Source organism: Apostichopus japonicus, chromosome 12 (assembly GCF_037975245.1).
Source record: "Apostichopus japonicus isolate 1M-3 chromosome 12, ASM3797524v1, whole genome shotgun sequence".
NCBI classification, from domain to species: domain Eukaryota; kingdom Metazoa; phylum Echinodermata; class Holothuroidea; order Aspidochirotida; family Stichopodidae; genus Apostichopus; species Apostichopus japonicus.
Genome location: NC_092572.1, coordinates 13,614,068 through 13,758,246, shown reverse-complemented (window position 1 = coordinate 13,758,246; position 144,179 = coordinate 13,614,068). Strand labels below are relative to the sequence as shown.

Sequence of the window (144,179 nt, the reverse complement as noted above, 5' to 3'; positions counted from 1 at the left end):
TTGATATAGCCACCAAGGTTTTCGAGGAAGTAGGAATCAAGCCGTGCAAAATTGAACGGGCACATCGAGAAGGTAAAACCGTACCAGGGAGGGACAGACATCTACTGGTTAAAGTATTATTCTACCAGGACAAAATCGGAATCCTCAGATCTGCCAAACAGGCTTTTGCTAATCGAAATCACCACATTATAGACGACCTCACCCAAGCGGACCCACGGGAAAGAGAAAATGGGGGCCAAAAGTTCAACACCTCTATCGTAATGGAGTGAAACTAAGATTCTCTGGGGGCCTCTGGAGAGGAAGCGATGGAAAACCGTATAAATTTGATTGATGTATCTCCTGGCAGCCCCTGAAATACTTCACCCCCTACCCTGTGATGTCTCCAATCTGTTCTACAATTAATTTACCATTCCTGCTGTCCAGTAACTTTTTTTTGTCAACATTGGAATGCATCCCCACAAGAAGCCACCGACGGGAGTTTTGTTTACCCAAGTGGATCCCAGACTCGTTGCTTCTTTTTTAACAGTTATCTTGGATTTTCTTTGTGTTTTTTTGTGTTTGTGTATTTGTGGACTTTATTTCCATCTCAGTTCTGTTTTTCGTCGTAAGTACAACTACATGCAGAGAATGTATTTCGCATTTCGACTCGTATTGATATTTCATGGCCATAGCTGATCTTAAGATTTGCTCCTGTAATGTCAGGGGCTTAAGGCAGAGTAAAAAACGTAGGCAACAATTTGCATATTTTCATCGCCATCATTTTAATATAATTCTTGTCCAGGAAACGCACAGTACCCCTGAGGTGGAGCGCTTCTGGACTAATGAGTGGGGAGGTAAAATTATTTTTTCTCATGGTACTGCTTTAAGTAAGGGGGTCGCTATTCTTTTTAACTCCATTTTTCTGTTGACATTGTTAAAGTGCATTGTGACCAGCATGGTAGACTCATTATTGTTGACTTTAACTACAATCATCGGCTCTTTACCATTGTCTGTACCTATGGCCCTAACCAAGATAACCCTGCTTTCTACAATGAAGATTCTCGTAACTTAAATTCGTTCAATACTAATACTATCATTTGGGGTAGGGATTTCAACTTTGTATTTAATCTTGCCATTGATAAACTCGGTGGTGACCCTAGAACAAACTTTAAAGCCCGTGATGAATGCCTAGCTTCATGGATATTCATAGCCTGGTCGATATCTGGAGAGAGAGAAACCCTCTCTTAAAAGATTTCAGCTGGCATTCTAACATTGCCGATATTCATTGCAGATTAGATTTTTTCCTTATATCTCGTAGTCTTGTTGGTAAAATCGTCAATATTGAATTTCAGCCTCCTCTTCAATCTGACCACTCTATGGTGGTTTTATCGATTCAAATTCATGAAGATAATAGAGGTCCAGGGTTTTGGAAGTTTAACAATTCTCTTTTAGCTGATTCTGCGTATAACGACCTAATCCAAAATCTAGTTGCTACTGTTACTCGCAACACACGTTCTCTATACCCTTCCGCAAAATGGGAGAATCTCAAATATGTCATTCGCTCCAAAACTATTCAATTTTCTAAACAAAAAGCTAAAAGTACACGTAAAAGCGAAATCGAAATTTTACGCAGTATCTCCAACCTGGAAAGAGAGTTGTATGAAAACCACTCTGATGCCATTCGTCAAAGTTTAGATAATGCCCGTAATAAATTAAAAGGTTTTTATCATGACAAGCTTCATGGCATTATTGTTCGGTCGAGAGCTCGTCGGGTTGAGGCTGGTGAAAAAAGCACTAAATATTTTTTGAATTTAGAAAAGCACAAGGCAAATAACAGCATTTTTAGCTTAAATATGAACAGGGGCAATGTCGCCACCAACAGTAGTGAAATTCTTCGGGAAATTCGTTGTTTTATAGTACTTTATACTCTCATTCACATTGTTATCCTTTATATTTTATTAGAGATTTGCCTGACTTTCACTCTGAGGAATCGGACCCCAGTTCTTGCGACGGGCCCATTACTTTAGATGAATGACATAGAGCCTTATGCTCAATGCATAACGGTAAATCTCCTGGTAGCGATGGTCTCTCTACTGAGTTTTATAGACATTTTTGGTCTCTTCTTGGTCAGCTTGCTGTCAATTCCTTGAATTATGGTTTTGATCATCATTCATTATCCTGTGAGCAAAATAGAGGGGTCATTACTCTAATTCCTAAACCGGATAAGGACCATAATGTTATAGCTAACTTTAGGCCTATTAGTCTCCTTAACACTGACTATAAGATAGGAGCAAAAGCATTAGCTAACCGGTTAAAACGGGTCGTCGACAAAACTGTTGGGGATAACCAGACTGGTTATATCAAAAATAAGTTTATTGGGGAAAACATTCGTTTTGTGCTTGACCTAATCGATCACACTACCACAAATAACATTCCGGGTCTTTTGTTCTTTATTGATTTGAAAAAGCTTTTGATTGTATCGATTGGGATTTTATTGACCACACTCTTATTTATTTCAACTTCGGGAACAGTTTTCGTCGTTGGATCAAAACTCTCTACACTGGTAGTTCTTCCTGTATTCTAAATAATGGTCATTCGACAGGTTTCTTCCCTATTCAGAGAGGAGTAAGGCAAGGTTGTCCCCTTAGCCCATACCTCTTTATTCTTTGTGCAGATATTTTAGCTAGAAAAATTATTTGTGACAACACGGTCAAGGGGATTAACATATTTGGGCGGGAGATTAAAGTACTGCAGTATGCCGACGACACCACTTTATTTTTAGACGGTACCCGCAACAGCACTGTTAAGGTGCTGAACACTTTAGAGAATTTTCGACTAGCATCAGGTCTCAAAATTAATCTCAGCAAATCCCAGTTTCTTCCCCTGGGTCCTTTCATTTCAAATAATCCAGCTCATGTCAATGAATTCAATATTTTGATTACTAACTCTCCTATTAGGTATCTCGGTATCAACTTCACTCACAAATGGTAACGATCTCTTTCGCTTAAACTATGAGCAGAAGTTATCTAGGCTGAAACACCAGCTTAGAGTTTGGAATGGGCGTGATCTCACACCTATTGGCAGAAACACAATAGTGAAGTCTTTTGCAATCAGCCAACTCGTCCTCCTTTTTCAGGTTCTGCCTAGACCCCCAAAAGACTTTATTAATAAAATCCAAAGCATTATTTTTGACTTTATTTGGAACGGGAATCCGGACAAAGTTAAGAGACTTACTATCTATAACGCAATTGAAAAGGGAGGTTTAAATATAATACATATTCACAGCTTTGTGGAAGCTCTTAAAACCTCATGGGTCAAGCGTTACTGTAATAATGCCAACACTGGATATTGGAAGCTCTTTTTCATTTCTCTCTGGCGCCGTTTGGTAAAGAGTTGCTTTTCAAATGTAATTTTCATGTCGAGGATATTTCCTGTATCAAAAATATCTTCATTAAGTAAATTTGCATGGCTTGGAGTGAAGTTACCTTTAAGAATCCTTCGGATCACTTTGGTGATCAAATCCTTTGGAATTATCATTTTATTAGAATTGATAATATCATTGTTTATGACAAAAAACTTCACGTTGTCGGTTTACTGTTTGTCAAGAATATATTTTTGCCAGATGGGAAGCCATTGTCCTTCAATGCTTTTCTAACCAAATTTAAGATATTAAGGTATCCTTTTACTTGTTTCATGGGATCATTTCTGCAATTCCTAGAAGCTGGAAAGATTCCGTCAGTTTAGAAAACGGTGTCGAGGAACAGCAAGATCACCTTGTCAATCTCATGTCTAGCATTTCTAAATGGTCACAAGTAGTCTATCCTTGCCTTATAGACTGTATTTCACTCCCGTCAAAAGCCTGCTCTAAATGGAGCGTTACCTTTGACTTCTCTCAAGACGCATCTTAGGAACCAATCGGCTTTTAAATTTAATGAAAATAGCGGCTTCTCCAACTCTGTACTTTTTGCAATATTGAAGAGGAAACTATTGAACATTTATTCTGGTCCTGTCATGTGACGTCTAATTTCCTTTTAGATTGCGAACAGAAATTTTTGGGTAGACAGTTTATCTGCTCAAAAAAAGATCTTTTCTTCGGTAAACTGGTAACAGGTTACGACCCATTGAATTTTTTTATCCTTCACATCAAATACTTTATCTTCAATTGTAAACAAAACAATGTTAAGCCTGACTGCTACAATTTCTTCTATAAAATGAAATTCATTCTTAACGTTGAGAAGCACATTGCCTCGAAGCGAAACTCTACTAGCTCTGCTCGTAGAAAATACATGGCATTAAAGACTTGCTTTTCTCATTCAATCAATGAACTTTGCAACTCTTGACTTAACCTCTGCTTATCATCTATGTTTTTCTGGATATGTTTACATATATTTCGGTATAAGTGGAGAAGAAGAAATACTCAATTCAGAATCAATTTTCACATTATGTTAATAATTCCTTTGTATCAGTCAGATGACATACCTATGATGTTATCAGAACTTTAAATATAATCGATGTACCACATACATGTTAAAAAATCGTGAATAAATGAGACGGAAAAAAACAAAACAAAAAACAATAATAACAACAATAATAATAATTATAATATTTATGATAATTAAAATGATAACAATAATAACAATAATAACAATAATATTATCAATAATAATAACGATGATGATGATACTCATAATAATAATAGTGATAATGATAGTGATGTGATAGTGATAGTGATGTAATAGTGATAAAGATGTAAAAGTGATAGTGATAATGATAATGATATATTATTATGAATTCCGAAACTGATTGAAATAACATTATAACCTCATTTCGCCCATTTTGAATTTAAGCTATAGTGTAAGCATAGGCTCGTCTCTGTTCATATGAATATACTATTGCATGAACATTGCCATTTCCCTGGATAGCCAAACGATTAAAGCCGACTTCTAATATTGTTTGAAAAATAGACCATTCAGAAGAATCTTTATCAATAAACTTCCAAACAGCACGTTCATTAAGGGATAGTTGCAATATATCGACCTCTGGTGGTAGCCACACAGTGAGGTAAGTTGTAGTATTTGTGTCCTGAGTCATATCAAAAACTGGGAACAAGATCTCATTGCTAATACGATGTTGTTCTTTACTCGGTACTTGCAGCATTACAGGACTTGTGTGGTCATTCATCATGGTAAATTGAACAACCAAAACTTTATTTGATGCGACTATCTCCAGTGGATGAGTCACATTTCCGTCCACCAATACTTCCAAGAACTCCCCGGCTGCGAGAGTTGTTTCATTGTGATTACCACCGAGTTTCCACGTAATAATGTTGTTCGTAGAACTCGACAGAATCCTAACAATATAACCACCTGCGAATTCGGGGTCAACCAGCTGAGTTAACGAAAAAACTCTACCCCAGTCTTCTACGGGCTTTAGACATTCTGCAATAGGGTCCGTGTTCACTGTTGTTGATATACGAGCTTTCGTGTGTCCACTGAAAACAGAAATCGGCTTGTTGGATGTCAACTGGACACCAGTCGGGTCAAACTCCAAAGCCAGAGTGTACGTTTGAAACTTATTCAGAAGAATAGTTATATTGTTAGGATACAGTTCCGGGGCGATTGATGTATTCAAGTGGATTTGAATAGATGTGTTGTCGTAGATAGAAACAATTGCAAGCATCTTATGTTTCCGATAGATGTGGTAAGATATTACCCAGTAGTTAGTACCAATATCGTCCACATCTAATAGGCGGAACGCAGACGCTTGACTACTACACTCAGTGAAAGCGTACGCATGAACCTTACCGATGGCAGATATAACGATCGTCGTATTAGTAATTTCGCCGTATGGATCGCGATTCCGTGGATCGATTTCAGGGTATGCCTCCGGAATGAGAATTGATTGGCCTGACCCGGGTGATAGTGTAATGTTGATATCACCTATGTTATTAGGAAGCGGAAAAGACAGTTTAACAGATGCACAAGAAGATGATGATTTTGTCAGTATAGAAACTCGATGAAACGATCTTCCTCCACCACAGAAAATAGGTAAAAATGTGAATGCATACTGTACTTCGTAGTGACCTATGATAAAGTAAATCAAATAAACAGGAAAATGTCAAATATCAACAGGTCGAAGTCCCTACAATCAAAGATTATGCAGTTATGCGATATAAAAGAAAAATGCATTGCTTAAGGCTATAAGAGGCACTGGGCGAGGGCCCGTCCAATCTGGGAGTGGGCATGTTGTGGATGCTGTGGAGATTAATTGCAATGACTTTGAAGGGCAGTGGGACCTGGGACTAGGATTAAAGAGAATAAACCACAAATTAGTTCTAAACGTCCCGAGAAAAGTTATACTCTGTGCGTTCCATACCAAAAAGTCCAGTATTCCAGTTCAGAATTTGTTTCAACAAAACAGCTGTGACAAATTCCAGAATTTCTTAGTTTTCTTTTCATAGAACTTTTTGCTCTTCCAAATTAATTGTAATTTTTTGAACAAAATTATCAATTTGACTTATTATTTTTAAACTGTGCATTCATAGCGGAACAATTATTGAAAGCATGTGAATCAACACTACCTTATCAAGTTTTTTTAAACCGCCACTATTAAGTGGTTAAAAATTCAATATGATCATGACATATATGTTAGTCTTAGCACTTGTAATTGTGTGACAAATATTGCACGTTGACAGTTTTAAGGTTAAGCTAATGTTGAATTCGTAAGTCGACAGATGTTAATATTGATTTTTACGCACATACGATCTTATAGGAAGGGTAATCCCAGGTAGATGATACTATAATCGCGGTATCATAGTTGTCACAAACAAACTCATCAATGAACAAATTACAGAATGCCAAGAATACTTCTAGCAGGAAATAAGTTCCAACCGTATTTGAAAATATGGAAATGGACTCTGTGCACAAAAAGAGAGAGAGGAAGGAAAAATATTTCGAAAAATCATGCTTCAAATGAACGCTACGAAAACAAGAATAGCAATTTCTTGAGGTAGTAATGAAATATAGTGTGATAGTGTGATATATATGATCCACTGGAGTAACCAAACAGTCGCATGCACGCCACATACAATTACAAACCATAGTCAAGCTGTGTTTCAAGACATGAAGCCATATTATCTTCTTCAAAGACCGGGACGTTCGTACTGTGTGTCTGAGCTAGTAATGAGAAAAAGGAGCTCAAATCATAAAATCAAGAAATGAATCACAAATAAATCAGTTTTGCGTCAGTTTAATTCCTTATGGTCCGGGTTAGAATCCAGTTGGATACTGGAATGTTTCACTAAGTTTAATATTTCCAATATCAATATGTTCAATTTGCCTGGTTGGTGAGTTCCTAAAGAACAAAACCGGTCGTGAAGTGGTATCTTTCTGGTGTGTTGATCTTTTTAATTTAATATAAATATAAATATATATATACATATATATATATATACAAATACATACATATATACAAATACATAAATATATATATATATATTTAATATATAAAATAGCGAGTACTTTTAAATCATTTGTCGACGCCTGAAAACCTTGAAAACATAATTTCTCATGGTAGGAATCATGGATACTCTTCATACAAGTTATATGGGTTTGCCATATTGAGTACAAGAATCATATTGCTTGTGGGGTCAAATCTCCTGTAGGTCACTAGAGGCCAAACTTTGAAAACCCTTTTACATGATATCTAACGATGGAAATCGTTGGTACCTCTAAAACTTGGTGTGTGGATTCATAATATTGGAGTGCAATACCCCTGTTGTTTTTGGTGGAGGTGTGTATAGCCACGTACAGTAGACTGACCTGTGTTTATCACGCCATAGTGTAATTGTAACAGCTATAGCTCTGGTTATACTAACAAGCAGAAGTCTAGTGCATTGAAGTCATCGAAACATCAATGCATTTTGCATTCTGGTTAGAGGTAGGTATGGAATATAGTGTATGTGATCCACTGGAGTAACCAAACAGTCGCATACACGACACATACAATTACAAACCATAGTCATGCTGTGTTTCAAGACATGCAGCCATACTATCTTCTTCAAAGACCGCGACGTTCGTACTGTGCGTCTGCATTTGGTTGTATAGAGCTAGTAATGAGAAAAAGGAGCTCAAATCATAAAATCAAGAAATGAATCGCAAATAAATCGGTTTTGAGACAGTTTAATTCCTTATGGTCCGGGCTCGAATCCAGTTAGATACTGAAATGTTTCACTAAGTGTAATATTTCCGATATCAATATCTTTACTTCGCTGGTGAGTTTTTTTTTTTAAATTAAAGATGATATAGCGTCTCATCGATTACTTCAGTTGTAAGAAGACTACGTTAAACTTACATTCTGTTGTGACAATTTGTCTTCTGAAAGACATGTATTAACTTTCAAGCAATTAAGTATACGTCCAGCATAAAGAGCCAATCGATTACCTGATAACGAGAATTGGATGTTATCATCAAATTTGTAGACTGAAAAAAGCGTATGTGATTCGATCTCAGCACATGGGACTTGTTTAGCAGTCTTGGTCTTTTCATCTACGTTATCAATGACGTAACACACTGACGTATCCACACCACCATCTGGAGCTGCGCAAAATAAAACGTTTTGATAGAAACTTCTTTACTAAATTAAGTAATGTTCTTTGCTTAATTAACGTTCTCTGCCTTAATTAACGTTATTTAGAGGCTCTGGACTTGGAGCCACTGATTCCCTCAAAAAATTAGTGAAAGAAGAAATTGCGCTCTCATCTACTTATTGACATTTGTGACATTTTGGTGTAATTTTCTGACAAAATGCTCTAACGGCGGTCTTTCATTTCTTTTTAATTATTTACTGAGATTGTTTATTTTAACCGTGCTACAAAAAGATATGGAATGCCATTTAGAAATATCATTTAAAGACTAAAATAAATTATAAAAATAAAATGTTACAATTAAAAAAGGCTTTATAAGATATCAACAAAGAAACAGTTCTTCATCAAAGGGGCACATTGTATTTGCCAGTAAGGCACAATTTCTATTTTGGAGAAAAATGGGGGCACGTGCCCCCAGTGCCCCCCGGCTCCTACCCCCTGCGTGAGTAAGTCTCATTGATGGCGTTAGCGCATGTAAAAAAAAATATGGATAAGTTGTCATATCGATAGCAGAGATCGGAGTCTACTTGACATAAAGTCCTGATTCCTTCCTTAATGTCCATCCTGTGTTATAGAAATTAATGAAGTAAAAAAGTAGATTATATGTTAGACACTTACCCAAAGTTGCTTTTGATGGCTTCCATCGCTCCAGTACCACAATAATCGCTAAAAGTCGTAGTAAGGTAATAGTGTGTTCCATCTTCGACGATAGCTTCAACTAAATTACAGACAACTTTTAAAGAATGTTTGAAAACTTTCAGTTGAATATCTTCTTAGGGACGAGCTTGAGATGCTATATGTTCAAGTCAGTTCGCTGAACCTAGAGATGAAGTCAAAAGTTACATCATCATACTTACGAGGCAGCATTGCTACCGATATAACTAACTGAAGAGAAAACACTGCAACTAAATTTGCAAAACTCGTGTTCAATTGGCTATAGTGGCAAGCACATTCCACCGGAGAAGGATGCAAGAAATACAAACGTTCCGTCTGCAAGACCACCGATAAAATGGCAGCAGAAATGATGTACAAATTAATCCTTGGAATACTTCAGCTGCATTGCTAATGGGTATTAACAAGAGCGCATGCTATACACCTCTTTGTATAAAGTTGTCATTAACCAGCTTTATTGAAACAATGCGAAAGTTACATTAAAAAGAGAAAAATATTGCACACTGCTGTAGTTGAAAACCTTACTTCGATATATTGCCACTAATCAAGGGCGGCGGAACCGGGGCACAGGGGGCACGTGCCCCCCATTTTTCCTAAGGTTAAAAATGTGCCCTTTTTCTACATAAAAATTGTACTCTTGATCACCTTATTAGGTCAGCGATATTTAACTATCAATGAATTTCTGTGGGTCAAACTCAAAGCTATTTCGAATGGAAAAAAAAAATGTTAGTATCTCTCCTGTCTGACCACAATCACATTCGCCCGGCATTTTCGAATGTTCTCTGCCTAATACACATATACCTACTGGCACCAATGAGCGCAGATTCCGTAGAGAGATCCTTCTCCGTACAACGCCGGATAAAGACATACTTACGGAGCACAATTGGTGAAAAACGGTATAATAATATGCTAATGCTTCATATCCATAAAGCAAGAACGGACGAATTAGTTATACGGGACATCGCTAAAGAGTTTACAAAGCGAAACCCACGTCGAATGAAATATTTCGGGAAGTTTTAAATGTTTTCTAACACAAGGTTTGTAACCAGTGGCGGAGCGTCCATACATCAGGGTGGGGGCGGGGGGGGGTGCCCCATGACGGACTCAAATGTACTGATTATGCCCTTTGAGCTTTTAACCACTTTTTACTTATTCGCGATTACTGACTTTTAATTGCGCTCCCATCTGCCTAATTTTGCATTTGTCACGTTTTGTTGGTGTCATTTTCTGACAAAATGGCGATGACAACTATTTATACTTCGTTTACCTGCAAATTATCAAGGCCCGGCGATCTAGGGTGTATCTTTACTCAAAAAATTTTGTACGCTCCGCGGCAACCTGTGGTGGCGCTCCGCTTAGATAGTGTCGAAAGCGCCCCTACGGACACTCTCGACCCCCTGATCAATACCCCCTAGCTCCGCAACTGCTTCTAACATTCTGGTGCGTGCCATTATGCATATTCAATTTCAAAAAAAAAAAAATTCTAATGCATTTCCAAAAATGCATTGCTATATAACATTGTGACCTTTTAATAAGCAGAAGCCATTTATAGCCTACTATGAATAATGAGTATAGTTTAATATCCCATAACCTACCCCATCCTTTCGTATCTTACATATTTTATTTGCTTTCATGCATGTACCGATCGCATATGCAGGGACATTATAATGATTTCACCTCATTTTGTCTCGAAAGAAAACTTGTTTCTTGTTTCCCAATTTGCACATTGGATATTGCAGTGCTAGTATGCACTTTTCCCTTGAGGGTGGGGGGCGTTGATGGAGTGATGCGTTTACGCAAATAAGATAATACAATAAGAGTTATAAAGGGTACTAAATATCAGGCTGCAACAGTCCAATAAAATCTATGCAAAGTGCCCTTCGACGTCGGTGCCCCCCCCCCGATTAAAATTGCTTCCACCGCCCTTGCCCCCAATTATTGATGTTGGTGATTTGAATATGACCTAAGTTCGACAGGCTAAATCTTCAACTATATACTCAGTCCAGGAAGTTGGATCACTCACAATGATGTCATCCGGTAAATACTGTCCAAACCTTTACTTTGGCTATTATAAAACTTTTTGTTGAGTTATCCTTGAAACCTGGTACATTTGGAATGTATGTTTATAGCTGTCAAAAGTCTATGGCCTTAGAATTTAAAAAAAAATGTGTCTCAATTTGCAGAAATATTATGTCCATCTGTGGAGAAATGATTGATTAACTATAGAGAAATAAAAGAAGGTATTGACCGTGTAATGATTAACTATCTAAATGTATTAACCATCGCCATAGATTAAACAACTTTAAAGATTTCAAACAAATTTAGGGGGTCTATAATGTTGAGTTGTTCTATAATGTTTAGTATAGCAACATCAAACCCACGATATATATCCCTTGGCATACGTAGGAGAACTTTTAGTGCATCGATTTAAAAGATTTACCACTCACCCGTTCAAACGGACAGACTTCCACGATGTGCAGTGTATAAACTAACAATTTTGTCCCTCAAGAAGCAGAAGAGTCATATTTCCATTAAACATTTAGCATAAATCACATCCTTTACAAAGCAAATTGAACACATGGAAACGCAAATGTGATGAATAATTTGAAAATTTTGAAAAATTCTGTGCATACACATGGCAGCTACACACGGCCATTACCCAGTTCCTGCACAATTCTATTATCACAGAAAGCACATCTACAATAAAAACTACAATTAATGTGCTAAATTGAAGCTCGGGTTTGCCTCAGGTCACGTGTTAAGTGAATGTTTAGAGGTTAATAACTACACACCGATTAACACCAGCACTCCAATAACTCCAACCACGAGGAAAGAGAACTTCGTTGATCAACATCCATGATTCTCCATCTTTCTGTGTTATACTTTAATCTCAGACTTTATTAATACTTCTTATTCTTGAACACGTTGTACGTTTTCATTGTCAGTTATTTCTTTCATCGCTTTATGCAGGCACGTATTCCACATGATGAATGAAAATTTAAGGTTGATGATTTTTTTAAATATCTTCTTGCAATGCCCGTATGTCAAAAGCCTACAGCTAAATATTAAATGAGTATCAACTTTTCGGCTGCTAGCCTTTTTGTATATATGTCTTTCACACACAGTTATACAAAGAAACAATCGATGAATATGATGAAGAGATGAGCAACTAAGAACAAGTTACGAGTTCTAAGCAAGGAGAATGAGAATATCAACTTCCCTGTTCCCCAATTTACAGAACAAATTCTATATTTCTTGCATGGTTAGAAAATGGTCGTCAAGTGTCCCTTGTTCCCTTCATTTATAATATTTTGAAACTTATCAAGACTTGCAACGGTAAGAGATATTGAACGGCGATCGAAACGTCTAATCCCGGTTTTTTTTTAAATCAAATCTGGTGCTAAATTTGCCTCCGACATCAAATCTCTTGAGATATTGAAATATAACTTGGTAGGTTGGTCTGACTTAATAAGGGGTACCACAGCGTTGCACTCAGCACAGATTTAGTAAATGGTACAAACCAAAATCTAAAAGCTACTTTGCTGTTAAAAGAACAATGTGTGAATTAATGACAGTTTTTCTTCCAATAATAGTTTCAATGAACATCCACACGACAAGCCATTTTTACGTACTTTTTTGTTTTATAATTTTCCTAATGCAATGGTCTTAATTTTACAACCTATCAGGTGTGTGGGTGTTGTCAATCGGTCAGATTGCGGAGTATGTGAGCTGGGACACTTTCCGGGTCGAGCCGCATGTCAGTAGTTTGTTGGTAAGTTGTATCTATTTTGCTGTCAACCTCAACGGAAAGTGGCTTGATCACTCGTGAAACATAGTTGAACATTTTGTTTGTGAATATTAGTACATCTTCATTTTTTTTTTCATTCTATACCAAGATAGATGATTTGCCATATATTCTTTAGAACTAAAGAAAATAATACTAAAAACGACAAGGAAAATAAAGATCACACTTTTAAAGACATTGCTTTGCTCCTTAATTTTGTTACAAAACAAGGAGAAATTATGTTATATTTTGCCAACATGGCTGAGGTGAAGTAATATTTAAATAACTAAGAAACTGTTACGTACTGCCTGTAGATGTGCGATATGTTCTGACCAACTCTTGCTAAATATACAAATGTCATCAATATACGCCCTGGAGAAACTCTCACAACCCTTTAGTACACAGTCCATAGGTCGCTGGAAAACACTGCAGCTGTTTTGAAGACCAAATGGCAATACTGTGTACCTATATTGGCCAAATGGCGTCACAAAGGAAGTTTTATCCCACGAATCTGTGTCTATTGGGACCTGGTAAAAACCCTTTGTCAGATCAAAAGTACTTATATAGTGGGCAACAGCTATTTCATCTAGGATTTCATCAATCCTGGGCATAGAATATGGGTCAAAGACTGAATTTTTATTCAGCTTTCTAAAGTCTGTGCACAAACGCAGTGTCTCGTCTGATTTGGATACAGTGACTATTGGTGAGGCATATGAGCTAATGGTAGGTTCTATTATCCCTAGCTTTAACATGCTGTCCAGTTCCTGTTTTACACGATCTCTAAGAGCATGTGTACCCTGTAGGCCAGTTGTCTAATAGGTGATTTTCTGTGAAGTTGGATGTGATGTTTGACTAAGTGTGTCCTACCCGGGAGGTCAGAGAATACATAACTATAAGCATGTATTACTTCCATGACTTCCCCTCTCTGCTTGTGTGACAACTCTTTATTGATTTCTACATCTCGCCATGTTTGAGTTTGCACCAATGACGGACCCAAGTTATCATCTAACCACCCAAATGCTTCACCTTCATCTGTTTTTGCACTGTCCACCATGCCTGAAGTTTCACTACTGATTTCATGTACCTACCAGTTACATATACACATTTAGAGATTTGAGTCTCTTGCTCTATGTTATACCAAATTTTGCACAAGTTAACATGTACAAACCTCTTAGACTTACATTTATCAGGCAACTATTTCATAATTCACCCGATTTATCCGTCTTTTCACAACATACGGTCCCCGCCACTTGTTGTCAAACTTTGAAGGCCCCTCTGGAAGAAATACCAATACCCTTTCACCTGCCTTAAATTCCCTGGGGGTGGCATTCTTGTCATAATTCTTTTTCATTTTCTTTTGGCTTTTCCTTGTGTTCTCATTAGCATCTTGCAAATAGTTTCGGGATGCGTTTGCGCATACTCAGCAAGTGTGTTACCACATCATTGGGATCACTATCAGATGATACCCACATATCTTTAAGAATGCTCAGTGGACCTCTAATTTTTCTACCATACAGCAATTCAAAGGGAGCATATCCTGTGGTAGCACATGGGACTTTCCTGTAAGCGAATAAAAATGAAGGTATGTACTCATCTCAATGTTTCATTTGATCCTCCGTCAAGGACCTCATCATGTTTTTGAGAGTACCATGAAAACGTTCTGTCATACCATTTGTTTGTTGTTGCCTCGCTGAGGTTGCGATTTGGGTAATATGGAGTCTACTGCAAATCGATTTCATAACCTTCGACATGAAGTTTGTCCCTTGGTCATGAACAATTTCCCTGGGTAAACCTATCCTAGCGAAAACCTGTATCAGGGCATCCACAACTGTTTCTGCTCTGATGTTGGACAAGGGGATAGCCTCAGGATACCTGGTGGCATAGTCCACAATGGTGAGCAGGTACATATTCCTTTTCCTAGTCCTGATCATTGGGCCAACTATGTGTATACCTATACGTTGGAATTGGCATGGGTAGTAATGGATACTTGCGAATTTGTTTGCCTTTATCCAATTTCTGACATACTTAACATGTTCTACAGTAATGTGATACGTCTTGAAAGATTACCGGCCAATAGAAATGCATGAACACTCTATCCTTCGTTTTAGTAACCCCCATGTGTCCTGCGTTATCATGCGCCATTTCAAGAATATCTGTTCTACATTCCTTTGGTACTACAATCTGTTCTGTCACTTGTACCTTATCTAAGTCACCCTCAGGGCCTTTATTCTGGGCTCTTTGCCACTTCCTCAGTAATAACCTATCTTTGGTAAAGAAGCAAACTCTATGCGTGCCTACTTCTTCTGACTGAACTATCCTATCTCTTATCCCTTGTAGAGAGGCATCTGAGTTTTGCATAGCTATTAGCCTTTCCTTATTAATTGAAACTATTTTGGTTATCCCAGCACTGCACTCTCCTTATTCCATCTCATTTGTTTCTTCTATTCTATCTATTACCTTGTCAACATGTTCTTTTGACCGTTGCTCAACATACTCTCTTAGTTCTCTTTCACCCTGTTTAAACTCTTCTACTTTATTCCGAGCTTGAGCTCTGGTTAATACACAAATGTCTCTTCTAATGGCTTCCCCACAATGAGAATCTAAATCATGACCAAGAAGAAAATCTTTCTGCAAACCTTCAATAACAGCTACTCTTACTTTGCCAGTTATCAGCTCACAGTTTAGTTCCACTTCGGCCAATGGAACTTCAACTGTCCCTCCCACACCTGATACTGTTATCCATTCACCATCTAGATAGCATCTACTCGGCAGATTGCGTGCATGCTGAGTCTCTTAGAATCTTTATGTTTTGGCCTTCTACCCTACCATCCATGCAATTTTCTAGCCTAATGGCAGCTACATCTTCTACCTGATCTGGTGCACAATTATACACTCTTCTTGAATCTGCATCTCTGTGCCTAGTTTCCTGGCTTGGGGCCCTTTGAGGACAAGCATTAAAAAGATGGCCTGTCTGGCCACAAGTAAAGCATCTCCTAGAGACTTCTGTTAATGCTGCCTCTTGCCTACAAAAGTTGCTAATGTGACCTGCCTAACCACATTTGAAACATACTGTACTGGGTTTGAATGCAGTGGCATTGGCATTTAACTTTGGTCCCTCTCTTTGAAGTCCCCTTCCGTATCTTTGCCTCTCCCATTTTGCTACTTGACTCCAATATTCATCCCCACTTCTGTATATTATATATCTGTCTGCCTCATGGGCCAGATCTTTACTAGTCTTACTTTGCCTATCCCTCAGGTGGATGCCTAAATCAGTAGGCAGGAAAGTAGTTCTTTAACAGCCTCTACATCCTTTTCTTCTACATCTGAGCATTTTATCCAACCATTTAAATGGTGATTCAAGTCATTAACCCACTCTGACACAGTTTGATCACTTTTTTGTGGTGTTTCTAAATTTGACTCTGTAAGTTTCTGCATTTACATGGTATTTGGCTAGTATGGCAGCTTTTATCGTATCATAATTCTGAGACTCTGTTATAGGGAGGTTCACATAGGCTTCCTTAGCCTTACCAGATAAATTTTGAATCAAAAATATTGCCCACTGTGATCTATCCCACTTGATTGTTTCTGCTAACATTTCAAAACCTCTAAGATATACATCAACATCTTCATTTTCATGCAGACGAGGCACCTTCATCACATTTACACTTTCACCACTTGCCACTGAAGTTGGGTTCACTTGAACTTTGGCAGTTTCGTTCTCTATCTGAAGTTACTTTAGTTTTACATCTTTATCTGCCTCTACTTTAGCCTTGTTCAGTTCATGATCTTGTTTGGACTTTTGTTTTTCTATTTCATGATTTTGTTTACACTTTTCTATTTCAATTTGTGCTTCTACCTTACGCATCTCTAGTAAGTACTTAATCCACATTTCTTTTGGAAGACCTTCAGGTATCCCTGGTGGACAAGTTTGGTCCTCCTTTTTATCTGTTGTGTTTCATTTTCACTTCATTTTTCTCTGATCTTAAATTATACATGATGCACCCTTTAATGGAAAATATGAAAATAGCAATTATAAATATATAAATATATAACAATTTACAACCTTAATGTATGTGTGACCTCTTTCAACTTCTCCACCGCAGCCAGAAAGTGTTTAAGAAGAACATCTCAAACATTAATCCATACAAGTGACTCAGCTCTCACAGTTGGTTGCTGTCTGTTTTCTATATTTTTGTTTCTCCTTCTTCTTCTCTGCCACCAAACAATGACTTCTTCCACCTTGATTAACGCAAATGCATTTTTATGTAACAGCGTGTTTTTACATGGAAAACTCCGCTTCCATAATTTGGCGTTGAATAATCTCCGTCGTACAATAAGCTCCTCCACTATGCGGTTGTATGATGTTGTTACATACCCTCGGGATCTTGCTTCTTCAGATGTTCCTGAAACGATTACCATCCATCCATTTCACCCAAGACTCCTGTGTTACATAATTTCTTTTAAATTAACAAATCGTCTGCATGACTAACACATTAGTAAAAGTTATATATCCTTTTGAGTCTCATTGACTTTTTGCTGGTAGCAAATTTATCACAATGGTAGTGGGCAAACACCGAGGTATTTCTTCTTTTAAACCGTTGCCATCATGTTACGTAGTGTGGGGTAATAAGTTCAAGACAGTGTCATTCGTTGCTTTTCTTCCTTTATTTTTCAGACTCCACATAACGCCACTGCTTCCTTTCACAATTAACTAACATCAATCCTCAATTTAACAACCTCTGCTACCTTGCAACACTACCCCTGTATCCTCACACACTCCCTCCGCTTCTCTCCTTTTCTCGTCTCTTCCTAATACCTTTGCTCCTCAACTCACAAAAGCCACAGTCCAACTGTCCGTAACCCTTCTCCTCATCTCTAGCTCTAACCTTTAATCCTATTAGCAAGTCTTTACATACATAGTAATCCCAGCTTTGTAATCCCCTTAACCTATCCCTAGGTCATAAGCAGCTTTCCTCTCATTACTTGCAGACTTCACAACATAAACATTTGTTTAAGAGATATCCTAGTTTCAAAGTCCTGTGTGGGATTCGTCATTTTGTAAATTTATGATGGTATTTTTATACTAAGATCTGACACATTTTAATTTTTCTTTTGCTTTATTAAGTTATAATCCTTCTCGCTTTATTAAGTTATAAGTTACCACGTGTTGACATTAAACCAGTGCGATCATTATGTCATGCTAAGAGCTTCATTGGTTTAGATTTAGCTTTAGTTTGCCAATGAAGCACATCCTTCTCGCTGATATTTCATTTACATAAGCTTCTCAACCCCGTGTGTTAAGGAACGTTAAATTTCAGCTGTGTGGAAAACGTGTTCATTTACATTTATCTCTATTAATTATATTAATGATGGTTAGAAATGTCTCCTTTAAAAGACAGAACACATTCAAAGTGCTTACTTACTTCTACTTATTACCACTACTAACTAGGCGTACTTATTACCAATATCGTTGTATTTTGATTTTGAGTTTATTCCCACACAATATAAATAGTACAATGCAGGAGGTGGAGGATGACTCAGCAAAACTTTTACACGCATTCATCCTTTACGATTTATTAGAAAGAGGTAACAAAGAAACAAAGAAATAAAGAACCCAAGAAAAGTAGAGAGCATGTAAGTTTGTATTTAAAGGAGGGTAATTTGTTCGAATTCTTTTTGTCTTTATCTTATTTGTTCCAGATACTTGTTCCACTGTTTATTAAATGGCGTCGAGGTATTTCGCAGGTGGTCGGATTCGAACTGCATACCTCCTTTCTTTTGTATTACTTCGTTTCCCAAATATTTTGTTTCTATGCCACAAGCACGTTTCACTGTAGTCGTCTGTTATTACAAGATGTAAAATGAGAAAGTTGTTCACTTCCCTGATAGGATATAGTTCAGTAAAGTGACATGTATTTTGCCTAGTAAATCGTTTACACTATACGATGTATGCATGTTACAGTACGTATGCTAGTTTCGGGTACGGGTATGTGTGTTTCTTGGTGGAATAGTTCAGCTGTGGGGACACCGTTTGCAAGAACATAGGCATATTCATCGTAGTATAGTGTCTGTAAACAGTCGTGTGTTTGTATGTGACATGATATATCAAGGTATTGTAATGCATTTGGCATATAGTGTTAATCATCGTTGTTGCAGTGTAACCTTAGTAAAGTGTAATGTTTGTCTTCTAAAAACTGTGCAAACTTAATGACGTCAACTATTGTCTTCGCAAGTTACGATATACCCCATTTGTCGTGTATTCTGAAATTTTCATTGAAATATGTCAGTATGTGCATGTGTACTCTATAAAATTAATTACATCTGTATCAATTGAAAAATATCATATCAAAGTATTGATGATTTCTCTATCGTCCATTTCTATATTGATCAACCCTGTACGGATGATCGCTCCATATAATCCTTCCTTTGATTATCCGTTAATTAATATAATCTGCTTGGTTAATAACTATATTTATTGACCCTGTATTTATCATTTAAGCTTAATTTCAACGTCAACTTACCAAAGAACATTCTCAAATATGGCAGCATCAGGCAGAAAAACAAACTTAAATATAACATTAAAATTCAAGAAAAGTGATTAAATCTATCAGTGTATTGTTCTTTATAGGTCATACTTTGCAATATTTCTCTGCTAACCATGCAATATCTCTTTTCCGATACGCTGCTCTGATTGCGTACTGCCCTGGGTCCTTTAATATGACATATCGTATAGTATCTGGGGCAAACCACAGACTTACTTCAAAAGTCGAAATTTTAATCTTCTCTGTATTTCTTACCACAAGTTCATCTAACCATAAGAGTATTTTTATCACACTTTACTACAAAGAAAACCGAGATCAGTAATTGTCATTTAGAAAGAATAACATCATTACATTAGTATAATAACAATAGAAATGAGGAATTTTCATTAATAAAAAAGGTACATTTTCATTTATATAAGGGATATGAAAGACGGTGCATCGGGTCCGTCTCCTCGTTGTCTTTTGGTGAAGAGGTGAGCTTCTATGTCTCAGGCAAACTTGTGTAGCAAATCCGTCGTGGTAGCTCTTTTTAATGTTGTAATTTTCCGTGCGCATCGTTTGAGCTAAGCTCTAATATCACATAAACTTCTTGATATTTTTGGACGAGGAAACTTTTAAAAGATCCAACAGTACTTCTTAATTCTTAATTGCGGTTTGAATTAGTTGGTGTGCCTGTATAAAGTACTATAAACCTGACTCATTTCATTTTTATGGAATACCTGAAAGTTTGAACTAGTCTTCTGCAAGTAAAATGTACATGCGACCCAATCAGAGGCAGTCTAAGTGTACTTTTCATTAAACCAGGATGTGGTTAAAATGTCAGCTCCAAGCTTATAGCAACTACGAAACGTCTCCTCATTAAATATGTTGAGGGATAATTACGTAGTGGTGTGCTTAGTAGAAGACCCAGTATAATTTCTTCATGGAGGTACAATTAGGTAGTAAAACGTATCTTCGTCCTATACCGTGTATGCTGTAGTTCTATATACACCTACATGTTATCATTGCGATAGTAGCATTTTAGTCCTAGGCTTAGTTGCGATCCTTGCTTTTAGCAGTTGAACACTTTTAAGACATGTTGAGTGTAGTACGTTAATGGTTAGTACAAGTGTGTGCAGTGGATGTTTAATGTTGTTTCTCAATTGGCTCATTTGTATACGATATCAAATGACTACTTGTTTCTTTTCGCTGCATTAACTCAGTTTCATGCTAGGTAATATTGCAGCATGTAAAGGTCAGATATTTTCATCACGTGGAAAAGTGCATTAAACTCCGGAAGCTAAGAAAGTATTGGAAGTTGATATGCGTGAAAAAGTACCTTACACTTTGGAAGCTAAGAAAACCTTTGAAATGCTATCCAATAAAGAAACAGACAATATTTTTTTATTTCGTTTTATTACTTTTTTAAATATTATGCTTTTCTTTGGTTATGAATCTTGAGTTTTATTTGTAATGGAAGAAATCAATATAAAGAGCATAGTATTCAGATCAGGTATTCACTGAGTTTATAAAGTTTGCACTTTCTACTTCTAGGCCTTTTCATTAAAAAATAATAGTTTGCATCATCATGTAGTAAGCTATTCAGAGGAGTAGTACTTATCACTGACATTAATAACCTCTGTTATACTCTACCAACAAAAACACAATCAAACCTTACTCGTCAAATTGTAAAATATGAAATTTTAATAATACCGGACCAGGTATATCGATTTCCTAACAAGTCTTAACAAATAATAGTGTAAAGAATGCTGTGTATAAATATTAAACAACTTTTTGTTCAGATTTATCAAACCGAATATCGAGTAGCACTCAAAATAATATCGCAACTGATAAATCTAACGCACTCTCCTATGACTTTTCACAATTCTTATCAGAAATATAGTATTTCTCTAAAAGAAAAAGTACATTTACTGCAAGTTTAAATACCCCCTTTTCAGGACATTGTGACTTAGTTTAGTACGCAGCAGCATAACGGAACATAGCGCTCACGGCACTCCGAGGGGGTCCTTAACTGTGTAGCGCAAGAGCCATTTTGTGTGTGTTTTGACCTGTATCTTCGTGTGTATTTAGTCAATCATTTTGGACCATCCACATTTTAAAAGCTTAAACTGTTAGCTTTCTGTTGGTGTATGCCTTAATCCATATATATTTTGGTAACCTTACGCCAATTTTTAATTAAAAAAGTGATTTTAGGATATTTTCAATGAGAGTACACTTGAAAACCCTAGTTTTTCCGCACTGTGTGGGCTATTTTTGCACCGTAACTTTTGTATGCGAAGTCCTATAATCCCAGTTCAAACGGTGAATTAAACTATGAATATTCATCACGTTTTCTACCGATTCTTAACTAAATTGACCAATGAGAACCTTAAGCCAAATTGCAAACTAAAATGAAATCAGGGATATTTCTTCTGTTTCCCTTTGTTCTCAATTGACATGACGTCACAATACTGTACTCATCACACGTTGGGGAATGTGCATTCAAGAAGTGTTGTTGTTGTCTTCGTTTGATTGTGATATCTAGAGTTATTGTTAGATTTAACTCAAAATGCTTCTCAGTAACTTTCAGAAGACTTTATTCATTCAATTAACTGTAATTTTGGTTGAAAATAATACCTCCAAAGTGACATTTTCTGTATCCTTTTGAACCTGTTTCTGACCACGCGATGAAACGACTAAGTTGGAACGTACCAAACCACAGTTTGTGGGGTATGTAGTTGTTCTCAAGACTATAGTTCTGTACTGTTTAGCACACAATATAGCCTTACAGTGTAAGGTCTATACTAGCTGCGTATAAGGAAGTATTACTGATACTGTAGCCTATAGACTAATTCAAGTACAAGTCGTAGTGGGGGTTCGGTCTAGTATTACATTGGTATTAACCCCCTAATGTATAATAGAATAGTCCCTGACGCTCTCCGCCGTCGCGTAATTGTCCACAGAGCAGCGAGAGAAAGTAGGTCAGCAGAAGAACCGCAAAGCTGTGCTTGCTGCACAGCCAATTCTTAGTTTTCGCTGTGAGCGTTTTGGTCTAAAACTTTCCGTTATGAAAGTTATTTTCTTGCATTCAATGTACATCAATTCAGATTATTACAAGAACTTTTATAATTATGGAAAGGGTAACAATTGTTGATTGCGTTTCACTAATATTGGGCTTATTATGTATGCACATATCCAAATTAGGTCCCCAAATACCTTATTTGGAAATACATACTATCAATAGAAATAAACGTTTGTTTTGGTGTATTTTATATAATGATAAAATAGTATTATCTATATCAAATATTTCCTATCATTTGAGGCTAAAATTGTGGTTGTGGTTGCAAAATTACCGAGATATAAGGATTGTCATAAGAACTTCGGACCAGCCCTCTCCAGAAGGAGCAGAATAAGCACATACACAATACACTGTGAATATACGCGCACACTTGCACCGTACCTAGATTGTGCAAATAGTTCTCACATACTGTAAAGAACATGATATTTATTAGTTTTTTTAAAAGGGTGTAGGTTGCGCGAGATATGACTTTTTGGTTTTTTGGACGATTTTGGCAACATTCCGATGTATTCTTTTTGATATTTTCAGGGTATTTTTATGTGTTGGGCTTGTTCTAGAACATTCATGAAGCTGCTGCCCTATTTCTAATTAGGGATCAATTTTGATTGATCGCATAAATATGGCTCTGTGTGCAATATGCACGATACTACACCAATTACGGGGAGAATCGAGTCTTAAGTTAGGGACGTGATATTTAGATGGGTGGAAATATTTTCTTTTCCATATGTGAGTTTCCCTGAATTCCACCGGAATCATCCATTTAAGAACGGCCAATCATTCTTCAAGTAATATATTTATCATCAAAATTCTTATTTGTTTACTTAATTATCTCTCCTTTGCACATAGTGTATGCCTTCGTTTGACATATTCTGCATTTGTAATTCACATCAGAAAAAGAAGAAGTATCAATATAATTATATCATAAGCTATTTTGACGGAGGTTTCTAGACGAACATTTCCAAAACTCAAAATAGAGAGAAAAAGAGATATTTCACATGTAGTTTTCACATTTATTCAAAACATGGAACTGTAAGTGCAATACACATTTAAAGATAGTTTGCATCACTCTGTGGATCTAATTAGTAGTTCATCAAATTTATAATTTATTAGTGACAGTTACTTATCACTATATTTAATTGTAACGAGCTGTTTGCAGTTTATTAATAAACTTGAACCCCACGAAAGATAGAGTCACTCCAGCAAACAATTGTTCATTAGCTGGCTATAATTCGTCTTGTGCAGCTACCTGTGTACAGGATAACAATCAGGATAAACTCACGTTGACGTCACCGAAACTTTGTCAGAAGTTCATGTGAGAAAATGATCAATTGGTGAAAGGTTTAAGGCTTAAATGATTGCTACAAATTTCTCGGCTCATTTTGACAGTTTAATAAGCTATAATGGGGTTGAAATATTTACCGAGACTCAAATGTCATTAGTTGACTTAACCGTACCTAGAAAAGGAGCATTTCCATATCCGTGTTATATCCCAAACCATCTTTCACCATCTTCTCACTAACGTAAAGTAACATATACAAGCAAAGTAACAATTATATTGCAAAGTTTTTTTTTCATTGTTGATAAAAAATGTACATTTAAATAACCAGCGAAAGATATCTGGGAATTTCACTAACGAAATGCTTTCGAATGTTGCAATCCTCGTCCATCCACGTAACTTTCAAATTTGAATACATAAGAACACAATCTTGAGGTCCAATGTCAGTTTGGGTATGAACCATAGTGAATGTTCATATTTAAAGTAAATTCTACACTCTAAAGTTACATTCCAAGTATGTAAACGTTAGCAAAACATGAACATTACACGTTGACAGTCGAAAATATTGCACATATCGTGCTACTTTCTACATTCGCACACGTAATAGAAATTTAAAGAGCAAAGCTCGTCAAACCATGTCCCGACTATTGGAAAGCGAATAATAACACATGGATCCCATCGTTTTGCTTCGGCAAACCAGTTGTGATAAGTAGCATTCTCACCAGTAGTCAAAATGTCGAAAGCTGAGAGAAACATAATACAAAGAACGTTAGAACATCTTTCTGGCACATGCTATTCATTAAAAGCTGTCTTTGTTTCAAGAATAGTGATTGAAATAAAACGTAATGTTTTGGTTTGTTTATTTATTTATTTGTTTGTCTGTTAATTTATTAACCTCTCTTTTTTTTCATCAAAGCTTATTCACGTAGTGCTGAATAATGGACATTTATAATGCGCCGGTATCTGTCAATAAAGACGCTCATGGCGCAGTGACACAATCAGTGCGACAGCTAAACAAAAACAGGACGCATAATACAAGACAAAAATGCAAGCAAAAAATGGGCAACATTGAACAATTAATTAAACAGTTTTCATCAGATGAATCTTGAGAAAGCGTTTAAAAGAAGCAAGAGATGGTTTGTGTTTTACATGTTCTGGAAGGATGTTCATCAGAAAAGGGGCAGCAGCAGCAAAAGCTCCTGTGCCCCATGATCGATTTGAGCAATTTTCACACAGAAGTAATTTATTGTGTGATCTCATTAAACTGCGATTTGCGTGATATGGTTGCAGAAAATCTGACAAGAAGAATGGCGAAGTTCTAACAAACCGGCGATATGTGAAAAATCAATATTTTAAAAAAATAATTCGGTATTCGTACGATTGTCCTTTCATGTCAGACTGTCAGGCTCTATACATACTGCGTTGTATCCCATAATCCTCTATCAACGCAGCAATACGTCGATTACATAGCGACACAGTTTATAACATACAGTAACTTCTGCATGTGATTATGTTAAAAAATCATTTACAATAAAGGATTTTAAACTGGTGCACCTTTCAAGTCAATTAACCATAGTGCATACATATAAATTTGGACGGACTACATCCATAACCTGGCACGCGCACGCTCAACAAAAAGAGAATATACTCATTTTCTCACACTCATATACTAATTGAATGTGTCTTCTACACAACTTATGTCATGATATCATAGCTACCAAATCACTTGGTAAACTACTCGCCAAGTGGTACACTTTTCATCGTTTTCCGATGTTGTAAGGATTAAGTACTGCATATTTAAGTCTAAACCCGAGAATGATCAGTTTTCCAGACATTTATTGCCTACATACCTCAGTGATATTTCAGTGGCTTTGTTTTTTTGCGAGGCATTTCGGAGAAATTTGAATAATGCAAAAGATATGTAAGAGTTTAATAAAATACACCTTTAAAACCGTATTTAATTTTGTACCCTCTTGAATCTTACATTCTGGTCTATGAAGAATTTCGATCCAAGTAGCCGCATTATTATCTTCTTCTGTTGCTTGTGATAAGCATAAGTTTGTGACAAAGGTGTTTTCATCGGATGTCTCAATGGATACGATGTAAGCATGTTCAGAATAACCACGACACTTCTCCGTAGCGTCCTCGTATGTGGTACTATCTTCGATATAGCAGTATAAACTACCATTGTACGGGGTCCACATAGGGCAGTCTGGGAATTATGCATAGATAACGCATGATGACTTTAGCCATGCAGTACCGATGATATTTCCACAACTATTGAAACATGTTATCAGTACAGGCTACAATCTTTAAACACAATCTTTGTCTTCTTTCTCTTTCAAAATAGCATATTTTCAACATACAAATATGTTGATACTAATTAGGTTGATTTTCAGTCCTGAGCACCCTGTTTTATATTAAATCTCCATAAGTTTACTAAGAACATTAATGTTGCTATAAAGAATGAAATTATTATGATAAAATAAATTGATTACGAGAGTGAGCTGATAACATCCTAGCATGTCTGCACTCAATTTATAGGTAACGTGCGCAACTTCTAATAAATCCAACAGGAGATAATTCAATAGAAACATTTTGTGATCAACATGCAAATTCGGCCATTGACCTTCTCACCCAAACGAAAATTATGTAATCTGGTTTATTTAACAAATGACGGTTGTCGTAACCTGTAAATACATAAGAAGAGATACATTGATGAAACAAGAATCTTTAATGAACTTTTTCACCTAAGAGACATATTAACATATAGTCTCTTGATCATCCCTTTGCGTTGTGGTGCAAATCATGCGGAAATAATATAATATATTTATCCACGATGACGAATTTATCAAATTACACAATCGAATAATGTTTTTGCAATACAAGGAAGCGAAGTACGTCTTTTATAGTAATCAACATGTTCAACAAAAAGGAACACAAAATTGTTTTTTTAAAGTTGGAGTAAAAAGGTTGGTGTTATAAAGCACGGTATACTTACTAGCATTCGTCAATGGATCTTCTATCTTAATAGTACTTCCATCCATAGTAGAGTGACTATCGGTCGTAGCCAAAGTAACCAAGGTGGTGGTGGGTGTTTCAAGGGAGGTCCTCAAATTTTGTCTAGCTGGAATTCAGTAGACAACCTTAATTACTCATTTTGTTAATAGCAATAACTGTAGCACTGTGTATAAGCCTCAGAAGAGTTGCCTTCTCCTTTAACCTTAGAGTACCTACTTTAAATACAATATATAGCAATATCTTGCAACCAGAACAGATTCAATATCATAATATTTCTCACGCCAAAAGTAAATCAGAATAAACAACTTCGTACAAGGACATCAAATGAAACCAAGTTCTTCCGAGTACTTGAGAATTAGAGTAACAAGTACCATAATCCGAGTACTGTTTTTATGAACCGAATGCCAGTGTCCAAGAACAGTATTTCAAAATCCAAATACGAGAATTCTTTCATCCACGCAACTTCCTCAATCTGTTGATTTGTATGATACATTTAACATCAAAACAGGTTTCTTTTAACTTTAAGACGGTCATTGAGTCAATTGATATATTAAAAGGCCCACATGTCCTTTATTCTGCTCGTTTCATTAAATTCATTGTAGTAGCTTAATCTTATAATTATTAAAGTAATATTTAGAAGTAATTCATTATTCGCAATAGTCGAGATATTTTAACACACAACAGGTATCGAAAAGTTGTGAATTTATAAACAGTTGCAATAGGACATTACTTTTTGTAAGTTACGTTGCCAAAAGTGCTGTCATATACTTTCATAGGATGAAGCGTTTTGTATCCAATATAAAAAAGAACTCTTCCCGAAGGTCTTTGGCATTGAACTCAACAAATTAACAATTTCAAGTTAGTTGACGTCGTAATAGTACTGGAGAATCTTTAAAAAGTCCTTACGATCCCTCTCCATAAAAATAAAGATTTTGTTCTGAAATTGTAATAAAAGCAATGGATTGATAGACCTACTGTGCCTGCATTATCTTGTCTTGTCTTGTGTTTCCATCAAATACTTTACAACAGCAGTTTCTCTCTTACCATCTATCAATACAAGTTGCTCTTTACTAAAGCTTAACTAAAGCCTGATGTTCCATTGCACATTTGTTTTTTATCATCGGGTTCCAAGATTTAATTCATTATCATTATTAAATATTCAACAAGATCCATCATAATCTTTCCATCTAATTCTGAACTAGGTCTCAGAACTCCCATCGTTCTTTGATGATAAAAGTGTCCGCCCTTACACGCATTTGTATAACCTACTCTCTAACAGCTTATGTACGAGCTGCGTAAAAGGGATGTGACATCTCAACGCATGCGTTCAGATAGATTATTACATTTCTGATACATTACTCGTAACTTTCAGCAGCGTTTAGACCGTATCTGATCCATCCGCATGTAACAGCATTGTGTAAAGCTATTTATTTCATTCTGTGCATATACTTCTTCTTTTTTCTAAGTGGTGTTGCTTTCTCTTTTTTACGAAACTTTGCAACTTTGTTAAATAAGTATAACACTTACGTTTGCCAAAAAATCCACTTAGAACCTCCGAAGACCTCACAGACCATGTTTTCCTCGATGAGTTCGATGTAGTCCTGTGTCCACCAGGAACAATGACAGTGCACATCTCTGGGTTGACGTCCGATGTCCATCTGGTAGTGCCATTGGGATAAATCTCACTAACAGCTCGACAAATGACATCGTTCGAATCTGAAGACCAAACAAGACGTGATTTACAAGATTGACATGAACATGTTTGAGAGGTTCACATTAGATTCAATGCACTGTAAACATTCTTGATATGCATCACCGTGTGGACATTACAAACTAGAAATAAGTCCAATTTTAAACAATGGAAGCGTAACATTGCACGGCTGCTGTAACATAGATTTGACCAGGTAACACAGAGTCACACAGGCATTACGCAGTGGTGATATGATGACATAAGTGGCCCAGCATATGACCCATAATGCACAGTTTTGAACGGAGAGGTCGATACCACTGACCACCCATACGTTCAATTAATTTTCCCATCTCGACGAAGACAATATCAAAGAACAAGTCTTGAATTGTTTATTAATTTCGTTCTATCGCAGTGAATGGGCCAACATTTTAGAAGAAAAAAAACTACACCGTAACGAGTGTGTGATAATGATTGTAGAGATAGGGATCTGTTAATTCGTGTTTATGTCATAGAAGACAGAATGGGGTTTCTATGGTATAATAATGACTAATCGGGGTCTTCGGAGTAAGGAGCATGGAGAATCAGTACCCTCCCAGTTTTGTTCAACACTTCAAAAGTAACCCCTTTCTTAAGTAAGAAGTGCCCCTTTTTGGTAATCAAAAATACAACTTTTCCATATTTTGGGAATGATATTTGTCCCTCCGTTATTTCATAAATGTCGTTATGTTGCCAAATTAAGAAAGAGGGAATTAAAAATGAACCTTATTCTTCACAAAATTAAACTTAAATTTTAATTCTTTTGAATGCGTATGTTTAAGAAAAAAAGTACATTTTTGTTCAAACGTTTTGTGGTAGCTTTATTATCCACCCTCTCAAATCCAAGCCACATTTCCTAACATCCAGATTAGGACCGATTCCTACGCAATGATACGTCTGTAAGGTTCCCGTTTATAATGTAATAAAATGATTAACTTACCGTTCCCTGAGGACACTAGTGCTATACACTGTACTAGCAACACGTAGACAGTAAGAATAAACATTCTTTTCCGATCTCTTTCTGTTTTCTTGATCACGATGGAAGTATTAGAATTGCTGGAAACGTGCTTAGCAGATAACGACAATAACGTCTTCACAAGAACGTGTAATGAGGTAATATATATATATATATATATATATATATATATATATATATATATGTATATATATATATATAATGTAAATGGTTTTGCTTGAAAGCTCTGCAAGAACCAAACATTGACTGTTTTATTTCCACGCAGCTTACCTCATTTAATTATTGTATTTCACTCAAGATACATATATATATATATAAATATATAAATATATATATATATATATATATATATATATATATATATATATATATATAAATATATATATATATATATATATATATATATATATATATAAATATATATATATATATATGTGTATATATATATATATATATTAAAAAATGATATACAATTGAATTCTATTCATTGTCAATATCCTTTGATGTCCAATCGCAGTTCTTTCTTGTTGTGGCCATTGGAGAAGTGGATCAGTTATCCCTTTCTTCATTTTGTTTGAAGTTGATTGATTAAACGAAGTGATCAATAATGTTAGTTTTTTCTTACAGAATATAAAGATTGATTGATTGTGTAAAGCACTGAAGAACAAAGTAAGTAGAATAGACAGCAACTTTAGATAAATCAGCAACAGCAATGCAAAGGTTGCGATAAGTTTGACGAATCAATCTACTGATTGTTTCTAACATGCTTTATCTTTGGCAACGAGCAATACAATATTAAATTTCTACAATTTTCTTCTAATATTATATTATTCTTTCAGTTCTCGTTTTATTAATGCTCTCGCCGAAAGGTTTTGTTGGAGTTTTGAATTAACTCTGTTTCATTGTGTTTTAGAGTTTCTATTCAAACCTGTTTGCGCAAGATATTGGAAATTAATAAAGACACTCGTCTTCTCTTATTTTCATATTTGATTAAACTTGCTGGTAGTATTGCAGTTTTCTTTCAAGCATGCATAGAAAGACGGACAGACGGACGGAGGGATGGACGGACGGATGGATGGATGGATGAATGGATAGATGGAAGATAAATGGAAGGGTAGATAGTATCTTGTTAAATATTGACAAAGATTTAAACCAAATATGGGTAAAGATTTGCCCCTAACAAGTAATATTACGTCATTCAGCTAATGCCACAATTGAATACATTGGTCAACATTGCCTGCAATTTACATTTTATTGGGCACAGCTTCATGGAAAGTTAGTCGGATACATAAGGACCCAGGTTTGGCTAAAATATTTGTCAAACCACCTAGAATATGATTTTGTCAGCTTTCTTTCTCGTTGTAAATTGAAAAGTAATAACAGTAAATGACAGTAAAATTCAATGCTGTTGACTGTAATACACTTGTATGTTAGAAACATGATTTTATTGTGAAATAAAAATAAGGAAAAATTGTGTAGTTAGAACGTACCATGTACTGATAGTAGGTTTGAATGGTTGTTGACATATATTGAAATAAAAGTCTACATATGCGTTATCTTTGTATTATAGCTGAACGTATTGTATCATGCATGAGGAAGTACTGTAGTGACTGCATTGGTTGAATTAGTGTTTTATTTGTGCCTATATAACCAAATTTTGGGATGAGATCTGCAACTCCTTGTGGTGCCCACTTATTACTATTATGTCTAGCGGACCTATATGAACATCAATAATAATAATCATAATAATAAAGATAATCATAATAATAAAAGTTATTTTAACGACGCTGGAGCGACCAAAAATGTAGGGAAACCCGTAAGGGCTAATGGATTACAACTTACACGTCGGGTGGCTTCCAATTCAACATTTTTAACTCAAATTTGGAATCTTTTCAATTTAGAAATTCATTTCAGATGAGAAAACCGTATATTGCTCTTGGATGAAAAACCCACCTTATTTTGACTCGGCCGGGCATCGAACCCGGAACCTGCTTCAGATGCCACTGCCTTAACCCACTCAGCCACAGCACCGGTAATATATGCATCACATATGGCAATTCGTACTTTATTAATATTGTACAGAATAAGGGGACTGTTATTTTATTAATATCGCACAGACCTAAGAATAGTTCATCGGAAGATTATCTTCGCCAATATAGCGAAATGTTATATACAGCATCCAGTATTGAGAATGACAACAATGGAGAATATTGTTATGATATAATATATGAATGATGTCGAATGATTAATAAACCTTAAATTTAGGCTTTGAGAGAGAAAGATAATCACGGATGTTGTTTAACGACGTTGGATCTGTATGATAGTTGTTTCAGTGGTTGACGTAGTTTTGTTGACTACGTTTCGTTGTCGTTGTTTGCTGATAAAGCATAAATTTACTAACCTGAAACGAAATTGATCACATAATAATGAAGATATATTCACTTTGTATCACTCGTATAAGAAATGACAGACCAATAATCGAGCTTCTCCAAATCCCTTCAAATTTATGACAAGACAAACTTTTTTAATTTCTATAACTTATTTTGAAAGTTTTAACTGGCCAATCATGTTGGATGTTTCGTTTATACTACTTTTGCTTAAGTAACCGAAGTTCATAACTTAGAATTTTAATGAAAATCCATTCAACTTCGCATGAAAAATAATTTAAAACAAAACGTTACACTTTTTTTTCGATTCGCAGAACGCCCCTATAGCATCAGCATCCATCGAACGTTGAATGCTGATATTATAGGGCCGTTCTGCGTGGGTTTATTACATTCAAGATCATCAGTATTGAATTAGAATCGTGATTCTCACATTGCTAACTGCTGTCTAGATTAATTCGCAGTGATGATCTGGTCTTACTATAACTCCTGGACCTCATCATTTTATTATAATTATTTATTTGATTATATTACGTAACAAGATAAGGTATATATAATTGTCTTAATGTAACAAAATAACATGGACTGTGTTATAATCAACGAAAAGAACTGTAACTGATTAGCAGCTTTTTTTTTGCGTTGGTGGTAGGTACTTTGCTGTGAAGTTTCCTAATTAAATCCCGTAAAAGTATACTTCATCAGCAATATTTATTAATATTTTAATCTTCAGTCACTTAGTTCCGTCTATAAGGAGCAGAAATTGTTCATCATTTCAGAACGTTTTATTTTTCGTCTCCGATAAAAAAATATTCATAATTCTGGGCGGCAAAGCTTTACTAGGCAATGGGGTTATTAAAACATACACTAACTAATAAGAATTGTGAAATATTATTGGAGAGTGCGTTAGATTTATCAGTTGCAATCTTATTTTTGAGTGGTACTCGATATTAGGTTACTGATCTACAATAGAAAAGTTCAATAGCCCTGAACCCCTCATTAAAGTCGGACCAACCGACCAAGTTTAAGTTAAATATTTCCAGATGTGTGAAGTGGGCGGCAAATTTAGTACCAAATTTGATATTAAAAAAAAAACAGAGAGAGATGCTTCGATCGCCGTTCAATAGCTTGCCGTTGCTATAGTCTTTACAAGTTTCAAAATAATAAACATTCTCGTTGGTTAGAACTGATTACTTTGTCATATATAGGTTTTCAACGCTTCAATATATTTCATCAATTGTATCTTTATATAACTGTCTGTAAGACATATTTACAATATATACACATACGGGCACCGCAAAAAAAAAAAAAAAAAAAATTGGTTATCGACCTAATATCTTTATTCATCATGCGGAAATCTGTGCCTGTATAAAGCGATGAAAGAAATAACTGACAATGAAAACATACAACGGGGTCAAACATAAGAAGTATTAACAAAGTCTGAGATTAAAGTATAACTCAGAAAGGTGGAGAATCATGGATGTTGATCAACGAAGTTCTCTTCTCCTTGGTTTTTTCTTAATAATTGGAGTCCTGGTATGGATCCTGTTACCAGTCGGTGAGTACCTTAGCTTTCATCACCTAAGCACTCACTTAACGTGTGACCTGAGGCAGAACCGACATTATATGTATGATATTAATTGCAGGTTTTATTGTAGGTTAATAGTCTGGCATGTTTCTAATTCAGTGAAACGTTCGTGAATTCCCAGTGTTAGCAAAGAGACACTGAGCCTCGATATCCAAGGTTAGCAAAGAGGCCTACCTCTTTTGTTCAAGGAGACCAAAGTGATAAAGTGAGCTCTCAAAAATCACTCCAAAATGTATGAATTCATCCAGTTTTTTCATTTAAGAAAACAAAGATTCAGTTATATTACATTTACAAAAGGTCATCATGCATACGTAATTAATACCAGTCATCATGTCGGAACATTTATGTACTTATGTCACTGGTACTGATGGAAAAGTGTTTATTGTAATCGTTAGGTCAATACTATGGTAAGGTGACCTATACTAGGGTTAGCGAGGGTCAGGGCCAAATTTCAAATATTCACGACTGATTTAGGCAGGGACCCGAAACGTTATGGTAGACCAGTGGTGATTACAGGTTTATATAAAAGGAGGGGTGTGTGAGGGCATCGGAAGGGGGAGGGCGACCGGGTTCCTCTCATAGGCATATTTATACCCTATGTAAGTAGTTTTAAACACAAGGTTGTGCCAAGAAATACGTTGTGTGAGTTTGAAAAAGGAGTAGGGGTGGAGGGAGGGGGTGTACAACCTCTGTAGTGTTGCAATTCTTCCTGAACGCGGATTTGACAGAATCATCATGTACTATCAAAATATGCGGTTACCAAGGCAACTGACACCAAATGGCATGGTGTGAAAGATCGAATGTATATTTCTAATGTAACATTGTGTTAAAACATACTCTTTAAAGGCTGTGCCGATTTTCTTCAAATATGGTTGGAAGCTTAAGAAATAACTAAAGATTGGGACTTTATATTGTTTTGTGCTTGAGGATTTCGGATTTATTGTCTTAGTTTTTAGGGATCATTTGTCCTGAATACATATTGAAGGAAATGTTGAATAGAACTGCAACCTACACAAGAGAAGCGTTATCTAAATACATAGTAACAACAGTTATTGGGGTTAATACTCAAGCGGGAAAATACAGTTTAGTTCAGTGAGAGGGGTGTTGGATGAAGGGTATGAACTTTAAACAAGTTATTACGAAGCCCATATATAATTGTTCATGAGGCCTTAGAGTATTTGCAGAGAGGATAATGCAACCCCGAGACTTGCCCGCTTGTTTTATATAATTAAATCAAGGTAACTAATTGTATAATTAATTTATTCAGATGGTCAACTTTGTTATGCAATGAAGAAAGTATCCAAGAAAAGTATCGTCCTTAAAAAGGTCAACTGCAATCAATCTGGGAACACCGATCATGATGTCAAATTCTCTGCAGAGGTGGATTTTAGCATGACAACCTTGTTAGGTAAGTATAGAGATCACGGTCAGTGGGAACCTTTCCCTTTATCCCCTATATCCCGGTTTAGTTTTTCAAGACGTTATGCTTGACGCCTCCCTCATTGATCATCCTGGGTACAGTCGATAATATTCTGTTGAAAAATTGATAGCACAGGGAGAAATTTAATGTTTTACCTAAATTGATGCTTAAGCATGTATCACTATTAAGAAAGATCTATTTTTTTTTTTGGCTTACAGCAAAGGCGGAAGAGCTGCAACGTGTCTATTCCATGAACGCAACATTGTCAACTAATGCAACGGATTCAGGAAGTTGCACAAGTATGAAATTGCTAAGATAATTAACAGCTTGATAAGTAACATTTTACCTTTCTTCCCTCATGTCAGTTAACTAAGTTTACATCGCTCGTGACCTCATTAACATACATGCTTTAGTTTTCCTTTCAGAAAGGTATATATATTTTGCTGCCGAAACTTAGACTCTCCAATCATCATAAAGTTACAGATTACACGATAGTTTTATGTATTTGATAAAAAAATAACAGTATCCGGACATATTCATCACATTCATCTGTCATATAATTATTTGGAAATGACAACCATGGAGCAATTTTAGGCATAATTATCTAGAATATTAAATTAATAAAAATTATTTGAAAAGTAATGGAAAAGTAATCGGATGAAACAGCCCTCATACTCGGTACCCGGATTCTACAACACTGTAATTGGACACTGGTATTAGGCTTTCGGTTAATAAAAAGTAGTAGTTGGACTATGGTACTTGTTACTGTAAACAAAATGTTGTACTCGGACTCTGGTACTCGATTCATAATGATTAGTACTATGGTAATTGTTGTTGGTACCCGTATTTGACTACAAGACTATTCTTCTCGTGTTAATTATGATGGTATTGCTGATGAAGATGACTATGATATAAAATAAACTACTTATTATGTACGACAGATATAAAATGAAAAGAATCTTGGAGAGAAAGGAGAGTGCATTATTTTCTTACAGACAATGAATGGTTTCTTTTTGATGTCCTTTAACGAAGGAGCTTATTCTTATTTACTCATGGAATGAGAAATATTATAATGTTCAGACTGCAGAGGTGGATTGTAGTATTATAAACTTTTTAGGTAAGTATAGAACTAACGGTCAGTGGGAACTTTCCCTTCATCCCCTATCCTGCTTAGTTTATCAAGAAGTTATGGTTGACGCCTGCCCTTATTGATCATCCTGGGTACAATTGATAAAAATTCTGTACTGAAAAATAGCCAGTACTGGAAGAAATTTATGTTTTACCTTGATTGATGATAAAGCATGTAGCGCTATTATGTATAGATTTATTTTTGTTTGCTTACAGCAATGGCGGAAGAGATGCAACGTGGCTATTCCATGGACGCAGCATTTTCAACTAGTGCAGCAGATTCAGGAAGTGGCACAAGTATGGAATTGCTGAGATAGTTAACATCTCGATAATAAACATTTACCTTTCTTCCCTCAAGTCAATTAACTAAAGTTTACATTGCTCGTGACCTCATTAACTAACATGTATTAGTTTTCCTAGATAAATATATATATATATATATATATATATGTATATATATATAAATATATATATATATATAAATCTATATATATATATATATATATATATATATATATATATATATATATATAAATGTATATATATATATATGTGTGTGTTTATATGTTTTATATATAGTTACTACAATGCATTGATTGTAATGCTCCCTACAAGATACTGATGAAAGTAATAATGATGAAGATGACCATGATATAAAATAAACTACTTATTAGTAAAAATACTTGAAAAGTACTCGAAGAGTACTCGGATGAAGAACCCGTACTCGGTTTTCGGTACTCGGATTCTAAAATGCTGAACTCGACGAAGGAAATCGGTAATCGGATCATAAAGAATAGTACTATTGTAATTGTTGTTGGTACCCGGATAAAGTATTTGACTACAAGACTACTCTACTCGTGTTAATTATGATGATAATGCTTATGACGTCCATGATATGGAATATGCTACTTATTAAGTACAACAGATATATGAATTGAAATTGCATTATACTCTTACAGACAATGAAAGGTTTAATTTGATGTCCTGCTACGAAGGAGTTTATTCTTATTTTCTTTTGGAATGAGAAATAGCATTATCTTAAATCTGTTGGGGTTGCAAGTTATTGACCTATATTGTTAGCTTATATAATGGTATCTAAATATTAATTGTGAATTCAGCTCTTCTGAGGAGGCTTATTCAGAGTGCTATAGGAATTGCTATTTCAAAAATGTGTAATTAAGATTGTCCTCAAAATTTCAGCTAAACAACATATGAGGACCTCATTTGGTCCATCCTCCACCACCCTGACTACGACCCAAAATCCCTCTACCGTTGACGGAAGTACTATTATGATAGAAGATCCATTGACGAATGCTAGTAAGTATACCGTACTTTATAACACCAACTTAAGACTTTCAAAACTTGTAAAGGTTACGAAAACAAGTTATTTGTACTTTTGTTTAAAAGAAGTATTACTATGAACTACGTCGAATGCTTCGTTGCATTTCACGAACATGATGCAGTGACATGACTATATGAACATGAATATATAATATTATGTCCAAATGATTTGCACCACTACGCAAATTGCATGAGCAATGATCTAATATCAATGTCGTTTAGGTTAAAAGAATCTCCGTCAATTTATCTCTCCTCAAGTATTTATAGGTCATGATAATCGTCAAATGTTAAATGAACCAGATTACAGAATATTCGTTTCACCGAAATTGCATGTTATTCGTAAGGTTCCAGTTTAATTATATCATATTTGATTTATCATATCATATTTGATTTATCATATCATATTTGATTTATCATATCATATTTGACTTATCTGTAGTTGCGCACATTTCCAATATAGTGAACGTAAAGAAGATATCATCTCTAAGAAGGTTTGGCAAATAATTTTACCCAACACGTATCCAACCAAATTTGGGTAAACATTTGCCTTAAACAAGTAAACTTACTCCTTACTTACTAATTTTTATTGTCCAAGAGTGATACATTAGTCAAAATTGTCTGCAGTTTACTTTTCATTGGACAAATCTTCATGAAAAAGGGTGGTTGGATACATAAGTACCCAGTGTTGGGTAAAACACTTGCCAAACCTTTGTAGAATATAATTTTTCAGCTCTCTTCAAAAGTTAAAACAGCAATCCATAATTTACAGCATCGTTAATATCGTTAGTGGACTATCGAGATTCTATCAGAAACAGATTGCCTAGGACTGAAATTCAATCCGATTGACTTCAACATACTTGTATGTTAGAGAAACGATTTTATTTTGAAAGATAAAGAAGGCAAACATGTGTTGTTAGAACGTAGCCTGTCCTGATCGTAGGTTTTAATGTTTGTTGACATATTAATACTGACTAAAATTCTACAAATGCTTTCTTTATTGATGCATTTTTCCTAGGCTGCCCTATGTGGACCCCGTACAACGGTAGTCTATACTGCTATATCGAAGATAGTACCACATACGATGACGCTACGGAGAAGTGTCGTGGTTATTCTGAACATGCTTACATCGTATCCATTGAGACATCCGATGAAAACACCTTTGTCACAAACTTTTGCTCATCACAAGCAACAGAGGAAGATACTAATGCGGCTACTTGGATCGGAATTCTTCATAGACCAGCATGTAAGTGTTGTAACCGTTCTATGCTAAACTGTTTTCGAAGCAAACATTGTTTTTTATTATAAGTTAAACCAGTTGATATTATTAAACTTTTCGTCAATACGTATAGCCTAAGCTATTTTACAACCTTAGTTTCCCACAATCTCTAAATTCCAATGAGTATTAATGTATATGTTATGAATGTGTGGTTTTCATGCTTCCAGAATAATTGATTATTAGATAACGTTTGTTCCTGAATTGAGTTTCATGTCCATGCAGGGAGTTCTCTAGTGCATGACTGTATCCAATGCAATACGCATTAGATTTCTTACTGACAAACATTATACGTAAATGTTTTCTCGGGAATTGAAGAGGGAACAAAATATAATACGGCACTAAGTGTTCGTAAAGATATACGCTATCTTTAATATTGTTTGTATTATATCCAATTTCTTCAAAATGCCTCGCTAAAGTCAATTCCACTGGATATGTCAATTAGGGAGAAAATGTATTGAAAACTTACCTTATCATTATTAGGGTTTAGACTTATATATGCAGTACTAGATCCTTACAACATCGGTAAACGTTGAAAAAGTGTACCATTTGGCGAGTAGTTTACCAGTGATTTGGTAGCTACGAGATCATGACAGTAGTTGTGTAGAAGACACATTCAATGAGTCTATGAGTGTGAGTAAATGAGTATATTCAATGCTTTTTTATTTGTAGCGTGCGCGTCTCTTTATGGATGTAGACCGTCCAGATTTACATATATGCCCTATGCTTAGTTGACTTGAGAGGTGCACCAGTATAACAAAATACGAGGCACTCTTTTATTAGAAATGATTTTTAACATAATCACATGCAAAAGTTACTGTATTTCATAGACTGTGTCACTATGTAATCTACGTATTGCTGTGTTGATAGAAGCTTATGGGATACAACGCAGTATGTATAGCCCCTCAACAGTCTGACATGAAAGGAAAATCGTACTGTATTCAGCACTATACGTGAATGAGCTTTGTTGAAAATAAGAGAGGATAATAAATTAACAGACAAACAAATAAATAAATAAACAAACCAAAATATTATATTTCAATCACTAGTCTTGAAACAAAGACAGGTCTTAATGAAAAGCATGTGCCAGAAAAATGTTCTAACGTACTTTGTATTGTTTCTCTCAGCTTTTGACATTTTGGTTACTGGTGAGAATGCTACATATCACAACTGGCATGACGCTGCAAAACGATGGGATCCATGTGTTATTCTTCGCTTTCCAATAGGCGGACCATGGTTTGACGAGCTTTGCTACTTTAAGTTCTATTACGTGTGCGAATATAGAAAGTGACATGATATTTGCAATATACACCACTATTAACGAGTAGCTTTTATGTTTTGCTAACGTGTAAATACTTGCTATGTAACTTTAGAGTGTAGAATTGACATTGAAAAACATTTGCTGTGGTTTATACTAAATCTGACTAAACGGATGCAGAGACTGAATTCGTAACGTAGCTTTATCTGGTGTAACATTTTGGCAGCTATCGTAATTAAATATCACGGGATGTTGCCTGTTGACAAGTAACGAGATGAATATATCAGTATTTATTTAAAAACTATGTTCCTTTAACAGGTTGACTGTGTCTGCGATTATAACAAAACGTCATGTGATATCGAGCAAGATATTAGCAAATAAAGAATAAAAGATATGCCTTCGAGGTGTTATTTCTTTGAAACTTGATATCATATAATACTTGAACAGAGGGACTGGATGCTATTTGTTACAATTTAATATTAAAATTTAAAAGAGACATAAGTATTAGTCTTCGTAGTTTGTAGTTTTTCTGCTTTAACTGTTTCATAGATTATATTGTTACCGTTGTAATCGAAAACTAAACAAAGAGCTTTTCACCGTAACTTTATTGTCAGTAAAATATATGTAATAATAATATTATAATCGATGTTGTGATATGATTGAATGAGACAGGAAATATTTCATATTATTTACCTTCACTGTTTGCCTTAATGTCTGCTACCAACCGCGATATGTGAAACTCTCAATTATTGAATGATAACGGGATGAAAGAAGGTTATATGCTACGTCTCTGTTAGTGCAATGCAAAGTTTATCAGAAATGTTTTGTGGTATTTAGATCTATGTTTATGTTATATACAGTTTTAAGGATAATTGATTGAACATGCAATATACTTTTCTTCGAGGCATAATGTTGTTTACTTTTTCACAAGGTTACAATAATCTTAATTTGAACAGTTCATAAATTGGTCTCATGGAATAGGTATCAAATAGCTGACAACTTTCACACCTAACTGGTTTCATACCAAATAGTAATTCATCTTTTCTGAACTTTACTTGCAACTATGATGTTTTACGCAACCGTCCATGCAAGATATGCTAGACAATCTTCATGAATTATCTTTATTCAGACTAGATTCCCTTGTTCCCTTGCAGATTAAAAATTAAATAAGACAAAGTCAAACACTTATGACTTCTTTGTAGTTGAAAGAATCCCGAATATCTGTTATCCATATTGGGGAAACACTTTTAATTGCCCCATTTTGTCGTCTTCTTCAGAGTAACGGGAAGTCTGTTTCTTTCATGCTTACCATGATGGTGACATATATTAGTCTCATCGCACGGAATAGAAGGAATACTTACTATATTATAATGACAACAAACACACAATTTAAACTTTTTTCCACATTAGTTGGCAAAAGTGCCAGTCATCCAAATAACGACTTATTTCTTTTAAATCTTCGTCACTTATTAATGAGCTGCTATTCATGAAAAAAAATACTTACAGCTATTTTGGATGTGTTTGATGGTTCGTTTTGCTTGTAAAATTAACCAAAATGAAGTAGGCCTCGTTAGCTATTATAATGGCAATTGATGTTTTTGATTGTTTTATGTGAGGTGAACTAAAGACGTGATGATATTAAATCAAACTTGATGAACTCGATGTCTCTTTCTTTCATTTGGAAATAATTTAATAAAATTTTAATAAAATACCATGTAATTTAAAGAATGGCTCAATATTTGAAGAATCGTATTAATATTTCAAAATGCTATTAATATGTTAAAACGTTGTCAGTACTTTATCATCACCAGAATCGAAATAGGTGTAATTGAATCAACTTACATTATGAATTATATGTCCAAGTGACTGACAGAAACCGTTTTTAAACGCTATTCATCACTTATAACGTCATCGCGACTTCAAATATATTGAAAACCGGAATAGTACTAGACAAAATTATTGTGAAATGTAGGCCTCTGGTCTTTTTTTTCAATTTTTTTTTATATGATATATATTTCAAACTGTTGCTGGAAACCTCATCTCAAAATCTTTTCCGCTACTCAAGTCCTACGTTTATTAATTTCATTTCATAAATCGAAGTGGTTTTTGTGTTTGTGAAATTAAATAAAATTATTTTCAATTGAAACGTTTTGGTAGTACTATACTGATTTATTGATGCCATTGTGTATTATCCTGCTCATGTTCTATGCCAGATACAATTGTTATTAAACTTTATACTATTCATATATATATATATATATATATATATATATATATATATATATATATATATATATATATATATATATATATATATATATATATATATATTTATATACATATATATATATATATATATATATATATATATTTATATATATATATATATATAGTACTATTATTGAATTATTGCATATCCGGTATTGACAATTTCAAGCATGACACCAAAACTAATAATGATCGATCGATAAATATCGTTACTGTACGCCGCCATCAAATCCGGTATATTGATGTTGCTGATTTAGCTCAAGTTGATCTCTTGTCGATTGTTCGCTTGACACAATCAATCAATCTTTATTTTCTGTAAGAATGAAGTTACATTATTGGTCATTATATCAACTTCAAACAACATATAGCGAGGAAAGCTCAGTTAGTTATCCAATGGCAACGGCAAGAAAGTATTGCGATTTGAATATAATCGGCTATCAACAATAAAGAGAATTGAATTGAATTTATATATATACATATATATATACATATATATATATATATATATATATATATATATATATATATATATATATATATATATATAAATATATATATATATGTATATATGTATATATAATATATATATATATATATATATATATATATATATATATATATATATATATATATATATATATATATATATATATATATAAAGAGAGAGAGAGAGAGGTGGAGAGAGAGGTGGAGGTGGGTGGAGAGAGCGGGTTGGGTGGAGAGGGGTGTGGAGAGAGGTGGGGAGAGAGAGGGATTATGTTAATTATTGGAGCATGAACATTACAAGGCTGATTCCGCACATGGATTACATTGGTTTTCCTCTGTTTTATGTCCATAAATGCCAAACAATATAATTCAAGGTTTAAGAGCTTTAGTCTGTACTGTGACACTATTATGTCATTTCTCAACGAGGCGCAACACTTTAGGAGAATATGATCTTCGACCTTAATTGACGACCTGAGGTTATATATATTATGTTCCTTAATGTGATATAAGCATTGTTTCGGCAAGTTTGCTATATTCCAGTCGCGCAGTTCTTTGTCTTCCATGGGAACAAGTTAACAGCTTTGCAGTTGTTACAGTGCCACCTGTCACACATGTTACCGTGTTACGAACGCAAAGTAGTAATGATTGAAGCACGGTTGTTGGACATGAAAGGTAGTTGCTGTGTATCGGCTGACAAGTATACATTGAAGTACACAATAACATCCCCAAATACATTAAATGACAATTGTAATGAATGGTATATGACGTACTGAAAAGATGTTATTGTGTTGCTTAACTTACCGAAATATCACCAGGATCTATGCAAAGTGTCTAAGGTTGCTTAAACAAGCGAGATTCAGAAAATCATGAAACACGCAGACCATTAAATGTTTAAGTCGTCATAATTATTATTATTATTTTTTTGGCTGCACATGGTGCATCGGTTAATAGCTCGCATGTGAAAAGCATTCACACGGTTGGCACTGCATATATCTATCCATTAGATTAATTGCCTTTCACTTACTTATAGAAAATACACGAATTGCTTGGTCAGAGTGAAAGAGTGTTAATCTCATATTTGCAAACACAACACACTAAAGTGTCTTCAAACATTACACCAGAAACGCTCGTTTCTTCCAGAATGCTGCTCTAGATTCGCTTACTCTTGAACGACTAAATTATTTATTACATTTTTGATTTTGCATATTCATATTTGATGATTGATTGATTGGTCGGCACATGGTGGATATCATTATAAACAGAAACTAACTCGATACCTTTCAAATTACATTTTTTTAAATCTTTTTCTCACATACGGTTTATTCGTCTATTATTTAAGATCTCGTGTCTGATTAAAACGATTTGATATAAACATTGTACCTAATGGGCTGTGTTTCAATTAATCCCTTCCACTATACATGGTCACAATCAGACAGAAGTAGTATGAACAAACTCAATATTCTCTATGTCACAAAGCATTGGCTAAGACTTGAGAAATTTCGTTACTCAAACAAATGTTAGGGTAAAATGAAGTACTCAAAAGAGTAACTTTAACCCACTTAGGCCTACCCGACCTGTGACATTCGGAAATAGACATGTTCGATGCACTTACTGGTAAGTTTTTGTAATGGTATTAATTTCACAGGTAGGAGCAGACAAGTTGGGTAAGTGTGTGGGGTCAGGAGGGCTACATCCCAGACCCGGTGTAACTATGATAGCCCGGGAACTAATGAGATAGACGATAATGTGTTTCCATTTGTAAAGTAAAAAAAAAATTCATTGTTCCTATTCCCAAAGATAAATACCTTGAATTTATGAAGAGTTCGAAGAGATGTGTAAGGTGACGTAATTGTCTCCTTGATCAGACCTGGCTCCCAATACTCCTGCGTATCAAATCAGCTTGTGAAATGCAATATCTAGACATTATAATAATGAAAAGCAATTAAATGCTTTAATTTAAAGAGTAACAAAACGAAAAGGCATTAAAAATACATTGATTATCTTCGAAATCAATATGTTTGTGTCAATGAAAATCGATGAGCCATATGTTACAATATGAAAAATCAATAAATGTTCGAATATTAATATTTCCCTATGGCAATTCAGTAACAGTATATTAACATAATATGACTGAGAACTTAACGATTCTTCACTCTTGTAATAGGAGGAATATATCTTTTAAGTTGAAAGCAACAGATAAATGTTGTTCATTGAATGGAGTACTGTAAAGATGGGAAAGTTTTCAAAGGTTTGCCAATGGATGGAATTTGCTGTAATATTTCAGATGTTCTTTATTGCTAACGGAAGAGGTAACGAAGCTGTTTTTTATATAGGCTATATATTTAGTTTTCTTTTTCAATCTATCTTTTTCTTTTATATTATTTATTTTCACTCTAAGTTATGTCAGATGTATGTATTCCTCTACTGTACTCTGTTAATAGCGAATAGCCTACAAGAAATGTAATCTGTGGTAAAGTTCATAATAACTTTGATATTATATTGGTCAAGAGAAACAAAATAATATAAATGTTTATTTGACAAGTTCTGTTCTATTTTTCTAAAACTTCTCATATAAAGGTTTAAACGTGTGTCGTGCTGTGAGTCATATCAACATTCAGGGACAAACAACATGGACCATACAGCCAGATAATGACAACTGTGACGCAATCATTCCGGGTGGTCATAATGCATTGAGACCACATGGTGAAACTGTTTCGCTCGAGCTTCTATGCGGAAAAAATCAAACCAACCAAAGTGAGTAATATACAACAAGTTTATGGACAAAAGCTAGTCACACAGCATTTTATTAAATCAATATTATCTATAGAAATACCACGTCCATTATACTGACTATATATATTCAAAAATGGGGAGCAAGTTACGTCCAAATAGCCTTCACATCAAACCATATACATTTATGCTCCTGATCAGCCACATTGAGTATCGGTACTTGATAATGTCCAATCATTACCCTGGTATTGTTCTTGTTTGACTTCAACCTATTCCACTAATTATGTGCTCAAGAAAGTAATTTCTTATTTATAGAATCCCCCTCCCCCACCTTTTCTCTAAAATTACATGTAGAAAGTTTAAAGTGACACTGGCAGTAGCATGCCGTGCTATACAAAACATACAATATATTGAAACTTTAAATTTAAATGCTTCAGAATGCGATTATATCATATCAGGAGATAATTATACAAAATTCAGATTAATCTTATGAACATATTTGTATGTCATTCATAATCCAAAGTTCCTTTGTAAGGATGGTGGTTTATGTTTAGCGCGTCGTCTTTAAAGAAAGCTATGCAGGGCACCTGTTGCTGTATGTTCTTTTCTCTCAGTGAGCTTACCAGGTTCATGCAGGTTCATAAAATAGTTAGAATATAAAAAAAATCACCCCAACAATAATAATCGTGCGGACTAATCTAACTCAAAGTAGAATTAAAACTTCGTTTTGGAGATGTTCTAATACGTGCCGGCTCTCTGTAAAATAATCTCTTAGAATAAAATTTTTTACTTCAACATGTTAGGTAACGTGAGAGACATAACACCGATGTTATTGACCGACACATCGCCAAGGGCTACGTCACCATTGTTCACACTAACGGTGGGAGACAGTTACTCTGATCAGCCAGTTAAGTCAATGGTTACTAAAGATGCATTAAGTGAAACAGGGAAAGACATCGGAACTACTCTTCGTCACCCGAGTACAGGTAACAGTTTGATGCGTCTCAGAGTAAGCCATGTGCAAAAAGTAGCATCTCATACAATATTACTTTATTATGGTGCGACGTGTTCAAGCTTCGTTTCAATACCTGTTAATTTCAACTGTGCGGTAAATTACACAATCATGTTGTTGCTTTATATAATTGTAAGAATAATTTCAAACTACATTTTACAGATGTTTTCAATGACACATTCGGTAAAAGTAAATAAGCATAATTCATTTGAAGAGTAAGAATAATTAAGACCATCTTTCAGCTTGATACTATAGCAACTTTGAAAACTAGGCAGCAACACGATTTAACTTTATTAACGATTTCACACAACTCGCGCATCAATGTGGTGAAGGGCTGTTCTGCTTAATGTATTTTTGTTAAAAACAAAGCAAAATGCTCTGAGAAAAAAAAAACGTTTTGCTAAATTTTTGTTCTGCTCATTCCACGTTTTACAGAGAACATAGGAATAATGACACCATCAGATGTTTACCCAATGGTGACGTCGCAGTTAACGGAACCGGTGCCTACAGCAGACACTGTTTATCAGCCATATACAACGACTGATACGGCGGAATACACTACATTCTCTACTGAGATTCCAAGTGAAGCATCTACAAACAACGGAAATTCCGTCGGATACTCCAAAAGCAACTCAGTCTCTTCGTTTCATAGCAGGGCAGATTTTCTAAGTACTACCGTGCATGTAACAAAACCAACCCAAGGTGAGATGTCTCTGTGTTACAATCAAGGGCGCAACCATTATTATTTTTTAAGTAGGGTAGGGGGGTTGAGGGGGGGGGACTAATACTTTATGTCGTCCATGGGTGTGGTCTGAAGGATATGGGTTCCCCTCACCTTGAAGGATTTTGGTAAAATGGAGAGTGCTTATAGATGCAAAATGGTGCAATATCTTGCAACTTTTGAAATATATCTAATATATGCGACATGTTCTTGGTAACGATCCTATTGATAAAGCAGACGTTTGGTGGTATTAACACAGTAATTTAATTTTCAGCCTACACAGAAAGCGGAAAGGAGCTTTCATCTTCACAGTCATCTTCCGTGCCTGTTTCGCAGACATACCTCGACGATACAACACAATCTACATTTAGTGCGGCCCAGGATCCAGTTTCAGCATTACATAGGACGACTTGGTCACAGACATCTACACACAGCACATGGCCGCATACATCAATGACTAGCTTTCTGTTTCAGCGGACTTCGAATAAAATGTCAAGCGAAGCCCCGTCATCAAGTGATATGACGACAGGCAACCAATTCCTTACAAGCTCAGCTATTTCAACTTCTCCCGTTACATTTGGAGACGGTAAAATTAATGACAGAGTTTTCCATATTTCTGAGTTTATTGAGTAGTAAACAAATATAATATACATATTTCATGTTTCATAGCATAATAGGGTTCATCGTTTCTTGGGTAAAGTTTAGAAGTGAATGGGGCGGTTACTTATGACTTCAGTTAACTTATGAAAGATAATCTCTCTTTCGCTTTATTAATTAGACTAAATATAATAATATTGAAGACACTCAGAAAGTCATCGTTTCTTATAAATAATTACTATAAACACTTCCTCAAAAGAATTCCCGAACAGACTTTAAATGATCTAATAGATAAAAGGTATTACTTTGAGCCTCAGTCTGTTTTGTCGCTTTCATGCCATGTTCGTATGCTCCTCATTATGAATGAAGTACATAACTAAGCTCTTATTAAGGTAGTATAGTAACTAAGCATTAGTGAACAAACTATGGGTTACTGTCACATGATCTAGTTTCCTTGGTACAAATACGTACTAAATGTGTTTTTGTTTTTGTTTTTCTTACTTTGGAAGCATGTCAAACTTGGTCGAGTTACAATGGTCATGAATATTGCGTGAGCGATTTCCTGAAGTCATGGGAAGAAGCCGATCAAATCTGTCGTTCGTTCTCAACTAGCTCTCATTTAATGTACATTGAATCGTCGGAAGAGCAAACTTTTATCGAATCAATCATCGTGACAGGAATTTCGACGCCTTTCGTTGAGTTTTGGCATGGGATAAATGACAGAGAAACAGAAGGTAATTATCAACATTATAGGGCATTGTTTCTGCATGATATATTGTAAGTCAATTGCTTTCCATTTAGAAATAATCTTAATATACATTCACCGTTGAAGATCTTCGGTTAAGTTATATTTTTTTTGTAGTTTCTCACAAGTTTACCAAACTGTCTGAGTATTTCTCAGGGTTGGAATCATATTGATCAGTCCAAACCATCCTATTTGATCTTTGTATGTATCGAAAAGATTAAGAGAAACTAGTAACTTCGATTGTGAAGCAGTTTTGGGTTAATATTTTCATAAATTAAATAACTTATTAGTAAAACCCTAACAAACGTTTTGGATTCAGTGATTTGCATTTTATTAAGTTAAGGTGTCTTGTAAATATCGAATTTTCAAAGATCAACGTCGAATAGGCTCTTGCAAGTTACGGTATACTTTACTTCTTAGCGACAGACCGAGTAGCCGAGTGGCACTTGTTCATTTTAAAGGGGAAAATTAAATACCATTCTTTAGCATATAAGTAAAATCAAATTTCAATTATTCAACATATTATCTCAGTTCTTCATCACTTTGTTGAGACGTTTCCTTTTTCTTCATGATAAAGGGGCGTTAGCTCTAACATGAGGCGATGTACCAGTACAAATGTTTTCTCTGTTTTATACCAGAGCTAAAAAGACGATAAAATTGCACGATAGCTTGCACAGTCTAGCAACATACTCAATATGAACTCATATCCGAATGATTCAGAATTATATATGTAGTTAAGAAATTAACGGGCTACTGTGGTCGTTTGCTGGAATTCTGAGAACCAAAAATAATATCATACTAGTCTGAGTAAACTTAGCAATTTAAAGAAGTATCAAGTGTGGTAAACATAATCGGACAGACACCCATTTGTGGCACTGTAGACTAAATGTCAAAATAATTAACATTATAATTATAACATTTTGTTCGTTTACTTAAACCAATTGTTTTCGATAGGTTCTTGGCGATGGGGAGATGAGCTTGCCACTTATATACGGATACAAAAGGGCGACACAGCAGATGAACTGGCAACTGGGACGATTCCTGATAATTTGGAAGACTGCGCGACGATGGATTTGATCTCTGGTTCGATTTGGACGACAAGAGATTGCTTGCTGCGATACAACTTTATTTGTGAAAAAGATCCAGATCCCTTCCCCTACAGTATCAGCGACGCTAGCACTCGAGAAAGTTCCACAATTTCGATTGATGATACCACAATAATCAATGACATGGTACAGACTACGAATGAAGCATCCGACGTGCCGTGGATCGCTTTCTTGGAATTAAACATCAGTCCAATAATAGAGCAAGACAACAGAATATCCGTGTTTGCGCTAGATACCAATAACTGTATGAATTTAACGGTTTTTGTTTAATTTTCACTTTTCTTCTTTATTTTGCTGTCACATCATATTCTCAGCTTTTGGTAGGGTATATTACGAGTATTATTATTATTGTTATTAGTTATGTCAATTTCTTTTTCAATCAACCTGTATGCCACTACATTATAACTACTCTTTAATAGAGTATTATAGAGCATATAAGCTACGCTTCTATCATGTTTGATATTATTGCCGATTTGAATTTAACCAAGACAATTACTGTAATATAATTGTAAATAATAATATAAATCACGGAACTGGAACGAAAAGCCTTGAAACTTTTAAAATATACACAAATTTAACTCGTAATCTCTTAAACCTGAAGAAAGCATGATTAGGCAATCAAGTTAAACCTCTGATTCTAATAATTGTCATTTCTGTTCACAGATTGCCTTCAGCTATCTGAAAGGATTGGAAGTTCTTACTGCTTCAGTAATGCCGCGTTGTCATGGGAAGCAGCAGCGTCAGCCTGTCAATCATTTTCACCTGCTTCACATCTTGTTCTTATTGATAATTTAGAAGAACAGGAGTTCCTATCGACCACAGTTTTACTGGATACGAGGTTTAATCATGCCCACTGGATCGGTTTAAATGACCTCGACGTTAAAGGTAATGTCCTTAAAAATGAATTTCAGTGATAATTTGTTTGCTTACATTAAACGACATTAAATGTTCCTACACATCTGAAAAGTGATGAGGACGCATGCTCACTAAGTTGAAACAACCATCCTGCCTATACTTAGTAATATCCCATTCTGCCAACTTAGAAATAAAGGCTTGTTTACTTTTCTCTTTCCTTTCCTTTATCCTCTTTCGTATTTCTGGAGGAGACTGCGCGTGTCTAGAAAATATTTAATGATAAGTTGCACAAAAAATAATTATAATTATTTTATTTCACATTGAATGCCATCTCAACTGCGAATCTGGAGATTACCAAATCGATGTTCAAAACTTAACGCTATCCTTTTGTCTTCCTCCGTGCATATTTTCTTAAGCATATACTGACAATTTTGGCAATTATGATTCAACAAGGAATGATTTTAATGGTAATGATACAAATATTATCAATGTATAATAAATGGCATTCTTTGGAGTTATTTTAAGGTACCGATTATGAATAATTTATATTGCGAGGTATTTAATTCTTTGTGGTTTGCAGGAGCATGGATTTGGGTGAATGATGCAGTGGGGAAAAGGACTTTTTTCAATTGGAGTGAATTTCAACCGAGTGAGGATAGTCTAAAAAACTGTGCCATTCTGCGAGCCGTGGACGGACTTTGGTATAATTTTGAATGCAGCGTCAAATATAATTTTATATGTGAACATAACATTTAATAGGTTCCTGCCCGTCGATGTGGGGGTAGGATAATAAGGTTCATTGTGGCCACATTTGCCTGCGTTCATTTTTCTTTCCTGAATCGATAAATAAATCCATAGAGAAATGTTGTAAACATTCTATGAAAATGTGGTTTCCCGGCTATAACATTCAAACTAAATTCAACTTATTACTAATTTCCTCTTTGCTATTAAAAAATGAATACCTCTGTTAACATTATTGGCAGTATGTGTAGTTCAGAAACGTGTAGTTACTATTTTTCTATTTTTTGTAATGCTCAGTTTGTCAGTAGTCCGATTGTATGATGTGCAAACCAGGAGACTGAAAGATCTGAGAGATGATCTGTAAAATTAATCAACCATAATAAAACAAAATTTTAACTTTTGGAGTATATTTCTATACCCCTTTAGGTTCACCCCTCTCCCACAAAAGAATATTTTGATAATTTAACAACTGATCACTTGTGGGGTTGGTTGTGCAATTGTGTTAACTTTTGCAATTTTTCTGGTTTTTGAGGTTAAACGATAACGAATTTAAGTTGAATAGATCGTACCCAATATCATGTAACATATTTGGCTAACTCTTTTATAGTGTAAATGCCAAGTTAGTTGGTGTCAAAAGGTCACAAAAACAAACAAAGACACAAATTCTGGCACAATTTCTAAAGATCTACAGATGCGGACAATTAAGGAAGTTTGGATATATCCCTGGTGAACTTTCGAATAGGTATCACACTACAAAAAGGAGGCATGTAGAGTGGTCTTTTGTATAGATCGATAGATAACCTACAAGGTAACACACATATATTGATTACCAGTAAAATAATATTCACAATTTTGAGAGAAACATTTGATTTTTTTGTGTGTAAAACTTATATATTTCCTTAGAACGGAATGCATTCTAACATCATTTAAGATGGTATTAGAGTTTACGTAAAGTTTTAGACGATCTAGATGTTCAATTTTACTCGTGGCTTATTCTTTCGTTGTGTCTGTATGCTCTAATCCCTTCTTATGTCTCTAAGGAAACATGATATTCTATTCATATGTAAATAGCTTTGAGTAATCTATTTTTTGTAATTGGAGTTGTACGCAGAGTGGGTGAAAATTCTTTAGAAGCTTCACATTTGTAACTCTCCGATTGCTATTTCCAAAATGTATCATTTTTTTAATAGTTTCTGGAATTTGTGTAAATTACTTATGAGTACAACTATCCCATCGTTACAAGTAGGATACCTGCTACTGGTTTGGCAAAGTTTGTCTTTAGCCTTAGGTTCTCTTATTTGACTGTTAATAGTGCTTCGAAAACATTGTTAGGAATAGAGGGCAGGGAAAGAAAGAGACTACCACAAACTGACTTTACTTAGTCTACCTGTCGTCATAAAGAGGTTATGACGAACACTAAACTGTAACACATGGCCTATTGGCCATCTATGGTTGAATGGCATAATGAAGAGTTCATTGTTTATACCTCTCGCTATACGGAGAAGATTTTTTTTTAATATAAATGCAAGAATCTACTTAAAATACCGGTAGCCTATATTTTGTCAAGTTAAACTGAATGTTGTTTTGTGAAATAATAAATACAAGTCGTAATTACCATACGTATAATGCATAATGTGATTTTGTCAAGATGGAAATGGAAGTGATGTATATTCTATTGCTGTCCACACTTTATTTGCAAAAGGAAAATGAGATAAATAAATTAGGTGGCAAAATACAAATCCTGAGCAACTTTCTGAACGTATTATTTGTATGCCTGTATCGAGTAAATTGATGGAGATAATGTTTGCACTTTTATGATCGCAATCTGCAAGAAATCTTTTTTTTTTTGTTTTACTTCTAGAAGAGAATTTTATAAATAGTAATGATCAATACTTTAAAGTAGTTTTTTGTCAACCACCGTAATATACTGTGACTCAAATTACAATATGGTTCTGTTAAAGGCAAGTTTTAATAAACACAAAGAATATTATGTATAAGCAGAGCAAGCAGAATGCAAAATCAAACAAAAAAGTCTTGTTTCCAACTTGTACGGTGAACTATCGATTGAGTAAAGAAAAACCTTCATTTTTGTCAAAAACAATTTTGTTACTATGATATTAATTCTTTTCAAGTCTAGAAATTAATAAGAGTTTTTTTTTCTTTTAGATTGGTACGGATGACAGATTTCAAATTAGCAATACAGTACAGTCAGGAACAATTGGACATTGCACGATCCTTTCGCCATTGTTTCTATTGTGTACATTTTCTATGCAAAATAATTTTTCGTCGTACATCGACAGTCGTAAACATGGTCACGCATTACCATTTTTAATTAACGATAGAAATAATTTCAAATACACATTCAGAAGTACATTCAGAAGTGTTACCAGTTTTTTTACCAATTTAACCGCCGTAGACGTTTTAGCCCAACAGGCCAACACTAGCGAAATGAGAAGATGAATAAGACGGTCTTACTGTGTTGGATGATGCTGTTCGTAAACAATTTGAGGATTTCTTGCGGATATGGTAAAGTATTCCTGAGTTATACCATTGCCTTTATAGTATCTAGTTTTGGAGAACATCTTCAGTCACCGCTTTAGATCATATATTTTTACTTTACAGTTTTTAGTATTCACGCAAAATCCGATAACTCGGAGTAAACTTTGTAATAGATTTAAGTGACGACAACTTTCCTACTGATCCGTATTAGTTATTCTGTCTTTCTTGTGTTTAATACATTGCATGAACTTTTGCGCCCCACATATTGAATGCATATATTACTTATTTTTCTATTTTGTTTTTGTTATGCGTACTTTTGTCTTTACTAGTGACTTTGCGAGTCTTTGTTATTAGCATCAGATCAGTCACAATCAAGCAAATCTGAATGACTGATAGATATCACATTAATATCTTTTTTGTTTGATTTTTGCGCGTAACTGTGTGTGGGGTGTACACCTCACCCCTCCCTTTCTAAACCATGCTAATAAAAAAAGTACTCACTTTCAGAGAAATGTTCGTCGACCTAATTTCTAGCCTATATATGCCTTAGAATGGACCATTTCACTTCTGAAATATTAATGTTTCTCTACATTGGAGTCGGCCTAACTCCTCAGGGCCATACCCCTCCGTTCTTAAATTCGTTGATCCGCCCTGTGTTATACTCTAGTCGTAGCAACTTTTGATGCAAAGTACAGTCAGGTTACCAGGCAATAAAGTACTTAAATTTACCAAAATTGTAAGAGAAACAAGAAACTTAGACTTAGAGCCAAAGTTATGTACCTAAAACAGACTCAACAATACGGGTACCACATTGAATATACAACGCCATTAATATCTGTCCTTCAATAAACGGTTAATAAAATCGTAATAAGTAAAAGTTAGATCATAGACATGTATTCAATTTTGTTAAAGTATAATATATCTTGGTCAGATTGGCAGCTATTTTACACCGACTGAAACTGCTGTTTTAATAAAACCCTGCGTTACTTATCCTAGCCTTCACCACGATTCTATTTGGTTAATCAAGGGAGTGAGATAGAACACTGAATAAGACTCAGTCCTTCCCCATCAGACTTACTTGTAAAAATATATGTCTCCCAGTGCAGTGGTCTAAGTGGAGGGGTGGCCCTTTGAGGAAGTTTGGTAACATTGAGGATTGAAATATATTATAAAAATATATTAACGCCAACCTTAGTTCACAGTTATATTAAGTGTACTCTTCAATATAAAACGCAAAGTAACTGTCGACTCTTTCCTTAATCATTGATTTTAAGATGTTAAAGTTTGCCGTGCGATAAGTCGGGTGGACTGTCAAGGGGAATGCACATTGGGTTATCGACTCACATCCGTCCAACTGTAACGTCATAATTCCAGGAGGTCATAGCACTGGAACCACGGACGCAACCACGACAAAATGGTGTCTGGATGGATCGCAATTTCTAATGAGTAAAACGGAGGAAGATGGTAAGAAAAACTTCTGAAAACGTTGACTCCACGAACACATCATATATCATTTATCATTACCTGGATAAATACAAAGAAAACAAGAAATCATTATTTGAGCCACCACAAAAAGTTGCCATTTTGATCATTAAAGGCACTTTCGCTTCCTATGAATATAATGAAACAAAAAGAGACTGTTTCTTCTTCCAACGTTTGTAACATTTCCTCTTTTCTACTTAAAGAAATCATATGTTACTTACAGTAGGCTACTGTACTATGTCCGGATATTTGACCTGCAACTACAGATTTATTTCTCGTGACGCATAATGTACTTAGTTTGAAATATTTGAAAACAAGAGATAACTATTTCTATCGATGCATTACATGTCCATCACATCAATATATACTAAGAATGTCAGAGTAACTATACAAGGAGGATCTGGGAGCGTTCGGTTGGGAATTTTGTTTTAAATTCAGTCTCCTACCCCTCCATTAATGTTCATACCCCTTGTGGAATCAGTTGTGAGGATTTGGAATTTATCATACCAAGCAGTATTACTTCTATTTTAAATATGTGTAAAAAAGATTGCATGAAGCAAAACTTAGTAACGTCAGTAAAGTCATTCAGATACCAAAGTGGAATATTACAGAATACTACGTGTTAGCCTGCACGATGCATTGTTCCAGCAACATTGAAGACAAATCAGCAAATGATCAGAAAACAAAATAAAATAGTCCGAATGTAGTCATTTCATTAAAAAAATGGGTGTGGAATGTCCTGTTCAATGCTTTCTGTGCAAAAAAACTTAGTGGAGCCAAGCTTCGAGAGGGTCGTGACTAGTGGGGAATCTCAATATGTTGACCGCCCCGGAGAACCGTCTATGAGCAGTAAGCAGTCAAGCATTACGTAAGCATACATGTGTACAGTCTTAATTTCTAGAAAACAGTAACAAATGTGTCGTCAAATTTATCTGAACTTATTATATAATCATATGATCTGTTTTAGTGTTTTATATGCATATTACTGTGCTTTGTAAATTTCAGAACCAGGACCGTCACAGGTTCAGGGAACTAGCTCAAGCGATGGATATCCCACTCGACTGCCTACTGTAGCCACTACCGTTACTTCTAATGACCGCACGCTTATTACACCGAGGCACCAAATCAGTAGAAGTGACAACACATCTCATAAGGATGATTTCACTAAAGACATCGAACCTCCTGCAACGACAAATAATGTTGCTACTAACAATACTAATATACTGTCAAACTCATCGATGACGTTAACGGGTTCATCCTTGCCCGTTGTTACGTCTAATATCTTCTACTCAAGACGGTATCACATTCTTTGCAATTAACTGGCATTATGCATATCCGAAGTGAATATCTCTGTTAATAATTACCGAAATACCGAATATGTACCTTACGGCGCTGTCATAAACTCCTCAACATTGTCAACAAGCAATACACTTAACTCGAGCAGTTTTTCAACGAAATCAGCAAGTGGCGCAACTACCTCGAGTACTAGTGGTTACCTACTCATATGACGTTGCCATCCTGCTTTGAATCACATATGTCAGCACAATCTCACAGTGTTGAAACTTTAAGTACGTTAAATACCTATGATCTCTAGTTTCCTCATTTCTTGGAAATATATACCATATCAATCAAATTGATGTTGAAATTCACTCCCCTTTTCACAAATTGGTTGTTGATTACTGCTCCTTCTTTCCTGAAGGAGGAAAGTTTTCTGAACACTGCTTCATATAATAGTACACACATGAGAAGATCATATCAGACAAACCTAGGGTTAAAATAATGTTATTTTATTGTGGAAATAAAACGTTAACTATTCTGGCTAACTAATGATATACTTCTGTAGAGAGATTGAAGGTATGAGAATATAGGACGGAGACATTTATATAAAAATATCTTCAAGTTCAAGAGATAAGAAAATGTTTTCAGGTAATGAAGTTCATTAATTATTTTACATGTCTTCCAACTTATTTCCTTCTCTCAACGACTTGCTAAAATTAGGCAATTCACTAATGATTTGATTTGAACCATAATTGTTTCAGAGACCATATATCAGATGCGAATGAAACATACGTCTCCTGATGTGAATACGCCGTGAGAATAGTCAATACATACGCCTGATTAAATGTGGCCAGTCCCCTGTTGCTACAACTGCGGGGTTTGGCCACTCAATGACGGAAAAAAGTAGGGAATGGTTTGTTGCGCAGTTTAGGCTATTGATGCTATTATGCATGACTGATGTAATCAGCCTTTGACTAGATGAACTCTTTAACTGAGCAGAGAGCTACCACCGGGACAGCTGACATTTCACAATTGAAAAGGAATGACTTTCAACATTTATGTTCCGAACATTTTACTATTGTAACGCCACTGCCTGCGATGGATTAAACCAGGATGGACCACGGGCAGGGAATCAAATTAGAAATAGTTATGGCGCGCAGAGACAACACAAACGAAACAATAGGCAAACACAGTGTTCAGCGTTTTCTTTTCTATAATTACTCAATTCTCTGGTAGGAATTAGAATCAATCCAATGTACATTTCAATTAGAATCAACACACAAAATATAAGGCATTTACAGTCCCAGATGTAAGTATGATAATAAATCAAAACTCCGTGGTCCTTTGGACATCAAGGTTCCCGAACGGTCAATACATCTGAGGTCTACACCTTACGTCACTTGGTACATATCCGGTCCTTCGGATACACAGTGCGTGTGCTAACGCTAAACAAATGTGGCAAACCTTCCCTATGAAAATCCACAGTTAGAAAAACTATAAGCGCCAACTATAAACCAAAATGGCCGTCCGGTCCTCCGTAAAACAAATGGGGTACAGCTTCCCGACGAAATAAGCAGAAAAACTGTATGCCCCAACGATAAACCAATGGACGTCCGGTCATCCGTACATGCAGTGTGTACGCTAAGGCTAAACAAATAGGCACAGCTTCCCTACAAAAATCGAATAGAAAAAAATATGCGCCAAAGATAAACTAATGACCGTTTGCTCCTCAGTATACACAGTGTGTGCGCTAAAGCTAAACAGATTGGGCACAGCTTCCTTACGAAAATCCAATAGAAAAGATATATGCACCAACCGAAAACCAATGGCTGCCCGGCCCTCCGTACACACAGTGCATGCGATAACGCTTAACAAATGCGGCACAGCTTCCTTACAAAAATCAGATAGAAAAACTGTATGCGCCAACGATAAACCATTGGTCAACCGGTCCTCAGTATACACAGTGTGTGCGCTAAAGCTAAACAGATTGGGCACAGCTTCCTTACGAAAATCCAATAGAAAAGATATATGCACCAACCGAAAACCAATGGCTGCCCGGCCCTCCGTACACACAGTGCATGCGATAACGCTTAACAAATGCGGCACAGCTTCCTTACAAAAATCAGATAGAAAAACTGTATGCGCCAACGATAAACCATTGGTCAACCGGTCCTCCGTATACACAGTGTTTGCGCTAACGCTAAACAAGTGGAGCACATACTTACCAATAGTTATCGCTCAGACCGCCGTCTCCTGCCACAATAGCTGTCGCCAGACACCCTTAATCCACTCTCCTTTTATTCTTCTCCAAGTCTCCTCTACTTCGGTTACTCGATGCGTCTCCTCTCCTTCGGAGCGCGTTCTTTCCTGTTTTGTAACAGGGCCCCCCCCCCGGGTTGTTCCCGTCACGTGACAATATTCCCACGACAGACTCCTGAGAAGACTCGGCAGAACCAGCATTGTTTACAAATCCTAACGAAGGTTGTCAGCCTGTATCGGCTCGATCCTTTCATTTCGGGTCCCTCGGGCGCAGCTGCGACCTATTTCCCAAGCCTTTGAACAAACCGCCCCGTCTGCCGTAACGTTCGATGAAAGAGGACCGACCCGCTAGTCGGTGAGAAACTCCGACAGAACCAGCAATGTTTAGAAACCCTCAGGCAACGGTTGTTAGCCTGTGGCGGCTTGGTCCTTTCATCTCGGGTCCCACGCGACCCACGAGCTACTTCCCAAGCCTTTGAACAAGCCGTCTCCGCTTACCGCAACGATTGATGTGAGCGGACTAGGTCGCTGGTTCCCACCATGGAGTTATATAAATCGAGAAGGCTTAGTTGAATCTAACGATAGATAAATTTTGTGCACCTAGTTTATATTTTTGCTCTTCTCAAAGACATGTTAATTGGATTGAAACTATCAAAATATATCAATATGGAAATTAGTTGGGGAAGGAGGTCGAAAGAACGGACAGAGACTAAGAAAAACAAGGAAAATATAAAAGAAAATTGGAATGTGAACAAAGGATCAAACTCACTGCTTTGACTAGGCATGTCGATCCTTTTAAGGGGCTGCTATGTAAATAGGTAAAAGGGTTTATGACTTCACCTATATTTCTATTTCTGCGGTCGTTCCCTACACAAAGACTGCACATTCGCAATGTTCTTTTAGAAAAGAACATTACAGGGAAAGTAAGTACCAATTACAATATCATTTCTCGTCTGCGGTGGCTCCTTCTAATACCTTTTTTTAATGAATGTTTCTTTTTTCTTGTTCCTCTCAATGTTTGTTTTCAACAATAGTATGCCAAACGTCGTTTATCAGTGATAAATACTGTCTGAGTGTTGTCAAAACATCGTGGGAACAAGCCGCTACAATTTGTAATTCCATATCTGCACCAGCGCATTTAGCGTATATCGAAAGCCTTTCAGAAAACTCGGAAATTACATATCAGAGTACTACACTATTTGCTGAGTACGCATGGCATGGACTTAAATATAGCCAAGATGATGGTAAATGATTAATTTTCTTTGCTTTTATTTTGTGATATCTAGACATTTGTTATATTATTTTACGAGACTATGAAGCAGTGTTACATGAAACTACAATCATATAGTTATGACATTGCGTAGTACGGTGGTATGTTAGGGTAGGTTATTTCGAGTTAAAAACATCACTCCAACCACGTTAGGCAAATATACAGAACACTTTGACCAAGTTATCGCTTTGGCAATAATGTAATTGTAATTAAACTACTTTGTGGCAAAGCTTTACCAATATATGCTGCATACTCGAAAATTGCGTCTTTTAATTTACAAGTATTACGATACTTAGATCTATTTTGTTTTTAATATTGTAGAAGAGCTTAACTGTTCATGAATTTCAAATTTTGCCACCTTCTTTACCGCCTTATGAGTATGGCAGGTAGGTTCGAGGAATGCCACCTTCTTTAAATAGGAAGCGGGACATCCAACCACAGGACAACATTGGATAGTACCAAGGCATTGTGCTGTGATACGTGGTGGAATTTATGGAACATTGGTCGACAAAGATTGCGAAGAAATGCACAAGTTTGTGTGTGAATACTAAGTTATGGATGATTGATTGTGACCTATGTTAACTGAGTTAAGCCTTAATTTTACGTGGATAGGTTCACACTTGGTGTTCTGTGATGTAATAATGGCAAACGTTCTTCAGTTACTTTTACTAGTTTAATAATCATCCAAGTCAGTCAGTCAGTCAGTCAGTCAGTCAGTCAGTCAGTCAGTCAGTCAGTCAGTCAGTCAGTCAGTCAGTCAGTCAGTCAGTCAGTCAGTCAGTCAGTCAGTCAGTCAGTCAGTCAGTCAGTCATTCCGTCGTCAGTCTGTCAGTCAGTCAGTCAGTCAGTTAAATATTTTGTTCTTTTGTTAATTATGAAGATACAAAGAAGAAAAAGGGAAGAAAACTATGCTGTCACTGGTTCATTACTTAAAAGAATAGTTAAATATTTAAAATTAATTATTGCTCACAGACGGACTGACTACAGGTTTATTAATATTGACACACGTAGCAGAAATTCGTCTCCAATTTCTTGACCAATAACATTGCATTCAGTTTGATTATCATTGTGCTCGATCGATGGTAAAGCTTACCGCGGCTGGTACTGGCTAAAAGAAAGGAAATTAACATAGACATATCTAATTGATAATTTTAGTGCACCTATTTAAAACAGCAAAGAGTATTGCTACTTTTTACAAACTGTCAAAACAACATTAAACAATGTGTTGAGGTACCCGATATACATGGCTAGATCAGTTTTTACTGTGAATATGAGACAACTGTTAATCAGTATAAACTGAAGTGTGTTATAACACCGTAACACAAGTTGGACCGGTCAGTAGGTGCTACTGTGGAAACATTACTAACATACGAATGCATTACTCAAATACTGTTTCAAATAACGACTGGTTAGGAGTCTAAACAACTGTCCCTATGTTTGACTATTTAGTATACCTTGTAAAGATAGTTCAAATTGCAGATTTTAAGCGTATTGAAGTAAACTGTCATCCACTTTCTGTTAAAATGTGGTCGAAATTGTGACGAAACATTTTCAGTAGTCTGGTTAGTCCAGTCAATCATTATGCATATAGGATTGTGTATTTAGTATTTTCTGTTTGTAAGTCCTCAGTAGCAACGGTCATAAATGTAACATGTTAAAAAATTATAACACACATCTCTTTTAACTGATTAACGGGTACTCGCCTTTACCAGTTTTAACCGATAAAGCCCTGAGAATCGGCTGGTTTAGGGTTGGGGATATGTGGGACCATTACAGGGGTTCTTATATTTGTGGTAGGTGGAAATGTGTAGACTGCATAACACAATGGCAACAAGGAACATCACAACAGACATGCCGATACTTTAGAAGAGAATATATTAGAGTAGAGATAAACCAATGATAGTTTGTATGCTGAATTACAATGAATAATACATAAGTGTACTGAACAGTACCACATTGCAAATCAATATATAAAATAAAGTTAGTGATAGATCGACTCGCCATTGACGTTTTATTGCAAAAAAAGATGCAAAATTTAACTAAATTGTTATTTTCCAGTTTGGTTTGTACAAATATGTGACATTTGACAAATTGATTTAGTGACTTGCCGACAAAGATTTCCATGTAAAACACAATACTTTAAATAACGTTATAAGCTACACCAGAGAGGAACTTTCCTTAAATTTATTTAGTCCTCTTCTTTATGTGGGTAGGGGAGGGGTTGCAAGTTGTCCGGATTGGGCTATTTACGAACTTCAAGGTCAGGAATGGGAAGCGAGCAAACACAAATGGTGTGAATAAACTAATCAGTTACTCAAGATGAACAACTCTTGTTACTTTACACGCCGAAAGTGAGAATGCCTTCGTTCTTAACAAGAGGATTACAATTCCCAGGGAGCTGTCGTATGCATAGACTGGTCTTATAGACATCAAAACTGTAGGTATTCGTTTTAAATGGAGACATAATCAATGTTGTGACAATGATTATTTTCCTTCACTTCTTCTTAATCTGCATTATAACATGTTTTTAAGCATAGACAGTACGGATGACTATATAAGTCTATTTGTATATATCTTTTGTGAAGTCAGTAACAATAAATCTGATTGGCTCTACTCTTGTTAATGAAACTGACCTACTTTAAAATAACTAACTTTACAAAACTGTTTTCGTTTATTTTGCTTTGCAGTATAATCAATTAAGAAAAAGTGAATTTCGTCCATATCTCTGACACATTAGCCCCCCCCCCCCCAAAAAAAAAAGAAAGAAAGAAAATGAAATGCGAACATGTAGGCTTGCAATAACCCTCCTTTACGTATCCTGTGAGAGAAAACTCGATTCAAAATCGATTCAAAATCGAATAACCTACTAGATGATCGATTGCAATTCTAAATATGGTCGTTGTTGACAATGTTGATTTGGGAGACATCATTTCAATGCGTCAATATCTTCTTTTTTTACTGTTTTGTCTTTTTAACTTTAACTTTCGTCTAATCATCAATTAAAAAATGGTTGTTGTTATATATGTTATTTTGGAAGACATCCGTTGCAATGCGTAAATTTTTGTTCAATAGTCTTTTCTTTTGTTAAGTCTTAATTTGCTATAGTCAATGGCTAAGTATAGCACACTATCTTTAATTAGTTTTGTAGTTATGATAAACGTTAACTGGCTGGAAGCAACCATTTTACTGACTTGGTCACTTTTATATTTCAACTATTCCACAAATATCTTACACATTATCTTAACTAGCCACCGTAAAATAAAATAATGGCGCATAAGTGGAAAATATTGGAATCTGTCATACTTATTTCTGCATATCACTATAAAATGCTTACACGAAAAAGGTGTCTTAGGAAAGTTGACAACCGAGTGAAATAATTAATTTCCCCCTCATTGACCTCCTTTATTAATCATAAAACAGATGAAATTTACATGCATTAATACAGAATCTCGGAATAGCTCCGTGTAACATGTCGTTCACAATGAGGAACCGTGGCCGGTACCCAGTATAGGCTCAAGTATCTTAAATGCATGTAAACTTGAATAACTACTGCTATATAACATGTAAAGTGCTTCCGAATGATATAAAAAAAATGTTAAATCTTATGTAACGTTCAAGCGCAAACTAAAAGCCCTCCTAATTTAAAACTACGCTGACTGAGTATTGATTATCTCATGTTTATTTTTCTCTACTCTTAATTGTTACCTTCTTTCATTGTTATTTGTTGTTTTGGTCGCTAGCTCGATAAACTACTACTGTTTTTCTAGTGTCCTGTTTATACTATATACCACTTTGTTCTATTGTTCTTATGTATAGACGAAATAAATGAAATGCATGGGGCGAACTCCTGACCCGACATGGGTCTTTTTTGTATTACACAGTCGAGCGTTTGAGATGAAATGTCAACTTGCAATATCAAAGAATAATTGGTTTGCAGTATCCGTATCGTGATAATTATACGTAACTGAGAAGAGAAACCAAAGTTTTGAGAGAAAAGTCGCATTTTTTTATTAAATCGTTATTTTGCGGAACGAATGTCGAGATATAGTAGTCGATAATTTCCAGCCCCAAAAAAAGGCGAAAGTTGGAGGATGCCGACGACTTTTGTATACAAAATTTATTTGAACCAAGAAAAATGTCGAAATAAGTCGAAAAGACGAAATTTTAAGACGAAAAGCACACCCGTCATATACACAGCACTAACATTTTCAAATGTTTAAATTCTGTATAATTTGTTTTTTAAATATTCTGTCTGCAAGCGGGAGAAGCCTCTCTAGTGACGTTGCCAGGGAAGGGGGTCTGGGGAGGGTGGGGGCAACGGCCCTCCCCCAAAAAATCGTGCCCCCAGGTGCCCCCAGATGCTATTTGTAGTGTTAAAAAAAATACTCAAACAAAAACTTGTTTTACAAAGGACGAAACGTTTTTCAGTAAAACTTCTTTCCACCGACCATCACAATTACCAATTGTTTTCTCACCAACAAGGTCACGGAGGCACCGACGTGAATTTCTAGTGTTTAAACTCCACTACTACCCCGCCTGCACGAACACTCTTATTTAAAAACATGATCAAAGTAAAAGGGTTAATTTCCATTTTTTTGTATAACTTTTAATCCTCCTCAATTAAAGACATACATACCGGAGACTGAGCCCGAAAATTCTTGCAAATAAAGTTACTTCAAGTTGCAAAATATGGCACCAGACTGCATCTAAGGACCCTTAAGTAATCAAAAATTTCTCAAAGGGGAGGGGACACCACATCCCCTTAGACCTCTTCCCAGGACGACATTCACAAAAATAAACATTCTGCACCCCTAATTAAGTGCTATGCCCTCCCTGTGCTCACCCCCCCCCCCCCCCCCCAGGTTGATATGTCTGGCGACACCACTGAGCCCCTCCGATTTTAGTGTGCTATTTCTAGCCTCCCAGCTTCTTTCAACCCCCCTCCCCCCCCCCCCCCCGGCGTGTTACCCTGCAACTAATTTAGGACACTACACACTCCACATGACTGTTTTATAGGCTACGTATCATGATGTCGGTAAGTTTCAGCAAACCTAACAATATTGATAGAGACCAAATAATACATGGACATTGACTTATGCACCATATGGTACATACAGTGTACAACATATGGGCATATGTATAGTCTGTGTTACTCAAGAACGATACTCGACGGTGCATACAACACAGCCGATAAGATAGCAAATGATACACCCTTATTCTGGTTACTGGCTTCGATTGAAGTGCATTTTTGTACCGCAAGTCTTATCCGTATAGATTGACTTGAATTTTTCTCCTGATTTCTTTGATGACCTTAATGATATGCTTTGAACGCGATGCAAAATGGCCTCATCGAGTAAAGACTTGTATCGATGGAAAAGATTGACAAAAAGCAAGTCAAATTCGTCTGTAACTAAGGTAAACAAGTAAACGGCTTTAAATTGATATTTTCGCGCAACTAGTGTATCGTAGGTATAACATGACGGATAGGCTCCTGGCCCAATGCAGCGTTACATTGTGAACTCGTGTATGTACAGTACAGGCTAATGAGCATTTTTTTTTATATAAACTCTAAATGATATTAGCCTGGCCCAAGGTAGTGTTCAAAACAAAGTCACTTCAGAAATTTTTTCGGTAATTTACCAGAATTAGCCATAGGCCTAACATTATTCTGATATAATTATTACGAATATCAGTATGATATAACAAAGTGAGGCCTACAGTATTACAGCAAAGTAGAATGACTCTTTCTGTATGTTCCCCATTTAAAATATGGCAAATTTGCACAAGTATCGAACAGTCACATTGGTTGTAAATAAGAAAAGAGAATTCTAACAAACATTCCCATTTCATCACGTAGTAAACTGTTTTAGGACTACTGTGGACCTGTGCAACATTTGAGTTAATGCCCATAGTGAGGCTCTACCAGCAATAACATACACTTCAGTTTAATGATAAAATATGATACAAATGTTCCAAATTTTCATTACAATCGTACCATTTGGTTTTACTTGTTACACTACATACTACTTTAGCAATGAAGTTGTGTTATGAAGGAGGGGTTTTCCACCTTGAGTATCAACAATGGACAAAATCATTAGGTTGGAGTGTAAAGCTATTTAACGAAGGTGCAAAATCAGAGAGATTGCCATACTGTAGGCCTACTGTAGGTAGGATAGCTTTTCATGGATACACACATAGGTTGTTTGACCAACTATGGATCTAACTAACTTGCACAACATTGGAATTTCAAATTGTTAAATATCTACACAGTGTTGTGGAGACAGCTAACATAATACATAAATTTTGTAAATTGTCAAGCACTTTCTTGAGTCTCTTAAATACCAATTCACTGGAGTTTACAATTTACAGTCCGACAGCTTTGATGCATACATGTACACGTCATGAACGGTATGTACATTTCTCCTAGGTTTTATACGAAGCCTATTAATTCAAGTGCTAACATTTACAAGCTATCATAAAGTTCTAATTACTGTTGTCTTTTTCAGAAGCCTCTACCTGCTGATGACGTTCAATCTTGGTTGAAGGTGAGTTTGTACTTCTGTCTATAAACTTCCATGAACAGGGAATTCATCATCACCTCAAAATACTATGTAAAATGATCAACTTGCAATGCAAGTCCTGACAAAGATGTATATAGTTTCTTTGTACCTGTACCCCAGAACTATATATACTGTAGTACCTATTTTGATTAAAAAAAAAAAAAAGTGGGAGTAATCAAAACTGTTATGTATACAAAATTTGAATGATAACTTATGCCCTAATGAATGCTGTGCCTGAACTCAATATACGTACAGTTTTTTTTGAAAAGCTGACAAAAAAGCTGATAAAAAAAGTAGACATATTTTCATTACTGGAGGCATTGGTTTGCAAATAAGAGCGTTAACCTCAAAGATGGTATAAATAAATTATGTAGACCTGAATGAAGTATAGAACCTGATCAATTGACATTTCGAACCTTTCTGATTCAATTTAGTGGTATCTGCAAGTTTGAGAACCATAACATCAATGTGTAACTTTCAAAATTACTTTGTGTAGAATATTAAACTGTTCTAACATATACGCTAAAAAAAAAATAGCACAGGGAGTAACTTATCCATATCGCATTGAAAAATGCTATGCACAATAGTCCAATTGCTCTACATAATCAAAGATGTATAGCTGTTTTTTTTACACAAGAACCATAGGATTTTGTAAGATATGTTAACAAATTCATAACTTTCAAAACTGGTACACAAAAGTTTGAAATGAAATGATTCCCTGATGCATGCAGAGTGACACAGTCATATGTAAGCCCTCTATAATGGGAGTGGGGGTCGTTGTTGTTATATATTATGTTTTTTTAATTTTTTTTATTGTTATTTATTAGGTATTTTGCTAGCTAGAGCTTAAACAAAGTCATACTGTAACTATGTTGAAGTACTGTACAGTATTATACTTCACTGTACTGTACAGTACAATATTTTACAGTACTGTACAGTACAGTACAATATTGTACAGTACTGTACGAATGATAACGATAAATGGAAGATCTTAAAAGATGTTTTTACTGGTCTCTGCAGAAAGTTGAACAAGCATCTGATGAAGCCACAGCTATAACCTTTGGCAAAGGAAAATCAAAAGTACGAGATTATCAGTCCAATGGTCATGTTGGAGCCCTAGCTACTATTGATGCCCTGAAGGACCACGACGCTGCATACAATGAGGGTAAAACTATTGTTTTATTGCTATTAAATATTGTACAGTTTATAAAATTATCTATACAGTGGGAAATGTTAAAGATGCAATTAGATCAATATATTTTGTCTTAATTACAGTGATAAAATATATTGGACACCTTTCTTTGAAATCAAAATCCAGGGTTTCCCTCCAAAGAGTACTCTGTGAGATTTGCTTATCTTGTCCTTGTTAATTTTGTTAATCTGTTAAAATTAAACTTATCTGTAAACTTGATTCTTAAATTATCTTGAGGATTTTTAGTTACTTTTGTCTGAAATGTCCTTCCCCCTGAGCCCTCCCATGACCCCAATTGTTTGTATTTCTTGTTAAGTATCGTTTCTTACATCCTTTTCCTTTCTCCTTTATTCTTTGATAAACAGCTCAAGAACTTTTGACACAATGGATGGCAGAAAAGTGTAACTTAGACGATGACGATGATGGTGATATCTATCTTCTTGATGAAGGGAAAAGTCCAAAGGAATCAGCTTCACAGAAGACAGATCTCTTGAGTCATTGGGAACAACTCTTAGATGAAAATGATCCAGGAATGCTGCACTTGTATAATGGCCCATCTTCTGATGGTATGTCATTGAAATAGTGTTATTTCTTTTCAGCAGCACTCTTCTGAAAGATTCATTTGTAATAATGGAAACAGTTTCATTAAAACAAAGAATCTCATCCTTCCTTTGGCTGCTGTAGTGCTTCAGTAATTGTTGTTGTTTTTTGTACAATGGGACTGAATCGAGCAGCATGGTTGTATGTCTCAAATGCATATTCAGAAGTAACTCTTGTAAGCTAAATAAATCCAGTATTCTACCAGCTGCCTTTAACATGAATTGCAGACAAAATCCCCACCCCCCGCCCCTAAAAAAGTAACAAAATTCCTTATTAAAGTTTGAATATTTGTCTTCGAGTCCCGATCAATAAGGTACTCCAACACTTAACTGACAAGGTGCATTGGAGTAGAACTATTAGATAGCATCTCTTTGGTCTTATACATGATGGAACATTCCCGTTTAATAATTTGTTAGTGTCACAAACTGACAAGTCTGCTAAAACTATACAAGACCTTACTCCTTTTATTCCTTAATCTGATAGCTCAAAGTTGAGAAGTTGGATTAACATGTAATATGCACTCATGTGCTTAAATCAGTAAGTTTGGCATCACACAAGTATACCCAACAAGATCCAACTGAACGTATCGTTTAAAGCAGATACTGGTATCCTATACTTGGGTACAGAAACAAAATAATAAAATGCTTAATCTCAGAAAATAAGAAGGGAAAGGTTCAACTTTTTAACATTTCCAGCAATTTTTAAATTTGTTTAGGCAAATCTCACAGAGCATATAGTTCTGTTTACTTCAGCTGCTAACACCATGAAATAGACAAAGATTGTATTATTTGTATTTTGTAATATAAGAAAACAAAATAGTTAGCATGTTTTATCTTTTTTTTCATCTTTTTTAAAGCTATCTATCGAGACATTGAGTCTAGAGATGATGGGAGGACTGTGCAGGAAATCCTGGATGGTCTGCTGGAGAAAGACATGGGAGAAGAAGCAGTCAAGAAAGACCTTGGCTTAAATCCAAGCAAGAAGAAGAAGGATCCTAGAGTAACGATGGCAGCACGACAGCAAAAGGTACATATGAATTCAGTCTGTATTTCCGTAGGAACAGTATCGTAGTTAAGTACATTTTTTGTTTGTTTTTTGTGTTCACTTAAACCTTTTACATAATGTTGTCTTATTATGTACTCACTTTTGATGTCCTGTTTATAAATATTTATATTTATACTTCTTTATAATTTATATTTATATTAACTAAATCAATGAAAAAAATGTAGATAATTACTGAATAAATATCAATACTGGTTAATCTTTTGTCAACATGGGCATCTGCATGGACAAGGGGGCACTTGCCCCACCTCCTGTTGTGCAAAATCAAAGTAGAACTGAATGAAATATCTTAAAATGCTATAGCTTCTGAGATCTTCTTCCCTTGGACCCCCCACTTGAGCTTTAAAATACATTCAAATTAAATTGAATTATTTCCACTCTCGAGTGTAATTTTCTGCTTAAAGTAAACATCCGAAATGTGACAATTCCACAGCTGAAGTTCTCAGGTACCCCCAGGGCTTAGAAAACATTCTGGAGAAACTAAACATCTCTCTCTGACATGTATTTTCATCCTTTAAGCTCACTCTGGGAGGACAAGTAGTCTTTTGGGGGCTCTGAGATGTGATAACCACAGAGTAAAATAACAATAATTCCTCCTTTCTGACATGTATCATATATGCACTTCAAAATCTCAAACAGAGGCCAAGAACTATCTGAAAATGCTGCACCCCTGGAATCACAGCCTCTTACAGTGTACACAATTGGAAATAATTCTTGTATGCATTCGAGTATACACCTGTTATAATAAAACAAGTTGTGACTTTGTTGGTTTAGAACGTCTCCCAGGCAGTCACTGCAGTTGGTCTTTGAAAAAGCTGATTGGTCTGGAGGAATGTTGCAATTTTTTATGACAGTAGTTTTAGCTAAGTTATGATTTGCGTTTGTCTGTTTCAAAGATTACTGTCGTAATTTTTCGGTACGGCTCTTCCATTACGGCTGTTTTGTTTTGTGATTCGAAGGTGAAGGAAAATCGTGAGAAGCAAGAGCAAAAACGGAGACAATTATTAGAAGAGCGACAGGCACATAGGGACGCCCAGTTGAAGGCACGCCAGATGGTGAAGCAAGAAGAAAAGGCGAGGGAAATTCAGAAGCAACATGAAGAGATGAAGATACAACAAGAAATGGCCCACATCAGGAAAGAGCTGCAGGAAACTAGAAGGAGAGAAGAGGATGAAAGGCGACGGTTAGTTCTTAAGAATAAGAATAATGTTTACTTATTTCAAAAACTTGAAAATGACTTCCATTAAAGGCATTGAAGACTCTCCCCAAACCCCGTGCCGCCCTCTGAAAAAGTTAACTTTCTGTTGCTTGTAAGTGAAGTTTTTTTCTTGTCGCTACAAAATGCTGACAGTAATGAAACGTGATACCTTGTTATCTTTAGCTGGACCTGAGATGTCCATCGCTGCTATGTACACTCTGTTGTGGGTATTGAATGTCCCTGCATGTAGAGACTGTACACTAGTGTCTAATTACTGACGGTAGCAAGCTGTGTGTGTATTTTCTGGGATCGATGGTGGTGTCTAACACTTCTGTTACACCTCATTTGAAACTAGGTCAGATTACCAGCATCAGACGTTTCTTTGGGCGTGAGTCTTCACTCCCTTTAAAAGCAGTTTATACTTTTTAATGTCAAACGTTTGTATAGATCTCTTTTCCACCTCCACAACTTTCACCCAAGCATAACAGCTATGTTTTACCGCTATGGTACTTTCTAATCATGTCAAACGTTTGTGTTTTCTGTATCCACAAGACACACCCAGGCATAACAGCTATGTGTTACTTTTCTTAATGTCAAACGTTTGTAGCTGTTTTCCACATCCAAAAGACTCAACCAAGCATAATGGTTATATGTACTACTGCTGTCAAGTGTTTCTTGGCTAAAAGAGTGTAATAAGGTTTTAAGTAGCCCATCATCAACCAGTCTTAAGATTTCCTCCTGCAATGACCTCTTTATTGCAAAGTACCTAGAGCATGCCTGCTGTAAACATGTTGTAGCCATGAATCCTAGTTTATTGGTGACTTTTGGGAAAGTATTCATTGTACAGAATATAAATATATGATCAATGATATTGGCTACACGAAAATAATATAATTGATCAACATTTGTCCTCAGGTGTATTGACTGGCAGTGGAAAACCTTCCAAAATGCAGGTGGCTATTTTAGACTAGAAACACATATAATGGAAATAAAGCAAGGACGGTGCATATATTTATGACTATTTATTATTAAACTTATAAAACTGTGGAAGTCAATCAGTAATTTAGAAGTGAAAAAAACCCACCTTCCACTCTCCCATATAATCAGGGGTGCATGAACTGCTCTCTCCCGTGGTATCGCCATTAGTCTTGTCTTTTCAAGATATTATTAACGCAACTTATTGCTAAGTCAAATATCTTTATAAATTCAGTACAGCAAATCACATAACCTGCAATTCCTTTTTCCTTTTGTTTTTTTCATTTGTTGACGGACTAAGTAGTAAAAAACTAGTAGAAGGAGAAGCTCGACTACAGATGGAAAGAGAAGAGGCAGCTAAGAAGGAAGCGGAAGCTAGGAGGAGGGTAGACGATGAGAGAAAACTACAAATGCAGAAAAATGAACTCTTGAGAAGAAACATAGAACTGAACGCTAAACAAGAGGCTGAATTGCTGAAGGTATAACAAATTTAGATAAGGAGGAGAAAATTAAACTTTTAACAATGTGATACTAATATAACAATCGGTTTGTATTCAATATTCTTTTGAATTCTGTATGTTGATTGGGAGAGTTTCCATAGAAACATAGAGTGAAAATAGTACTCCAAACATAAAGCATTTTTTTTGTAGTCCACAGAAATGAAACTAGCGTAATAATCATCCATGTTTTTCTTATTTTTATGTATTTATTTTTAATTTAATATATTTACGTTTATTTTCGTTCAATAGACTAATAGCATGCCTCCAATTTATTCAGTAGGGCAATAATCTGTCACAAGATGACTGTGCTGTAAGGGGGTATTATACTGTAGCTAGGCCTTGTATTCAGTGTGATACGCTCTTACAATAGCTTTATGTAACAGTACGGTCTCAAACATAATTTCATGATCATAAGTGCACAAAATAAATTGACAGTGGGATGATAATAAATATTCTGTTGTATGATGATGTCTGCTATCATTTGTGTCAGAGCGTTTGCGTTGTATAAATATCAAATTGCTTTTTGCTTTGTAGTAAGTTAACATGTTTTTTCTTATGTGACATTTAACACTATGATCCTATGGTCATTTTTTTGAGTTAAGGACCCTCCCAAACCCCCCCCCCCTTCCCTCCCAGCTCTATTATCAGATTCGCAGGGAAATCTTTGGAAAGGCTATTTTAGCCTATAAACTGTTGATAATATTGTTCAATGTTTATCTCTTGCAGTGTAAACATCGTCATTTCCAGGCCTGGTATGAACTTGTTCTGGACCGCCGGATGAAGATGGGCAAAGCAAGAGCATTGTCTGATTGGAGATGCCTCTTGAGGTCATGGAATGCCTGGCGAGCTTACCACAGAGCTTGTCAAGCAGAACAGGAGAGCAAGGAAGCAGAAATCTTTGTTAAAGAATCTCATAGGTAATGCTGTGTTTAAAGTATATGCAGATATACTGGCAATGTTTACTGTATTTGAATTATAACTGCTTAATTAGGAGATGAATTGACGTACAATACCATTTTGCAATCTGTAGTACAGGATATTTGATTTGAACCTCATGTTTGGTAACAATTCTAAATTATGAAACAAGTTTATGATTTCCATAATCCAGGGAATAATTTAGTGTTTACATTTTGTGTAGCATTTTTTAAGTCTCTGAAGTTTGTTATAAAGTACTATTGTTCCTGTTTACACTTCTGCAATTCATATTCATTGTACAGCAATTTGATCATATTGTATAGCATTTTCCAATGCGATACTGGACAAATTATTCCTTGTATACTTCTAAAGATAAAGAGACAAATGTTTGTAACTGAAATCTTAAGGATAGAATGTTCTTTTCTCAAATGAAATAACCGTTTCAAAGTAAATTGAGATGTTGCGATACATTGCTGAACGCATGTTGGACCTCCATGGAATATAGAGCAAACATACACAGGGGCAACTGACAACAACGTTTGAGAAGCAAAGTTATTTCACTACATACCAAACCAAAGAGGACACTTGGTGTAAGAATAAAATATATCATTCTCATTTTTAATGATAAGTGTAACTGAATATACATAAAGTCTGCAATAGCATTGAAAATGATAAATCAAAATACTGCTCCAAACTTTGAGTGTGTGTACAATGTGAATGAAAACCAAACAGAATCTCTATCTATCTATTCTGAACAGAAAACACCAAACGGCATTCAAACATTACAGAGATCATCTTTTGAGGAAATATTTCTTAGCCTGGCAAATTTGGATGAGAAGTCAAGAAGAGTCTGCGAAGATAGAAGAAACAAAAATTCAAACAAGAAACAAAATGGATGCCTTACTAGAGGCAGCTGCCTCAGGTCGCCTGTGGACAGACAGAAGTTCAGATGAAGTTCAAACAGAAAGACGAAAACATACTACAAAGGTTAGTTTCCTTTCATAAGGATGGAGATGCTTGAATTTGTTTCTTTGATTCATTAAGGTTTTCATTGGCTCCCTGACATATTTTCTTGCAATAAAAATAAAAATAAAAATATAGCTTATCTAATGCAAAGCACTTAGTTTGCCTCTGGTGAAGATCCTGCTTGGATGGTAATGTCAATCCTTTCTAACATTCAAATTGAAATAGATATATCTCTGGGTGTTTATCATCCTTAAGTTGTGACACTGATTATTTTCATGCAACCATTTAATTTTGTCTGCCATCTTTGAAACTAGTACAATAGTGCTTAACTATTTCGCTTCAATTGCTGTCGCAATTATTTCATTATTCATTTTTGTTGCATTCTAGGGTACATTGTGTTTGCTTTCTACCACAGTGTATCATATATGCTTTTAATCTTCTTATTGTTGAGTGACATCACTTTGGTTCACTATACTTTACCATATAAGATCTAATATACCATTGTTGATGTGCTTTTAACAATATAGTTCTCTTCCGAACCAAATTTGTAACTTCTTTGTCTGCAATTCCTTTACATGCTCTGTTCAAAGAAGTTTTCCTTTGAAAGGGTCATCATATTTCTATCCAAATTAAGTCTTCATATCTCCCTTTAACTTTCCTGATAGGTTAAGTCTACTCCATGTACTCCATCATCGGTAGCATCCACTTCATCAAGATCAGCTGCCCACAGCTCGTCAGATACACAGTCAAGGTTACATAATCTTCCGTCAAAATCGCAGTCGATTTCCATGATAAGTGGTAGACCATCAAAACCAAAGCATGCTTGGCAGGTCACACGAAAGCATTTGAAACTGACACCAGAGGAGATGGCCCATATCGGTGAAGATGAAGATAGAAGTTTCAGCCGGCAGGAAGATGATGAAACTCTTCGACTGAACTTAGGGTCAGTAAATGTGAGTGTTGGAGCAGGTGAACAGAAGAAAAGTGCTTCAAATAAAGGGGGTAACTTTGAACACAGGTAAGTTCTATATGTTGATAACTTATCATAATGTGCTCCATCGAATTACAAATTTGTGATCCTCGTTCATTTATATTCCCAAACTGAATTCTGTAGAAATTGTTGGTGTCATAGATAATAGAGCAGTTATGTGTGCTGCATACCTGTGATAAATTCTGTGTAACATAGAGTGGCTAATTATTAAAAGCTTCCTCAGGGCACATTTGAGAGCCAGTCGTAGCTGTGTAGTGTGACATTTGATGGAACCCAATCATTGATCGTATGAGGACTATAATTGCACTTAGTGTAGCATCTGTAGGAGCAGGTATACCCTACAGCATGGGGTTCCCTAACTGGGGTGCATGAACCCCCAGGGGCTGTGTGAGTCCATCCCAGGGGTTCGTGAGACATTTCTAAAAGTCAAAACTAGAGGGCTTTTTGTTGAACTAAAATCTGATATATCATATAATTTAGTAATGTGCAAAAGTCGTACCTATCGACAAACTCTTTTTGCGTTCAATAAGCATTTGTTGCCATAGTAGTACCGTACCATGCATATGATACTTGATCTTTTACAAAGCACTGTTATGCATATTGTAGTATAATAATTACTCAGGTTGTGTCTCTAAAAGTTGGGGGTTCGTGGACAACTCTGACATCCACAGGGGGTTCGTGGGGGAATAAAGTTAGGTTCTTTAGTTTTGAGTAATGGACTGCTTTATGATAAAAATTCTACAGTGTTTAGATATTTTACTTCCTGGAAGAAACTTGCTTGATTGATTAATGACCTTTAATCTAATTAATAGTTTTAACTAATAAATTAATTCAGGACACTCACAAAGTGCCTTACAAAATATTTGTGGCAAACTGTACCTTTGATCACAGGTTTAGCCAAAAAGAAAAAAGTATGAGCTCTAAGAGCTCACATGAAAAATCTTGTGTTTTTGGACCCAATTTGACAGGTAAATTATCATGTTTACATTTGGTCCTAAAACATGTGAAAATGGGAACGTGGGACAAGGAATTATGTGTTCAATGAGCAGATTTATTTAATGCAAGATCACCTGAAACGCTTACATGCCTGAAATATAGCTTTTATATCACAGTATATACAAACTATGGACCATATTTGATTTCACTTATCTAAGTTTAATGCTACTAAGGTACTCAGTAAAAGCATCTGGCTTGTACATGAGGAAAAAATCCTAATGGTTAACACTGCAGATATGCAAATCAGCAAAAGATGCTCATGGAACAGCGGAAGCAGCTAGATGAACAGAAACGGCTCATCGAAGACCTCCAAGCAGGGCAAAGGGAGCAGCTAATTAAGATGCAGATACAAGCTATTCAAGGAGGAGATGCTACTGGTGACAGCAGTGGGATGAAACAAGTCAGTGCTGCTTCAGATGATATAATGAATGGTCAGGATGGGTTTAACATTGCATCTCAACCAACATCTGAAAGGTTAGAAAAGTAAAACTTCTAGAACTTTGTTTTAGTGAATGCTCCCTTTTAAGGTATTATTTCTTTGTTCATTTTATCTTAGTTGAGGTTTTGGCATTTCAAGCAAAAGAGAATATCATTGTGGAGTACAGATATTGAAGTAGACGCATGTCTTCTCCATTGGTATAGTAATTATGAAAGGGAAATCAATATTGGCTATGAAATGTTATTTGGTAAAAATAACCCTACATGAAAATGAAATATTGTAAATGCCCAATTATGTTCAATTTTAACAGTTTACAAGAATGCTGTAATCTAAACACACATGAAGTAATAGATATTATTTTGTCATCAGAACTTCTGACAGTGATTCAGTCGGTACACCATCATCTGCTCTCAGAACTGAGAGAACAACTTCATCAACAGCATCTGGACAAAGAACTGCAAAACAGCCGCCATTGCTGAAAGGTGGGTGCTGATATGAACAAAATAAATAAAGAAAGAAAAAACAAGGATAGATGTTGTTAAGTAGAACAGAAGTAACACTGTTATAAGAAATCACTCTAGCTTGACGTCCAGTTTGGTCATATGATTCCGGTGATCGGATTCAGTCCCTGCTTTGTTTATAGTGTAAAATGCTTTTTAGACTTGTCATAGTCAATTCACATATTAAATTTTGCAACTCGATCCATTTCCATTATATAGACAAAGTTGAAATTCCTGTTCATACTGTAACATTAGGATTAAGAAAGATAAGCTATATTTCTCACCATATCAGAGGTTAGTAGGATGTACATGGTTACACATTTTATGTATAGCATATACACACTGTAACTAACAGTACAGTGGTAGGGTGTGCTGTCAATCGACAGTTATTGTACCGTGCTAAGAGAACACATATGTATGTGAGACAAAACTAAATGGTTTGTAACATTCACTTTATGTCAGGTGGCTATCCAATTTAAAGTTTAAGTTCATTTTGGACTTTGGAAAATTTGGAAGACCTTTTTCAGTTGAAGAAACCATGGATCTCTTCTAGATGAAAAGTCCCACTTTACTCTGGCCAGCCAGGGATGGAACCCACAACTCCCAGATGCTAGGTTTCATTGCTTCTTATGTTACCACATTTTCCCTTTTGACTATAACTCTGGTATCAAAGTCATTGATTAAAATCATTGGCAGAGACAAGTCTTCAAGATCATAGGTGATTTAGTACAAAGAAGACTTAAAGTGAGTCTGTACTCTGTACTTGTATTCTGGCAAAGTTGCCTTTCCTCAACCTTGTGCTCATATGATTTTAAAAGATACAAGTAAGACCAGTAGCAATGTAAACCTTTGTGTTGTTTACTTTGTTTTCTTGATTATTTTGTAGGAATGGAAGATAGAGCAGCACTCAGGGCACAGAGAAAGGCAGAACGAGAACAGAAAATGAGAGAGAAGGAAGAAGAAAAATTGGTGGGTAGAATAATTTATGAATTATGATTCATTTATTCATCCTTTTGTACAAACTGTCGAATTAAGTGCCAAATTGCGACTAGCATACTGTGCATGAAAAAGTAAGGACATTTTAAGACTTCATTCAAACTCAGCGATAACCAACATAAAACCAAGAGTGATCGGAAGTGGAATGTAAATGGTAAGTGTCTTTCCCATCATTTCATTTCTTTGTTACTTGTTTCATGCCCTACAGGCACAACTAAGAGCAGAAGAGGAAAGGAAAGTTGCAGAGGAGGAAGAGAAGAAGAAAGCTGAGATGGATAAGAGGAAGGAAAGGAAGAGATTGGAGAAGCAGGTGAGCTTATTTGGAGCAGCTTTTTGCATTAATTTTGGTTAAATCTTCTACTTGATGAAAAAATCTTGCTCGCTTACTTAAAGTTGTCTGTGATTAATGCCATCATCAAAGAATACCTGGTAATGTCTTTTCGAAATTTCAAAAGGAAGAATTTATTACCGTTCCATTTTTCAAATTCGAATGTATTATTATGAAATACTTAGCAGTTAGTGTTCATTTGGAAGGGGAAAATGGTGATGATTTCTTGGCCTGATAAGTAGTAATGATTTTAATTTAGAGATTATAGCAACCACATGCAATATTTTACTTTAATAAGGAAATATAACTGATTTTGAATTCATTCCATTGCACTCTTAGTAATATTTATTCAGAAAAACAAAGAAACAGAAAAGAGAAAACTCCAAAGACTTATTTGAGAATTTCACATGTGCCCTGAAAAGGAGTTAACATGCTTAAGTCGAAAAGTTGAAAGTTTTCTTCAGACAACTGTCCATAATTTAATAGCTAATCTTTCCATATTATTAATAAGAAATTGGTAAAGTCTACTCTAATTATGTAAAATAAATTTGAGTCGAGTTGCAAGTCAAGTCACAGTTCATTGATTGTCGTCGTCATTTTTCCTTCCATGCAGAGAGAACTTGAGAAAAAACAGAAACAGGAGAAAGTTGCTGAGATGAATTCTAGGGCAGACTCTCATTACCGGTTTTCTCTGTTGAGGAATTATGGTTTGAAACCTTGGAGGAAACTCATTGTTGCCTCGCATCAACACTGGCAGGTAGCTGTCGATCATCACAGCTATGCTTTGCTTCAAACATATCTGTTACCATGGCATAGGTATACACAAGCAACAAAATCAGAGCAATGTTCCATGGCTGATGCCAAGTACAAAGAAATTTTACTGCAAAGGAGCCTTAACTCTTGGAAACAGGTGAGCCTCTCAGAATGTTCAAAATGTACAATACAGGAGGAACACACTAAGGTTTCTAATACTCAAATGAAAGAAGAAATAAATAATATGTTGTTGTGATCAGCAGATTTCAATGTGAAAACAGTGAATTTGAATCCCAAACTTATTTTGGTAGACCTCATAGTGACATCTTCTAAAGTTTAGTTCACATGTACAGTACTTCATGTGTTATAAAGTTAACCCAACCATGTTCCACACTAAGGACGACACCACTATGTGTATTTAAGAAGAGCTGGTAAATTATGACCTATAATACAACTTTTAGGTGGCAAAACAGGAGGAGCAAGGATGGTAGCCAGGACAATTTCATGTTTTTAATCATCTTTGTGTTATTTATGAGAGAGGTAACCTGGTTTCAAGGCTGTATAACACAATGACAGTGACAAAAATATAAATATAGGACACATTCCATAACCAAGCATACTTCCAAGTTGTATAGTTATTGTTTTTTTTTTTCCACTTCTATTTGCCACAGTACGGCCATTACCTATCGATTCAATATCAGAGGGCTAGAAGACACTATGGAACACAGTTGAAAGCGAAGTTATTCAAAGCGTGGCAGGATTACATCACAAATGAAAAACTAAGAGCTTGGAAATGTGAAGAGATGTCAGTGGACCACAACCATAGGTAAGTTAACCTTACTGGAGGCATTCAGAGAGTGATTATGTATAGTATTTAGTAAATACGTGCTAAATAACGATTCCCTTGCAGTATTGAAGGGAGTCCTGTGGCCGAAGCTGATTGCATAATTTGCTGGGAATTTTCTGCATCTTTACGTCAAATCCACATCTTTAGAAAAGATAAGTTTTTTTTTTAAAATGGGACATCGTGTAATTTGTGAGCGAACTGGGTGAATGATGTCATCATCGTGGCAATTGATCTGAAAATGTCGTTGTTGTTCTTTATAATAGTTTGGTCATTCACAGAGCAAAGTAATATCACTTCAATAAATTTTGCATTTTGATGAAAATATAAAACCAACCCTCCAAACCCTCCCCCCCCCTCCCCCATCCTCTTCTCCTAACCAGCTTTACCTTGTGTCTTATCCCCTTTGATAATTAAAATAAGGCAAAAGGAAAACAACAACATTATTTATATTGTTACATGACCGTTCTCAGACTTAATGTGGAGAACAACCCTTTTATTGCCAACAAAGGGAGTTCCAAATAACTGAAAATTGTGAATAAAGGCCAGAACCCTGCTATAAACTGGGTGTAGTTTTACCTATAATTATATCACCAAATACAAATATCTTCTGGAAAATGAAACAATAAATAGCATCAGCTCAAACCAGTCTGGGTCTACGTTCTCTGCATTTTAATGCAACATCGTTATGAAAAGTGATCAAATTTAATCCTGTTTTCGGTATCGCTGAGGGTAGTTCTAACGAAATCCCTTTGGTACTGGAAATTCAGTCTATAATTCGATTCATTCTTGTTTTACATCTTCTTCCCTGGATCAGCATAATTTTAAAATTTGTTACCTCGGATTGATTTCAGGAGGATAATTGCTAAGGTCTTTGAAGCGTGGAAGAAGTATCCCAAGATGTTAAAACAGGAAAAAGACCGAGAGCTCAGACGAGAGGAAATGAGAAAAAAAGTAACATCACTCTTGCCAGATTTTGGACTTTCTTAAGGCATTGAAGACTCCCCCCAAACCATGTGCCGCGCTCTGAAAAAGTTAACTTTCCGTTGCTTGCAAGTGAAATATTCTGCTTGGCGCTACAAAATGCAGACAGTAATGAAACGTGATACCTTGTATTCTTTAGCTGGACCAGAGCTGTCCATCCCTGTATCGTTTGTACACTGTGCTGTGGGTATTGACCACAGCTGTATGTACTGACTGTACACTAGTGTCTAATTACCGAAGGTAGCAAGCTTTGTGTGTATTTTCTAGGATTAATGGTGGTGTCTAACACTTCTGTTACACCTCATTCAAAACTAGGTCAAATTACCGGCATTAGACATTTCTTTTTGCGCGAGTCTTCACACCCTTTTAAAAGAAAATTTTGTTTTAGTTTAAGTGAACGATATGATGAAAATTTATTTCGAATTTTTTAATGAATGTGATTATTTTATGTTATAACAGATGAGTGAGAACTGTCACTTAAAAGAATATTTACCTGAAATCTTTATCCTTCATCACAAAATATGATAGATTGTTATGCTTACATTACATTATATGGAAACAGGAAACTAAATCTCTAATCCATGGCATTTAATTTGATGTTGGGATTGCAGAAAACTACTTAGATATCAGTCATTGTTTTAATGATATAAATGGAAGCTTGGCTTCCAATCCATTTGAAAATACCATTAAGGCAAATTTAAGCTACTGAGAGCATTTCTTTAGATGGTATTAGTACAATACAGACATCAGCATTAATGCTATAAAGCCTATAAAGAATGCATAGAGATGTTTAAAATTGTTCATTTAAATGCATTTCCTGTCCTCAGAAAGAATACAGGTGGAGTGATATAAAATTGTGATTTCACAACATGGATACACTTTTCTTTCCTTCTTTTGTGTTATAAGAGCGATTTTAAACGCTTTGCTCTGTTGATTTCATGAATGAATATTCATGGATCATTGTGCAGTTTAGAATCCTATATGGAAAGAAATATGTAAATTTTGATCTATATAGGGTGAATAAAACAAAACTGGTCACAATCAGCTAATATGACTTAACGTAAAGCATTAGTTAAACTTCATAAGGTAATCCATCATGCATTTCCGTAGCCTACTTGTTATAACTTGAAATGATACCTGGTAACTTGCCAATTTCCACCCTGGGTGAGATGCTTCACCATTTTTAGAGAAGGGCAATCCCTGGGTGGGATGCGTTACCATTAATCCCTGGGTGAGATGCGTTACCATTCTAGAAAAGAGCAAACCCTGGGTGGGATGCGTTACCGTTCTAGGAAAGGGCAATCCCTGAGAAAAATGCGTAACCATTCGAGGAAGGGTAATCTTAAAACTGATGCTGCTCCTGTGATATTTAAATTAATGTTTAAATGAACCTAAACGAGTGCACTGTTCTTACAGAGGTAAGAAAGGTAATCAAGCAATGCCGTGAATTACACCCTGCACATTTCGTTAAAGCCATCATTGCCACGGAGATGTCGTGTCTAGACTGCTCGCCTAATCTCCATCGCCAAATCTCCATCCCACTGAACACCAAATGCGGTAGGTTATTAACAACTGTTTTAATAGTTACACTAGATAGTAAAGTAGTAGGTGGTGTCCGTCAATCACAAGGTTCCATCTAATGAAGTTAATGAGACCAGTAAAGGATGGGGAGGAGGCGGGAGAAATTGTTGGGGTTATGGGGTTATGATGTAAGGGAACAATTAACTCATCGCAATGGACAGTGATGTCAGGTTTGGTGTGTAGGAGTGGTCTGATTCTTCACTGGATGAACGGCGCAAAGCACGTTTTTTCCCTTCATGTTGTCTCCGTATCTTTTCATAGACGAAATGCACAAATTAAGTCTTTGGCCGACATCCATGGAGCAGTCGAAATATACACAGTATATCCATTATATCCCCCAATTGTCTGATTCGAAACTCAGAGAGCAAAGTCAGAGATCTGTCAAATATGCAAAAGACGACCACGATACTAATTTTTGGATAACGGCCTTGTCGAAAGTCATTGGAACATATAACCTTGATTTGAAGAAGCCAACAGCTTAAAAAATAAAAGGGAACTTTTCATTAACGAAGTGGGGTATTATTTCTGATGAATGAAAATGGGTTTACCTTTAGAGGCTTTTCTTCCACAAATCTGGGATTGGGATATCCCCTCCCCACCCGACCAGCTATTGAGAGCTTTTCTCAATTTCTCAACTTTGTATCAGCTTTAAGCGGCGCTGATGCTGGCTCCCATACCAGGGTTGTATAATACAACTAAAAGCAAAACAGAAAAGTATAAGTCAACTAGATTTGCCTAAAGTGCAACCGAATCAATAGTTCAAAAGGTATCATTGGGACATGAGTACTTTAACCAAACCATTTCATCAACAGTGATTTGGATAAACTATTTTGGTATTACGAAGGCTCCACGGTGCCTGGATGAGTCGCTTAAAGTGCATCGTAAACCACCCGGGCAGCTACACGAAAACACAGGGGCGTAGCGAAGGGTTTTTTGTTGGGGGGGTGTGGAGAATTTGATTTGCCGACGGATCTGGAAGTGGTGACTGAAATGGGGGAGGGGTCTAAGGGGAGGGGGTTTCCCCCTCCCCTTTGGAAAATTTTTAGTTTTGAAACGTCCTTAGATGCAATCTGGTGTATATTTTAAGTCCAATTTGATTTGCCGACGGATCTGGAAGTGGTGACTGAAATTGGGGAGGGGTCTAAGGGGAGGGGGTTTCCCCCTCCCCTTTGGAAAATTTTTAGTTTTGAAACGTCCTTAGATGCAATCTGGTGTATATTTTAAGTCCAATTTGATTTGCCGACGGATCTGGAAGTGGTGACTGAAATTGGGGAGGGGTCTAAGGGGAGGGGGTTTCCCCCTCCCCTTTGGAAAATTTTTAGTTTTGAAACGTCCTTAGATGCAATCTGGTGTATATTTTAAGTCCAATTTGATTTGCCGACGGATCTGGAAGTGGTGACTGAAATGGGGGAGGGGTCTAAGGGGAGGGGGTTTCCCCCTCCCCTTTGGAAAATTTTTAGTTTTGAAACGTCCTTAGATGCAATCTGGTGTATATTTTAAGTCAAATTTGATTTGCCGACGGATCTGGAAGTGGTGACTGAAATGGGGGAGGGGTCTAAGGGTAGGGGTCTACCCCTCCCCTTTGGAAAAATTAGTTTGAACGTCCTTAGATGCAATCTGGTGCATATTTTAAGTCAAATTTGGCACGGAAGAAGCTCCCGTTCTTCTTTTTCTATTCAGCTTTCCTTCTTTCTTCCCCTTCCGCTCTCTTCACCTTTTCTCCTTTTGCCGACAGACCCAAAATTTGCCGACAGCGACCAAATTATTGGGGGGGGTGTGACACCCCCACACCCCCCCCCCCCCGCTCGCTACGCCCCTGCGAAAACAAGTATCCGCTCCCCTTTTGGAAACAGTATATTTTCATTTTTAATGTTAACGATTTCATGGTGAACGGTATACCTGCAATCCAATGCCATATTTCAAAAAGTTTCGTTGGGAAACGTATCCTTATCAACAACATTAAAATCAGTGGTGCTTTTGATAAACTATACTGGTATTACGAAGGCGCCACATCTGACTGAACGCGATAAGGACTTTAAAGCATTAAAGACTCGCCCCAAACCGCGTGCGCCCTCTGAAAAAGTTAACTTTCAGTTGCTTGCAAGTGAAGTTTTTTTCTTGTCGCTACAAAAAGCAGACAGTAATGAAACATGATACCTTGTTTCCTTTTATCTGAGATGTCCATCGGTGTTATGTACACTGTGTTGTGAGTATTGACCGTAGCTGCATGTATTGACTGTGCAATAGTGCACGCACCAACTGTTGAATTTTCATATAGACCTTGTAAAAATCGTCTGGACAGTCGGGCAGTATACGTGTGCATAAGAATAAAACCATAAACGATCGCAGAAGAAGAAGAAAAAACATCCAGAGGGGGAAAGCAAAAGGTTCTCGATTACCTGTTACCAGTCCAGGAAGTGTGTTGTTTAAAATGAAAATATGTGGTGGGTTAACCGCCAAAATTGAGCCGGTTTACCACATGAGACGTCCTTTCTGAGAATGCCGTATATTCCCAGCCAACACATAACGTTTTTATAACATGTTGAGAAGGGCGTAGATATGTTATTACCAAATGTTTTTGTTAATCGTTTATATAACATTTTGTAGATATCATATTAAATCATGAAAACGTTTTAATGACATTTTCCAAATGTTTTTAATAAAATATTTCCACAAATGTTGTACAAATGTTTTGCAAACGTTTAGAGAAGGTCATCGATAAAGCTTTAAAAATGGTAAATATGTAGCAATTTCAATTCAACACAGCTACTTGCAGGGGAAAGCCTTTCATTTGATTAAAATCTCGCTGATTTTGTTCAGAATGTCATAACATTATTATGACATCTTTAAAAATGTTTGATGAAGACTTAATTGTTTTTAATAATGTCATTAATATTTTTCACAAAACTTTTGTCCGGTGTTCTACAATTGTTATTAAAACAACATTACAACGTTGGAAAGTATCTTGTATAATACAGAATGATAACAATTTGACAACATCTTCAAAATGAAAGTAAAAAACTGAATCATCATTGGTTCTACAGTAGGTAGCCATGCGACAATATTTTTGTTTCTGAAATATAAATTAATCAATTAATTTTGGTATTTTTTGTGAGAATTTTTTTTGCAATTTTAAGTGAGAAATTGCTCCTAAACTATTGTTTTGGTTTGGAATACTTGATTCTTTAAGAGGTAATTATATCTAGTGAGAACAATACAAAATAATGTTTACATTGCTTCCTGTAAATTATATGTTTGCAAGTTGTGCAGCTGTGAAGTTACTATTTAGTTCTGCGATTCAGCATCAGGAAGGGTTTTTGATGCCATTTTTTTTTACAACATAACTATGTGAGAACTTACTCTACTTATAAACATAAGTTTGTACAACTTACCAAATTTCAGGGTTTTAGCTTTTTTCAATATTAATTAATATCCTTGTAAAGTTGCTCTGTACAAAACTAGGTCATCTCTGACAGCTAATATCTCAAAAGTGTCATGTTGAAAAGATCTGATTATTTGTTTTACAAGAGATTTAGTACCACCCTGTTTCAAAAAATTTCAGGAGGGTATTTTAATATATTTTTTAATATGACCCCTGCCTTCGTTATTCCTCTAATGGTTCAACTAAGAAGGTTGAAAAGTGCAGTATATTTATGCTGGCATTATCTCTAGGCACTCGTTTTACTTGATTTCCGACATTCACGGCATTCGCACGTAACATTTAATGGTGCACTTAAATCAGTTGACTAGTTCAGTATTTTTATGCTGGCATTTTGTCTATAGATTAAGTCGTTTTACTTTATTTCGATCTTCACGGCATATGCACGCAACATTAATGGTTCACTTAAATCAGTTGACTAGTGCCGTATTTTTATGCTGGCATTATGTCTAGACACTCGTTTTACTTGATTTACGACATTCATGGCATTCGCACGCAACATTTAATGGTGCACTTAAATCAGTTGACGCGTGCAGTATTTTTATGCTGGCATTATGTCTACTCTCCCTATGTCGGTCCTAATCCCGGAAGCAAAAGGATGAGGGTTAGGCGTAGGGCTACGAACCCAACCCTGTTAAAAAACACTTGCTACAGCAGCCTTTAACAGAGCAAATTTATTAAATTTTGGAGACACTGTTGCAGCTCTTGCTGAGAGAGAAGGTATGACGCATCTGAGCCAAGGCCGAGAGGACTTTCCTATACCGACTAGGTCACTAGTTGACCCAGAAGATAAGATGAAAATTTTCGTGAACGCTTCAGTATAACTTATGAAGAGCAGTTGAATAAAGTATTGTTGTTTCCAGAGACGGGCTTAAAGTCAGGCCTCAACATTTTTCCGAACTATCCTGTTCATTGGCTTAAACTAACGAAATGTGTCACAGAAAACTAACGTACCTGCTCAAAAATAGAAACACATAGATTTATTTTGATCACGTGTTATGAATATGACATATCCACAGCAGAGACATTTACCGTTTTTTCAGCTTACGTTTTTTAGCTTATGTTCCTTCAGGTGATTCTTAACGATATTACAGTCACAAACTGAGACCTCATTGTAATTGATATGATGTGAACACGCATGGAGTATGATCTATACACGATGTAAATGTAAATGACAAGAAAAGCAAATGAACAGAATGGCACAAAACATTGACTTATTCCAATAGTTAGCAGCACTGGTTACGATAAAATCTGCCGTAAATATGGTACAACGTTTCATCATAATTGAAAAGTTACATTTAATATATACTAAGGATCATGCAGAGAACGACAAAACCCCAATGGGTAAAAAAAGTTTTCACTATTTATTAAGAAGCACATATTCTTTAAATTGAAACTAAGATGAAATTCATTGAATGAACATTATACAGCTGCAGTCTTTGAAACTCATGCACCAACGGATATGATTTAAGGTTCATTTTACCTCTTATCTGCAGGTAGTCTTCGCACTGGAACTTTCTGGTAGAAAAAAAATATCTGTTGAGAAAAGGTTCACTAGGCAGATTTGTTGCACTTTCCAATGATGACGAAAACTACGTTCCACATAATATGCACAACAGGGTTTCATAATGAAATAGTACAAAGTGACGCAACTACCGACAGAGAAATTGGTGGTATTAATTCAATCGTTCATTGGAATATAACATATGTATTCGATGTATATGTAAATGACAAGAAAAGCAAATTTCAGTGACCTATTCCAACACTGAGCAGCACGGGTTACGATACAATCTGCCCTAAATATTGTAAATGTTTCAGCATATTTTAAATATTACATTTAAAGGATACTAAGGACCATGGAGAGAATGCCAAAAGCCAATGGGTAACAGAAGACTTCACAATTTATTTACAAACACATATTCTGTAATGGAAACTAAGACGAAATTCATTAAATGAACTTATGAAATGAAAAATTAAATGAAATATATATGAGTAAATATTTAGTTATTAATGTTATAATATAATATATATATATATATATATATATATATATATATATATATATATATATATATATATATATATATATATATATATTGTGAACATCGTTATTTGATCTACTTCGAAACGGTTGTGTTATTCCATTTAAATTACGTAGTGGAGTTTATATTTCAATGATGTTGGACATTATTATTATTTTCATACGCCACTTGTTAATACTCTTTGAATTAATTTAACATTATATTCGCCCAATTTGCGGCGACTTGAAATCCTTTGGCACTGGTCTGTCAAGCCTAAGTTGTCTTGGATACTTAAATTAGTTCTGCGAAACTTATTTCTGTGTGTGATGCACACATTAACTAGGTTTGCCTCCATTGTCGAATACACAGTGTGCAACTGCATGCAGGCAAACCTATTGTGTTGTTTTCTTTGCCAATCATCAGTGCATGCATTTGATTGTAGCGACAAGAAGAAGCTGTGCACATCATTCGTTGTATAATATGCTGGACAATGCATCTAAACTCTATTCGAAATTTTTCTACATCTGTAATTCTTTTGTAAATCAGACAAAGAGGCTAGTGTCAACTCCCCTGATCAATCGCGAATGAGTGATATAAAACAAAAAAAGTCGATCGCTTGGAGCTCAACTTTAAAGTAATTAAGAATCTCATTGAATCTAATGGTCAATCTCAGCAGTCAGCTGAAAAAAAAAGCCAAAGGATCTATTCATGATAGCGTTCCGACTGCCCCTGTCATCGGTGAGTGTTGATAGCAATGTCCAATTAGCAAATCTTTCAAAAACAAATCTGGAAAAAAACATTATTGCGTGTGACTCAGCTTCATCGCGTGACAAACTGTTTAAAGCTATCGTTAACATCCTGCAAAAATTGGAAACTATTAAAAAAGCTGGCACCATGCTGCCAACTATTGCCGAGTGTCGGGTTTTCTGCTTCGTTTGCTGTTGACCCTTTGCCTGTTCTACTTCAACAAAATCGTTGGTTGACAGAATATTTTGAAATCAATACTCTTGGAGATCATATGACTCATCTTGTTTCAAAGCCGTTGAAAAATAATGAATCCGTTTTTCAAGCCATATTCAATGTGTCCCCATCACTTCGTGACTTCATGAAAAAACATGGTGATCGTATCATCTTGGGTATATATATATATATATATATATAAGTAAACAGTAGTATGAAGTAAACAGTAGGCAGTATAGAGTAACTAATTTCTACAAATATCTGTATTACATGATAGTGCTTTCTTTGCCAACGATAACACTATGATCGAGTATGCAGAGAATAAGTCACAATCGGTGTATGCGTATTTACCTTGAATACATAGTTCGACGTATATAGCAAACAAACTTCCCTTTTGCTCACTTTATTGTACATGTTATTGCTATATAACTTTGTGCTCAAAAGTACATATGCAGGTTCAATTCAAGCCGAAAAAAGCTTATGCATAAATCAGCTGTCTATAGTAAATCTGTGTATAGTTATATCTAATGGTACCCTAGCAATATTCTCGTGTCAAGAATATGAAACGGTACCTAACATATTTGCTAATTTTTCTCGAGAGTTTGCTGATCCCCTGTCTCTTTCATAATTACAATCCGATCAAGCTTACATTACTTCATATTATTACATCATAGTAACGACAAGACCAATATCGGTCACGTAACAACCCTTGTTTGTTAAAGGGTTACTCCATACTTTCTTTCTTATCCCAAATTCGCAAGGTCAACTTTTCGTCATATTCGATAATCTTTTGACATGGTTAATGACAATGGTAAATTGTTAGTGTTAATCTTTAAGTGGACGTTTTCTTTAGAATACATGCATTTTATCCACTCTAAAAGTCGCTCTAGGGCTAGATGGTGTGAATATGGTGAGAAAAATTCACAGTATTTTCTTAATCTTGAACGTTACAACAAGGTAAATAATAACATATCACAGCTTCGCAATGAAGATGGTCATATTGTTTCAAATTGTCAGGATATTTTAAGTGAAGCTGTTAGTTTTTATCGTAAACTTTATACTAAGTGTCCTAATATTTCTCCTGTCTCGTTTTTTGATGATGTTTGTACTAATCACAAGAGTCTTACCGATGATCAGAGTTATTTGTGCGAGGGTCTTTTTACCATCAATGAATGTAAAGAGGCTATTGGGTCCATGCATAAGAATAAACCCCCCGGTTCTGATGGATTATTAGTTGAATTTTATGTACATTTTTGGGACATTTTAGGTAACTCTGTAGTTAATTCTCTTAATTTTGCTTTCAGTTGTACACACTTAGCCGATAAACAGGGCAGGGCAATAATCTCTTTGATTCCAAAGCCTTCAAAAGATTTACAGTATTTGAAAAATTGGAGGCCTATAGCAATTTTAAATACTGACTACAAGATTGGAGCCAAATGCTTGGCAACCCGTATTAAGCGTGTTTTAAATTACATTATTAGTGATGAGCAAACTGGATTCTTAAAAGGACGTTTCATCGGTGAGAACATTAGACTAGTTTTAGACCTCATTGATCATTGTAATTCCAACAATATTTCAGGTACTCTTCTGTTTCTAGATTTTGAAAAGGCTTTTGATTCTTTGGACTGGGAGTTTCTTTATCAAAGTTTAAAATTCTTCAATTTTGGTCCAAATTTTATTAGGTGGGTTAGAACTTATTATGGGAACGTCACATCTTGTGTTATTAACAATGGTCATCTCTCTCAGTATTTCAGTATTTCTCGAGGTGTAAGACAGGGTTGTCCACCCAGTCCTTACCCCTTTATCTTATGTTCAGAATTTCTCACATTCATGGTTAAAACAAGCTGTCGTATCAAGGGTATATCTATTAATAACTCTGAAATAAGAATTTCACAATATGCCGATGATACTGTTTTATTTTTAGATGGTTCACGCGCTTCTCTTGTAGAGGTTGTAAACATTCTTAATAATTTCTCTGCCGCTTCGGGTTTAAAAGTTAATTTCAGCAAATCATTCTTTTTTCCATTGGGTGCTATGGTTTCAAGGGTTCCCTGGTATTTTCATGAGTATGGTTTTAATGTTAATCTTGGTCCAGTGAAATATCTTGGTGTCACATTTACTACAAAGAATGAAGATTTCTTTTCGTTGAATTATCTTCCCAAATTATCCAGGCTCAAACAGTTACTTGGGATGTGGTCAAAACGTGACTTAACACCAACTGGTAAAATAACTATAATTAAGAGTTTGGCCATTTCGCAAACTTTTTTTTTTTTAGTGTTCTACCAAATCCTCCTCTTAGTTTCATTAAAGAGGTTAATAAAATTTTGTATAATTTTATTTGGAACAATAAACCTTATAAGATTAAACGGAGCACCCTTATTAATAAGAAAGTTAATGGTGGCTTTGATATGACAGATATTGAATCTTTTATTAAAAGTCTAAACTGTAGCTGGGTAAAACGGTATTTAGCCCCTCAGAGAGGAAAATGGAAAATATTTTTTGATTTATACCTAAAAAAGTTCAGTGGTGCTTTTCTTTTTAAATGTAATTTCAATAAGGAGGCAGTTTCTTGTATTTCTAATATTTTTTGCAGAGAAGTGTGTGAGGCTTGGGCTGAGTTTAATTTTTATCATCCAGACAGTAATTATGGTAATGCAATCATTTTAAACAACAGTCATATATTGGTTAACAATAAAGTAATTTTCCAGTATAATCTTTTAAATCACAGAACAATTTATGTGAAAGATTTCATTAAAAATGATGGCTCGGTAATTCCATATAACACGTTTCAAGCGAAAAAATATATTAGAAATTTTCCTTTTACTTCGCACTTTGGGATTATTCACGCCATTCCTAGTTATTGGAGGGGGTACCATGATTCTGTTTTGCTCCCAATGAGTGAAAATAACTTTAATATGTGCATGCGCACACATAAAATAACCAAAAATGTTTATAATAAGCTAATTACCGGTCTCTGCACGCCCCCCGTCGTCTATTATGAAGTGGCAAGCTATGAATTTTCCAGTGAAAATAGTTTGGAATAAGATTTTTAGGCTGCCTTATACGGCTGTGAATGACCCCAAAGTATCATATTTACAATTGCGTTTTCTACATCGTATTTTAGGCATAAATAGCTTGCTTTATAAAATGAAAATGGTTAATTCTCCACTTTGTTCATTTTGCAAGAATGCCGATGAAACGCTTATACATTTGTTTTATAATTGTAGTCACGTTGAGCGATTCTGGGAGGCAGTGAATTCAAATTGCATTAAAACTAATTATTCTTTTAATTTGACCAACATTTGTTTTGGTGATTTTGGTGATATAGATAATCCTGTGAACTTTTTAATTTTGCATGCTAAAAAGTACATTTATACTTGTAGGTTGGATAACAAAATCCCACATGTGCACGAATTTTATTTTAAGTTTCGCTTTCAACTTGACCTGCACTATTTCATTTCTAAGCAAAACAACAATTTGTGTAACCTTAACGACTTCTATGATTTCTTTATGTAAGCTTCTTATGTAAGTCTTTTTGCTGATTCATTTGTATTATGTGTTACGGTATTGTAAATAAATACAGTGAAAAAAAAAAAAAACTCTAAAAGTCGTTAGTTTTTTTATAGAGAAGTGATGTAGATCTACTAAAACACAGTATGATATTGAGAAATGTTCGTATAGGTCGTAGGTTACATTAAGTTTGTTTAAATCTCCTTTTGACACTCGATTACGTAGCGAATGTGTACTTCATAGCATTCTGTTAGTTTTCTTTCTCATTTCGCAGTGAACATTGAATCAACATATTTTCTTTCAATTAGTTACGGTTATGTCCACCTGCTGCCGAGGACTTACAAACAGAAACTACTAAACACACAGTCCTATACATAATGATTGACTTGACTAACCATACTACTGTAAGGTTTCGCTAATAATTTGGTCCACATTTGAACAAAAAATAGACGATAATTAAAAGCTGAAATTTGAACCATCTTTATAGGGTATTCTTACTAGGAAAACAGAGGGACAGTTGTTTAGACTACTAATTAGTCATTTGAGAACTGAATTCGTCTCTCTTAGGAATTTTTACACAGTGGCATCTGCTGACAGGTGTAACATATGTTACGGTGTTATAACACGCTTCAGTTTATACTGCTTAACGGTTGTCTTTTTTTGCACAGTACGAATTGATCAAGCCATGTACATTGAGTGGGCGGCTAGTAACCCCTCTTCTTTTTCCATGTTCATTGTTATTGTCAAAAGTGCAAGTTAAAAATGTTGAGGTGAAAAAAGGAATATCTTAATATCTAAACTCTGTGAGCTCTCTTCTTCATGAAAGACTCTTTCAATATGTTCCAGTGGTTTGTTTTATTTTAAGTATTATTCTTTAGTTTCAGTGCAATGCCCATGAACTTTAACGTGAGAACAACTAAAGCCAAAATGTGTCTATAATCTGTAAGAAACAATTTTGGTTGCTGAGTGACTAAAATGCGTGAGCTTATGATTGACTGGAATTGACCAGGAGGTGTAGCGATATGCACTGTATGTGGATGATTGAACCGGGCCTCCAGTATTCCGAGGCCTGGAGGGTTGGTTCCAACTAACTCAACTAAAGGATCACAACTGCCGGTTGTGGTCTTGCATGAATGACTGAATGAGTGCATGCCTCTGCACATAATATGTCTATGTCATAGTCTGTGTGATTTTGCTGACAACTTGTTCCAGATGACAAATAAACCGCCAATTCTTTGATTCATATTTTAAGTCAAGTACCATGAACTGTGCAACCGTTCATCGCACTTCAAGTACCTTTCCTTTCCGGGTTGGAAATATTATCGACTGAAGTAATAGAAACCAAGTTTTTTCAAATTTTCAGTTAGAAGTTATAATCTTATGCCTCACTTACTACAATTCTGTTATCAAGTAGGAAAGGGACCAGTATAATTCTTACACGTGGCGACAAGACGACTAAGAAGGGGATGCCGTAAACCATATAAAGGACACTCATCCGTCACTTTTCAGACAGACAGTCGTTTTTGAAGATACGAAGATACCTGTTGACCCTTGATATCAAGGTTAGTCATCTACAACTATTTTCTGTGCACTGTATATCATTCTGCACACGGCATGTTACAATCGCATACCGTGAGATACGCCTCAGTATAATACGTTATTAAGTGACTTAAGTTTGTAACAACCCTGAATTTCCTACTCCTAATATTCGAGTTATTAACAGTTTGATACAAGTAACGAAGTTATAACTTGTCATTGAATGTTCATGTCTCATTCGTCCTGCTAAGTTTTGCTTTTCTTTTTGTCCATAGTCATTGATTATGTTTCCAGAATGTATAACCTTCCCTTAAAACACGTAACCCGTTTTCTATGTAAAATTGTTTAAAATAAAAATGAAATAAGGGGCAAGTAGACTTTGAGGTATATTCAATTTTGACTTGTTATTGTTAATAAATAGTAGAAAGCAACAATTGTAACAATGCTATAATCCACAAGGACTACCTTTAGGATCGATTGCAATCGATCATGTTGAGAGTTTAGATTGTCATTTGAATTGAGACACTTGTTGTCGATTTGCTACTCAAGTTCGGGGATGGAAGCGAGGGTAGGGGTGGGGGTGACATGTATTCTAATTAATGGTAGTCCTTACACGGACGGTTTTGAGCAAATGTGGGAAGAATGTGACCCCCGGGCAAGAAATTTGACTCCCCACCAGACAGCTTTCAAAGCCATAGTACCGCGCAACCTACTGCAAAGACATAGCTCAGACAAGTCTATGTTAATTGCAATTCATTATTCGAGTGGTGTTTTAGGTTATGTATACAACATCTTAGAAACAAATTATGCATGGGAAGATTCTTGAATTACCCTCAATCATAAATATTCTAAGCTACAAAGAGCTATGGAAGGCATGCGATGGGAGGACAAACAAATTTGTGTCCTCATACTAAAATTGAGCCCCATCATTGCAACTATTTCACTGTTTACAAAAAAAGCATCCTATATTTGCTTTAATTCTGTAACAATGGAAGATGAGGAAAGATGTTTAATTTATATTCATTTGATATGATATGATATATTTATGAGAGAAAATTATGCTACTGGCACAACGATAGTTAACCCGTTCCATCAACTTCGACAGCGGTGAAGGCCTCCTTAATTTGGTTCACTTCAAATTCACGGTCATCAATGTTTCATAACCTAGGCTTGAATAAGGAAATATCATCATTACCGTAACATGAATGTTAGTATTGTTGATCTCGATTATGTTTCCTCGTTATCATGTGCTTCCATGTCACTCAAATGGCATTTCGAGTTGACTTGGGTTTAATTGGGCTCAACTTGTGGTTAGTCTTATTCATTGATTTTCAACATGTAGCCTTGTACGACTAAGTATCTCACACTGCTCATTATTTAACCTAGTTATCCACGAATCCTTTCTTTATATTTTTTTTGGTGAAAATTGCAATCTTCCTATGCACGTCATTTGGGAGCTTTGAAACAAATCACTTAACAATAATATTATGGGAGCAAAATCGTATCACTTTGTAAAGTTTCTAAAACTAGTTTTCTAACTTTGAAACCATGTGAGTAACGGAACCGATTTTGCCAGGCTACTGTTTATATAGTGTATACTTTCGTATCAGGTATTTTTCTGGCGCATAGTGTGTTCTTTATCGATTTTTGATATTAGTAGTGTAGGGTATAATAAATTAAAGAATCGCGTAAAATCGTGTTATGCATTACTTAGAGAAAGATGATGTTCTTGACATGTATGTAATGTAACAACATTACTGCTTTTAACCAACGTTTATATCCCTAGAAATTTGGATAATCAGCTGATGATGATGGACCTTATCAATACCAGAACATTTGCAGTGATATTGTCTTGTCTGCTTGTCGGAGCATCCGGTAAGCTGTTAATGTTATGTAACGAAGAAGAGTCCATTTAGGATGTTATATATTTAATATGTTGAATAAATAGTTTTATTGTGGTTAGCTGAGAGAATTTTTTTAAAATATGTAAAAGAATGTCATTGTCATGAAGTCTCATTTAGTTAAGTTGGATATATAAGCGACACTGTGTGTGTGTTTATTACCATTGTGTGTAGTGATAGATAACTAGAAAATCATACATACTGTATCCATGATTTTAGGTTGAATGGTAAATATTGGCAAATTTTTCTGTTGAATATTGATCGTAAAATTATTAGTGACCTTTGGTCAAACATATTGAGATAATTGTAGGTATATTTTGGACGCCAATCTCAAAACATATACTATTTATTGTAATAAAAAACAAGAGTAGCCTACTCAAGAAAATAACATCAGTGGAGAAACGGTGTGACTCATAGTTGACAAATAAGGAGTACTGTACAATAAAATGTGCTGGAATTAATATATATATATATATATATATGTATATAAAACACTATATTTTGTTTGTTCGGGTTCTACAGCACAAACGTGTGACGATGGCCAATTTACTAGCGTGACATTATGTACACATAATGGTAAGTAGCACCGATTTTCTATTTCACGTTTCTCTAGTCATCAAGCAATATGTACATAAGATAAAGTTTAATTCGTCCACTGTTTCTTTTTTTTTTTCTTTTGTTTGTTGGGTCACTTTTTGAAAGTTCAAACGCAATATCTATGAATATGCTGCTAACGTTAAAATATTTCCCTCTACAAAGTCTTTCATTTTACTAAGCCTGCTAACACAGTCATCAAAGATATCTTAAAGATTAGACTGTTTGTAAGGAGAAGCATATCTTGTTAGATATAAAGTAACATATTTTGTTAGGAATAATATCAAGGACCTCATAAATAATAACGTTGTTATATTTGTTGACTATATCTGTCAGTTGCCGCAGGAAAAGAAACAACACAACTCTCCACATACAACCAAGACGGGAAATCAGAAAATGCTGTCAACGAAAACACCAGCGGATATTGGACAACTCGAAGCTGTACAGGAACATGTTAGTAGTTACATATACCACCGCAGAGTTTGGAGTCGGTTGTCGGTCTTATTATGAGTATTCTAATATGTTTGTCAATTCAGTTACATATCAACGTCTCATGTTCGAACAAGTTCCATATATACTCTAGTCGTCATTACACCGAGCTGTCTGCACTTTACGATTTATGTCACCTTTCCTGTGTGTCGAAATTATGCTTATCCGTAAATATGTCAACAATGTTGCACCAGGGATACGTTAGGGATAGGTTGGCATGGGGTAGGTGAGTTAAGGTATATACGATTGTCATCATTATGCTTCTCTATATTCGCAAACAAAATATATATATGTTATGCGTATTAAGTTTTATTGAAAACTATTATTACCTGCCAAATCTGATACTGAATTTAATACAAGTTATTAAAATGCTTTTTTTTCTTCGATTTTAATTTTAGTGTATTGTTAAGTCACTTGATTGTCTGATTTTTTGATGGAACGATTTCAATAATATCCATTTTTCTTTCAATCGACAGTGTGGTCAACTAATCCATGGTGGAGTGTTGATCTTGGTGCATCTTATCAAGTGGGAAGTATCCAAATATATAACCGTGTTGATGGAAATTTGGGTAAGTTCGCAAATCACACTAACGGATGCGTTTCTGCCATAGTCCAAACAGAATGTTACTTGGTATATGACCAATTATTATCGTTTGCAATAAATGTCGCCTTATTGTAAATGTTGACTTGTAACATAAATAAACGTGATTGTAGTATATGGCACATGTCACAATTCTTCCTAATGTTCATCGGTTTTTATCACCAAACATGCATTTTCCCGCCTCTTTTAGACATATAATTGCCCCTTAAAGCAGAGGAACTTTGAAAACGTTTCGCAATTTCTATCATGCTTATTTTTGGGGTCAATATCGATGTCATTTAATTTCCGAAATTCTGTAGGTGAGAGACTTCTTGGGGCTCAAGTCTTAGCTGGCACTGCAGCTGATCCGCTAGACAACGAAGTCATAGGTACCATAGGTTCCACGGAAATACTTGACAATCCCATTGTGTTTACATTGGACAAGACTGTGACGGATGTATCAGTGCGTCTGCCAGGAGACAATAAACTCCTTACCCTGTGTGAAGTGGAAGTATATGGTGTTCCTCTCTAAAGGGATTAAAACGAAATTGATTAAAAGCATGCGATGAATGTTTTCCAAGTGTTTCTTGTCTGTTATTGGTGAAGGGGAATGGTCACAAATGTACTTCTGTTGTCGAGGAGTTGCTGAATTTAAATCAATTTAGTCGTGTTGTAATTGATTTTGCCTGTGTCATAATATATGGTGTTCCTGTGTAAAGGAAATGAAACAAGATTTATTGATAGCATGCGATGAAACAAGATGCCAATGGCATATGTTTACTCTCTCGATATGATATTGAGTATGTTTTTGCAAGTGTTTCTTTCTGTTGTTGGTGATGGGAATGGTCAAAAATGTACTTCTGTGGTCGATCAATTGTTGAATCAATGTAAACCAATTTATCAGCATTATAAATTATTTTTTTCTATGTCAAAGAAGGACTGTATGCCCTGACCAAAACTAGCGAGAGTTATATTTTAATGTACATGATAATGAAGCAGATTTCACACGTCCCCACTCCAGTATCAATGGACAATTTATACCGAATTACTCAATTATGATACGAACGACAAAGTCAAAGGAGACACAAAGCTAACATTCATTATAGACTGATGTGATAGGAGTAACTGTCACGAACAACTTCCCGAAACGGCTACGAAAATGTATTATCCCATTTACAGGCGCGAATCCAGGGGGCGTGGGGCGCGCCCCTCAGATTACCAGTGACGGATCGAGGACTTTGGAAGAGGCGTGTGCCTCACATTACCCTCACATCGATAATCCATTTTTAACGACTCCTTTTCCTCTAGCTAATGATATATATATATATATATATATATTTTTATATATATATATATATTTATATTTATATGTATATATATATATATATACATACATATATATATATATATATATATATATTAATATATCGCCTTCCGAGAATCTCCGTTGTCCCTCGTCCAGTAGCTGGATTAGATTCCCGACACCAGATGATCTTTCAGGCCACCTGATCACTGCAGGCTGAACTGCCATCAAAAGGGTTGGTCCCAGACATCGGAAGGGGTTGTAGAGAGAGACTCGAGGACACCGTTGAAAAGAAGTACACTAATAGTGCATTAAGAGTTTAAAAAGTATAATTAGATAAACAATGTACTTGCCGTACATCTTTCGTAAAGCATAATAAACAAATATTATATACAGAAAGTAATACAATAAAACCTAAACACAATAACAAGGGTGGCGTACATTAACTAGCCTTGTCAAGGCAAACTAATCCCTTATATGTTAGCTGCCTAGCAGCACAGCTAACTAGGCGCTGCGTCGAAGACAACGCAGGCACAACGCAGGGTAAATATCGGTACTGCGTCAAGGGCGACGCAGCGTAAGGACAACGCAGCGCAGCTAACGATGAGGTTCGTCAGCCCGCGAACCCTACGCTGCGACGACCTTGCGTAGGCACAAGCAGTTACGCAGCGCAGCTGCAGAATGCATGCAGACACAAGCAGTTACGCAGCGCAGCTGCAGAGTGCATTACTCGATTCTCTGCACAAGCCAAAAATAATCTAAGTCCCTAAAACAACGTACAAATTTGGCCTAGATTCTGCCTAGCAACTTACTCTAAATATACCCTAACGTAATGCCTAAAAACGCTTCTTGCACGGTATTATAAATACCCCCGTAACTGTGTAGAACCATATACACGATTAACTGACCAATTATGAAAAAGCCAGTAAGATTGACAAGCGACATAACCCAATTACAGCCGGTCAACGCTCTTTACAGTGCTATATGAATATTAGATAACCCCGCCCCACTGTCTATGAACTCCCAACAGTTCCCCGTATACTAAGAACAAAGGCGGCCTTGTCCAACGGAACTGTTTACATAGAGTCCCGGAAGCAAGAACCAACTCTCGCAGCCAGCAATAAACTGATACTCAAGTTACACAAACTAGAGACCTCCCAGCTTAAACATTACGTAAGAAACATATTAAAACCATAAAACAGGCAAGATAGAAAATACTTACACAAGAGAAAATTAGGTTGTTTTCTCGTAACAATACTGTAATCACAAAAATATAAAAATAGGACACATTCCATAACCAGGCATACTTCCAAGTTTTTTTTTTATTGGCATATTTATTTTCCACTTCTATTTGCCACAGTACGGCCATTACCTATCAATTCAATATCAGAGGGCTAGAAAACAATATGGGACACAGTTGAAAGCAAAGTTATTCAAAGCGTGGCAGGATTACATCACAAATGAAAACACACTAAGAGCTTGGAAATGTGAAGAGATGTCAGTGGACCACAGCCTTAGGTAAGTTAACATTGCTGGAGGCATTTGAAAAGTGACTATGTCTATTATTTAGTGAATAGGTGCTAAATAGTTATTCCGTTTTAGTATTGCATGGAGGTCGGTGGCCGAAGTTGATTGCATATTAACATTTGCTGGGAATTTCTGCATCTTTAAGTCAAATCCACATCTTTACAGCATTTTGTGTCGCAGAGATATGATTTTTTTTAAATGGGACATTGTGCAACTTGTGAGCGAACTGGGTGGATGATCAACATGGTCAACATCATGGCAATTGATTTGAAAATGTCGTCGTTGCTCTTGATAATATTTTAATCATTCATAGAGCAAAATAATATTACTTTAATCAATTTTGCACTTTGATGAAAATGTAAAACCAACAATCCTTTCCCGCTCCCCCCACCCTCTTCCCCCAGCTTAACCTTGTGTTTTATCCCCTGATAATTGAAATAAGGCAAAAAGAAAACAACAATATCATCTATAGTTGTTTGACCCTTTTTTTGTCAACAAAGGGAGTTCCAAATTACTGAAAATTGTGAATAAAGGCCAGAACCCTGCTATACTCTGGGTATAGTTTTGACCTATAATTATATCACCAAATACAAATATATCTGGAAAATGAAACAATAAATAGCATCAGCTCAAACAGTCTGGTTCTATGTTCTCTGCATTTTAATGCAACATCGTTATGAAAAGTGATCAAATTTAATCCTGTTTTAGATATCAGTGAGGGTAGTTTTAACGAAACCTCTTTGATACTGGAAATTCAATTTATAATTTGATTCATTTTTGGTTTACATCTTCTCTCCTTGGTTATGTCGGATTGATTTCAGGAGGATAATTGCTAAGGTCTTCGAAGCGTGGAAGAAGTATCCCAAGATGTTAAAACTGGAAAAAGACCGAGAGCTCAGACGAGAGGAAATGAAAAAGAAAGTGTTATCACTCTTGCCAGATTTTGAACCTTCTTAAAAAAGAAAATTTGTTTTCTGTCTATAGATCGTTTCAGTTTAAGCGAACGATATGATGCAAAATTATTTGGAAGTTTTTAATGAATGTGATTATTTTATGTTATAACAGATAAGTGAGAGCTGTCAGAATATTTACCTGAAATCTTAATCCTTCATTACAAAATGCGACACATTGTTATGCTTACATTACATTATATGGAAAACAGGAAACTAAATCTCTAATCCATGGCATTTACTTTGATGTTGAGATTATAGAAAATTACCTAGCTTAGATATCAGTCATTTTTTATTGATATAAATAGATGCTTGACTTCTAATCCATTTAACAATACCATTAAGGCAAATTTCAGCTACTTTGAGCATTTCTTAAGATGGTATTAGTGCAACACAGACATCAGCATTATTGCTATAAAGCCTAAAAAGAATGCATAGAGTTGTTAAAAATTGTTCATTTAAATCCTTTTTCTGTCCTCAGAAAGAATACAGGTGGAGTGATTTCAAATAGAATTGTGATCTCACAAAATGGATCCACTTTTCTTTCCTTCGTTTTTGTTGTAAAATAATTCAGAAAGCGATTTTAAACGCTTTTGCTCTGTTAATTTCATGAATTAATATTCATGGATCATTGTGCAGTATAGAATCCTATATGGAAAGAAATATGATAATATTGATCTATAGAGGGTGAACATATCACAAATAGTCCCAATCAGCTCATACGAGTTCACGTAAATCAATAGTAAAACTTCATAAGGTAATCCATCATGCATTTCGGTAGCCTACTTATAACTTAAAGTGATACCACCCTGGGTGAGATGTGTAACCATTCTAGGAAAGGGAAATCCCTGGGTGAGATGCGTTTCCGTTCTAGGAAAAGGAAATCCCTGGGTGAGATGCGTTACCATTCTAGGAAAGGGCAAACCCTGGGTTAGATGCGTTACCATTCTAGGACAGGGAAATCCCATGGTGAGATTTATTACTATTCTAGGAATGGACAATCCCATGGTGGGATGCGTTACTAATACAGGAAAGGGCAAACCCTGGGTGAGATGTGTACCATTCTAGGAAACGAGCAATCCCTGGGTGTGATGCGTTACCATTTAGGAAAGGACAATCCCTGGGTGAGATGTGCCACCATTTTTCAATGAAGGGCAATCCCTGGGTGAGATGTGTAACCATTCTAGGAATAGACAATCCCTGGGTGAGATGTATTACTATTCTAGAAAAGGAAAATACTTGGGTGGCATGCGTTACCATTCTAGGTAAGGAAAATCCCTGGGTGGCATGTGTTACCATTCTAGGAAAGGGCAAAGCCTGGGTGAGATGTATTACCATTATAGGAAAGTAAAATCCCATGGTGGGAATGCGTTACCATTCTAGGAATGAGCAATCACTGGGTGAGATGTGTAACCATTCGAGGAAGGGTAATCTTAAAACTGATGCTGCTCTTGTGATATTTAAATTTCTGTTTAAATGAACTTAAAATAGTGCACTGTTCTTAAAGAGGTAAGAAAGGTTACCAGGTAATGCCGTGAATTACACCCTGCGCATTTCGTTTAACCACCATTGCCTCGGAGACACTGGTACACTATACTAGGCTTTTAAGTGTCTAGACCGTTCGCCAAATCTCTAATTCTCGCATCCCACTGAACACATATTGCTGTAAGTTATCAACGACTGTTTTAATAGTTACCATAGATAGTAAAGTAGTAGGTGGTGTCCGTCAATCACAAGGTTCCACCCAATGAAGTTAATGAGACCGGTAAAGGAAGGAGGGAGGAGGGGGAGAAACTGTTGAGATTATGGGGTTATGATGTAAGGGAACAATTAACTCATCGCAATGGACAGTGATGTCAGGTTTATAGTTCTTGAATGTGTTTTGCCAAACGAGCATATAATATTTGAATACATTAGGATTTCCCCTCTTTATATATATGTTGTTATATTTATTACTTCGGTCATGATCAGGTATTTTAATTCAGAGGCTTGCGAAGCAAGGACTTTGTTAAGAAGAGTCTCTGCCCCCTTGGGTCTTCAAAAACGACTATTATGTAGAAGGGAAGAGTTGTGTAATTAAGTTATGAATTTTAAGGCATATTTAGACTATACATTGAATATTTAATTCACTTATTTAATTCATTCAATTTTAAGTGTCTAGACCGCTCGCCAAATCTCCATCTTTCCCATCCCACTGAACACAAATTGCTGTAGGTTTTTAACGACTGTTTCAGTAGTTACACTAGATAGTAAAGTAGTAGGTAGTGTCCGTCAATCACAAGGTTCCACCTGATGTAGTTAATGAGACCGGTAAAGGAAGGGGGAGAAACTGTTGAGATTATGTGGTTATGATGTAAGGGAACAATTAACTCATCGCGATGGACAGTGATGTCAGGTTTGTAGTTCTTGAATGTTATTTGCCAAACGAGCTTATAATATTTAAATACATTCAGATTTCCCCTCTTTATATATATGTTGTTATATTTATTACTTCGGTCATGATCAGGTAATTTAATTCAGAGGCTTGCGAAGGAAGGACCTCGTTAAGAAGAATCTCTGCCCCCTTGGGTCTTCAAAACCGACTATTATGTAGAAGGGAAGATTTAAGTAATTAAGTTATGAATTTTTAGGAATTGTTAAATTGTACATGGAATATTTAATACATTTATTTCTTTAACGTAAAGCAAATTATAAATATGTAATTTCGATGTGAGATTGACAAGGGGTGGGGGTGGCGAGGGGGTGGAGGGGTCACCCGGAGGGGTGGTCTGATTCTTCACTGGCTGAACGGCTCAAAGCACGTTTATTTTACTTCATATTCCTTCGTATCTTTTCATAGACGAAATGCAAAAAGTAAGTATCTTTGGCCGAGATCCTCGGAGCAACGAAATATACACAGTCTATTCATTATATTCCCCAAATGTCTGATTCGAAACTCAGATAGCAAAGTCAGAGATCTGTCAAATATGCAAAGGACGGCCACGATACTAATGTTTGGATAAACGGCCCTGAGTCATGAATGGTACCTAACATAAACGGCAAAAGAGAGGTTTTTGAGGGAGAGGAGGAGGAGGAGAGGGGCTGTGCCATAATGTCAAAAGTCATTGGAACATATAACTTTGATTTGAAGAAGCCAACAGCTCGAAGGCTTCAAAAAACATATCATTTTAAATAATAAAAGGGAACTTTTCATTAACGAAGTGGGGTGTTCCTGATGAATAACAATGGATAACTTTTAAAGGCTTTTCTTTCACAACTGTGGGATTGGGATATACCCTCCCCCACCTGACCAAACTTCAGTGACTTATTCCGATACTTATCAGCACGGGTTACGATACAATCTGCCTTAAATATTGTACACGTTTCAGCTAATTTAAATGTTACATTTAAAAGTTACTCCGGATCATGCAGAGAATTCCAAAACCACTGGGTAATAGAAGCCTTCATCATTTATTTAGAAGCACATATTCTGTAAATGGAAACTTAGATGAAATGAACTTTGTACAGCTGCAGTCTTTGAAACTCTTGTACCAACGGATATGATCTAACTTCCAATTACAACTTTTTGGAGGTCTGCACACTTGAACTTTCTGGTAGAAAAATATTGGAAAGAACTGTTTTTTTGTATAGTATACAAGCAATAGTTAAAATTATTTGAATTCTTATTGCCACCAATGAAAAGCTTCCACGCAACAAATGAACTACTCACCCTCTTATATCTGGGCACATCAAAGTTTCTGAATGCAGTATTACTATGCGACGCCATCTCGAAAAATATGGCATTAATTCATCGTAAATTGGAGTGAACCTTAGAATTCAGATTGACATCTAAGTCTGACAAGGATCGGGGTGTGTTGCGGAAAGGCTCATGTGGGAGATTCGTTGCACTTTCCACTGATGACGAAAACAACGTTCCAAGTGACATTAGTTATTTTGTTAAATCACAATTTTTGTAATAAATCATCTCACCAAAAATTCGTTCTTCCTACTTCCTTTCATTACAAATTAACATCTAGGCCTTACCAAGGATGGGGATGTGTAGCGTTCACTTTGGAGATTCGTTGCACTTTCCACTAATGAAGATAACAACGTTCTAAATGATATGCGTTATTGTGTCAAATGACAATTTATCTTATAAATCATCTCACCAGAATTCGTTCTTCTTACTTCCTAGCCTAGTAAGTCGTATTTCCAGTATTTAAATTGTTGAATAGCTTATTGTATGTGTGAGTTTTCTACGGTATTTTGTGAGTAAACAAGTGTTCCATCAGTTTGAAGGGTTACACCCCCTTCTTTCCCGGATCCACCGTACCTGTTCATGACCCCATTTACCTGTAATGTGAACTTTGGTACAATAATGCAACACAGTTTTCCTTTGACGTCCTAGAAACGAAAGAAGTGTACAGCGTAACAAATTAAATTAAATTAAAAACAATTAGAAATTAATCAAACTTATGTCTCAAGCAATAATGCATTATTTTGTGTTTACAAAGAACCGTTGTTTGTTTAAAATTTCATCAGAGCATAGTATAGCAAGTGACCCAGATGTGTCAATTAATTAGAAGACGAGTTTACTTGCTACCAATTATTTGCAAATTATTTAGGTGTCAATTTATTAATATGTAATCAAATTTGGCAATGCAGTTCGTTCCTGAACACTGCAAGTATATTGATTGCGATATTGTTTTGACGAAAGCTCTGGTTCTGTAGTTATCAGAGCAGAGTATAGCATATGACCCTGATGTGTCAATTTAAAAAAAAACTTGTTTACTTGTTACCAGCAAATTATTTAGGTGTCAATTCATCAAAATGTAATCAAATTTGGCAATGCAAGTCGTTCCTGGACACTGCGTGAATATTGATTGCGATCTTGTTATCAGGAAAGCACAGGTTCTATAGTTACAAAATATTAATAATACATAGCCATTTAGTACTAAGAAAATGATAATATCTGCACAACATTATTTAAAACACCACTGTCGTCATGGGTCTGTGTGCCTCCCTCCTCCCTCCCTCTTACCCCAAGAGGTCTTCCAAATGCTTTACATTTAACGACGCATGCAGGAAAAGTCGTTAATACTGGCAACACTTAAAGTTGCACTAGACATATGTTAAAGATGAAAATGATAGCTCCATCGTACATCACAGCCCCCTTACCGCATCAACATTTCTCAAAGGGAAGGAGAGACCACATAATAAACTGCAGTTACGAATGCGTAACCGCTCTGCCCATGAGTCTTGGTCTATTGATCCAACTAATTGCTAATTACTAGCCATTCTCTTCCTTTCTTCCAACGTTCAAACTGTTTAACCGGATTTTCAACAGACTAAAATAATAAGTACATGTATAGACAAATAATACAAACAATTGAATTTCAAAATAACTTGTTTAACACGTTTATTTCTATCATCGTTAAACTGTTTGAACATTTTTGAAAGCTTAGGCTAATATAGATGTTGAAACTAAGAAGAAGTGGTTAAAATGTGCGTAGATATTATGACAAGAGCACCAATGGTCAGTAGTTGATACTATCACAGTATTCTTGAACACTACAAAATGTCTCTTTCACAGAACAAATATACACTATTATTGAATGAAGTTATCATGTTAAAAAAATTATGAAAACGAGAGAAGTTAGTTAAGGGAGTTGTAAAGAAGAATGGTAATTGCTATGCAACCAGAACTTTTTTACTGTTGCATGTTGGACAAGATCATGAAATGAACACAGTAAATGTGAGCCTTAAAATCGCAATGACTTACAGGTAGCTATAGGTGCTTACGTAACGAAATTGCGACTTATGTTTTGAACAATACCATATATATAATATATATATATATATATATATATATATATATATATATATATATATATATATATATATATATATATATATATATATATATATATATATATATATATATATATATATACAAAATAACAGTTGCAGCCCTGTTTCTAGTATCAAACTGGAACATTCAGCGAAGATGACTTTGTAAAGTTTCCAATACATAATTTAACTATAAAACTTATTACCACGCAAGTTCAATGAATAAGTTCATCCTATATTTTCACAATCTATACAATGTGAGACAGAGGGTTTGAACTAAATGTGAGATAACTAACATGTCCCCGTTTCCTGACTTAACAGTGTGGCAAGTTTTGTGATAGACTTCAAATCCTCTTTTTGACCTTTTCAAAAATAGTTTTCTTGCGTTCAATTAGAGCAGTTGAAAACTGCTGGAAGAGAGATTGATATTTGGCTAACGTAACAAGTTGAATAAAATATGAGGAGATAGTGAAAAACAATTTACTTGCACCTTAAATGGGTGCCATTGTGTCATTTGGCGTATCATACATATACACTGTTATGGCAAACAGTAAGTGCATTATGAAGGTTCGAAAGGCTTATATCATATATTTTTGTTACATTGGTTAAATTGGGTATTGTCAGTAGTCTGTGTCTGTATTCAGTGTGCTGGGGATGAGATATGATCTACTCCGAAACGGTTGTGTTATTCCATTTAAATTACGTATTGGAGTTTATATTTCAATGATGTTGGACATTATTATTTTCATACGCCACTTGTGAATACTCTTTGAATTAATTTAACACTATTTTCGCCCAATTTGCGGCGACTTGAAATCCTTTGGCACTGGGCTGTCAAGCCTTAGTTGTCTTGGATACTTACATTAGTTCTGCGAAACTTATTTCTGTGTGTGATGCACACGTTAACTATGTCTGCCTCAGTAGCCGAATACACAGTGTGCAACTGCACATAGGTTAACCTATTGTGTTGTTTTATTTGCCAATCATCAGTGCATGCATTTGATTGTAGAGACAAGAAGAAGCTGTGCACATCATTCGATGTATAATATGCTGGACAATGCATCTAAACTCTATTCGAAATTTTCCTGCATCTGTAATTCTTTTGTAAATCAGACAAAGAGGCTAGTGTCAACTCCCCTGATCAATCGCGAATGAGTGATATAAAAAAAAAAAGTCGATCGCTTGGAGCTCAACCTGAAAGTAATTAAGAATCTCATTGAATCTAATGGTCAATCTCAGCAGTCAGCTGAAAAAGCCAAAGGATCTATTCATAATAGCGTTCCGACTGCCCCTGTCATCGGTGAGTGTTGATAGCAATGTCCAATTAGCAAATCTTTCAAAAACAAATCTGGAAAGAATCATTATTGCGTGTGACTCAGCTTCATCGCGTGACAAACTGTTTAATGCTATCGTTAACATCCTGCCAAAAATTGGAACTATTAAAAAAGCTGGCACCATGCTGCCAACTAATGCCGAGTGTCGGGTTTTCTGCTTCATTTGCTGATGACCCTTTGCCTGTTCTACTTCAACAAAATCGTTGGTTGACAGAATATTTTGAAATCAATACTCTTGGAGATCATATGACTCATCTTGTTTCAAAGCCGTTGAAAAATAATGGGTATATATATATATATATATATATATATATATATATATATATATATATATATATATATATATATATATATATAAATATATATATATATATATATATATATGTATATATATTTATATATATGTATATATATATATATATATATATATATAAATATATATATATATATATATATATATATATATATATATATATATATTGTTGAAGTAAACAGTAGGCAGTATAGAGTAACTAATTTCTACAAATATCTGTATTACATGATAGTACTTTCTTTGCCAACGATAACACTATGATCGAGTATGCAGAGAAGAAGTCACAATCGGTGTATGCGTATTTACCTTGAATACATAGTTCGACGTATATAGTAAACAAACCTCCCTTTTGCTCACTTTATTGTACATGTTATTGCTATATAACTTTGTGCGCAAAAATACATATGCAGGTTCAATTCAAGCCGAAAATAGCTTATGCATAAATCAGCTGTCTATAGTGTATAGTTATATCTAATGGTACCCTAGCAATATTCTCGTGTCAAGAATATGAAACGGTACCTAACATATTTGCTAATTTTTCTCGAGAATTTTCTGATCCCCTGTGTCTTTCATAATTACAATCCGATCAAGCTTACATTACTTCATATTATTACATCATAGTAACGACAAGACCAATATCGGTCACGTTTGTTAAAGGGTTACTCGATACTTTCTTTCTTATCCCAAATACGCAAGGTCAACTTTTCGTCATATTCGATAATCTTTTGACATGGTTAATGACAATGGTAAATTCACATTATTTGTGTTTGTTAATCTTTGAGTGGACGTTTTCTTTAGAATACAAGCACTTTATCCACTCTAAAAGTCGTTAGTTTTTTGATAGAGAAGTGATGTAGATCTACTAAAACACAGTATGATATTGAGCAATGTTCGTATAGGTCGTAGGCTACATTAAGTTTGTTTAAATCTCCCTTTGACACTCGATTACGTAGTGAATGTGTACTTCATAGCATTCTGTTGGTTTTCTTTCTCATTTCGCAGTGAACATTGAATCTAGTATATGTTCTTAACATGTGTTACGGTTATGTCCACCTGCTACTGAGGACTTACAAACAGAAACTACTAAACACACAGTCCTATACATAATGATTGACTTGACTAACCAGAATACTCTATGGTTTCGCTAATAATTTCGTCCACATTTGAACAAAAGTGGATGATAATTAAAAGCTGAAATTTGAACCATCTTTACAAGGCAATCTTACTAGGAAAACAGAGGGACAGTTGTTTAAACTCCTAATCAGTCATTTGAGAACTGAATTCGTCTGTCTTAGGAATTTTTACACAGTGGCATCTGCTGACAGGTCTAACATATGTCACGGTGTTATAACACGCTTCAGTTTATACTGCTTTAACGGTTGTCTTTTTTTTGCACTGTACGAACTGATCAAGCCATGAACATTGGGTGGGTGGGTAGTAACTGGTCTTCTTTTTCCATGTTCATTGTTATTGTCAAAAGTGCAAGTAAAAAATGTTGAGGTGAAAAAAGGAATATCTTAATATCTAAACTCTGTGAGCTCTCATCTTCATGATAGACTCTTTCAATATGTTCCAGTGCTTTGTTTTATTTTAAGTAGTATTCTTTAGTTTCAGTGCAATGCCCATGAACTTTAACGTGAGAACAATTAAAGCCAAAATGTGTCTATCATCTGTAAGAAACAATTTTGGTTGCTGGGTGACTAAAATTCGTGAGCTTATGATTGCCTGGAATTGGCCAGGAGGTGTAGCGATAGGCACTGTATGTGGATGATTGAACCGGGCCTCCAGTATTCCGAGGCCTGGAGGGTTGGTTCCAACTAGCTCAACTAACGGATCACAACTGCCGGTTGTGGTCTTGCATGAATGACTAAATGAGTGCATGCCTCTGCACTTAATATGTCTATACCATAGTCTGTGTGATTTCGCTGACAACTTGTTTCAGATGACAAATAAACCGCCAATTCTTTGATTCATATTTTAAGTCAAGTACCATGAACTGTGCAACCGACTTGCTTCATCGTACATCAAGTACCTTTCCTTTCCGGGTCGGAAATATTATCGACTGAAGTAATAGAAACCAAGTTTGACCAATTCCAGAATTGTACATGCATCTTTTCAAATTTTCCGTTAAAAGTTATAATCTTATGCCTCACTTACTACAATTTTGTTATAGAGTAGGAAAGGTACCAGTAAAATGCTTACACGTGGCGACAAGACGATTAGGAAGGGAATGCCGTAAACCATATATAGGACACTCATCCGTCACTTTTCAGACAAACGTCGTTTTTGAAGATACGAAGATACCTGTTGACCATATCAAGGTTAGTCATCTACAACTATTTTCTGTGCATTGTATGTCAATCTGCACACGCCATGTTATATTCACACACCGTGAGATACGCCTCAGTATAATAAGTTATTAAGTGACTTAAGTTTGTAACAACCCTGACTTCCTGCTCCTTATAATCGAGTTATTAACAGTTTAATAAAAATAACGAAGTTATAACTTGTCATTGAATGTTCATGTTTCATTCGTCCTGCTAAGATTTGCTTTTCTTTTTGTCTATAGTCATTGATTATGTTTCCAGAATGTATAACCTTCCGTTAAAACACGTAACCCGTTTTCTATGTAAAATTGTTTTAAAAAAAATGAAATAAGGGGCAAGTAGACTTTGAAGTATATTCAATTTTGACTTGTTATTGTTAATAAATAGTAGAAAGCAACAATTGTAACAATGCTATAATCCACAAGGACTACCTTTAGGATCGATTGCAATCGATCATGTTGAGAGTTTAGCTTGTCATTCGAATTGAGACACTTGTTGTCGATTTGCTACTCAAGTTCGGGGATGGAAGCGAGGGTAGGGGTGGGGTGACATGTATTCTAATTAAAGGTAGTCCTTACAAGGACGGTTTTGAGCAAATGTGGGAAGAATGTGACCCCCGGGCAAGAAATTTGACTCCCCACCAGACAGCTTTCAAAGCCATAGTACCGCGCAACCTACTGCAGAGACATAGCTCAGACAAGTCTATGTTAATTGATATTCATTATTCGAGTGGTGTTTTAGGTTATGTATACAACATCTTAGAAACAAATTATGCATGGGAAGATTCTTGAATTACCCTCAATCATAAATATTCTAAGCTACAAAGAGCTATGGAAGGCATGCGATAGGAGGACAAACAAATTTGTGTCCTCATACTAAAATCAAGTCCCATCATTGCAACTATTTCACTGTTTACAAAATAAAGCATCCTATATTTGCCGTAATTCTGAAACAATGGAAGATGAGGAAAGATGTTTAATTTATATTCATTTTATATGATATGATATATTTATGAGAGAAAATTATGCTACTGGCACAACGATAGTCAACCCGTTCCATCAACTTCGACAGCGGTGAAGGTCTCCTTAATTTGGTTCACTTCAAATTCACGGTCATCAATGTTCCATAACCTAGGCTTGAATAAGGAAATAGCATCATTACCGTAACATGAATGTTAGTATTGTTGGTCTCGGTCACGTTTCCCCGTTATCATGTGCGTCCATGTCACTCAAATAGCATTTCGAGTTGACTTTGGTTTAATTTGGCTCAACTTGTGGTTAGTCTTATTCATTGATTTTCAAAATGTAGCCTTATAAGACTAAGTATCTCACACTGCTCACTATTTATCCTAGTTATCCACGATTCCTTTCTTTATGTATTCTGTTTTGTGAAAATTGCAATGTTCATATGCACGTCATTTGGGGGGGGGGGGTATTCAGCTTTAAAACAAAACACTTAACAATAATATCATGTGAGCAAAATTGTATCACTTTGTAAAGTTTCTAAAACTTGTTTTCTAACTTTGGAACCACGTGAGTAACGGAACCGGTTATGCCAGGCTACTGTTTATATAGTGTATACTTTCGTATCAAGTATTTTTTCTGGCTCATAGTGTGTTTTTTATCGATTTGCGATATTAGTAGTATAGTGTATAATACATTAAAGAATCGCGTAGAATCATTTGATGCATTACTTAGAGAAAGATGATGTTCTTGACATGTATGTAATGTAACAACATAACTGCTTTTAACCAACGTTTATGTCCCTAGAAATTTGGATAATCAGCTGATGATGATGGATCTTATCAATACCAGAACATTTGCCGTGATATTGTCTTGTCTGCTTGTCGGAGCATCCGGTAAGCTGTTAATGTTATGTAACAAAGAAGAGTCCATTTAGGATGTTATATATTTAATATGTTGAATAAATAGTTTTATTGTGGTTAGCTGAGAGATTTTTTTTTAAATATGTAAAAGAATGTCATTGTCAGGAATTCTCATTTAGTTAAGTTGGATATATAAGCGACACTGTGTTTGTGTTTATTACCATTGTGTGTAGTGATAGAACTAGAAAATCATACATACTATATCCATGATTTTAGGTTGAATGGTAAATATTCGCAGATTTTTCTGTTGAATATTGATCGTAAAATTATTAGTGACCTTTGGTCAAACATATTGAGATAATTTTAGGTATATTTTGGACGTCAATCTCAAAACATATACTATTTATTGTAATAAAAAACCAAGAATAGCCTACTCAAAAAATAACATCAATGGTGAACGGTGTGACTCATAGTTGACAAATAAGGAGCACTGTACAATAAAATGTGCTGGAATTAATATATATATATATATATATATATATATATATATATATATATATATATATATATATATATATATATATAAAACACTATATTTTGTTTGTTCGGGTTCTACAGCACAAACGTGTGACAATGGCCAATTGACTAGCGTGACATTATGTACACATAATGGTAAGTAGCACCGATTTTCTATTTTACGTTTCTCTAGTCATCAAGCAACATATACATAAGATATAGTTTAATTCGTCCACTGTTTCTGTTTTTTTTTCTTTTGTTTGTTGGGTCACTTTTTGAAAGTTCAAACGCAATATCTATGAATATGCTGCTAACGTTAAAATATTTCCCTCTACAAAGTCTTTCATGTTACTAAGCCTGCTAACACAGTCATCAAAGATATCAGGCATTCCGTTTGATGGGCGAACAGTTTTGTGTATTCTCTTTTATTCACTATCAAACATCCGTTTCTTATTGTATGACACTCAAAAAAAAACTTTAACAATTACGGTTTACATTAACTAGACGTTCTGATGGACACGTTAAGAGCCAATTTGTAGCTCGATACCTTTCCACTTTAATGTTACAATTGAGATACTGATACATCAACTGCATCGTCGAGGTCAATGGGGTCGTGCCCGGGCACGGGTATATCACATAGACCTCTTGTGAAGACGATAAATACTATAAGTTATGAAATATATTATTTTTGCTGCCATATGTGGGCCCAATGATTGAAATCGAGAGCTCCGGGGTTTCATCCCGTCCCATTGCTACTGAACCTCCTCTTGTCAGTCCACAACACATTGTGTGGGGTGGTTAGACTGTTTGTAAGGAGAAGCATATCTTGTTAGATATAAAGTAACATATTTTGTTAGGAATAATATCAAGGACCTCATTAATAATAACGTTGTTATATTTGTTGACTATATCTGTCAGTTGCCGCAGGAAAAGAAACAACACAACACTCCACATACAACCAAGACGGGAAATCAGAAAATGCTGTCAATGGAAACACCAGCGGATATTGGGGAACTCGAAGCTGTACAGGAACATGTTAGTGGTAACATATACCACTGCAGAGTTTGGAGTCGGTTGTCGGTCCTATTAAGAGTATTATAATATGTTTGTCAATCAAGTTACATATGAACATCTCATGTTCGAACAAGTTCCATATATACTCCAGTCGTCATTACATACCGAGCTGTCTGTACCTTACGATTTATGTCACCTTTCCTGTGTGTCGAACCATGGAGCTATAAACAGATAGCTCCATGGTCGAACGTATGCTTATCCGTAAATATGTCAACAATGTTGCACCAGTTGGCTTATAAATCATTCCTTTTGTTAATTGATAATCCTAATATTGCCCCATTGATAAGAAGAGATACGTTAGGGATAGGTTGGCATGGGGTAGGTGAGTTAAGGTATATACGATTGTCATCATTAAGCTTCTCTATATTTGCAAACAAAATATATATGTTATGTGTATTAAGTTTGATTAAAAAATATGATTACCTGCCAAATCTGATACTGAATTTAATACAAGTTATTAAAATGTTTTTTTTCTTTGATTTTAAGTTAAGTGTATTGTTAAGTCACTTGATTGTCTGATTTTTTGATGGAACGATTTCAATAATAACCATATTTCTTTCAATCGACAGTGTGGGCAACTAATCCATGGTGGAGTGTTGATCTTGGTGCATCTTATCAAGTGGGAAGTATCCACATATATAACCGTGTTGAAGGAACTTTGGGTAAGTTCGAAAATAGCAGAAACGGATGCGTTTCTGCCATAGTCCAAACAGAATGTTACTTGATATATGACCAATTATTATCGTTTGCAATAAATGTCGCCTTATTGTAAATGTTGACTTGTAACATAAATAAACGTGATTGTAGTATATGGCACATGTCACAATTCTTCCTAATGTTGATCGGTTTTTATCAACAAACATGCGTTTTCCCGCCTCTTTTAGACATATGATTGCCCCTTAAAGCAGAGGAACTTTGAAAACGTTTCGCAATTTCTATCATGCTCATATTTGGAATCAATATCGATGTCATTTACTTTCCGAAATTCTGTAGGTCAGAGACTTCTTGGGGCTCAAGTCTTAGCTGGCACTGCAGCTGATCCGCTTGCGAACGAAATCATAGGTACCATAGGTTCCGAGGAACTACTTGACAATCCCATTGTGTTTACATTGGACAAGACTGTGACGCATGTATCAGTGCGTCTGCCAGGAAACAAGAAACTCCTTACCCTGTGTGGAGTGGAAGTATATGGTGTTCCTCTCTAAAGGGATTTAAACGAAATTGATTGAAAGCATGCGATGAATGTTTTTCCCAGTGTTTCTTTTCTGTTATTGGTGAAGGGAATGGTCACAAATGTACTTCTGTTGTCGAGGAATTGCTGAATTTAAACCAATTTAGTCGCGTTGTAATTGATTTTGCCTGTGTCATAATATATGGTGTTCCTGTGTAAAGGAAATGAAACAAGATTTATTGAAAGCATGCAATGAAACAAGATGCCAATGGCATATATTTACTCTCTCGATATGATATGGAGTATGTTTTTGCATGTGTTTCTTTCTGTTGTTGGTGATGGGAATGGTCCAAAATGTACTTCTGAGGTCGATCAACTGTTGAATCAATGTAAACCAATTTATCCGCATTGTAAATGATTTTGTCTGTGTCAAAGAAGGACTGTGTGCCCTGACCAAAACTAGCGAGAGTTATATTTGAATGTACATGATAATGAAGCAGATTTCACACGTCCCCACTCCAGTATCAATGGACAATTTATACCCAATTACCGGTACTCAAATATGATACGAACGACAACGTCAAAGGAGACACAAAGCTAACATTCATTATAGACTGATGTGATAGGAATAACTGTCATGAACAACTTCCCGAAACGGCTACGAAAATGTATTATTCCATTTACAGGCGCGAATCCAGGGGGCGTGGGGCGCGCCCCTTAGATTACCAGTGACGGATCGAGGACTTTGGAAGAGGCGTGTGCCTCACATTACCCTCACACCGATAATCCATTTTTTAACGACTCCTTTTCCTCTAGCTAATGATATATACATAAATATATATATATATATAGATATAGATATATATATATATATATATATATATATATATATATATATATCTATATATTTATATATCGCCTTCCGAGAATCTCCGTTGTCCCTCGTCCAGTAGCTGGATTAGATCCCCGACACCAGATGATCTTTCAGGCCACCTGATCACTGCAGGCTGAACTGCCATCAAAAGGGTTGGTCCCAGACATCGGAAGGGGTTGCAGAGAGAGACTCGAGGTCACCGTTGAAAAGAAGTACACTAACAGTGCATTAAGAGTTTAAAAAGTATAATTATTATTATATTATTTATTGCAACATCGTTATGAAAAAGTGATCAAATTTAATCCTGTTTTAGATATCATTGAGGGTAATTCTAACGAAACCCCTTTGGCACTGGAAATTAATTTATAATTTGATTCATTCTTGGTTTATATCTTCTCTCCTGGATCAGCATAATTTTAAAATTGGTAATGTCGGATCGATTTCAGGAGGATAATTGCTAAGGTCTTCGAAGCGTGGAAGAAGTATCCCAAGATATTAAAACAGGAAAAAGACCGAGAGCTCAGACGAGAGGAAATGAGAAAGAAAGTGTCATCACTCTTGCCAGATTTTGAACCTTCTTAAAAAAGAAAATTTGATTTCTGTCTATAGATCGTTTAAGTTTAAGCGAACGATATGATGCAAAATTATTTGGAAGTTCTTAATGAATGTGATTATTTTATGTTATAACAGATAAAAATCTGAAATCTTTATCCTTCATCACAAAATGCGACACATTGTTATGCTTACATTGCATTATATGGAAAACAGGAAACTAAATCTCTAATCCATGGCATTTACTTTGATGTTGAGATTATATAAAATTACCTAGCTTAGATATTAGTCATTTTTTATTGATATAAATAGATGCTTGACTTCTAATCCATTTGACAATACCATTAAGGCAAATTTCAGCTACTTTGAGCATTTCATAAGATGGTATTAGTGCAATACAGACATCAACATTATTGCTATAAAGCCTAAAAAGAATGCATAGCGTTGTTAAAAATGGTTCATTTAAATCCTCTTTCTGTCCTCAGAAAGAATACAGGTGCAGTGATATAAAATAGAATTGTGATTTCACAAAATGGATCCACTTTTCTTTCCTTCGTTTTTGTTGTAAAATAATTCAGAAAGCGATTTTAAACGCTTTTGCTCTGTTAATTTCATGAATTAATATTCATGGATCATTGTGCAGTATAGAATCCTATATGGAAAGAAATATGATAATATTGATCTATAGAGGGTGAACATATCACAAATAGTCACAATCAGCTAATACGAGTTCACGTAAATCAATAGTAAAACTTCATAAGGTAATCCATCATGCATTTCGGTAGCCTACTTATAACTTAAAGTGATACCACCCTGGATGGGATGTGTAACCATTCTAGGAACGGGAAATCCCTGGGTGAGATGCGTTTCCGTTCTAGAAAAAGGGAATCCCTGGGTAAGATGCGTTTCTATTCTAGGAAAGGGCAAACCCTGGGTTAGATGCGTTACCATTCTAGGACAGGGAAATCCCTGGGTGAGATTTGTTCCTTTTTTTAGGAATGGACAATCCCAGGGTAGGATGCGTTACCATTCAGGAAAGGACAATCCCTGGGTGAGATGTGTAACCATTCTAGGAATAGTCAATCCCTGGGTGAGATGTATTACTATTCTAGAAAAGGAAAATCCTTGAGTGGCATGCGTTACCATTCTAGGAAAGGACAATCCCCGGGTGGCATGTGTTACAATTCTAGGAAAGGGCAAAGCCTGGATGAAATGTATTACCATTCTAGGAAAGTAAAATCCCATGGTGGGAATGCGTTACCATTCTAGGAAAGGACAATCCCTGGGTGAGATGTGTAACTATTCTACAAAAAGGCAAACCCTGGATTGTATGCGCTACCATTCTAGGAAAGAGCAATCACTGGGTGAGATGTGTAACCATTCGAGGAAGGGTAATCTTAAAACTGATGCTGCTCCTGTGATATTAACATTTCTGTTTAAATGAACTTAAAATAGTGCACGGTTCTTAAAGAGGTAAGAAAGGTAACCAGGTAATGCCGTGAATTACACCCTGCGCATTTCGTTTAACCACCATTGTCAAGGAGACAATGGTACACTATACTAGGCTTTTAAGTGTCTAGATCGCTCGCCAAATCTCTAACTCTCGCATTCCACTAAACACAAATTGCTGTAAGTTATCAACGACTGTTTTAATAGTTACCCTTGATAGTAAAGTAGTAGGTGGTGTCCGTCAATTAAAAGGTTCCACCCAATGATGTTAATGAGACCGGTAAAGGAAGGAGGGAGGAGGGGGAGAAACTGTTGAGATTATGGGGTTATGATGTAAGGGTACAATTAACTCATCGCAATGGACAGTTATGTCAGGTTTGTAGTTCTTGAATGTTTTTTGCCAAACGAGCATATAATATTTGAATACATTAGGATTTTCCCTCTTTATATATATGTTGTTATATTTATTACTTCGGTCATGATCAGGTACTTTAATTCAGAGGCTTGCGAAGGAACGACCTCGTTAAGAAGAATCTCTGCCCCTTGGGTCTTCAAAACCGACTATTATGTAGAAGGGAAGATTTAAGTAATTAAGTTATGAATATTTAGGAATTGTTAAATTGTACATGGAATATTTAATACATTATTTCTTTAACCTTAAGCAAATTATAAATATTTAATTTCGATGTAAGATTGACAAGGGGTGGGGGTGGCAAGTGGGTGGAGGGGTCACCCGGAGGGGTGGTCTGATTCTTCACTGGCTTAACGGCTCAAAGCACGTTTATTTTACTTCATATTCCTTCGTATATTTTCATAGACGAAATGCAAAACGTAAGTATCTTTGGCCGAGATCCTTGGAGCAACGAAATATACACAGTCTATTCATTATATTCCCCAAATGTCTGATTCGAAACTCAGAGAGCAAAGTCAGAGATCTGTCAAATATGCAAAGGACGGCCACGATACTAATGTTTGGATAAACGGCCTTGAGTCATGAATGGTACCTAACAGAGACGGCAAAAGAGGGGTTCGTTTGAGGAGGAGGAGTAGGAGGAGGAGGAGGGTGGCTGTGCCATAATGTCGAAAGTCATTGGAACATATAACTTTGATTTGAAGAAGCCAACAGCTCGCAAGGCTTCAAAAAACATATCATTTTAAATAATAAAGGGAACTTTTCATTAACGAAGTGGGGTGTTCCTGATGAATAACAATGGATTATTTTTAAAGGCTTTCCTTGCACAAATGTGGGATTGGGATATACCCTCCCCCACCTGACCAAACTTCAGTGACTTATTCCGATACTTATCAGCACGGGTTACGATACAATCTGCCTTAAATATTGTACACGTTTCAGCTAATTTAAATGTTACATTTAAAAGTTACTCCGGATCATGCAGAGAATTCCAAAACCACTGGGTCATAGAAGCCTTCATCATTTATTTAGAAGCACATATTCTGTCAATGGAAACTTAGATGAAATGAACTTTGTACAGCTGCAGTCTTTGAAACTCTTGTACCAACGGATATGATTTAACTTCCAATTACAACTTCTTGGAGGTCTGCACACTTGAAGTTTCTGGTAGAAAAATATTGGAAAGAACTGTTTTTTTTTTATAGAATAAAAGCACCAGTTGAGAATTATTTGAATTTATATTGCTACCAATTTCAAGCTACCAAGCAACAAATGAACCACTCATCCTCTTATATCTGCGCACATCAAAGTTTCTGAATGCAGTATTACTATGCGACGCCATCTCGAAAAAATGACAGCGTTAATTGAATGAACCTTAGAATTGAGATTGACATCTAAGTCTGACAAGTATTGGGGTGTGTTGCGGAAAGGCTCACGTGGGAGATTCGTTGCACTTTCCACTGATGACGAATACAACGTTCCAAGTGACATGAGTTATTTTACCAAATCACAATGTTTATAATAAACCATCTCCCCTGAATTCGTTCTTCCTACTTCCTTTCATTACAAATTGACATCTGGGCCTTGCCAAGGCTGAAAAGGTTCACTTTGGAGATTCATTGCACTTCCACTAATGAAGATAACAACGTTCTAAATAATATGCGTATTGTGTCAAATTACAAGTTTTCTAATGAATCATCCCACCAGAATTCGTTCTTCTTACTTCCTAGCATAGTAAGTTGTAATTCCAACAATTAAATAGATGAATAGCTCATAGTATGTGTGTGTTTTTTTACGATATTTTGTGAGTAGACAAGTGTTCCATCAGTTTGAAGGGTTACCCCCATCCCTTCTTTCCCGGATCTGCCGCACCTGTTAATGATCCTATTCAGCAAACCCAAAACGTTATCCTAACATTTTTAAAAGAGCCTCTAATATATGTTTTTATAACGTTATATGTGGTGGTATAAACACGTCGTTCACCTGTTCATGTGAACTTTGGTACAATAATGCAACACAGTTTTACTTTTACGTCCTAGAAACGAAAGAAGTGTACAGCGTAACCAACTCAATTCCAATAAAAACAATTATAAAACAATCTAACATTTGTCTCCTGCAATCATGTTGTTTGTTCACAACTTCATCAGAGCAGAGTATCGTAGATGACCCTGATATGCCAATTAATTAAAAGACGTGTCTACTTGTTACCAGCAAATTAGTGAGGTGTCAATTTATCAAAATGTAATCAAATTTTGCAATGCAGTTAGTTCCTCGACAATGCATGAATATTGATTACGATCTTGTTTTAACGAAGCACGAGTTCTGTAGTTATCAGAGATGAGTATGTAAATAACCCTGATAAGTCAATTAATTAATAAAACTTGTTTTTTTGTTACCAGCAAATTATTTAGCTGTCAATTCATCAAAATATCATCAAACATTGCAATGCAGTTCGTTCCTGGACACTGCGTGAATATTAACTGCGATCTTGTTTTGACGAAAGAACGGGTTCTATATTTACTTGCAGAGTTCGCTAAGGATGAGTCAAGGCAGATCTTAGGATTGATTTTAATTTAGTGAATCCACGAATTTTTACGAAATTACAACACCAAATCCCTGGCAAGCAAATGTGATTTCCTGTAACTTTCATGAATGCACACAGCACAGTACACATCATTTGTACTTGACACATCTGTAATACATTGTTTATTAAGTTGTTGCATTAGTCCTTGGCAGTCTAATGCTTATATAAAAAAACAATTGTTATTATATACAGGACTGTAGCCACTGTCGTCATGGGTCTGCGTTCTTCCTTCCTCCCTCTTATCCCAAAAGATCTTCCAATTTCTTTACATTTAACGACACATGCACAAAAAGTCGTTAAAACTGGCAACACTGAAAGTTGTACTAAACATATGTTAAAGATGAAAATGATAGCTCCATCATACATTGCAGCCCTCTTACCACAACAACATATCTCAAAGGGAAGGAGAGACCACAGAATGTAATAGAATATCGCCATAAGTATCCTGTGTTCAACCCCGTGATAGTTTAAACGCTCTTCATGGTCTAGATTAAACTGCAGTTACGAATTCGTAACCGATCTGCCCATGAGTCTTGGTCTATTGCTCCAAGTAATAGCTTACGAGCCATTCTCTTCCTTTCTTCCAACGTTCAAACTGTTTAACCAGATTGTCAACATACTGATATAATAAGTACATATGAATATAGACAAATAATTCAAACAATTGAATTTAAAACAAACTTGTTTAACACGTTTATTTTGATTTGATTCATTTATTTGTTTTTCACGTGTAAATTTACAGTGTGAAGGAAGTCTTCCAAAAAGCGTACAACAGCTTAACAAAGTAGAAGACTCCCTGTATAAAGGAAAGAAGAAAAGTATTTACATAACAATACAAAATAGAATAATTCGACAATCAATGAATACTATATATGGTGACAATATTTACGATAATAATTTGTTATCGTGCAAATGAATGTATGACTTATTAATAACTGGATATAACGTCTTTGGTCAGATGCTTTTTGAATATTTTACTGGATACTTTGGTTTTGAAGCGCTCTGTTATGGAATTCCATGTCTTTACTGCACGATTTCTAAGACGAAGCATCCCAATTGATGTTTTATAAGAAAGTAATGTGCATTATCAGCATACCGTGTGTTGTGGTGATGTATCACACTGTTACTAGTTAAAAAAATCATGAAATGCGTTAGGCAATAAACCATTCTATGCCTTATATGCAAACGTGGCAAGATTTACACGAAAAATGTCGGTAACTTTTAATAAATTGAGATTCTTGAAAAGTTGATTTGTGTGTTCACGAGGTGCAACACGTGAAATGTGGCGCATGGCTTTCTTTTGGAGAATAATAAGAGGATGAAGATTGGTTTCTGGCGTGCCAGACCAGATAATTGAACAATATGAGATGTGTGGAACGACCAAAGTTTGGTAGAGAGTCTTTAATATGCGCTCTGGTAGGAGAAATTTCAACTTTGATAAAATCCCAACGCTTTTCGCTGCTTTCCTGCATACTGTAGAAATGTGCTCATGCCACGAAAGCTTATTATCAATATATAAACCTAAAAACTTAGTAGTATAAACTTGTTTTAGAATTATACCACCCATGGTGATATCTTTATCCCAGCTAAAATTTCTGGAAGTATTAAACGCAATATAATTAGTTTTGCCAATATTAAGTGATAGTTTATTCAATTTGGCAGAAAACCAGTTATTAAATTTACTTAGTTCATTAGAGATTTGAATATGGAATGAATTTGCATTTACATCTGAATCGAAGAAAATACTTGTATCATCAGCAAATAATGTAATGTTTGCAAATTTAGAAATTTGGCAGATGTCATTGACATATAAAATGAAAAGCAATGGGCCTAAAATTGAACCCTGTGGGACACCGCATTGTATTTCTGCAATACGAGAAGTAGAGTTTTTGTAAGAGGTATATTGATAACGATTTGTAATATAACTGTCTATCCAATTCAGTGTTGTTCCTCTATACCGTAGTGGTGCAATTTACTCATTAAGATAACATGATCAATAGTGTCGAAAGCCTTTGAAAGGTCTAGAAATACACCAATGCAAGTTTTATTGTTATCTAAGCTGCTGGAAAAATTTGTCAATAGCATCTGCCAATGCAAGTTCAGTAGAGTGATCTGCTCTAAAACCATACTGCTGATCACATAGAATATCATGCTTGTTAAGAAAATTAAAAATACGATTAAACATAAGCCTTTCAAATATTTTAGAAAAGCACGACAACAATGATATAGGCCGGTAATTTTCGTAATTATCTTTGTCACCCTTTTAATACACCGGTATAACTTTTGAAACTTTTAATTTATCTGGAAACGTGCCAGTTTGAAAAGACAAATTGCATATATGGGCCAGTGGTTTTGTAATAAAAGGGATAATATGCTTAATAATTCCCGGCTTGAAATCATCATATCCTGCTGCTTTATTGGGTTTTAGACATGAATTAGCGATTTGTTTAAGTTCTTCCTCATACACAGGATAGGTAAAAATAGAGTGACTGTTTATATTGTCACTCATAAAGTCGTTATGTGATCCTTGATAGTTGATCTTATTAGCTAATGATGGGCCAAGGTTGACAAAGAAGTCATTGAAGGTATTTGCGATATCATTTTCATTGTTAATATCGCGATCCCCGTGTCTGAAAGCAGCAGGATACGTTGATTGCTTACGGTTATTATGAAGAATTTCATTTATAGTATTCCAGGTGCCCCTCGGATTATTTCTAGTATCGTAAAATTTATTGTTGAAATGTAATCTTTTGGAGAATCTAGTAATGTGATTAAGCTTGTTACGGTAAGTTGTATAAGACTTCTTATTAATAGGCGTTGGATTTTGAATGTAATTTTTGAAAAGCCTATTTTTCTTTTTAATAGAAGTCAAAATACCTTTTGTGATCCAAGGATGTTTCTTTTTGCGATTTTTAGTTCTGATATTGTGGTATGGAAAACAGTTACTATATGTTGTGTTTATACAGTCATAAAATATATTATAGGCAGTATTAGTGTCATTTTCTCTCAGGATATTGTCCCATAATTTGTCCTGGATCTCTGCGATAAAGCGTCTAATATTGTTGGTGCTATAATTGCGAGCATTCACAAATGGTTCTGTTTTATATCTCCTGGTTGGTACTTTGAGAAAAATCGGTAGGTGATCGCTAAGATCAGTAATAAATATGCCTGAATAGATGTTGAAGTTAACGTTGAAAATAATATTATCAATCAAAGTTGATGAAGTACTGCTAATACGAGTGGGTTTAGAGATTGTTGGAATGAACCCGTTGGAATAAAGGATGTTTAAAAATCGGCGGGACTTGGGTTTATCCAATAGATTAATATTATAATCTCCCATTACATACGATTTACACTGTTCTTCCGATATAGTGCTAAGAATATTTTGAAGATAAAAATCATACATTTCATGAGAACCACTTGGTGGTCAAATGTATAATACCTACAGTACACTTTTCGTTCATGTGGGGTAATGTGACGTCAACAAATAGAGATTCAATAGAATCATTAAAAGTAGAAAGATCGGGTCTATTTTTAAAGTTAAGATCGTTATTAATAAATAGGCACACGCCGCCACCCCTTTGGTTTTCACGATGTTTTTCAATGAGATTGTAATTATCTATGGATATCAGGGGTGAAATAATATTGGTAAACCATGTTTCCGTAAAACCGATTATTGAAAAATGTTCTTTTAGTAAAGAAATAAAAGTGTTGATTTGGTCGAAATTTTGGCTTAAACTTCGGCTATTATGGTGAAAAATGGAAAAAACTGGAATGAGATTCTACATCATTAAAAGAGTTAATGTCATAATACTTTCAGGTGATATTGTCTGCAGGATTAATGTCACCAGCCGGGCCAGTCGCTGATAGCGTCGCCATCAGTAATAAATATATTGTCAATTCAATCATTATTGCGCTTCAGTGATCCTGGGGTTGGAATTCCTCCCTTTGCTGAGATTTGGATGGAATGTCTTTTTCTTCAGTCGAACAGTTCTGAATTCCCCCTAACCAAGGGACAATGTTCGCTTAATCTGTTGGGGAATTTCAGTGGCTCTGTTGTTGCGATCGAGATTATTGGTGGTTTTGTTGTTACCTCGTGCAGCTTTATCTTTGGCCGGTTTAGTTTCTCCAGTTGCCTTACTTTCTGCAGCCCGTGGGATTTGTGACGTTGTTCGTTGTTTACCATTGTTACCTTCGTTACGTGTCGTTGTGTTATGGTCTCGCTCCTTTGTTATTTCGTTATGCTCCGTATCTTTTGTCTGGGATAAGTCCATGACTTCATCTCTTGGTTGATCCTCGTGTTGGACGCTGGCCTGTGTAATCGTGTCTTTGCTTGTTGTTATGAGTTGGTTACCATGGTGATCGTTGTAGTCGGTGTCTTCGTCATCGTCAGCTTCGGGTTGTGGACAATTAAAACTTTTTTGTCCAAAATCGTTACAGTTATAGCATCTAACTTTAGGGCAGTTAGCTTCCCGATGTCCCTGTACGTTACATTCTCGGCATATGTATTTGGGACAGTTCCGTATGATGTGGTCAGTTTCTAGAGAGAGATTGCATACCCTTGTTTGTCCATTATGCTTTATCATCATATGTATATCGTTCACCGTTATTGCGTATGGAAGGCCCTTGGATTTTGCGGGTAGTTCTAACCGTATGTAGCGAATTCCATTCTCGATGTTGGGGAATTTCTTGTATGTGTTGTGGTGCCACTGTCCTTTGAGTTTGCAACCAAATTCGAGCAGTTTCTCGGAGAGTTCCTCGTCGTCAATAAACGAGGGGACGCCAAATACACTAACAGTTAAAAGTGATTTCGACACTCCATACACGTTGCAAGTCCCACCATTGATTATTAGTCCTGTTTCTATGAGTAAATCTGCATCCTCCCGGTTTCGTAGAGTAATTGTCCAATATCCCCCAGATTTCACACAACTTAATACCTTGTCATTTCCGATATCCCCAATGATTGCCTTCACCAAATCATTGACTTCGTATCCTCTGTCCGACACTCTAACACTACACTCCTTTAACTCACCCATCTTGTGGCGTTTCGCGGAATCCATCGCAGTGTAACGTGAGGCGAACGAACGCCTATAGGCGTCGTTGCCGAATGTCAAACGCTTAAAAGTGAAACAAATTCTTCGTAAATGGTGATATAATGATATAGAATACACATGCGGGTAGTCCTCAATATGTTCTCTTCCGAAATATCGTTCGGAGTATGTAGTTCACAGGAAATATACTGAAAGATGTTGAGACGTTGAAAAAGGTTGTCTATATGGTATGGACTCTATCCATGGACTCTATTTCTTATACGTTAAACTGTTTGAAAGTTTGAACATATTGAAAGCTTAATAACAATGTTGAAACTAAGAAGAAGTGGTCAAAATGTGCTTAGTCATTACTATGGCAAGAGCACCAATGGTCAGTAGTTGATACTATAACAGTATTATTGAACACTACAAAATGTCTTTTTCACAGAACACTATTAATGAATGAAGCTATCATTAAGGGAGTTGTAAAGAAGAATGGTAATTGCAATCCAACAAAAGCTTTTTTACAGTTGCTTGTTGGACAAAATCATAAAATGAACACAGTAAATGTAAGTCTGAAAATTGCAATGACTTACATGTAGCTATTCATTGCTAACGTACCAAAATTGCGACTTATGTTTTGAACAAAACAATAGATATACAAATGAAAGTTGCAGCCCTGTTTCTAGTATCAACCTGGAACAGTTAGCAAGATGACCTTGTACAGTATCCAATATATCATTTAACTAAAAAACTTATTACCACGCAAGTTCAATGAATAAGTACATCCTATATTCACACAATCTATAAAATGTGAGACAGAGGGTTTGAAATATATGTGAGATAACAAACATGTCACATATCCCCCGTTTCCTGGCTTAACAGTGTGGCAAGTTTTGTGATAGACATCAAATCCTCTTTGACCTATTCAAAAATAGTTTTCCTGCATTCAAATAGAGTATACCCAGAATCAGACTAATTAGTTACTTAAGCTGAAGATTAAGCAAGTGAACAAAACAATAAAAGATATTTCTTTTACAAGAACAACTTTGTTAAAAACTGCTGGAAGAGAGATTAATATTTGGCTAACATAACAAGTTGAATAAAATATGATGATATAGTGAAAAAACACGGTTCTTGCACCTAACATGGGTGCAATTGTGCCATTTGGCGTATCATACATATACACTGTTATGGCAAACAGTAAGTGCATTATAAAGGTTCGAAAGGCTTATATCATATATTTTTTTGTCACATTGGGTAAATTGGGAAAATGAGTTATGCAACCCCGCGGATTGCCCTTTTTTAACACTTTTGGTCTGGATTTTCTTTCAGTATTAAACTGTTGGCATTGTGTGTACCTTGCATATACAATCGTCTTTACATTAACTACTATGTATAATGTATATAACGTTGCTATTGGAACCGTCCACATAAAAATATTCACACTGTCCTGTAAACCGACTTTCCTCTAAATATATATATATATATATATATATATATATATATATATATATATATATATATATATATATATATATATATATATATATATATATATATATATATATATATATATATATATATATATATATATATATATATATATATATATACATATGACGCTATGACGCTAGATAAGTGTAAGTTGATTGATGTAATTAAAACCAAATAAACCATGACTTAATATACAGGAAGCGGATTAAGGAACAAAGAACGGATTACATATGTTTGTAGAACAGATAATTGTTAAGGGGTCCCAAGTCTTTGTTGAAGTCGGTGATGTGAGACTTAGTACGAAAGATCCAATCGATTTCCTTACGTTTACGTTCAGTAGCTGATTTGAAGTTCGAGGCAATTATAATACATAACAGGTTTTTGAGAGAATGAATATGAAGGATTGAAATGTTCGGAAACTGGGAATCCTGCAAACTTATCACGAATAGATTGTTATGATTATTAAAACGTAAGCGGAACCGGGAGCCTGTTTCCCCTGCATGATTGCCCTATTTGCAAAGTACACATTAGAAAATGTAAATAACATTAATAGAATCACCAGAGAGGGAATAGGGTCTAAGACTATAGTCAACATTGGGAATCTTGACCACGGTGCCTGGGGTAATATGGGGGCATATTTGGCATCGAGGTTTATCGAAAGGGAAATTGCCTTCGGAGGTGGAAACTCAGTTTCTACCTCCGCAGGCAATTTAATTAAAAGTTATAATCTTATGCCTCACTATCTACAATTCTGTTATCAACTAGAAAAGGTACCAGTATTATTCTTACACGTGGCGACAAGACGACTCAGAAGGGGATGCCGTAAACCATATACAAATGACACTCATCCGTTACTTTTCAGACAGACAGTCGTTTTTGAAGATACCTGTTGATCATATCAAGGTAAGTCATCTACAACTATTTTCTGTGCATTGTATGTCATTCTGCACACGCCATGTAACATTCACACACCGTTAGATACGCCTCAGTATTATTTTAATTGATTGATTGATTGAATTGTTTCAACACATAGTAATACAAGGTGAAAAAGACAATATAACTGCAAATAAGTAAATATGTGAAAGGAAGTAAACTAAGAAACCCTTGTGGGCTTAATCGAATAGAGTACTCCCATCAAAGAAAATGGAAAACCTTAACACCTAAAAAAAACAAAAAATGTATTAAGTGACTTAAGTTTGTTACGACCCTGACTTTCCTGCTCCTTATAATCGAGTTATTAACAGTTTAATACAAATAACAAAATTATATCTTGTCATTGAATTTTCATGTCTCATTCCGTCATTCCTACTGACTCTTGCTTTTCTTTTTGTCTATAGTCATTGATAGTTATGTTTCCAGAATCTATAACCTAACCTTAAAACACGAAACCCGTTTTCTATGTAAACGGGTTGAAAAAAAAAACGAAATTAGGGGCAAGTATACTTTGAGGTATATTTAATTTTGACTTGTTATTGTTAATAATAAGTAGGACTACCTTTAGGATCGATTGTAATCGAAAATCTTGAGAGTTTAGATTGTCATTTGAATTGAAACACTTGTTGTTGATTTGCTACTCAAGTTCGTGGATGGACGCGAGGGTAGGGGTGGGGGTGACATGTTCTCTAATTAAAGGTAGTCTTTACAAGGATGGTTTTGAACAAATGTAGGAAGAACGTGACCCCCGGGCAAGAAATTTGACTCCCCACCAGACAGCTTTCAAAGCCATAGTACCGCGTATTCTACTGCAAAGACATAGCTCAGACAAGTCTATGTTAATTGCAATTCATTATTCGAGTGGGGATGTAGGTTATGAATACAACATCTTGGTAACAAATTATGCATGGGAAGATTATTGAGTTACCCTCCATCATACATATTTTAAACTATATACAAAGAGCTATGGGAGGCATGCGGTGGGAGGACAAACGAATTTGTGTCCTCATACTAAAATCAAGTCCCATCACTGCAACTATTTCACTGTTTACATAAAAAAGCATCCAGTATTTGCTGTAATTCTGTAACAGTGGAAGATTAGGAAAGATGTTTTAATTTATATTCATTGTATGTGATATGATATATTTATGAGAGAAAATTATGCTACTGACACAACGATAGTCAACCCGTTCCATCAACTTCGACAGCGGTGAAGGTCTCCTTAATTTGGTTCACTTCAAATTCACGGTCATTAATGTTCCATAACCTACGCTTGAATAAGGAAATATCATCATTACCGTAACATGAATGTTAGTATTGTTGGTCTCGATCATGTTTCCTCGTTATCATGTGCTTCCATGTCACTCCAATGGCATTTCGAGTTGACTTTGGTTTAATTAGGCTCAACTTGTGGTTAGTCTTATTCATTGATTTTCAACATGTAGCCTTGTACGACTAAGTATCTCACACTGCTCATTAGTTAACCTAGTTATCCACGATTCCTTTCTTTATTTATTTTTTCTCGTGAAAATTGCAATCTTCCTATGCACGTCATTTTGGAGTTATTCAACTTTGAAACAAATCCTTTTATAACAATTTTATGGGAGCAAAATTGTATCACTTAGGAGAGTTTCCAAAATTACGTTTCTAACTTTGGAATCACGGGCGATTGGAACCAATTTTGCCAGGCTACTGTTTATATAGTGTAGACTTTTGTATCAATTTTTTTTCTGGTTCATAGTTTGTTCTTTATAGATATTTGATGTAGTAGTGTAGTGTATAAAGAATTGCTTAGAATCATGTTATGCATTCCTCAGAAAAATGAGATTCTTGACATGCATTAGTAATGCAACAACATTACTGCTTCTAACCAACATATTATGTCCCTAGAAATTTGGAAAAGCAGCTAATGATGATGGTTCTTATCAATACCGGAACGTTGGCAGTGATATTATTTTGTCTGGTTGTCGGAACACCCGGTAAGCTGTTAATGTTATGTAACAAAGAAGAGTCCAATTAGGATGTTTTACATAGAATATGTTGAATAAATAGTTTTCTTGTGGTTAGCTGAGAGAATTTGTTTTAATATATGAAAAAGAAAGCATTGTCATGAAGTCTCATTTAGTTAAGTTGGATATATAAGCGACACTGTGTGTGTGTGTTTATTACCATTGTGTGTAGTGATAGATAACTACAAAATCATACGTACTGTATCCATCGTTTTGGGTTGAATGGTAAATATTGGCAAATTTTTCTGTTGAATATTGGTCGTAAAATTATTAGTGACCTTTGTTCAAACATATTGAGATAATTGTAGGTATATTTTGGATGCTATATCAAAACATATTATATTTATGGTAAAGAAAACCCAAGTGTAGCCTACTAAAAAAAGCATCAGTAGAGAAAAAGGTGTGATTCATAGTTGACAAATAAGGAGTACAGTAAAATAAAATGTGCTGGAATTTTTGATCCCCTTGTGACATTCTTCAGCAAGAATAGACAGTGGAATGGAAAGTATAAAATATAACACCCGAAAAGTGTGACATTTGATTAATGAAACTTTATATATATATGCTATATATATATATATGTAATATATATATATATATATATATATATATATATATATATATATATATATATATATATATATATATATAACACTATATTTTGTTTGTTCGGGTTCTACAGCACAAACGTGTGACAATGGCCAATTGACTAGCATGACATTATGTACACATGATGGTAAGTAGCACCAATTTTCTATTTCACGTTTCTTTAGTCATCAAGCAACATGTACATAAGATATAGTTTAACTCCTCCACTGCTTCTGTTTTTTTTTTCGTTGTTGGGCCACTTTTAAAAGTTCAAACGCAATGTCTATGAATATGCTGCTAACGTTAAAATATTTCACTCTGAAATGTCTTTCATGTTACTACGCCTGCTAACACAGTCATCAAAGATATCCGACATTCCGTTTGATGGGCAAACAGTTTTGTGTATTCTCTTTTATTCACTTCCAAATATCCGTTTCTTATTGTATGACACTATAAAATAACTTGACTATTAGGTTAACACATTAACTAGACGTTCTCAAGGACACGTTCAGAGCCAATTTCTAGCTCAACATCTTTTCACTAATGTTACAATTGAAATACTGATACACCAACTGCATGTATTGTCGAGGTCAATGGGGTCGTGCCCAGGCACGGGTATATCACATATATCTTTTCGTGAAGAAGTTAAGTACTATACGTTATGAAAATGATTATATATTATTACAGCTGCCATATTTAAGTGGGCTCAATGATTGAACTCGAGCTCCGGGGGTTTCACCCCGTCCCCTCACCACTGAACCTCCTCTTGTCAGTCCACAACACATTGTGTGGGGTGGTTAGACTGTTTGTAAGGAGAAGCATATCTTGTTAGATATAAAGTAACATATTTTGTTAGGAATAATATCAAGGATCTCTTAAATAATAACGTTGTTATATCTGTCAGTTGCCGCAGGAAAAAAAACAAAACAACACTCCACATACAACCAAGACGGGAGATCAGAAAATGCTGTCAACGGAAACACCAGCGGATATTGGAGAACTCGAAGCTGTACAGGAACATGTTAGTAGTTACATATACCACCGCAGAGTTTGGAGTCGGTTGTCGGTCCTATTAAGAGTATTCTAATATGTTTGTCAATCCAGTTACATATCAACGTCTCATGTTCGAACTAGTTCCATATATACTCTAGTCGTCATTACATACCGAGCTGTCTGTACCTTACGATTTATGTCACCTTTCCTGTGTGTCGAACTTATGCTAATCCGTAAATATGTCAACAATGTTGCACCAGTTGGCATATAAATCATTTCTCTGTTAATGGAGAATACTAATTTTGCCCCATTGATAAGAAGCGATACGTTAGGGACGGGTTGGCATGGGGAAGGTGAGTTAAGGTATATGTGACTGTTATGAGTGTGCTTCTCTGTATTCGCAAACAAAATATATTTGTTATGTGTATTAAGTTTGATTAACAAATATTATAACCTGCCAAATTTGATACTGAATTTAACACAAATTATTAAAATGTTTTGTTTTTTGTCGATTTTAAGTTTAGTGCATTGTTACGTCACTAAATTGTCTGATTTTTGATGGAACGGTTTCAATAATAACCACTTTTCTTTCAAACGACAGTGTGGGCACCTAATCCATGGTGGACTGTTGATCTTGGTGCATCTTATCAAGTGGGAAGTATCCACATATATAACCGTGTTGAAGGAAATTTGGGTAAGTTCACAAATAGCAGAAACGGGTGCGTTTCTGCCATAGTCCAAACAGAAAGTTACTTGATACATGACCAATTAATATCGTTCGCAATAAATGTCGCATTATTATAAATGTTGACTTGTAACATAAATATACGTGATTGTAGTATATGGCACATGTCACAATTCTTCCTAATGTTCATCGGTTTTTATCAACAAACATGCATTTTCCCGCCTCTTTTAAACATTTAATTGCCCTCAAAGCAGAGGAATTTTGAAAACGTTTCGCAATTTCTATCATGCTTATATTTTGAATCAATATCGATGTCATTTAATTTCCGGAATCTGTAGGTCCGAGACTTCTTGGGGCTCAAGTCTTAGCTGGCACTGCAGCTGATCCGCTAAGGAACGAAATCATAGGTACCATAGGTTCCAAGGAACTACTTGACAATCCCATTGTGTTTACATTGGACAAGACTGTGACGCATGTATCAGTGCGTCTGCCAGGAAACAGAAAACTCCTTACCCTGTGTGGAGTGGAAGTATACGGTGTTCCTCTCTAAACGAATTAAAACGAAATTGATTAAAAGCATGCGATGAATGTTTTCCAAGTGTTTCTTTTCTGTTATTGGTGAAGGGAATGGTCACAAATGTACCTCTGTTGTCGAGGAATTGCTGAGCTTAAACCAATATAGTCGTGTTGTCATTGATTTTGTCTGTGTCATAGTATATGGTGTTCCTGTGTAAAGGAAATAAAACAAGATATATTGATAGCACGCTATGAAACAAGATGCCAATGGTATATGTTTACTCTCTCGATATGATATGGAATATGTTTTTGCAAGTGTTTCTTTTCTGTTGTTGGTTGATGCGAATGGTCAACAGTGTACTTCTGCGGTCGATCAATTGTTGAATCAATGTAAAACCAATTAATCCGTATTGTAAATGATTTGTCTGTGTCAAAGAAGGAGTGTGTGCCCTCCTCAAAACTAGCGATAGTTATATATGTACATGACACTGAAGCAGATTTCACACATCCCCACTCCAGTATCAATGGACAATTTATACCCAAATGAATCAATTATGATGCGAACGACAAAGTTAAAGGAGACACAAAGCTGATATTCATTATAGACTTATGTGATAGGAATAAGTATCATGAACAACCTCCCGAAACAGCTACAATAAGGGGGCGATGGGGGCGCGCGCCCGGATAAGAAAAAGAAGAGAGAAAAAAGAGAGAGACGAAAAAGGGGGAAAAAAGGAGGAGGAGAGGGAGGAAGAGGAAATACAGAGAAGAAATAGAGACAAAGGAGAAAAGGAGACGCCAAGACCCCGGGAAGAGAAAGAGAAACAGTGATATCATTACAGCGCTGATCCCTATTATATACACAGGGTAGCCAGTGACAGATCGAGGATTTCAGAAGAGGCGTGCGCCTCACACTTCCCTTAGAGCGACAGTCCATTTTGACAGTTCCATATTTCCTCTCTCTCCACCTCTCTCCACCTCTCTCCCCCCCCCCCTCCATCTCCACCCACCTCTCTCTCCACATCTCTCTCTCTCCATCTCTCTCTCTCTCTCTCTCTATATATAAATATATATATATATATATATATATATATATATATATATATATATATATATATAGATGTATATGTATATATATATACATATATATATATACATTTAGATACAAATATATATATATATATATATATATATAAAGATGTATATATATATATATTAATATATATATATGTATATATATAAATATATATATATATATATATACATATATATATATATATATATATATATATATATATATAAATTAAAAATCAGCCATAAAGAGATTAGCATACGCTGGGGCCTTTTCTCGTCCCCATGGCTGTCCCCTTAGCCTGAATGTATAATCTGTCCATGAACGCAAACACATTGTTTCTGAGGATTATGTCTATAAGTAGGGCGAACTCCTCAGCGTTGTGGTGGTTTCCATCAGATAAGTATTTTTAGCATGCCTGCACCCCCTCATCGTGCGGAATATTAGTGTATAGGGCAGATACGTCGATTGTGACCAGTGAGGTTTGGGCCGGGAGTCTGGTGGGTAGGATGGATAGTTTCCGAAGAAAATCCGTCGTATCCTTGACGAAACTAGGTATGTTCCCCATCATTGGTTGTAGATGGCTATCGATGAAGCCAGAAATATACTCAGTGAGGGTACCTCTACCAGAAACAATAGGGTGTCCGGGTGGTATCTCTTTGTCATTGGTGTGCATAGTAGCGGTCGACTCAGAGGATCCAGGTATTGTCTTCATTTTTTGGATTTTGGGGAGTATGTAGAAGCAACCGGGTGATGAAGCTTTGGGTATGAGATGTTCGATGGTTTGGCGGAGCCGTTCAGGAAAGGTTGAGATTATGCGATTAAGTTCGTTGTGATGGTTTATTGTTGGGTCTGAGTTGAGTTGCAGGTAGAAAGTGTCGTTGCATAGTTGCCTTGTGCCTCCGAAGTGTAGTCGTCGCGATCTTGTATAACAATGACTCCTCCCTTGTCAGCTGGTTTCACCACCATTCCGATATTGTTCTTCACGGTCTGGAGTGCCATGTGCTGCAATTTGTTGAGGTTAGGACGAGATTGCATCTTCTTCTCGGAGATGGAACATATAAATTTGTCGAGATGTGACCTAACCGAGCTGATATAGAGGCCAATACAGCGGTTACGTCTTTTCGGTGGAGTCCACAACCTGGATTTTGGTTTTGATTGGGTTAGTGGCTGATCTGCTGATATATATATATATATATACTATATATGGTCTATCATAACGCGTATGTACAATTTTGCTATGAAACCAACTGTGGCTGGTCTCGAACTCGACCGAGTCGTCGGGGAACATAAAGCATTTCGTTGTAGACCAGGATCTATATGCGAGCTGCACTAGTCATATGGCGTTCGATGCAGCACTGCCATCAAGAGATAAAATGTTATACAGTCCGACCTGAATGCTAATTGTTACCCCAAACCTAGTATCGTTACTCGAACAATGAATCTAAAAATAAATTCCGCATGCGATTGAAGAATTGAGCACATCTCCTGCGAATATAATGTAGTGGATCCAAGGGCGCATCATGGGTGGGAGAGTGGGGGAGGCGGACGCACCCATCACTTCTTGAGATTGTTCCCAACTGTATGAAAACGACCCCCCCCCCCTCTCTCTCTGCAACCCTACGCCTCAATCCTCTAATCCCTTTTCGATGAGTTACGAAACTTAATTAATGACCTTCGCCCGTAGTACCAAGACCTTGACAAAATCCGGCAACACACCACTTCGTCGATAACAAGTGATCGGGTTGTGTTTATTAGTGACATCTGGAGGTCGTGCACTGAACTACAGGGAGTGTGACTAGTCCTGATTTTGCAATTTCCTAAGATCAGGCCCGAAAAATACCAAGGACACTGTACTGTATGGATATCTAGCAACATCTAGTGATATCTATAGGGATGAACATCCCAAGAATTCCCCTAAACTGAAGACAGATAGAGAATCGAAGCTTTTAGTGTGTAATGAACTTGAAACTTTGCGTCTTTCGAAATAAAAGAATGTGGGGCATTGCACAATAAACAGATAAAAGTTCATTATTTTAGTCTCATATCAATTATTCGAATTTGTAAGGCAAACAGCAGATATTACATCATACAGTGAGCATGAAAATGACGTTCCAGGATGAACAGCGTCCAAACTGTCTAAGTGTGTAGTCAAAAGCGTAGGAGCCCAATTTGATTGGGGGCGGGGAGGGGGGGGGGGGCTGTAACGACTTGCCCTAAAAAATATAACCAATTTTTGCGCGTTCAACATGTTAATATGTAAATATCATATAGGCAAGCATCGGTTATTACATCGCATGCTATCGTGTACCGTATACGGTCCGTGAAAGTTTCGCAGTATACCGCTTGATGCTAATGTAAACAACGAAATGTCTTAGTTAGATGGATAAAAAGCATGGAGGTCCAATTACGTCAAAACTCTCTTTTACATTAGTAATTGCGAAATAGTCGGGCAAGCTTAGAACTTTATTTGAATTACCAAGGATATTTTGTTTTAAACTTTTGATCTTCTTTAGCTACACCATTGCAATTTATTTTTTTCTTTCAGTAGGTGCCCGAAAACTTCTCAGCATATTGCTCGAATTTTCACAACGATATTTGGTTGGGGAAGGCTGCAGCCTCCCCCCCCCTCCCGCCTCCTACGCCTATGTGTGTAGTGTTCGCTTTCAGAAATATCTGTTCATTTCCTTCAACGAAGTTTTATAGTAGTCGTTATAAGAGGTCTTAATATTTGTAGACCAATAAATAAACTGTGTCTGAAATTTCGAAAGTTCCCTAACCAGCATTCTTCATCATACCTCCCTCTACTCGTGCAATTTTGACAGGTCTGTTAGGGTTTGAAGGAGGTTTTTATATTGGTTGTCCATAGATGAAATTTTGTCCAACGTTATGGGTATGTTTTGAAGTGAATTTATTCACGAGAAATGTGAATTTTCAAATTCTGAACAAATACTGGGCTTAAAACCTTGAAAAGTGGGGCTGACGGGTACTATTTGTGGTCCGCGGCGTATAACGTTTAATTTGATTTCATACTGGCACTATTGAGCTGACGAATTTCCACATTTTCCACTTGATAGGATCTTCGTATCGCTCGAAGTGCCTTAGTTTAGACCTATATATATGCGCAGGTAGGCTGTCTTTATACTGTAAACAACGTGGTAAGCGGGTATGGAATTAAAAAAAAAATAATTTGAAACCATCACGCTATATCTGAACTTGATACGAAAAGCACAGCAGAATTATGATCTCCATTTTAGAAAATAATTTAATCTTACATTATATGGATTGCTACTCATAGCGTAGCTGGGGTCAAAAAGCAACACCCCTGGAAGCTTTATCATTTGGTTACAGTTGTTTATCCCTCGTGGATACTCTAAAACACAAAAATATTGTAGTTCTCTGGAATGTATTCGAAGCGCTAGTGGGAATCATGGACTTCAGCTTCAAAGTTTGCAGGTATCTTTAACTTCCAATAGGTGACTTTAAAGCCAAGAAATAACCTGATTTATAAGAGAAATTAAAATTTTAGAGGGATTGAATTGCAAAGTTACACTAGAAGCTGTTGCATTTTCTCAGTCTATTATTTTCCAAGTTTTGGAAAATGAAGACGTTAGGAAGAAACATAGATAGTGGGTTTGTTTCTTCGTTTTTCAATTTTTTTTATTTATATAACTTGCATGTGTGTACATTACTGAATTCAATTGTGAAACCGACTGTTGACCGAGTTTTGATATGTGTCACACACACCACTAGAAGCCCCCGAGAACCTTTGAACACGCTTGACGCAGTATGTTATTTTAGGGGATACCATGATTTCAAGAATGCAATATGTATGCTAGATTTCTCGTTGATGCGTTGAGTGACTAATTGGTGTTGTTGCTGTAAAATTGTGAATTTATATCTTTATATACGATTGAAGTAAGAGCATCCAATGAATCTTGATGAAAATTATTGTGACGACTAAGGTTTTTACGTTTGATACATACATAATCATAAAGAGAAATTCACCACAAAAAGAACATTTGCACAACTGGTCTATAAGCATTAAACGTGAGATATATAGTGAGATATGCCTATGCCGGGGAGCGATTTTTTTTTTCAAACTGGTTTGCAATTGTGTGTAAATCAGCATAGAAACCTTCACTTCGTATGTCTGCATCCATCGTTGCAACAAATATAAACCCGAAAGTTTTTCGTATCTTTGGAATTGGTTAAGACATATTTATCACACTAGTTTTTAAGATTTTATGATCTGCTATCGATGTTTGATCGAAGTTTTCTGTGAATGTATTAATCGATAACATTGCACAGTGAAATTTTCGTACAAGGGTGCATCAAACATGTGCTGTAGGCATATATGCACTATAACAGAGTACACAGGGAAGTGACGGAAATGTATAATTCTGCAGACTATACCGCATTGCGTATATTCATTCAAGATTCGCAAACTCACGTCGTGAATTTGATTTTAACGTACAAAGTCCACGAAACGAATTTTGATTTTAATAGAACGGCTCACGAGTCTTAGATAACGTAAACACGAACACAATGGACATTAAAAAGGTCAACATGTGACCCAAGCATTAAAAGCTAAGTTAGGGCGTTTGAAGGGAACCCCCGTTACTAGATGTAAGTGTGTATTCCAGTGTATGCCTTCGAACTTACAAGCCATGGTCATTATTGATGCAGACGTGATGAACAATCTGATTGGCTGAAAACTCTGTAATAGTAAACCTGTTTGGGAAAACAAATATCACTGCCGGGGCGCGATTTTTTTTCCTGAACCTTTCGGGCAGTGTACGTGGAGTTTAGCCAATCAGAGCAAGGCTGTGTTGATGACGTACTACTCAGTGAAGATGGTCAGTCGGGTATATGAGTCCCTTCAATAACATAAGGTGGAAAACGAAAGATCGCGAATTCCATTGCAGGGCCTACGCCTAGGGTTCAGCACTGCATAGCCATCCATCAGTCCTAGCCCTATTGCCTTATAATATAATTTAGTACAACACGCCTACAGCTTGTGCTTTGCTAGGTTTGCATAAATCATGAAATGAGGTAGGCTCAGTAGCCTAGTAATAGTATTAGTAATAGCTACCGTGGCCTCTAGTCTAGCTAGATCATAAAAGTTCCTAACGCTGTAGGCCTACTGTCACTGTGTACAAATATTGCTGTGTACATGTGTGTAAACTGTAAGTACGTAACATACTACTGTACCAGTACTACCGTATACTGAGTACAGTGTCATGTCAATCTGAAGACATTGTAAATTTGTACATCAGACAGCGATCATACATCGCCGTTTTTCAACAAAGAACCCGATGCAAACGTCACGTCAGTTGTGCACAATGATTCAGTATAATGTCATTATTGAAAGGCCTACGCACCTTAATGCTTTCTGCTGTAGTACAACAATTATGTTGAATTATCGAATGTGATTTCCCCACTTCAACATTTGGTTAGCACGCCGCCATCTTTATTGTAGTACGTCATCAGCACAGCCTTGCTCTATGGGATATAAACTTAAACTTAAATGTGTAAGTAAATTTGGTATAAAAGTATAAGCCAATATGTATCAAGAATTGCAATGATATTTTGCACAAAACGTTATGTACATATTCATTGCAACACAAATGTAACCTCCACAACAAGGAATTGGTTTATGTTAAGTATAATTATTCATTTGGCAACAATAGGACACGTTAAACACCCCGTCTAAAACATATTAATTTTTCTGTGACCATAACTAGCTTAATAATTTTGGTTAATGTTTCTGTTGATTGTCTGTCTTTCTGCCAGGTTCCTAATCTTTTTATAGATATTTACGTTAGGTTCTTCGTGTATTCCAAAAATTCTTAAACAGTTCCGTCTGGAATATTTTTCCGTCATTCAACTTTCATGAAATGTTTCGTTTTCTTTTCTCATTTTCTTTGATATCTGTGCTTTAGTTTGTAATCTTATCGTCATCTTCGATTGTAAAACTATATCACTTAAAGTAAGCGGTGTAAGCGATATGACTCACTTACAGTAATTGATAGGAGAATAGCTTAGGCTGTAGGTTGCGGACTTGGCCGGATTCGGGTATCGGTAGTTATTATAACTGCACCAGATTTCCAAGAGATAATATTTTGACGGAAATTGGGAATATCGTGTAAGACTTAGTACAACATGTCCTGCGTTCCTTCTTACGAAGTTCACATACTAATGTATCACACATTACTGTAGGAAAATTGACCCAGGCACTCTCAGTTGTGAGACCAATATACGCATTACGTATAATATGCATTTGGCACTGCAACCATCAAAATTAATCGCCTTGTGTGTTTATCTAAAGAAAACATTCTGCACTTGAAAGCGCCCATATTTGAAAGTCGGTATATCTCATTTATTTGAACAAATTCTAGAGAAAACAATCACTTTCCTTATATACAGAGTGACTATAGTAGCATAATTGTTAATTAAAGTCATATCCTTTGTAATGACGGAAACTACTAGGTATTGTCTGGTCTATTGTAATGCTGTCCAAAGTGGGACTTTTACTTCAATAAATTTTCTTGGAGAAAAAAACATGCTAACTATTACAAGCCACAACGTGGACCAGTTGAATGAAAAATAAATGGTGAATATAAAAAAATCTTTAACTACATACAAATTAAGCCATTTTCTAGTGAGAAGAATATATTAAACTTCCCGTCTGAGCAACACGTTACGAGATCGACTGTATAAGAGTGCATTTTAACGTTCAGTTTTGTAATATCTTTTCATTCCGAGTACCATCTACTGTGCACAATAAACATTGTGCGTTTGATTAACATTTCTCGTTGTACTTCCTGGGAACTCAACGGTGTCATTATATTGAAAAAAACTACTTTCCATCTTACTTTGTTGGGAGTGTGGTGGTTAACGCCTGTGCCTTTCAATCATAAGGTCTCGTGTTCGAGTCACTTCGAGTTTAATGTATGTCGTCCAGTGACAGAGTTGCTGAAAATTGACAATTTATAATCATGGACGTTAAATATGATCCGAGAGACTGACTTTGGTCAGCGTGAGGCTTTGATAAGCCACTGATGGCATCTTTGCGAGTTCCTGCTTGCAGGATGACCTGAAATACATACATGCATACATATATATATATATATATATATATATATATATATATATATATATATATATATATATATATATATATATATATATATATATATATATATATATATATATATATATATACTGGACATACATACTATAACCGACATATTAAATGCGTTTCTCTGTTCCTCCAGGAGATGGAACATTTAAACAATATATCAAAGAACGTGTATGTGGGTACACACATTTGTCCCCAATCTCTACTTCATATAAACAGTTAAAGATCACAATCAGTTCTATTCGACGCACTGACATTTGACAAACCGTCGTCTTTGAAATAAAACGTAATTTTTCATTGAAATTTCGTGCTAGTATTACAAATTTTATTACTTCTGAGAATTAGATAACGCCGAGCTATAAAATCAAGTAGCCTATCGAGTATCATATTTAATATAGTGATTAATTTTACTTTGTAATTTTTTTTTCTTTACAGGCCTTTGCTTCCCCCATGAAACCTTCCCCCATCTGGCCATGTCACTGCCGTTCCATTCGTATCGAAAGGAAAATGAAACTATTTGTCAAGAAACCAACAAGGAATACACACTGCATGTCTAGAGTGGTATTCCTGATGCACCATAGTTACCTTACAAGAAATCGCCTACTTTGACACAAGTTACATTGACTGACAAACCTTACATAGAAAAGGGAACTTATGGATCATGCGAGAAGTACTTAACACACAGATGTTTGGGATGGGGTTTAAGATCGGCGCCACCATTTATTAAGTGGATGTTAAAATAAAACTGAAACTGGTATGTACGCCGGTATTAAACCCTCACATATATTAGATCAAAGTACACTGAGCTGTTATTAAAGTGTTATCTATTGATAAGATGTATGCAAATATACCCTGAGTAGAGGGTCAATATCACCCCAGATAATTTAAGGACAAAGTATAATTAGGTTCCATTAACGCATTATAGATAATATGCATGGAAACTTCAATATTGTATTCAAAGTACGACGTTGTCGCAGATAAGTGTATTACATCGTCCACGATCAGTGCCATATCGACGAATTGCAGTTTTTTGTTTGATGTCAAATGCGCAGTCAAAGGAAACAAATTCTTTGCTCTTAAAAATTGTTCACATTTGGCTCCTCGTAAGAGATGCTTCAACTTCAAATGATCAAAAAAGCATCCGATCTTACTCTTTTAAAACTTCAAAAGGTCTTACTGTTAAGCTGGTTGATGAAAATAGAAATATCCAGAGGAACACTTGGACGACTATACAAAAAAAAAATGGTCGGAGAAAATCTCTAGACTGCCAAGAATGTTGCTGGATGATGCAGTTTTCATTTTGTTAACATTGGACAGGATCTGGCTACCAATATTCAAACCAGTTACTCCTGCTTCAGAACTTTTCAAAATCCATGTGTATTTCTTTAAGCAACTGCACTGACATTTCTCTCATCACTAATACATTAAAAACAGGTTCAGCAACCGGAACGGACTGTATTTCAGTTAAATTAAATCTTGTCGTGTTACATCTAGTGGCCCTTCTGTCTTCAGTGGTGATGGTGATTATATAACCCAAAGACACACTGTTTTCTCTCAGCAGAACATACACAATTTACAAATTATATAGTATATATATAAAACGGAGAAATAATTCATCCACTGCCTTGGGCCATTAATCCACGAATAAATCGAAACGAATATTTGAATACATCCTATTTTACATTTTGGTTTGAATCCATGGTTCTACTATTTCTACATAGATGTAAACATTGTAACGTTAATTTGTGACCGAGAGACTAAACGTGTCGTCACCTCTTATCACGTCACCTCCGATTGTCACATTCTCCTCCATTCTTATAATACAACAGTTGCTGGAAACCATTAAATCACACTTGAATATGAAGGATTTTGTAATTAAATATTTCTGTCAATGCATTTTATGAGTAGATGGCGTGCTTCATCATATATCCAGGGCTATATGACACACTGTCTCTATAGACGCAGGTCTAACGATTTATGGACCTTGTAGCGAAGGGTAACTCAAAGCTGACAGAGTGTCAGCAGGTAGTTTTTAGAAGCTGACTATGGTAATAAATTACCTTTCAGCAAAAGTTCCAAAGTCCCATACAAACATCGAATCTACATCCGCCAATGCCATTTGCTCTTTACATACAATGGTCAATAA

At 35.7% G+C, this 144,179-nt stretch overlaps 7 protein-coding genes across 11 annotated transcripts; 6 read left to right on the top strand and 1 right to left on the bottom strand.

The window, feature by feature from the left end:
* Positions 1-4,727: 4,727 nt before the first annotated feature.
* On the bottom strand, positions 4,728-7,113 carry LOC139976843 (uncharacterized). The gene is made up of 2 exons (XM_071985668.1): positions 7,077-7,113; positions 4,728-6,062 (listed from the first exon to the last, which is right to left on the bottom strand). The coding sequence occupies exons 1-2, from the start codon at positions 7,108-7,110 to the stop codon at positions 4,822-4,824; spliced, it is 1,275 nt and encodes a 424-aa protein (XP_071841769.1). The 5' UTR covers positions 7,111-7,113; the 3' UTR covers positions 4,728-4,821.
* Positions 7,114-33,448: 26,335 nt separating this feature from the next.
* LOC139977817 (uncharacterized) lies at positions 33,449-42,131 on the top strand. Of its 2 annotated transcripts, XM_071987476.1 has the most exons (7): positions 33,449-33,617; positions 34,915-35,055; positions 35,286-35,366; positions 36,412-36,492; positions 37,396-37,512; positions 38,552-38,779; positions 39,937-42,131. In XM_071987476.1, exons 1-7 carry the CDS (start codon positions 33,536-33,538, stop codon positions 40,098-40,100), a joined length of 894 nt encoding a protein of 297 aa, XP_071843577.1. In that variant the 5' UTR covers positions 33,449-33,535; the 3' UTR covers positions 40,101-42,131. The 2 variants fall into 2 exon arrangements, with proteins under 2 accessions (XP_071843577.1, XP_071843578.1); XM_071987477.1 differs by lacking the exon at positions 36,412-36,492.
* Positions 42,132-44,595: 2,464 nt separating this feature from the next.
* Positions 44,596-55,231, top strand: LOC139976848 (uncharacterized). 2 transcript variants are annotated; one of them, XR_011796295.1, is made up of 10 exons: positions 44,596-45,130; positions 45,399-45,575; positions 46,355-46,537; positions 46,999-47,265; positions 47,559-47,870; positions 48,391-48,615; positions 49,581-49,976; positions 50,396-50,617; positions 51,168-53,854; positions 55,102-55,231. XR_011796295.1 is itself a non-coding variant. In XM_071985679.1 (9 exons), the coding sequence occupies exons 1-9, from the start codon at positions 45,022-45,024 to the stop codon at positions 51,341-51,343; spliced, it is 2,067 nt and encodes a 688-aa protein (XP_071841780.1). In that variant the 5' UTR covers positions 44,596-45,021; the 3' UTR covers positions 51,344-54,042. The 2 variants fall into 2 exon arrangements, 1 of the variants encoding a protein (XP_071841780.1); XM_071985679.1 differs by lacking the exon at positions 55,102-55,231 and having other exon boundaries at positions 51,168-54,042.
* Positions 55,232-65,347: 10,116 nt separating this feature from the next.
* On the top strand, positions 65,348-103,996 carry LOC139976844 (coiled-coil domain-containing protein 191-like). Of its 3 annotated transcripts, none has more exons than XM_071985669.1 (17): positions 65,348-65,531; positions 66,623-66,661; positions 67,697-67,841; positions 68,234-68,434; positions 69,325-69,494; positions 70,490-70,713; positions 72,008-72,182; positions 72,930-73,120; positions 73,877-74,105; positions 74,750-75,102; positions 76,306-76,545; positions 76,880-76,992; positions 77,897-77,979; positions 78,215-78,316; positions 78,948-79,244; positions 100,190-100,347; positions 101,178-103,996. In XM_071985669.1, the coding sequence occupies exons 1-17, from the start codon at positions 65,457-65,459 to the stop codon at positions 101,311-101,313; spliced, it is 2,931 nt and encodes a 976-aa protein (XP_071841770.1). In that variant the 5' UTR covers positions 65,348-65,456; the 3' UTR covers positions 101,314-103,996. The 3 variants fall into 3 exon arrangements, with proteins under 3 accessions (XP_071841770.1, XP_071841772.1, XP_071841771.1); XM_071985671.1 differs by lacking the exon at positions 100,190-100,347 and adding an exon at positions 79,759-79,913 and having other exon boundaries at positions 101,178-103,991; XM_071985670.1 differs by lacking the exons at positions 100,190-100,347; positions 101,178-103,996 and adding exons at positions 79,759-79,913; positions 80,786-81,789.
* LOC139976856 (fucolectin-1-like) lies at positions 95,669-98,426 on the top strand. Its single transcript, XM_071985689.1, has 5 exons — positions 95,669-95,837; positions 96,386-96,439; positions 96,794-96,910; positions 97,423-97,515; positions 97,847-98,426. Exons 1-5 carry the CDS (start codon positions 95,768-95,770, stop codon positions 98,056-98,058), a joined length of 546 nt encoding a protein of 181 aa, XP_071841790.1. The 5' UTR covers positions 95,669-95,767; the 3' UTR covers positions 98,059-98,426.
* Positions 103,997-110,955: 6,959 nt separating the features above from the next.
* On the top strand, positions 110,956-116,095 carry LOC139976853 (uncharacterized). The gene is made up of 6 exons (XM_071985686.1): positions 110,956-111,103; positions 112,879-112,967; positions 113,553-113,606; positions 114,369-114,485; positions 115,094-115,186; positions 115,518-116,095. The coding sequence occupies exons 2-6, from the start codon at positions 112,898-112,900 to the stop codon at positions 115,727-115,729; spliced, it is 546 nt and encodes a 181-aa protein (XP_071841787.1). The 5' UTR covers positions 110,956-111,103; positions 112,879-112,897; the 3' UTR covers positions 115,730-116,095.
* A 12,835-nt stretch (positions 116,096-128,930) lies between these two features.
* On the top strand, positions 128,931-133,993 carry LOC139976855 (fucolectin-1-like). The gene is made up of 6 exons (XM_071985688.1): positions 128,931-128,996; positions 130,917-131,005; positions 131,718-131,771; positions 132,528-132,644; positions 133,218-133,310; positions 133,640-133,993. Exons 2-6 carry the CDS (start codon positions 130,936-130,938, stop codon positions 133,849-133,851), a joined length of 546 nt encoding a protein of 181 aa, XP_071841789.1. The 5' UTR covers positions 128,931-128,996; positions 130,917-130,935; the 3' UTR covers positions 133,852-133,993.
* Positions 133,994-144,179: the final 10,186 nt, after the last annotated feature.

Coding starts and splice junctions, on each gene's coding strand:
- LOC139976843 (XM_071985668.1), bottom strand. CDS start 7,110: ATGGCTTCATGTCTTGAAACACAGCTTGACTATG. Junction 6,063..7,076: donor TGAAACACAGCTTGACTATG/GTTTGTAATTGT, acceptor ACTTTATCATAG/GTCACTACGAAGTACAGTAT.
- LOC139977817 (XM_071987476.1), top strand. CDS start 33,536: ATGGATGTTGATCAACGAAGTTCTCTTCTCCTTGGTTTTTTCTTAATA. Junction 33,618..34,914: donor ATGGATCCTGTTACCAGTCG/GTGAGTACCTTA, acceptor TAATTTATTCAG/ATGGTCAACTTTGTTATGCA. Junction 36,493..37,395: donor AGATTCAGGAAGTGGCACAA/GTATGGAATTGC, acceptor TCAAAATTTCAG/CTAAACAACATATGAGGACC.
- LOC139976848 (XM_071985679.1), top strand. CDS start 45,022: ATGTTGTTCATTGAATGGAGTACTGTAAAGATGGGAAAGTTTTCAAAG. Junction 47,871..48,390: donor TCCCGTTACATTTGGAGACG/GTAAAATTAATG, acceptor TTACTTTGGAAG/CATGTCAAACTTGGTCGAGT. Junction 49,977..50,395: donor TGCGCTAGATACCAATAACT/GTATGAATTTAA, acceptor TTCTGTTCACAG/ATTGCCTTCAGCTATCTGAA.
- LOC139976844 (XM_071985669.1), top strand. CDS start 65,457: ATGGCCTCATCGAGTAAAGACTTGTATCGATGGAAAAGATTGACAAAA. Junction 73,121..73,876: donor TTTGTTAAAGAATCTCATAG/GTAATGCTGTGT, acceptor TATTCTGAACAG/AAAACACCAAACGGCATTCA. Junction 79,245..100,189: donor GCCTTAACTCTTGGAAACAG/GTGAGCCTCTCA, acceptor TATTTGCCACAG/TACGGCCATTACCTATCAAT.
- LOC139976856 (XM_071985689.1), top strand. CDS start 95,768: ATGATGATGGACCTTATCAATACCAGAACATTTGCAGTGATATTGTCT. Junction 96,440..96,793: donor GACATTATGTACACATAATG/GTAAGTAGCACC, acceptor TATATCTGTCAG/TTGCCGCAGGAAAAGAAACA. Junction 96,911..97,422: donor TCGAAGCTGTACAGGAACAT/GTTAGTAGTTAC, acceptor TTCAATCGACAG/TGTGGTCAACTAATCCATGG.
- LOC139976853 (XM_071985686.1), top strand. CDS start 112,898: ATGATGATGGATCTTATCAATACCAGAACATTTGCCGTGATATTGTCT. Junction 113,607..114,368: donor GACATTATGTACACATAATG/GTAAGTAGCACC, acceptor TATATCTGTCAG/TTGCCGCAGGAAAAGAAACA. Junction 114,486..115,093: donor TCGAAGCTGTACAGGAACAT/GTTAGTGGTAAC, acceptor TTCAATCGACAG/TGTGGGCAACTAATCCATGG.
- LOC139976855 (XM_071985688.1), top strand. CDS start 130,936: ATGATGATGGTTCTTATCAATACCGGAACGTTGGCAGTGATATTATTT. Junction 131,006..131,717: donor TCTGGTTGTCGGAACACCCG/GTAAGCTGTTAA, acceptor CGGGTTCTACAG/CACAAACGTGTGACAATGGC. Junction 132,645..133,217: donor TCGAAGCTGTACAGGAACAT/GTTAGTAGTTAC, acceptor TTCAAACGACAG/TGTGGGCACCTAATCCATGG.